Raw genomic sequence first — 144179 nt, 5'->3', positions numbered from 1 at the left:
GGAGCAGCTGCCCAATGGAGAGTAATATGAGAAGGACTGCTGTACATGGAAGAAGGGGCTGCTCATGGAATGGAAGGACAGCTGCTCTACATAGAAGGGGAGCAACAAGAAAGTTGGCCTAGGGGTGGATAAAGTGTATATCCAGCCTTGAATGGCTGACCAGGAAGCCTAGGTATGTATATTTTTTTCCGCTTTTTCCTTTAAGATGGTTAATCTGCTATAGCAGATCAGGGGACAGTGAACTCTATAAGGGATGTATTAGCAGCTCACTAAGGTAGTGAAAAGGTTAAAAAAAAAAAAGTGAAAAGTAGAAGACCCCCGTCAAACAATTATATTTTGGGGAAAATATTTACATTTTTAACAAGCAAGGTTTTTCATAGCATGACATATGTCTACGGGTTGAATATTGTGTAAAGTTGCTAGTTGGTGAGCTGTATACCCACATACCTATCCTGCCGGCTGTAGCTGGGATGACAGATTTGCTTGCACATTTAAAACCAAATAGGTTTGGATGGAGAAACACTTTATTTTGATTCATGATTTTGAGTTTGGCTCCATAAATGCCCTGGACTGACTTGGCCCCTGGCCTTGCCTAGTAGTGTGCTGCTGTCACACAAAGGCTCCATTGGTCACATGACAGCTATTCTACCTGTTACATGTTGCAATGTATGCCCATATTTAAAGGGAACCAAAGACGAATAAAGTTAAAATGAAAAAAAGATGTTATACATACCTGGGGCTTCCTCCAGCCCCATAAGCTTGGATCGCTCCCACGCTGCCGTCCTCCATCGCCGGTACCGGGTCCCGTCACTTCCGCCGGATGCGGCCAGTTTTCCGCATTCACAGGGGTTCCCTTCGTCTCTTTACGCATGCGCAGTATGGAGGGAGCGCACTGCGCTTGCGTCGACTGGCCAAAATAACGGGACCCGGTACCGGCGAACAGAGGCAGCGGAGAAAGGCAGCGTGGAAGCGATCCAGGCTGATGGGGCTGGAGGAAGCCCCAGGTATGTATAAATATGTTATTTATTTGTCTTTGGTTCTCTTTAAGCTCATTTAACAATGGCGAGTGGGAAAAGATAATGTTTAGTGGAATAGAGGAGTTCTGCTGTAAGATGGAAAGTTAGACTAACATTTATATTTAGTAACAAACTGGTACTAACTGAACACAATTTATACATAAAGTGTGATAAATTCTCAAGAGTTTACCTACTAAATGACAAAAAAAAATATTCAAGAAAACAGATATCTTTTTAAACTTACATTGATTACAATAATATATTAAATTAGAATGCAATTATCAAAGGACAACTTTCACAATAGTTGTAAAATTTTAAATACATACAAATATTTTTCCCAAAATAAAATGCACTATTCCTTTTTTTCCTCTGTTACCGTCACTTATAGTAGGTAGTGAAAATCTGACAGATCTATCAGGTTTTGGACTAGTCCATCTCCTAACAGAGGATTCTTATTTATATATTTATTAAATACACTTACTGTAGTTGCTCAGTCCAACTGCCAAAATAATGTGCAAAAGAGCTGGAAAACTGGCTAACATCTTTGTATGAATCTTTTCCAGGAAGTACTTTTGAAAAGAATAAAGGCAATGTTGAGAATCACCCATGAGGACATGGACTAGTACAAAATCTGTCAGCTTTTTAATTCCTACTTTGAACGACAGCAACATAAGAAATACGGAATTTATAGCTCCTCTTACACTGGGAGAAATGTACATTTTATATGTATGTATTTTACATTTTACAGTTATTTGTGATGGTGGTTCTGTAGCAAAATTGCTTAAATAGATGTTACTTGCTTGTAAACAGCACAGAAATGTAAGAAATTGAGGTTATTGGTTGGTTGGGAGATGGCTCTTCTGTCTAAACATTAGAGGATTCAGCTCTGCTATAGTGTGACATCATCGGCATGAGCTCCCTGCATGAGCCCTGGCAGTTGGTAGTCAGGAGGTGGCAGTTGGAAGTCAGTCTAGAGCTGGCGGCCATTTTGAAGAGCAGCAGCTTGAGACTCTCCAGGCGAAATTCACGGTTTGTATTCTTAACTAAATAAGATTTTTGTTTAGAAGGTGACATAGACCGACTAGGACTACATCATGGAGGGACTGGACCCAGGACATGTGACGGGAACACAGAGGAAGGCGAAGAAGAGGAGCAGAGGTGAGCCAGCTGACAGCAGCCAGGCCGAGGCAGGAAAGCAGAGGGTGAAGAGAAGCAAGCAGAGGGTGAAGAGAAGGGAGCAGAGGGATCCAGAGCTTTGGCTGCCAGACCTGGGGCTGACCATGGAGGACAAGAAGGACCTGCAAGGCACTGGCATGATCCATCGTCGAGTGGTGAAGGCTGCTGTGCTACTGCTGAAGCAACAGTTTCAGGATGCTACGGGTCTTCCTTGCATCAGAGCAGTGGAATTCAATGTCAAACCAACAAGACAGCCAACAGTTCAGATTCACGTGGACCTTCAACACCATCATGCCTTTGTCACAGCGTGCGATGGAACAACGGTGCTGGTGGCCGACAGTGTTTCTACCTGGGTCTTTGGAGACATGGCCATCCAGCAGATTGAAGGCAGCTACAAGAGCTATGTTGAAGAACCACTGAAGAACATGGAGTATCTGCAGGTAGACCAACAGACATACACCATTGGAGATATCTACTCTTGTGTCCTGCATTCCATCGCAAACGCCTATGAACTGTTGGCAGAAGATGGAAGCACAGAGTGTGTTTACAACAGGGAGCGCATGAGGCCGCATCTGCTGCAGTGCTTCATCAACAGGAAGATCACAGAATTTCCCAAGGATCTCAAAATAGACAAAGCACAACAACCCTTGAAGAGGCCTTTCAACTGGAAGACATGAAGCTAAAGCGGATTCTGCCTGCCTCCCACCACTCCAGCCACCACCAGTTCTCTTTTCAGCCAGGATCTAGAAAGACCAGCATCTCAGCAATAACACATTAATGGGGCATGCAAGTATTAGCTGAAAAGTTTCCTTACATGCAATTCTCTGCTCGCCCAGGAATTAGCAAATGAAAGCCGCTAGCTGACGATTATTTTGCTGACAGATTGGTTTCATTTGCTAATTTTTTCATTTTTAGTAGATAAATCTTTGATTCAATTTTTTATACCATCAAATCTGTAAAATCTGTTAAGGATTATACATGTTTAGTAATGTCATCATCCTGGGTTAGTAATTTGTATGCAAGGAAGCTTTTCCATCCACCCCAACCACACACTCTGCCTCCAAGCTGCAGACATCCAGCTGATCTTATAAAGCATCTGAACCACTCCAGCATGCCAATGCCCTCTCCTACCACACCGCAAACATCTGAGTTTTTAAAGTATAGTAAAAGAATAGTAAAAGAAGTGCGTATAAGTCCCCCATCTCAGAAGAGGTGAGTATAATCCTCCCAACTCAGAAGAGGTGAGTATAATCCTCCCAACTCAGAAGAGGTGAGTATAATCCTCCCAACTCAGAAGAGGTGAGTATACTCCTCCCAACTCATAAGAGGTGAGTATACTCCTCCCAACTCATAAGAGGTGAGTATACTCCTCCCAACTTATAAGAGGTGAGTATACTCCTCCCAACTCATAAGAGGTGAGTATACTCCTCCCAACTCATAAGAGGTGAGTATACTCCTCCCAACTCATAAGAGGTGAGTATACTCCTCCCAACTCATAAGAGGTGAGTATACTCCTCCCAACTCATAAGAGGTGAGTATAATCCTCCCAACTCATAAGAGGTGAGTATAATCCTCCAAACTCATCAGAGGTGAGTATAATCCTCCAAACTCATCAGAGGTGAGTATAATCCTCTCAACTCATAAGAGGTGAGTATAATCCTCCTAACTCATAAGAGGTGAGTATAATCCTCCCAACTCATAAGAGGTGAGTATAATCCTCCCAACTCAGAAGAGGTGAGTATAATGCTCCCAACTCAGAAGAGGTGAGTATAATGCTCCCAACTCAGAAGAGGTAAGTATAATGCTCCCAACTCATAAGAGGTGAGTATAATCCTCCCAACTCAGAAGAGGTGAGTATAATGCTCCCAACTCAGAAGAGGTGAGTATAATCCTCCCAACTCAGAAGAGGTGGGTATAATCCTCCCAACTCATAAGAGGTGATTATAATCCTCCCAACTCATAAGAGGTGAGTATAATGCTCCCAACTCATAAGAGGGGAGTATAATCCTCCCAACTCATAAGAGGTGAGTATAATCCTGCCAACTCATAAGAGGTGAGTATAATGCTCCCAACTCATAAGAGGTGAGTATAATCCTGCCAACTCATAAGAGGTGAGTATAATGCTCCCAACTCATAAGAGGTGAGTATAATCCTCCCAACTCATAAGAGGTGAGTATAATGCTCCCAACTCATAAGAGGTGAGTATAATGCTCCCAACTCATAAGAGGTGAGTATAATCCTCCCAACTCATAAGAGGTGAGTATAATCCTCCCAACTCATAAGAGGTGAGTATAATGCTCCCATCTCATAAGAGGTAAGTATAATGCTCCCAACTCATAAGAGGTGAGTATAATCCTCCCAACTCATAAGAGGTGAGTATAATGCTCCCAACTCATAAGAGGTGAGTATAATGCTCCCATCTCATAAGAGGTAAGTATAATGCTCCCAACTCATAAGAGGTGAGTATAATGCTCCCATCTCATAAGAGGTGAGTATAATGCTCCCAACTCATAAGAGGTGAGTATAATGCTCCCATCTCATAAGAGGTAAGTATAATGCTCCCAACTCATAAGAGGTGAGTATAATGCTCCCATCTCATAAGAGGTGAGTATAATGCTCCCATCTCATAAGAGGTGAGTATAATGCTCCCAACTCATAAGAGGTAAGTATAATGCTCCCAACTCATAAGAGGTGAGTATAATCCTCCCAACTCAAATAACTTACTTTTCCATTTTAACTTTTGTTTTAGTCCCCCCCTCACCCCCCAAAAATGAAAAAAAATCCTTAAAAAACATCGTTTTTTATCTAATTTTATGATGTTAAGACTGCCATAAATTAGATAAGCATATATATATATATATTAAAAAAAAAGTCCCCCCCCCTCCCTACCAAATGTTCTAAGTTTTTAATTATTATAATATTTATAATGTTTGGACTGATATAGATGAGCATAATATATATATAACCCCCCTCCCCCTTCAAATGGTCTTTGTTTCTTTTAAATAAAAAAAAAAAAAAAAAAAAGCCCCCCCCCCCTTCCCTCCCAAATGTTATTTGTTCTTTTCCTCTTATTATATTTATGACGTTATGCCTGACATAGATGATTGTATTTAAAAAAAAAAACTCCCCCCCCCCCTCTCCTTCCAAACGTTCTTTGTTTTTTATTCTATTTATGAGGTTAATATGAACAGACTGAAAGACAGAAGTAAAGCTGGGCATACACTATTAGATCTTTTTATGTAGGTCAGATAAAAGCTCAATATCCCCCTGATGGTGATCCTTTACCGTATTACCACCTTCCACCAAGATATTTCATCTAATTTCCAAATGACATGTCACTAGCCTTGCACCCCTCAATGCAGCTATGTGGCTGCAGATTACTGGTGGGTGACCCCTGCACCCCATGGATAATCAAGAGAGGGAAAACATTTCTAAATTAATGGTTACGCCAATGAAAATTAATTTGACTTTTTTTTATTCAATTTTAGTTGTAATGTACTGTCAAATTTCTAAATTATTAAAAATGTCTAACAATGTTTGCCCAGTTTAACAAAGGACAAAATACATAGACCTGTCGTTATTAGAGTGACTCACTGAGTGAAGTGATAGGGTACAGTATGCAGGTTAGATGTAGGGTTAGACAGATGCTCACTGAGTGTAGTGATAGGGCGCAGCATGCAGGTTAGGAGACGTAGGGTTAGACAGACTCTCACTGACTGTAGCGATAGGGTAGAGAGCACAGGTTAGGAAATGTAGGGTTAGGAGAGGCTTAAAGTGTACCTGAACCCTGCATGTCTAATTAACAATGGTATTTGTACATTCTCCTCTGAAGCACAATTACTTATTTTAGTGTCTGGTCTGTGAAGTCCCATTCTGCAGATATTCCCACTTCCTGCTAGCTGTGGGAGAAAATGGGAATACCTGAAAAATGGGGCATCAAACAAAGTAAAATAGACTATTTTCCTATAAAACCTAACTACTGTACATACCTTTTTCTCTGTGAAGTCCCATTCCTTTCATATCCGCTTCCTCAATGAAGAATTGCTGCTGGTCTTCACATAAGAAGAGGGAATATGTCAGGAATGGAACATCACAGAGACACAGTAATGGAACATAGCTAATCCTGCTTCAGAGAAAAATCTACTTTTTATTCAATTAGTATTACCTTTTACAAAAAAAAAAAAAAAAAAAAAAAAAAAAAAAAAACACTGCTGCAGCTCATGTTCACTTTAAACTCCCAGACGCACGTGTGAGGTGAGAGATGACTAGCATCTATTAGGTGAGGGTAGCATAGTGTAGTGTAGGTCCTGCCCAAGATGAGTCTACCTTGGCGTTGGTGGCAGGCTTAAGATCTTTTGGCCAAATATGTTTATGTTACTTACAGTACTTACTCCACCACTACTTCCTTGTTCCTATTTACAGCCACTGATCAATCCTCAGCACACATATACAGTACATTTATGTCTCCCCAACATCACTCTTAGAATTGCTTATTGTCTACTCAATACAACCTTATACTTGGAGTATCTTTCCCTGTCACATTATGGGGTCCTCGTGTATATCCCACACTGTCATATCCCACTTGTGCTGGTCCTGAAGGGGAGACATTCTGCTGCACACACGTGGCTTCCTGCCAGTAATTCCTTTCAAGGACACTAAAAGCTGCATTTCATCTATAAAAGGCTGACAACACAGGAGGAATAACAGGGACACCTCTTTACACTGTATCATTTTTGGCCACTTGATTGAACTAGAGGACTCTGTTTTTTGAATGAGCTTATAATAAAATAGCTTTACTGAGACAGAGTAAAATATATAAACAGGTAAAATAATCCAGTGTAGTAATGAGATTGGTGAGTTTACTTTTCAGAAAATATAGCAGCCCTGCTGAAGCCAACAAGAGCGACAGGTGCGGCAACCACAAGAGCGACAGGTGCGGCAACCACAAGAGCGACAGGTGCGGCAACCACAAGAGCGACAGGTGCGGCAACCACAAGAGCGACAGGTGCGGCAACCCCAAGAGCTACAGGTGCGGCAACCACAAGAGCTACAGGTGCGGCAACCACAAGAGCTACAGATGTAGGAGCCACAAGAGACCTGTGGCAACCACAAGAGCGACAGATGCAGCAACCACAAGAGCGACAGATGCTGCAACCACAAGAGCGACAGATGCGGCAACCACAAGAGCGACAGATGCGGCAACCACAAGAGCGACAGATGCGGCAACCACAAGAGAGACAGATGCGGCAACCACAAGAGCGACAGATGCGGCAACCACAAGAGCGACAGATGAGGCAACCACAAGAGCTACAGATGGGGCAACCACAAGAGCGACAGGTGCGGCAACCACAAGAGCGACAGATGCGGCAACCACAAGAGCGACAGATGCGGCAACCACAAGAGCGACAGGTGCGGCAACCACAAGAGCGACAGGTGCGGCAACCACAAGAGCGACACGTGCGGCAACCACAAGAGCGACAGGTGCGGCAACCACAAGAGCTACAGGTGCGGCAACCACAAGAGCTACAGGTGCGGCAACCACAAGAGTTACAGATGTAGGAGCCACAAGATCTACATCTACAGGAACTACAGAATGTTTATTTGACCTCAGTATTAAATACTAAAGAATATTTTTATAATATAACCTTTGTTTTGTGATTTCATAACTAGGCTGGAAAAATAACTGACTGTCCTTGTAAAGGTGCGTTTGTAACTTAGCACAAATAGGTCCACAAGGGACTTTAAAGGGAACCTGAAGCGAGTGAAATTATTTAAAATAAACACATGCTGTACCTGCAAATGAATATTACATACTAACCTCACAGTCAGTTCCTCTCAGAAGGTCACCATTTTCTTCTTACAGTGATCCCTTCCAGTTCTGACAATATTTTGTTAGAACTGAAATATACCAGTTGCTGTCAGTTATGTATCAACAGCTGTCAGTTACAACTGAATGTGCAAGGTAATGTCCATGTTTCCTTATGGCTCAAGTGGCTGATATTACAGTTTAACAGTGTGCTGACCATGAAGCTGTTATGGGGTAATGGTCATTTTTAAAATGGAGGACGGAGAATTCCATTGATCACAGTGGATAAATGGGATGCAGAAGAGGAGAGAGATTGAGGAGTAGACTACACAGGAGGAAGTATGACCTGTGTATAGTAGGGCTGCACGATTTTAGGGAAAAATGAAATTGCGATTTTTCTCTCAGAAATTGTAACTTCGATTTTTCCCCCGATTTTTTTCAAAACCTGCTTTTGCACTTTAGGGCAGGGGGGGGGGGGAACGCTTGGGGTTTGGGGGGGTGGTTCATGTTAAGACGGTCTGGTGCAGCAGCAGCTTTCATAGTACCCGCACTGCTCGGTCCGCTGTCTGTAGTACCTTGTGTCTGGCCCCGCTGTGAGCGGATTGGCCAGAAGCAGTGAATATGTATAAGTGTTAATGAGCAGGGGGCGAATCCACTCGAGCAAGCGGCTGGGCACATACAGCTCTACCAATCACTGGATAGCGATGGAATGACGGCAGCGGTAGGCGGAGCTGTAAAGAGCATACAGCTCCACCTACCGCTTCCATCATTCCATCGCTATCCAGTGATTGGTAAAGCTGTATGTGCCCGGCCACTCGCTCGAGTGGATCCGCCCCCCGCTCATTAACACTTATACATATTCACTGCTTCCGGCCTATCCGCGCACAGCGGGACCAGACACAAGGTACACTACAGACAGCGGACCGAAAAACCAAAGATATTGACGATCAGCAGATCGTCTTGCCACAAACCGCGGTTTCGGTTTAAACCGAAGAACCGTGCAGCCCTAGTGCAGTGTTCTCCCCAGGCTCTTTTAGCCGGGTGCTCCACCCGGCTAGTTTTGGTGACCACCCAGGTGTCACCGGCTCACCTCCTCCTATGCTGTAAGCAGAGTTGCTCACAGAAGCACTGGCCCTGCATTCTCATCTCGCCCCACCCGGCTACTTGTTCATGCCACCCGGCTGGAAAAAAATTCTGGGGAGAACACTGTAGTGTATGGTTATTTTGACTTTTTATTTTCAGTTCAGGTTCCCTTAAAAGATAAACTCCGACCAAGAATTGAACTATATCCCAATCAGTAGCTGATACCCCCTTTTACATGAGAAATCTATTCCTTTTCACAAACAGACCATCAGGGGGCGCTGTATGGCTGATATTGTGGTGAAACCCCTCCCACAAGAAACTGAGTACGTACTCTTGGCAGTTTCCGGTCTGTGAACCTTGCTGCATTGTGGGAAATAACGGCCAAAAAAAAGCCTACATCACCTGCCAACAGTAAAAAGGTCACCATGTAATAAACGTCAGAATGTAAATCAGGGATTTAAAAGATTTTATAATAGGCAAACACTGACTAAATCATTTATACATAATTATTGTAAAAATGAAGCACTTTTTTATTACATTATTTTCACTGGAGTTCCTCTAAGCAGTATATACCATTGTCATGTGTCATAATAAAAGGCAATATAATAGTACATGGTTCACTTAAAGAGAGTCTGAAGCCATAATAAAAATGGCCTTTTTGCTTATATATAGCAGAGGCATGTGTGCCCCTGCTAAAACGCCGCTATCCTGCGGCTGAACGAGGGTCCTTTCCACTCCAAATCCCCCCCTGCAAAATCACGACCAACTTGGTCGTAGATTTTGCTACCCCTGTGCGCTTCCGTGTGAGGCAAGGCTATGAGCTGCAGCCCTGCCTCACACGCGTCCATCAGCGGCGGATCTCCGCCTCTCCCCCGCCCCTCTCAGTGAAGGAAGACAGAGGGGCGGGGGAGAGGCGGAGATCCGCCGCGGATAGACGCGTGTGAGGCAGGGCTGCAGCTCATAGCCCCGCCTCACACGGAAGCGCTCCCCGGGCAGCACAGGGGGGATTTGGAGGGGAAAGGACCCTCGTTTAGCTGCAGGATAGCGGCGTTTTAGCAGGGGCACACATGCCCCTGCTATACATAAGGAAAAAATCCATTTTAATTATGACTTCAGACTCTTTAATCCAACAATATACGGGGAAAAAAAGCATGTAAAAAATAAAGAGGGGGGGGGGGGGGGAGTTAGTGGACAAATTGCATTTGAGGGCCCTTTTGCTACGTACACACTGAGATTTTCTGGCAGATTTACTGTTAGATAGATTATTTCCAACATGTCTGATTTGATTTCTGATCAATTACCGATAGAAGTGAATGGACAAGTCGGAAATCACATCGGACATGTTGGAAATAATTGATCTGACCGTAAATCTGCCAGAAAATCTCATAGTGTGTACCGAGCATTACACACGGAGGCAGTGCAGTAAATTGAACGCACTCCACTGAAAATCTGTGGTACACTGCGCCAGAAGTGCCCCATCTTCCATGTGTAACATCTATTTATTGGATGTGAGGTAAAAGGAACATGAAGTCGGCACTGCTGAAAACCATATATTTATTCCACAGGTAGAAAAATGTATCATCACGTGCAGATAATAGAAGGTACACATACCATGTATTGAAGGCTGTGAGCTGGTGGTGGGTGCTGGGTGCAGGTCTAGCCTTACGGCCGTTTCGCGCTTTCTATGCGCTTCTACGGAGGCTGTATGTGAGGCGCAGGCTGATCGGGTAAAAATAACCCTTCGAGTCGATGGGCGGCGGACATCCGTCCACCGGAGCCGCCCCTCACGTTCCCTCTAAGCCAATCGCGTGATGGAGCGCATCTGCGCTTCAGATTTGGCTTTAACGAGGGAGTGAAACCATTCACTACGGATGCCGGGGAAGGCCACACTTTATTAGGTAGCTGCCTTTACTAAATGCTGAGCACGGCATCATATATGCGGTTTACCGCCATCTAGTGGCTGAAGGCCAAACTGTGGTGAAAAATATGAATAAATGTGAAAAAGTGCATTGTGCATATACAGTGGTGTGAAAAACTATTTGCCACCTTCCTGATTTCTTATTCTTTTGCATGTTTGTCACACTTAAATGTTTCTGCTCATCAAAAACCGTTAACTATTAGTCAAAGATAACATCATTGAACACAAAATGCAGTTTTAAATGATGTTTTTTATTATTTAGTGAGAAAAAAAACCTCCAAATCTACATGGCCCTGTGTGAAAAAGTGATTGCCCCCCTTGTTAAAAAATAACTTAACTGTGGTTTATCACACCTGAGTTCAATTTCTGTAGTCACCCCCAGGCCTGATTACTGCCACACCTGTTTCAATCAAGAAATCACTTAAAGAGAGTCTGAAGCGAGAATAGATCTCGCTTCAGACCTCATAGCTAGCAGGGGCATGCGTGCCCCTGCTAAAACGCCGCTATAGCGCGGCTTAACGGGGGTCCCTGTCCCCCCAAACCCCCTCCGAGCAGCGGGGGAGCGCTTCCTGGTTGGGGCAGGGCTAACCGCCGCAGCCCTGCCCCATGCGCGTCTGTCAGACGCGTACCTCCGCCTCTCCCCCGCCCCTCTCAGTCTTCCTTCACTGAGAGGGGCGGGGGAGAGGCGGCGATGCGCGTCTGATAGACGCGACTGGAGGCAGGGCTGCAGCCGTTAGCCCTGCCTCCAGGAAGATCAGCTCCAGCGACCTTTTTCCGACCCAGGTTTGCGGGGGGTGGGTTGGGGGTGAAGGGACCCCCGTTAAGCCGCGGGATAGCGGCGTTTTAGCAGGGGCACACGTGCCCCTGCTATATATAAGACCTGAAGCGAGATTTAGTCTCGCTTCAGTGTCTCTTTAAATAGGAGCTATCTGACACAGAGAAGTAGACCAAAAGCACCTCAAAAGCTAGACATCATGCCAAGATCCAAAGAAATTCAGGAACAAATGAGAACAAAGTAATGTAATTGAGATCTATCAGTCTGGTAAAGGTTATAATGCCATTTCTAAAGCTTTGGGACTCCAGCGAACCACAGTGAGAGCCATTATCCACACATGGCAAAAACATGGAACAGTGATGAACCTTCCCAGGAGTGGCTGGTCGACCAAAATTACCCCAAGAGCGCAGCGAAAACTCATCCGAGAGGCCACAAAAGACCCCAGGACAACATCTAAAGAACTGCAGGCCTCACTTGCCTCAATTAAGGTCATTTTCATGACTCCACCATAAGAAAGAGACTGGGCAAAAACGGTCTGCATGGCAGATATCCAAGGCGCAAACCACTTTTAAGCAAAAAGAACATTAAGGCTCGTCTCAAAAAAAACATCTCAATGATTGGCAAGACTTTTGGGAAAATACCTTGTGGACCGACGAGACAAAAGTTGAACTTTTTAGAAGTTGCGTGTCCCATTACATCTGGCGTAGAAGTAACACAGCATTTCAGCAAAAGAACATCATACCAACAGTAAAATATGTTGGTGGTAGTGTAATGGTCTGGGGTTGTCTTGCTGCTTCAGGATCTGGAAGGCTTGCTGTGATAGATGGAACCATGAATTCTACTGTCTACCAAAAAATCCTGAAGGAGAATGTCCGGCCATCTGTTTGGCAACTCAAGCTGAAGCGATCTTGGGTGCTGCAGCAGGTCAATGACCCAAAACACACCAGCAAATCCACCTCTGAATGGCTGAAGAAAAACAAAATGAAGACTTTGGAGTGGCCTAGTCAAAGTCCTGACCTGAATCCTATTGAGATGTTGTGGCATGACCTTAAAGGGAATGTCCAAGCAAAATAAAAAAATGAGTTTCACTTACCTGGGGCTTCTACCAGCCCCATGCAGCCATCCTGTGCCCTCGCAGCCACTCACTAATCCTCTGGTCCCCCGCTGGCAGCTTGCCGACCTCAGAGGTCGGCGGGACACATTGCGTACATTTTTACGCATTCCCGCTAGTGCAAGAACATTAACACATACATTTTTACGCATTACTGGTTCAATGCGTAAAAATTTACGCATTGAACCAGTAACACGTAAAAATGTATGTGTTAATGTTCCTGCACTAGCGGGAATGCGTAAAAATGTACGCAATGTGTCCCGCCGACCTCCGAGGTCAGGAAGCTGCCAGCGGTGGACTGGAGCAGCAGTGAGTGACTACGAGGGCACAGGATGGCTGCATGGGGCTGGTAGAAGCCCCAGGTAAGTGAAACTCATTTTTTTATTTTGCTTGAACCTTCCCTTTAAAAAGGCGATTCATGCTAGAAAACCCTCAAATAAAGCTGAATTACAACAATTCTGCAAAGATGAGTGGGCCAAAATTCCTCCAGAGCGCTGTAAAAGACTCGTTGCAAGTTATCGCAAACGCTTGATTGCAGTTATTGCTGCTAAGGGTGGCCCAACCAGTTATTAGGTTCAGGGGGCAATTTCTTTTTCACACAGGGCCATGTAGGTTTTGAGTTATTTTTCTCACTAAATAATAAAAAACATCATTTAAAACTGCATTTTGTGTTCAATTATGTTATCTTTGACTAATAGTTAACGGTTTTTGATGAGCAGAAACATTTAAGTGTGACAAACATGCAAAAGAATAAGAAATCAGGAAGGGGGCAAATAGTTTTTCACACCACTGTAGGTCACTACATAAAAACACTGTAGCAAGACAAAAGTGTATAGATAAACTGCTCAAAAATTGATTAAAATGTGTGCTTATGGAAACGAAGACACACATCACTATATGAGTGTCTGTGAACTAGGTGTCAAATTAGAAAAATGGGTGGCCATGTCATTAAAATGTATTCATTTTAGAGTGACTGGAATTGTCAAAATTGTGTAGTTAAAAATTGGCTCATTTTAAATGAGTATAAAAAGAGAGGAGGAACTAGGAGGATAGCTAGGAGGGAAGTTGTTATCTGACATACTACTAGCATATGTGTTGGAGTAAAGTAGAGGTAGGGAAAAGATATACGTATTAGAAGCTAATGTGTTATAAATAGGGAGGCCTATACAGCACTCTACCTATGCACACTGAAATTGGTGTAGAAATTACAATTAAGGGTCTAGAAAGCATGCAAAGTCAGTATATTCATTAAGGCCCAAAGGACCCATGGCATCAGTTCTCAGTATAAGTAATACTTCTTCTCTTTTAAGCTTTTTCTCTCGGTCTCCACCTCTTCTCAGAGGGGGGACTTGAATAATTCCTGCAAAAGTCATTACTGAGGGGTCTCCATTGTGGGCTTCTCTTATATGTTAAATCAATCTTGTAGATCCATGGCCTGATTTTATTGAGTTGAAATGTTCTCTAAATCGCCTATTGATTGATCTTGTTGTTTCTCCCACGTAGAAACGACCACACGGGCACCATATGGCGTACACGACGTACTCTGTTTGACACGTAAAAAATTCATGTTCCTTTTACCTCACATCCAGTAACTGACTAATCCTGTCTGAGCACGCTGATCAACACCACAGACCAGTCCTGCCAAGACCCTGCAGATCTCACACATTCTATGTAGATTCAGCCGCAGTGCCGACCTCTCCTCATATCCTCTGTGCCTCACATAACATCTATTTATAACAGCCCCCTTATTTCATACATAGTTTCCTTGGAAGTTTCCCTCTTCCATATGCAGCCACCCCTCTTCCGCGGCCAGCCACCCCTCTTCCATATGCAGCCACCCCTCTTCCATATGCAGCCACCCCTCTTCCGTGGCCAGCCACCCCTCTTCCATATGCAGCCACCCCTCTTCCATATGCAGCCACCTCTCTTCCATACGCAGCCACCCCTCTTCCATACGCAGCCACCCCTCTTCCATACGCAGCCACCCCTCTTCCATACGCAGCCACCCCTCTTCCATACGCAGCCACCCCTCTTCCATATGCAGCCACCCCTCTTCCATATGCAGCCACCCCTCTTCCATATGCAGCCACCCCTCTTCCATATGCAGCCACCCCTCTTCCATATGCAGCCACCCCTCTTCCGTGGCCAGCCACCCCTCTTCCATACGCAGCCACCCCTCTTCCATACACACACACACCTCTTCCATATGCAGCCACCACTCTAGACAACAGCTTTCCAAAGCCCAGGCCTTTATAGTAATCCAGCCCTGACTGCAAGCTGCATTTTTACTACTTACTGTCAGAATTATGGGTGGCATTTATGACATCGTCTGGCCAAGTAGCAGTCACATGTATATGTTTATAACCCAAGTTTCTAACTTTTGGAAGTGTGAAACAAAAAACAAACAATCAAACAAACAAAAAAAAACAATGGACACTATCTGTAAGGAGTTAGGATGGTGAGTGAGTGAGTGAGTGAGTGAGTGAGTGAGTGAGTGAGTGAGTGAGTGAGTGAGTGAGTGAGTGAGTGAGTGAGTGAGTGAGTGTGTGTGTGTGTGTGTGTGTGTGTGTGTGTGTGTGTGTGTGTGTGTGTGTGTGTGTGTGTGTGTGTGTGTGTGTGTGTGTGTGTGTGTGTGGAGGGGGCGGGCGTGATGAGCATGGCAATGGCAGCCTCCATATCCAACTAATTACAGGTTTACTTTAAAATCCAAATGGTGACCAATTTCTCTAATAGCAATGAGAATGATAAGTGAGTACAGTGTACAGAAGCAAAGTGGTGAAGAGAAAACTGTATCAATGTGCCTGGCAGACTGCAGTAAAGCTTTTTTTCCCCATTTCTTCTCCTCTCTGGATTAAGCTAGTGGTGGGGTCACTCAAGTTATCCTGTGTGACGCTCAATCTGGAAAGAATTCCAGGCTATATAGGACTTTCTGTACAACGGTGATGAGTAACCGTAAAGGTGGCCACACCATACAAATTTTTAAATATCTTTTCCATTCAAGAATTGCAATCAATTTTTCTGACTGATTGTAATATTTAAAAAATCTGACCAATGTACCACACACCTATGTTCCATGTTTCCCCAATCATGCATAAAATAACTGAAAACTCAGGAAAAACATTGATTGGATCTGTACATCAAGTAATTGACAATCTACCACACACACACCATTCAATTTTCATAAAAATGTATCAGAAAAAAAACACTCCCAACCTTCTTTTAATGAATAAAAATGAGAAATTCGATCAGATGTACCCAACCAATTAAAAAAAGGCTTTCGATAATGTGGGACAACTGATCGTATTTTTCAAATTGATGTAAAAAGTGGATCTTTTAATTGTATGGTATGTGGCCACCTTTAGAATTCTGCCTCACTGCTGCTTTGTGTGCATCACAGGTAGCTGTGCCCAGGACCGTTTGAGGAATCCGGTCGAGGCCTGGCACCGGCATATTTCCAGGCCCTGTATACCTGGACAGCCGTTTCCTTGGAATCCTGTAACAGATTTTACCAGCCTTCTCTGTTGTTGGAGTTCTGCTTTAAGAGAACTAGCCCACACATTAACAACATCCCCAGTTTTATCGATCAAAAAATAAGTATAATCCTTGGCGATGTCACTTTAAATCAACTGCTGTTGCTGCCTGCAGTCACCCAGGGCTCGAACATAAGATGTGGCCACCACCAAAGATACAAACCACAACACAGGCTCAGTTCAACTGCAACAGGGGATTTACACTGTATTAAAACAACTGGACCTAGGTTAAAACATACAACTTACATTGCAGGTCCATGCAAACTGGACCCTAACTGCATCAATTCGCTTACAAGGTTTTTGCAGAGACTGTAAAGTGGCATGCACCTTACATAGGTAACAGTCTCTGGTTGTCTTGGGAGAAGCCCGTTCTCCTTCCCTAGATCACAACTGATCACAATATGTAACAGGGTGAACTATGCATGTTGGCAGGTAATGTGCTTCTGTTATCTGCCACAATCAGATTTGCTCATCAGTGTGGCACCCATTTCACTGCTGCCGCCAAAGGCTGCAATGTTAAAAGCCGCGATCAACCAAATTTGGGCCAAAATCAGTCAAATTGCTGGCTGGCCATGCTTGTTGCAGCACCGATTTTAATTAGGTTCAATAAAATTATTGAATTGGATGGTCGACCAGACTGCAAAATCGATTTATGGCAATCTTACGGTGTCTGCCTGCTGTCTAATCATCAGGGCTGTGGAGTCGGTACAAAAATCCACCGACTCCAACTCCTCAGTTTAGGATTCCACCGACTCCTCTAAATTGCATATTACAATCTTGTTGATTGAAAGTATGTAACATAAAATTCATCTCTTAAAGAGAATCTGTACTTAACATTTTTACAGCAAAAAGCATACCATTCTATTCATTATGTTCTCCTGTGCCCCTCTGTGCTGTTTCTGCCACTCTCTGCTGCAAACCTGGCTTGTAATTAACAGTTTTAGGCAGTGTTTACAAACAAACTAACCAGCTTCTGATAGGCTCACATAAGCAGAGTGTGTGAGTCGTCATACAGAGCCTGCAGGGGGCCTGGAGGGGGCGTGTATAGCTTCTACCAATCACAAGCAGCCCTGCACATTCCCCACATTCCAGCTTTAGCCCGACTGTGCCGACAGAAGAAAACAGATTATATCATATAACAGAGATAACACAGCCACTGTGCAATTAGGAAAAGCTGCAGTAAGCCAGAGCACATTAGAACAGGCAAAGGAACTTATAGGATAGAAGAACTAAGGCTGAAAAGTTTGTTACAGAGTCTCTTTAACTGCCAATGCTTAGGAATTTTAAAAGACAACTGAAGTGAGAAGGATCTGGAGACTGCCATATTTATTCCCTTTAGTCATAGAATAAAATTAGTCCTTGGTAAAAGTACTTGTAAAAAGGTACAGACCGGAACAAAGAACATCCATCAGGCCCTAGGCAATGTAATGCTACGTACACACATGCGACTACGATCGTTCGTTGTTAACGACGAACGATCTTTTAATTGACGAAAGAACGACCGGAGTAAAGTTAGTTCTAAAAAGTGTGTAACGATCACATCGTTAGAACGAACGTTACACCACGTAAAAGCACTTAATGCGCCTGCGCATAAAATTGTAAAGTTCCCTGGAGAAAAAGTGAAATGCGCATGTCCAGCCTGGTACAAACGATCGTTTCCAACGATGTACTACTTTTGCAAACGATCGTCGTTGGTTAAAATCCGCCGAGACAGAACTTTCTTTTGTAGCGATTTGGCTCGTTCGTCGTTAGACTTAATAGTCGGTGGTTCGTTTTTTGTAACTATCGTCGTTGGTAAAGATCGGGGAACGATCGTTACAAACGACTATAGTCGCATGTGTGTACGCACCTTAACTGTGGGTATAGTGATGTGCAGGTACTCTGCAGGAGAATGAGGCAATTCTTCCTCTATTATACATTCTTCATGCACAATCTGAACCAGGTTTATGGGCGATAGACAACACCTCTGTGTTCAATGTGCACAACATTCTCAGTGGATTCCCTGCAGCTCAGTGGAGAGTACATATGTAGAGTATAGTACTACTGTGTAACAAAGTAAACCTGAGACAGATGAAATTAAAGTTTTATACATACCTGGGGCTTCCTCTAGCCCCCTTCAGGCTAATCAGTCCCTCGCTGTCCTCCTCCGCCACCTGGATCTTCTGCTATGAGTCCAGGTACTTGAGCCAGTCTTGCTTAGTTTGCATGCACACACTCCGCCGCCGGGAGCGTACTACAGCTGCGCAACACTATTGCGCGGGTGCAGAATGTTCCTGTCTGTGGGAGCGGCATGTGGCCAGCTGCCCTGACTGGCTGAGTTACCGGGACTCATAGAAGATCCAGGTGGCGGAGGAGGACAGTGAGGGACTGATTAGTCTGAAGGGGGTTGGAAGAAACCCCAGGTATGTATAACACTTTTCTTTTCATCCTTCTCAGGTACCATTTAATTCGTAGTCACCAAACCAAATTTTAACAACAGATCAAATTATTTGATTTCATGAGCAAAGAGTACATTTGCATAAATCAGAATCAACGCAGAATTATTTCCATCTCATTGACCATCTCTATTAGTGACACGGCTACACATCAGGCTTTATACTTACAGCATAGATGTTATTTAGTATATATATATAAGAGATTCCTGTGTACACATCATATATACAGTCACAATCAGATGTGTATTTCTGACTTTAAAAATACGGGGACTGCTTTATTGAAGCAGCACAAATAACTAATTTTGATTGGTTTATTTCATTTTTGTGGACTAAGCACAGCTATTACTGTATATATAAATTATTTATGATGACTTATCTGAGAAATAAAGACAAAAGAAATACAGAGAGCCCAATATAGTGTAGTATGCAAAACAAAGGGTTGGAAATAAAAAGTATATAATGTATATACTCACAAACATGGGTTACCTCCTAGGCAACCACTGTATAGGCAGGTGAGGAGATTAGACCTGTCCTCACTCAGGATTAAAAGTCGCTCTCTGTAGATAAGGAAATAAGGGGCAACACCCCTCCACCAGAGGTGGATATTGATAATGTAAGTGTGAACAGAAGCGCCAGCAGGATAAAAGGTTCTAAAAGGCTTAAAATCCCTCAGGAGGTGGTGGTGGACTCGCCTTCCCGAAGCAGACAAGATACCGTCAGTTTTATGACAACAGGTTTATTAACCACCTTAGCGGTATGGACGAGCTCAGCTCGTCCATTACCGCCAGAGGGTGCCGCTCAGGCCCTGCTGGGCCGATTTTGATCAAATAAAGAGCTTTGCCAGCCGCGTGTGCTGCCCGATCGCCGCCGCTCTGCGGCGATCCGCCGCGAGCAGCGGCGAAAGAGGGTCCCCCCAGCCGCCTGAGCCCTGCGCAGCCGGAACAAATAGTTCCGGCCAGCGCTAAGGGCTGGATCGGAGGCGGCAGACGTCAGGACGTCGGCTGACGTCCATGACGTCACTCCGCTCGTCGCCATGGCGACGAAGTAAACAAAACACGGAAGGCCGCTCATTGCGGCCTTCCGTGTTACTTTTGGCCGCCGGAGGCGATCAGAAGAACGCCTCCGGAGCGCCATCTAGTGGGCTTTCATGCAGCCAACTTTCAGTTGGCTGCATGAAATAGTTTTTTTTTTATTTAAAAAAAACCCTCATGCAGCTGCCCTGGCGATCTTAATAGAACGCCAGGGTGGTTAATATACTCCAAAACAAACAGTGCAACGCGTTTCACGGGTATGTTCCCGCTTCCTCAGGCAATAAACAGATAGGAGTACACAGTATGGTCTCAAGGTCACGAATAGCGCCTCTGGGACAGAGGAAGCCTGTGGAAGCGGGAACATACCCGTGAAACGCGTTGCACTGTTTGTTTTGGAGTATATTAATAAACCTGTTGTCATAAAACTGACGGTATCTTGTCTGCTTCGGGAAGGCAAGTCCACCACCACCTCCTGAGGGATTTTAAGCCTTTTAGAACCTTTTATCCTGCTGGCGCCTCTGTTCACTCTTACATTATCTGAGAAATAAAACATTTTATCATATTTTCTATTTTAATTACAGTTTAAATTCATTAGGAGTCGGTGCATTTTTTCCCCCGACTCCAGGCACCCAAAATTGTTCCGACTCCACAGCCCTGCTAATCATATCCTTATGCTTTTAAGTAGCTAAACAAAAATGCTAGCCCATGTAAGCCTATGGCAGTGTTCTCACTACATGTTACGCGTTTGCGGTTAATGCTAACCACAAACGCGTAACATTCAGTGTTTTGCCAGCGATTTGCAATAGCAATTAGCATGCATAGCATCGCTAAGCGCAATCGCTCCCAAAACAGCGATTGTGCTCCGCTAAATTTTTCCTATTTGGGGGGGGGGATTGAGAAAGAGAAGGACTCCCTTAGGCCCCGTTCACACTGCACGCGTTTCCAGCCGCGTTTTGGAAACGCGTGCAGGTGGCTGACACGCACGACATCAGACATTGCATAGAGTGCAATGTCTGATGTTCACACTGCATGCGTTCCGGACCTGTGCGGTCCGGGAACGCATGCTGCACGCATTTTTTGTAAAAACGCGTGGCTGTCCCATTTACTTTTCAGTGATGGGATCAGCCACGCAACGCACACAAACGCGGATGGCGTGCGTTCGTACGGGTTGCGTTCCGCGTGCGTGCCCGTCCGCGTTTGTGATGTGAATGGGGCCTTAGCATTAGTGTCCCTTAAAGAGAACCCGAGGTGGGTTTGAAGAATGTTATCTGCATACAGAGGCTGGATCTGCCTATACAGCCCAGCCTCTGTTGCTATCCCAAACCCCCCTGAGGTCCCCCTGCACTCTGCAATCCCTCATAAATCACAGCCACGCTGCTGACACACAGCTTGTCAGAGCTGGCTGTGTTTATCTCTATAGTGTCAGTCTGCTGCTCTCCCCGCCTCCTGCAGAACTCCGGTCCCCGCCTTTATCCCTTCCCTCCCTGCTGATTGGAAAGAAGGGACGGGGGCAGGGACCAGAGCTATGCAGGAGGCAGGGGAGCAGCTGAGACTGACACTACAGATGTAAACACAGCCTCACAGCATGGCTGTGATTTATGAGGGATTGCAGAGTGCAGGGGGACCTTAGTGGGGTTTGGGATAGCAACAGAGGCTGGGCTGTATAGGCAGATCCAGCCTCTGTATGCAGATAACATTCTTTAAACACACCTCGGGTTCTCTTTAAACCAAGAGCAGGGGAAGCACAGCATGTGACTGCATGTTACTGCACTTCTTACTAAGGTGGGGGATGGAGGGGCAGATTCTGACCACACTTCTTACTGGGGGCAGGTTGCTTCAGGGCCCTTTCACACTGGGGAGGTGGAGTAAATTTAATGCACCCCACCACAGCCTAATGAAAGTCTATGGGGTAGTTCACACTCCCCGCGTTACAGTACCCTGAGCCAGATTTGCTCTAACGCACGTCCATACCTACCTTACCATGCGGCGATCTGCCTCAGGCACATGGCATTTTGACTTTGCGGCGGCTGATTGGGCACTTCCAGTGCAACACGATGTGACGTGGTAAGTGTGCTAAGCCCCAGTGCCGTTGGGTTACCCTGCGGTAAAACAGGGTAATGCAAGCAGGTTTGAAAGGCAAGTGTAAAATGGACCTCAAAGTTAGAGGGAAGTGCATGTTTACTTATTTAAAATATATTCAGCTTTCTCCCATGCTCTAGTGTGACTGCTGTATAAGTGGCTAATCCAGTATTGCTGCTCTGCACCTTCCTAGTGACTGTGTCCTCCCCCATGTGACCTAGTACTAGCCCTCTGCACTGGTGTAGAGTCCTGGGCAAGTGTTGTTGTGTTCAGCTTCTTTGAATTCAGAACCTTGTTCTGAATTCTTGTGATCAGAAGCTGCCTGCTGACAGCGGCTGGGGGTGTTACCTCACCCACGTCACCACCTCTGCCCACTGCGCTCCACATCACTCCAATACTGCCTCCTTCTGGCTTTGAAGGAGAAAGTATCTGAGAACAGCAATGCAATGTGGAGCCCAGCGGCCAAAGGTGCTGTTGCCATACCTCCCAACTTTTTGACATGAGAAAGAGGGACACTTAAGCCACACCCCTGATCACGCCCCGTCACACCCCTAGCCACGCATACCATAAAGATTTCATAAGAAAAATATGTGTTTTTTTATAATTCAAACCACAATGGTCCTTTCTATCCAGGTTCATTTTCCTTCACATTAACATTTTAAAATTAGTAATTTATTTATTTAAAAGCAGTGGTCCTCAAACTAAGGCCCACGGGCCAAATGCAGCCCCCTGATGCTTTTTCACCGGCCCCCCACTCAAAATCTATTATCGATGCTGTCCACTGCATCTTTAAATATCTGCGACCCACATACAGAATAGCAGTGCTGGCACCACCCATCCACATGGGTCCAATTGGACTGCAGGATGTCACCTGGGTATGCTTCACTGTCTGTAGCAAAGATGTTATTCGGTGCCACATGAATGGCTGCTTCTCCCCCGTGTTGCAGGACATATTATCTGCATATGCTGTGTTGGGGGGGCATACTATCTGCATATGCTGTGTTGGGGGGGCATACTATCTGCATATGCTGTGTTGCAGGACATATTATCTGCATATGATGTGTTGGGGGGCATACCATCTGCATATGATGTGTTGGGGGGCATACTATCTGCATATGATGTGTTGGGGGGCATACTATCTGCATATGCTGTGTTGCAGGACATATTATCTGCATATGCTGTGTTGGGGGGCATACTATCTGCATATGCTGTGTTGGGGGGCATACTATCTGCATATGCTGTGTTGGGGGGCATACTATCTGCATATGCTGTGTTGGGGGGGCATACTATCTGCATATGATGTGTTGGGGGGACATACTATCTGCATATGCTGTGTTGGGGGGGGCATACTATCTGCATATGCTGTGTTGGGGGGCATACTATCTGCATATGCTGTGTTGGGGGGCATACTATCTGCATATGCTGTGTTGGGGGGCATACTATCTGCATATGATGTGTTGGGGGGCATACTATCTGCATATGCTGTGTTGCAGGACATATTATCTGCATATGCTGTGTTGCAGGACATATCTGCATATGCTGTGTTGGGGGGCATACTATCTGCATATGCTGTGTTGGGGGGCATACTATCTGCATATGATGTGTTGGGGGCATACTATCTGCATATGATGTGTTGGGGGGCATACTATCTGCATATGCTGTGTTGGGGGGCATACTATCTGCATATGCTGTGTTGGGGGGCATACTATCTGCATATGCTGTGTTGGGGGGCATACTATCTGCATATGCTGTGTTGGGGGGCATACTATCTGCATATGATGTGTTGGGGGGCATACTATCTGCATATGATGTGTTGGGGGGCATACTATCTGCATATGATGTGTTGGGGGGCATACTATCTGCATATGCTGTGTTGCAGGACATATTATCTGCATATGCTGTGTTGGGGGGCATACTATCTGCATATGCTGTGTTGGGGGGCATACTATCTGCATATGCTGTGTTGGGGGGCATACTATCTGCATATGCTGTGTTGGGGGGCATACTATCTGCATATGATGTGTTGGGGGGCATACTATCTGCATATGCTGTGTTGGGGGGCATACTATCTGCATATGATGTGTTGGGGGGCATACTATCTGCATATGCTGTGTTGGGGGGCATACTATCTGCATATGCTGTGATGGGGGGCATACTATCTGCATATGCTGTGTTGGGGGGCATACTATCTGCATATGCTGTGTTGGGGGGCATACTATCTGCATATGCTGTGTTGGGGGGCATACTATCGGATTTGGTTAAATGGAAGACATAAGGGCTGCACATGTTAACAGGTAATAGGTTACACTACCCAGGCTCATTGTAATGTTTTCTACATTTTATTTATACTACGGCACCGCAGCAGTCTAAAGTATGTTGACCCGGCCCTTGACCGAAAAAGTTTGGGGACCCCTGATTTAAAGGATGGGAATAAAGTGTAGAGTCAAAGACATTTTTAGTAGATACATATATACTGTATATTTACATAGAAAGAGGGACAAAGTCCTGAAAGAGGGACAAACAAGGAGTAAAGAGGGACAGTCCCTCCAAAAGAGGGACAGTTGGGAGCTATGCTGTTGCTGTCCATATGGTTCTGATCTGAAGAACTCAGAATGGGGCTCCAAATTTGCAGAAGCCAAACAAGACAACACTAGTTTTACCGGTAATAAAACACACTAAGACAGTTTTATCATGATTTCAAGCGTATTAACCAATTGGTCTCCAACACACAGAAATACTTGCATTACCATCCCATAATTATTGCACTCACCATAAAAAAATCCCATTGCATGTGCCTGCAGGCCTTTCAAAACAATTGTCTATTACCAGTACTGGTATAACTGGATCAAACATTATGAAAAAGGTCCTAATTTACGGTGACCATACGTCCCGCTTTACCCGGGACGCGTCCCGCCTTCGGGGGGCGCTGTCCCAGGCTGCACGAGGTCCCGGGAAACGTCCCGGTCTCGGGACTCTGGCCACCGTACTGAATGAACTAGGCCGCAGCATCTCATAGACACTGCGCTAGTTCATTCCCCGCAGCCCCGCTCCAGCAGCCTGCATTGTCCTCCGGCAGGCACAGGCTGACATTTTTGCTCCCATTGCGTTTATTTAGTACTGACATGTTTGCCCCCATTGCGTTTATTTTGTGCTGAAATATTTGCCCCATTGCATTTATTTTGTGCCAAAATGTTGCCCGCAATGCGTTTATTTTGTGCCAAAATGTTGCCCGCGATGCGTTTATTTTGTGCCAAAATGTTGCCCGCAATGCGTTTATTTTGTGCCAAAATGTTGCCCGCGATGCGTTTATTTTGTGCTGACATGTTGCCCGCAATGCGTTTATTTTGTGCTGACATGTTGCCCGCAATGCGTTTATTTTGTGCTGAAATGTTGCCCGCAATGCGTTTATTTTGTGCTGACATGTTGCCCGCAATGCGTTTATTTTGTGCTGACATGTTGCCCGCAATGCGTTTATTTTGTGCTGACATGTTGCCCGCAATGCGTTTATTTTGTGCTGACATGTTGCCCGCAATGCGTTTATTTTGTGCTGACATGTTGCCCGCAATGCGTTTATTTTGTGCTGACATGTTGCCCGCAATGCGTTTATTTTGTGCTGAAATGTTGCCCGCAATGCGTTTATTTTGTGCTGAAATGTTGCCCGCAATGCGTTTATTTTGTGCTGACATGTTGCCCGCAATGCGTTTATTTTGTGCTGACATGTTTGCCCCCATTGTGTTTATTTTGTGCTGACATGTTTGCCCCCATTGCGTTTATTTTGTACTGACAGGTTTGCCTCCATTGCGTTTATTTTGTACTGACAGGTTTGCCTCCATTGCGTTTATTTTGTGCTGACAGGTTTGCCTCCATTGCGTTTATTTTGTGCTGACAGGTTTGCCTCCATTGCGTTTATTTTGTGCTGACATGTTGCCCACAATGCGTTTATTTTGTGCCGACATGTTGCCCATTACGTTTATTTTGTGGTGTCTGGGGTAACTGTTGCTGCATTTATTATTTAATGGTCAAAGTTGGCTATGTTTGCTGCTTTGGGGTTACAGTATACTATTAAATAGCATCACACAGTTTCTGCCCACCCATGATGCAAATCCTCGTTTGACCACATCACGGCGTAAACACTGCTTTCTTATGTCTCGGTGTTACATCATTACGTTAGCTCCGCCCATAGAATGTCATGGCCGCGGCCAATTTTCGGCGCCGCAGCCACCACATTTTTCGGCGCAGCCCATGTTCCCCGCCGCCCTGTCCCAGGTTGAGCCTACAGAAATCTGGTCACTGTACCTAATCCCTTTACTATATCTTCATAAGATTACAGCAATGTTGATTTTAATAATGCTCAGCGCTTTAATATCCAGGTAATCCATTTGGCAAACTCAGCAATATGACACTTGGGAAAGTGTCCATAAAAACAAAGTACTAGCCACCGTCTACTGAGCCTGGAGATATAAGCCTAACCAGATCGCTTCTGCATTTACAAACAGCAAACAGTCGCTTTCACACACTTGTCGATCATTGAGTGTGGCACCGAGCGAGGTTGGAGCATGTGGGCCTCCCCACTTACTCACTGCATTCCTCCTGCGCTCCGATCAGTTTGTTTACTTGCTGTCGCTGACGGTATGATGACCGGTTTCCTGTCATGACTTATTGCGCAGTTCTCCCAGCTTGTAACCATTTTCGCGGGCTTCTCTCCACAGCTCCTACGGTGGCCTCAATTGCCCAAAATTAGTCGTCGTGTTTTACTCTGTTACATACAAATTTTTTCAAGACATCGAGCTATTTTGCTCTCAAGCGCCCTCTTGTGGGCTTACATAGTCTATCACATGAATATTCATTTTTCAGCACTCGTGACTGCCATCTTGTGGTGATTTTGTTCATTTTTACCATACAAATGATATTATTGTCACATACTAGCAACATGCTAATTTAGCACCATCTAGTGTTTGTTCATGGGAATTCAAAAGCCAGTAGTCTATTTGTAACTCTTGAATACTCACTGCATAACTTTAATATGGACTAACTTATTTTGCCGCAAAGGAGGGACGCAGGAGACACAAAAAATATAAAATGGTAAAATGTGTGCCCAGGTCCCGGGCAACGTCTTCTAGGAAATGAAGAGTCTGGTATTGAGGTCTGGGTGTATTATTTGTGTCTCCTGGGTTTTTTGTTAACTATTGGGGAGTGTGGGTGGTCAGGGGTAATTTTAAAAGTAAAAATAGGTCCTTAATTGAAAAAAAAAATTCAGATGTAATTTTACTATTTGGTTACACAAGATGCCCTCGCAGGTGTCTTCTGTATGTGTACTATCAGTATACAAACCGGAAGCACTGCGTGGACGGGTTTTGTGAATGACGGCACCGTCTAATAGACGGCTGTGGTCGATCGCACGGGGACTTAGATCAATGAATGGGAACTGCGTTCCCATTCATTGATCTAGCGGCTAACGATTGGCGGTGGTAAAGAGCGCGTGGGAGAGCGGTAATGCGCGGCGGTGAGGGACGTGATGGCTACGCCCCTGCAAGAAGTTATAGGAACTTGCAGGGACGTAGTTACTCGTCCCGGGGCAGGGGAAGTGGTTAAAGATACAGTCTCCTGGGGAATTATTAGGATATACATAACACTGAGGTGTGGCAGGTGCAACCATCACTAAATATTTGTCTTTAACTAAACAGATCCTGCGAGGGCCTTAAAGTGAATGGGAACCGCATTTTTAACAAAATGAAGCAAATACTTACCTAAGGAGAGGGAAGGCTCTGGGTTGTATAGAGCCTTCCGTCTCCTCTCTCGGTGTCCTCTATCCTGTGCTGCCTCCCACTATTTCAATCCCCCCATTTCAATCCCCCCGCCGAAAGGGTATTTGGAAGTCTTCGGGAGCCGTGTCCTCCAGAAGACGTGCGGCTCCATACTGCACAGGCGTGAGCATGCAAAAGAGCGAGCTTGCGCAGGCGCAGTACAGGGCCGCCCTTCTTCAGGAGCACTCAGGCTCCCTGAAGACTTCTGAAGCCTCCTTCGGCCGGGTAAAGCAGTATTTAGTCAAATGCTGCTACCGGGCGAGCGAGCACCAGAACGAGGGGACCAGGAGAGGAGCGGGAAGGCTCTATACGACCCAGAGCCTTCCTTCTCCTTAGGTAAGTATTCGTCTCATTTTTTTTAAATGCGGTTCCCATTCACTTTAACCACTTCAGCACCACAGGGTTTTTTGCTTAACCTCCCTAGCGGTATGGACAGAAATGTCAGTTCAAAAAAACATGCTGTGAACAGTATAAACATGCATACACATCAATACTCTCCTGCACTGTATACTAGACCATTTCTTGACACATTTTGGCAAGTTACAGGAAAAAAAAAAGTTTTAAAAATAAATGTTATCACTGTTTGCACAGAAATCCTGGGGAAATTGAACGCTGGGAAGGTTAAAAACCAGAGCAATTTTCACATTTCAGCGCTCCTCCCATTCATTCACCAATAACTTTTGCTACTCATCAGATGTAAATGATCTATATCTTGTTTTTTTTGCCACAAATTATGCTTTGTGAGGGTGATATTTGCTTTTCGTAATTATGCTATTATCTGTGCATTTTAAAGGGAAAAATGAGGAAAAAAAAGAAAAAATACACTATTTCTCCATTTCCATGCACTATAGTTTTCAAATAAACAATGTTACCATCGGTAAAACCCACACATTGTATTTGCTAATTTGTCCTGGTTATCTCAACATTTAAATAATGTTCCGAACGGTTCGCCGGCGAACGGTTACAGGCGAACATTGTTGGTTCGCGTTCGCCTGCGCCAGGCGAACTTTTACGGAAGTTCGATTCGCCCCATAATGCACTATGAGGGTCAACTTTGACCCTCTGCATCACAGTCAGCAGGCACATTGTAGCCATTCAGGCTACAGTAAGCCCTGGAGCCCCACCCCCCCTTATATAAGGCAGGCTCCGGCGGCCATTACACTCACTCGTGTGCCTGCTAGTGAGAGGAAAGGGACAGCTGCTGCAGACTTGTTCTTCTAGGGACAGATTAGTTAGGTTCTTGGCTGCTTAGTTTGCTCCTGGCTGATTGTTATTGCTTTATAGCACCCTAGCTTTTGTCAGAGCTCATCCTGTACTTTTTTTTTTTTTTACTGTGTGTCAAACTGACACTTTTGTTGCATGCACAGCCTTGCTAATAAATAGTGTGTGTGCCACTGCCAGCAGCCCAGCACATTCAGTGACTGACTGCCTGTGTGTGTGACAGGGAGCTGCACATTGTACTACCCAGTACTGCATATACCCAGTACCTGTTGTGTTTACTTAACCCACCTCATCACTGCATATACCTAGCTTTGTGTTGAGTAAACCCAGCTCACTGCATACACCTACTACCTGTTGTGTTTACTTAACCCACCTCATCACTGCACATAACTACCTGTAGTGTTGAGTGAACCCAGCTCACGGCATACACCTACTACCTGTTGTGTTTACTTAACCCACCTCATCACTGCACATAACTACCCTTAGTGTTGAGTGAACCCAGCTCACTGCATACACCTACTACCTGTTGTGTTTACTTAACCCACCTCATCACTGCACATAACTACCTGTAGTGTTGAGTGAACCCAGCTCACTGCATATACCTACTACCTGTTGTGTTGAGTGAACCCAGCTCACTGCATCCTACTACTACCTGTTGTGTTTACTTAACCCACCTCATCACTGCACATAACTACCTGTAGTGTTGAGTGAACCCAGCTCACTGCATATACCTACTACCTGTTGTGTTTACTTAACCCACCTCATCACTGCACATAACTACCTGTAGTGTTGAGTGAACCCAGCTCACTGCATCCTACTACTACCTGTTGTGTTTACTTAACCCACCTCATCACTGCACATAACTACCTGTAGTGTTGAGTGAACCCAGCTCACTGCATACACCTACTACCTGTTGTGTTTACTTAACCCACCTCATCACTGCACATAACTACCTGTAGTGTTGAGTGAACCCAGCTCACTGCATATACCTACTACCTGTTGTGTTGAGTGAACCCAGCTCACTGCATCCTACTACTACCTGCTGTGTTTACTTAACCCACCTCATCACTGCACATAACTACCTGTAGTGTTGTCAGAATTCTAGCGGTTTTATTTATGCAGGAAAAAACTGTCATAAGTGTATGGTTTAAGCTTTAATGTTCTATGCAAAATTTCAATGTGAACTGTAAAGTTATAGTACTTCTTTAACCACTTGCCGACCGCCCCCAGCCGATGGGCGGCGGCAAAGACTGGGCCCAAACGACCGAAATACGCCCATCGGCGGAGGCGGCGGCAGGCGTGGTTATGCGGCGATCGCGTCATTAGTGACGCGATCAGCCGCCGGCGACTGGCTCCGCCCCCCTCACGCTGTAACCCGCCGGCCGTTCGGAAGCGCCGGCGGGTTACTAGCACCCGGATCGCCGCATGTAAATAGTATAATAGGCTTTGTAATGTGTACAAAGCCTATTATACTTGCTGCCTCCTGCCCTGGTGGTCCCAGTGTCCGAGGGCCCACCAGGGCAGGCTGCAGCCACCCTAGTCTGCACCAAGCACACTTATTTCTCCCCCCCCTGCCCCCTGATCGCCCATAGCACCCCTCAGACCCCCCCCCCCCCCCTGACCACTCCCCAGACCCCTGTTTGCACCCAATCACCCCCCTAATCACCCATCAATCACTCCCTGTCACTATCTAAAAACGCTATTTTTTTTTAACCCTAAACTGCCCCCTGCTCCCTCCTGATCACCCCCCACCCCTCAGATTCTCCCCAGACCCCCCCCCCCCCCCGTGTACTGTATGCATCTATCCCCCCTGATCACCTGTCAATCACCTGTCAATCACCTGTCAATCACCCATCAATGACCCTCTGTCACTGCCACCCATCAATCAGCCCCTAACCTGCCCCTTGCGGGCAAGCTGATCACCCACCCACACCAATAGATCGCCCGCAGATCCGACGTCAGATCACCTCCCAAGTGCAGTGTTTACATCTATTCTCTCCTCTAAACACCCACTAATTACCCATCAATCACCCCCTATCACCACCTGTCACTGTTACCCATCAGATCAGACCCTAATCTGCCCCTTGCTGGCACCCAATCACCCGCCTACACGCTGAGATTGCCCTCAGACCCCCCCTTATCAATTCGCCAGTGCAATATTTACATCTCTTCTTCCCTGTAATAACCCACTTGTCAGGAACCGGCCCGCGGCACGCCTGCGTATACGGTTCCCGACTGCGGGTTTGACCAGACTGAGAGGGGAAGCAGCCTTAGTCAAGCTAAAACAAGGCTGGGACCCCTCAGAACACCTCTCACTGCCACCACTAGCGGTTCGCTAGACACTTCCACTCTGCTGTCGAGTCCTCAGCGCGCACTCCGCATTTTCGTATTTGGGTCAGCTTTGCGCTTAGGCCAAATACGGGAACGCCACGCACCCACACACACACACAGTTGCAATCTTACACTGTCGTGAAGCAAAGACCCACTAACAGTCGTTCCGAACGATACTGTTAGCCACTCTGCTGTCGCTACTCGCACTGGCGTTGTTCGTACGTTGGGTCAGCTGCGCGCTTAGGCCAACGTATGACAAACGCCCCCACACACAATGCAATTACAATTTCATTTGGTAGTGTTGCTCAAGCGTACAATTAGGCATGAACTTATACATGGTTACACTTCAGTCTCTTCTAGGCTATGAGTGTTAGTTTAGTACGGCAGAAGTCAAACTTATTAAATAATAATTTAATATTCTAGAAAAACATAGAACAATGCAGAACTTAATATATACAAAAGTTTACAAAAAGACAAAGTAAAAAAGTTACACAATTAAGAGTTACAAAGATAACACACACGGATATTTGCGTAAAAATAAACGGGGGGAAAAAGAACGTTACCAGCTTAGGTTAGAACGTTGTTTGACGGGAGGACGCCGTTTCGACCAGGAGTCGCGATCATCCCTAGCTATTCGCTACCTCCGAGAGAAGATACCGGTGGCTGTCCTGGGCCAGCTTAAATAGTCCGAAGTGTCCCCTGGGGCATTTAATGTCCAGCCCCCAGGAACTAATGCAGTTTCCCCGTTTGTGACATCACCGAACGCTTGTCATAATCTTTCTTGTGATATGCAAACTTCAAAGGGGGTTCCTGTTTTAGCTTCTTGAAGTTTGGCAGGATACAATCTCACCCATTGAACTCTGCAGACATCAAAAAGCTTCCTCCACATTATTTCCTTGGTTAAAGTGTATTTTAGCACATCCATGAAAAGATTGAATTTTGGTTACAGGTAGCAGTTTGCCTGTAATCCTGTTTACACTTACAGATTTCAAAGCAATTCCACTTCCATTTTTAAAGTCTGTAGAAATTTCCAACCCCTTCCATGTAAATTTCCAACCTTCAGGTGTCAGCTTCCCATCCCCAACACTCTGGTAGGCTTGCTTTGTATGATGGGACAATGGCTGATTCCAGTTCAAAAGCCATGCCGACCAGCCTATTCTTCCTCAATTGGCCGCTAATTAGCAGTACACACAGTTTCCCCGGCTGGACAATGAGGGCAGAGGTAATGTACATTTACATGCAGACTTACATTACCCTTCAGTTTACTCTGGCCAGGTGACCAATTACTACCAAGCACAATACACATCTGAGGTTTTTCCCAGTAGACAGAAAAAGGACAGACATATGTTCTGTTATTATCCTTAAAGAGAACCCGAGGTGGGTTTGAAGAATATTATCTGCATACAGAGGCTGGATCTGCCTATACAGCCCAGCCTCTGTTGCTATCCCAAACCCCCCTAAGGTCCCCCTTCACTCTGCAATCCCTCATAAATCACAGCCACGCTGCTGACAAACAGCTTGTCAGAGCTGGCTGTGTTCATCTCTATAGTGTCAGTCTGCTGCTCTCCCCGCCTCCTGCATAACTCCAGTCCCTGCCTGCATCCCTTCCCTCCCTGCTGATTGAAGGGGAGGGACGGGGGCAGGGACCGGAGCTATGCAGGAGGCGGGGGAGCAGCTGAGACTGACACTGCAGATGTAAACACAGCCTCACAGCACAGCTGTGATTTATGAGGGATTGCAGAGTGCAGGGGGACCATAGTGGTGTTTGGGATAGCAACAGAGGCTGGGCTGTATAGGCAGATCCAGCCTCTGTATGCAGATAACATTCTTTAAACACACCTCGGGTTCTCTTTAACATTATCAGCACCCCAATATATCACCACACTGATCACCTGTCAATCAACTATCAATCACCCATCAATCACCCCCTGTCACTGCCACCCATCAATCACCCCCTGTCACTGTCACCCATCAATCAGCCCCTAACCTGCCCCTGGCGGGCAATCTGATCACCCACCCACACCAATAGATCGCCCGCAGATCCGACGTCAGATCATCTCCCAAGTGCAGTGTTTACATCTATTCTCTCCTCTAAACACCCACTAATTACCCATCAATCACCCATCAATTGCCCCCTATCACCACCTGTCACTGTTACCCATCAGATCAGACCCTAATCTGCCCCTTGCGGGCACCCAATCACCCGCCTACACGCTCAGATTGCCCTCAGACCCCCCCTTATCAATTCGCGAGTGCAATATATACATCTCTTCATCCATGTAATAACCCACTGATCACCTGTCAATCACCTATCAATCACCCATCAATCACCCCCTGTCACTGCCACCCATCAATCACCCCCTGTCACTGCCACCCATCAATCAGCCCCTAACCTGCCCCTTGCGGGCAATCTGATCACCCACTCACACCAATAGATCGCCCGCAGATCCGACGTCAGATCACCTCCCAAGTGCAGTGTTTACATCTATTCTCTCCTCTAAACACCCACTAATTACCCATCAATCACCCCCTATCACCACCTGTCACTGTTACCCATCAGATCAGACCCTAATCTGCCCCTTGTGGGCACCCAATCACCCGCCTACACGCTCAGATTGCCCTCAGACCCCCCCTTATCAATTCACCAGTGCGATATTTACATCTCTTCTTCCCTGTAATAACCCACTGATCACCTGTCAATCACCTATCAATCACCCATCAATCACCCCCTGTCACTGCCACCCATCAATCACCCCCTGTCACTGCCACCCATCAATCAGCCCCTAACCTGCCCCTTGCGGGCAATCTGATCACCCACCCACACCAATAGATCGCCCGCAGATCCGATGTCAGATCACCTCCCAAGTGCAGTGTTTACATCTGTTCTCTCCTCTAAACACCCACTAATTACCCATCAATCACCTCCTGTCACTGATACCCATCAGATTAGACCCTAATTTGCCCCTGGGGCACCCAATCACCCGCCCACACCCTCACAACGCCCTTAGACCCCAGCCCTGATCACCTCGCCAGTGCATTGCTTGCATCTATTTCCCCCCTCTAATCACACCTTGAGACACCCATCAATCACCTCCTGTCACCACCTGTCACCCCCTAGCACACCTACCCATCAGATCAGGCCCTAATTTGCCCCGTGTGGGCTCTTGATCACTCGGCCAAACCCTCAGACCCCCTTCCGTTCACCTCCCCAGTGCATTGATTGTATCTATTTTCCCCTCTAACCACCCCCTGAGACACCCATCAATCACCTCCTGTCACCCCCCTAGCACTCCTATCCATCAGATCAGGCCCAATACAACCTGTCATCTAAGAGGCCACCCTGCTTATGACCGATTCCACAAAATTTGCCCCCTCATAGACCACCTGTCATCAAAATTTGCAGATGCTTATACCCCTGAACAGTCATTTTGAGAAATTTGGTTTCCCGACTACTCGCGGTTTTGGGCCCGTAAAATGCCAGGGCAGTATAGGAACCCCACAAGTGACCCCATTTTAGAAAAAAGACACCCCAAGGTATTCTGTTAGGTGTATGACGAGTTCATAGAAGATTTTATTTTTTTGTTAACAGTTAGCGGAAATCGATTTTTATTGTTTTTTTCACAAAGTGTCATTTTTCACTAACTTGTGACAAAAAATAAAATCTTCTATGAACTCACCATACACCTAACGGATTACCTTGGGGTGTCTTCTTTCTAAAATGGGGTCACTTGTGGGGTTCCTATACTGCCCTGGCATTTTAGGGGCCCTAAACCGTGAGGAGTAGTCTAGAAAACAAATGCCTCAAAATGACCTGTGAATAGGACGTTGGACCCCTTAGCAGGGCCGGATTTCTGGAAAGGCCACAAAGGCCACGGCCTAGGGCGATAAAATCAGATAAGATAAGAAGGGCGGCATGACTTGGAGAGAGAAGAGGTCATATGTCAAAATTAATCACCTCTTCTGGTCCCGCAGTGCAGCCAGCCAGCGCCCTGCTCTGCACTAATAGCTGAATTCCAGAGTTCCCCAATTCCAGCAAGTCTCTCTCTCAATCAACATCTGCTGTCACCTCATCTGATGATCAATTCCTCTTATCATGATCATACAAGTTGATGTGAGAAATACCAGGGATTTACATTACAAAGCAGATAGAACTAAGTTCTGCTGAGTTTTAATGCAGGCATTCAAAGACATCAGTGAACCCTGCTAATTTCTTCACTTTCTCCTTTACAATTGTGACACTGACCCCAGCAGCTGTAAATTACACTTTCTTATCTCTAGTCTACTTAAATTTATGGCTTTAGGGGGTTTTTTTTCTTCCTAGCCAGCAGTGGTCTCAGTTAACTCTTTTCTGACTCATTTTCTGTTCCTACCATCTATGAGAGGAATAAAAATGCGGTTTGCTTTACTTTCATTGCTAAACTGTCACTGTCACCTGAGCTGTTACTACCTCTATGCTAGTCTGTATAGTTTGGCATCCTTCTGCTTTCCTGTAGCAGTAAAGCATTGTACCATTTTAGCCACAGCGAAAGCAGAGAGTTTTGAATGAGGATGATACCATTTATTAGCTTAAAAGAAAAAAAATAATCTTTCTGTGAATAAGCCTTCTTAAGACTTTGTTCCTGTATACTGCCAATATGTTAGAGCAAACCACCATATGTACTTTCAACATTCAAAAGAGATAGATAGATTTTTCAAATATAAATAAATATCATTCAGATGCTTTAAAGTGGAGCTGAACTCTTGCACAGGACAGAAGGAAAACATAGAAAAATCTACCTTGTATTTTTTTAGAGAGCCTGTCTAATTCCCCCTCCTCTGTGTCTAATCTGACGTTGTAATTTGATCTCTCCTGTGTCCCCTGACTGCCACAACATCTAAGCTCATTTGAAAGCACAGGATGTTAACAATATGTCTGCTTCCATGAAAGCAGGAAGTAGACACTGCCGATTTATTGCAGGATTTGTATCAGCTGTAACAAAGAAATGTTTTTTTTAAAGGTTATTATGTTATTGTTTATCTTTTGAAGCAGAGAGGAAGTTCTGAGTTCAGGTCCGCACTAATTACAACCAAACATCCAAAGTGGGTATTGACAGGATGTTTGCTACTTACCTGTTCTCTGTTTCTCTCCATTGAGCTGTCCTGTCACCTGTTTGTGGCTCTGACTGCAGCCAGTCGCACAGAGGACAAAGAAGCAGCGCATGCTCTGGCCACTCGCGCTCCCTGCCACCTGTTTGTGGCTATGACTGCAGCCAGTCGCACAGAGGACAAAGAAGCAGCGCATGCTCTGGCCACTCGCGCTCCCTGTCACCTGTCTGTGGCTCCGACTGCAGCCAGTCGCACATAGGACAAAGAAGCAGTGCATGCTCTGGCCACTCACGCTCCCTGTCACCTGTTTGTGGGTCTGACTGCAGCCAGTCTCACAGAGGACAAAGAAGCAGCGCATGCTCTGGCCACTCGCTCTCCCTGCCACCTGTTTGTGGCTCCGACTGCAGCCAGTCTCACAGAGGACAAAGAAGCAGCGCATGCTCTGGCCACTTGCGACTTGCAAGTTTTTTGCTCCTGCCCAGATGTGCACAGCAACCAACGCCAGTATAGTGTTATGCATTCTTGACAAGTACATATATCAGCGTCATTTCTCAAGTATGCATTCCCAGAACACTAATGGCTGCTTTGCACATTCGGGCAGGAGCACAAATTGCAGGAATTATTGAGCAGACAGAGCATCCTTTGATTCTTGGCTGAATGGGAGGCAGAGCAGCACAACTGAAATGAGCCCATTCAAACCAATGATCGATAGTCAGTGTTGGTCAGAATGTTTTTTGGTAGTGGTGGTGGTGGCGGGGGGGGGGGGGGGGGGCGGTAGATGACAGCAGGCCTAGGGCACTGGAAAGTACAAATCCGGCCCTGCCCCTTAGCGCACCTAGGCTGCAAAAAAGTGTCACACATGTGGTATCGCCGTACTCAGGAGAAGTAGTATAATGTGTTTTGTGGTGTATTTTTACACATACCCATGCTGGGTGGGAGAAATCTCTCTGTAAATGGACAATTGTGTTTAAAAAAAATCAAAAATGTGTCATTTACAGAGATATTTCTCCCACCCATCATGGTTATATGTAAAAATACACCCCAAAACACATTATACTACTTCTCCTGAGTACGACGATACCACATGTGTGACACTTTTTTGCACCCTAACTGCGCTAAGGGGCCCAAAGTCCAATGAGTACCTTTAGGATTTCAAGGGTCATTTTGCGGCATTTGGTTTCCAGACTACTCCAGTCCTCACGGTTTAGGGCCCTTAAAATGCCAGGGCAGTATAGGAACCCCACAAGTGACCCCATTTTAGAAAGAAGACACCCAAGGTATTCTGTTAGGTGTATGATGAGTTCATAGAAGATTTTATTTTTTGTCACAAGTTAGCGGAAATTGATTTGTAATTTTTTTTTTTCACAAAGTGTCATTTTCCGCTAACTTGTAACAAAAAAAAAATCTTCTATGAACTCACCATACTCCTAACAGAATACTTTGGGGTGTCTTCTTTATAAAATGGGGTCACTTGTAGGGTTCCTATACTGCCCTGGCATTTTAGGGGCCCTAAACCGTGAGGAGTAGTCTAGAATCCAAATGCCTCAAAATGACCTGTGAATAGGACGTTAGGCCTAAGGTTGCAAAAAAGTGTCACACATGTGGTATCGCCTTACTCAGAAGAAGTAGTATAATGTGTTTTGGGGTGTATTTTTATACATACCCATGCTGGGTGGGAGAAATCTCTCTGTAAATGGACAATTGTGTGTAAAAAAAATCAAACAATTGTCATTTACAGAGATATTTCTCCCACTCAGCATGGGTATGTGTAAAAATACACCACAAAACACATTATACTACTTCTCCTGAGTACGGCGGTACCACATGTGTGGCATTTTTTTGCACCTTGAGTGCACTAAGGGGCCCAAAGTCCAATGAGTACCTTTAGGATTTCACAGGTCATTTTGCGACATTTGGTTTCAAGACTACTCCTCACGGTTTTAGGGCCCCTAAAATGCCAGGGCAGTATAGGAACCCCACAAATGACCCCATTTTAGAAAGAAGACACCCCAAGGTATTGTGAAAAAACACAATTAAAATCAATTTCCACTAACTTGTGACAAAAAAAAATCTTCTATGAACTCACCATACTCCTAACGGAATACCTTGGGGTGTCTTCTTTCTAAAATGGGGTCACTTGTGGGGTTCCTAAACTGCCCTGGCATTTTAGGGGCCCTAAACCGTGAGGAGTAGTCTTGAAACCAAATGTCGCAAAATGACCTGTGAAATTCTAAAGGTACTCATTGGACTTTGGGCCCCTTAGCGCAGTTAGGGTGCAAAAAAGTGCCACACATGTAGTATCGCCGTACTCAGAAGAAGTAGTATAATGTGTTTTGGGGTGTATTTTTACACATACCCATGCTGAGTGGGAGAAATATCTCTGTAAATAGACAATTGTGTGTAAAAAAAAATCAAAAAATTGTCATTTACGGAGATATTTCTCCCACCCAGCATGGGTATGTGTAAAAATACACCCCAAAACACATTACACTACTTCTCCTGAGTACGGCAATACCACATGTGTGGCACTTTTTTGCAGCCTAACTGCGCTAAGGGGCCCAAAGTCCAATGAGCATCTTTAGGCTTTACAGGGGTGCTTACAATTAGGCACCCCCCAAAATGTCAGGACAGTGAACACACCCCACAAATGACCCCATTTTGGAAAGAAGACACTTCAAGGTATTCAGAGAGGAGCATAGTGAGTCCGTGGCAGATTTCATTTTTTTTTTTGTCGCAAGTTAGAAGAAATGGAAACTTTTTTTTTTTGTCACAAAGTGTCATTTTCCGCTAACTTGTGACAAAAAATAAAATCTTCTATGAACTCACCATGCCTCTCAGTGAATACTTTGGGATGTCTTCTTTCCAAAATGGGGTCATTTGGGGGGTATTTATACTATCCTGGAATTTTAGCACCTCATGAAACATGACAGGGGGTCAGAATAGTCAGAGATGCTTGAAAATAGGAAAATTCACTTTTGGCACCATAGTTTGTAAACGCTATAACTTTTACCCAATCAAATAAATATACACTGAATGTTTTTTTTTTTATCAAAGACATGTAGCAGAATAACTTTCGCACTCAAATGTATAGGAAATTTTTATTTGAAAAATGTCAGCACAGAAAGTTAAAAAAGTCATTTTTTTGACAAAATTCATGTCTTTTTTGATGAATATAATAAAAACTAAAACTCGCAGCAGCAATCAAATAGCACCAAAAGAAAGCGGTATTAGTGACAAGAAAAGGAGGTAAAATTCATTTAGGTGGTAGGTTGTATGACCGATCAATAAACCGTGAAAGCTGCAGTGGTCTGAATGGAGAAAAAGGCTCTGGTCCTTAAAGAGACTCCGTAACAAAAATTGCATCCTGTTTTTTATCATCCTACAAGTTCCAAAAGCTATTCTAATGTGTTCTGGCTTACTGCAGCACTTTGTACTATCACAGTCTCTGTAATAAATCAATGTATCTTTCCCTTGTCAGACTTGTCAGCCTGTGAATGGAAGGCTGCCAAGTTCTTCAGTGTTGTGGTTCTGCTATGCACTCCCCCCTCAGGGGGGAAAGAAACACACAAATGATCTCTTGAGATTCAAAAGGAATGCTGTATACAGCCTGCTTGTGTATGGATGTATTTTCTATGTGTGGACATGCTGTACATCAACCTACTTCCTGTTTTGGTGGCCATTTTGTTTGTTTATAAACAAACTTTTTAAAACTGTTTTTAACCACTTTTAATGCGGCGGGGAGCGGCGAAATTGTGACAGAGGGGAATAGGAGATGTCCCCTAACGCACTGGTATGTTTACTTTTGTGCGATTTTAACAATACAGATTCTCTTTAAGGGGCGAAAAGACTGTGGTCCTCAAGTGGTTAATATTGCTATGTGACTGAGCATATTCCAGGCTGTAAAGCTTAAAAGATTTTAACTTGCAAGCTGGAAGATTGTTGATGTACTGGTTACAAGAAGCCAAAACATTCTTTGTTAATGTCAAGGTTAGACTGCACAGTATGTGTAAGACAGAATGCTGGTTTAAAATTAACATTACTGCAATAATTATTACACACGGATATTATTAATCTAAATATTAATGATCAATACAGTCCTTCTAAAGAAAGAAATAGTTATTGTTAAACCCTATATAATAGAATCTATTACTCTGAAAGATACCGTATATACTCGCATATAAGCCGACCCGCATATAAGCCGACCCCCCCCACTTTTACTTAACAAACCAGTAAAAAATGATTGACCCCCATATAAGCCGGGGGTAGGAAATGCTGGCCACCTTATTCCCCTAGTGTGCCCCAGTATCGCTAGTATAGTGCCCAGTACAGCTAGTATAGTGCCCCAGTACAGCTAGTATAGTGCCCCAGTACAGCTAGTATAGTGCCCCAGTACAGCTAGCATAGTGCCCCAGTATAGCTAGTATAGTGCCCAGTATAGCTAGTATAGTGCCCCAGTATAGCTAGTATAGTGTCCATTATAGCTAATATAGTGCCCAGAGTAGCTAGTATAGTGCCCCAGTATAGCTAGTATAGTGCCCATTATAGCTAGTATAGTGCCCATTATAGCTAGTATAGTGCCCAGTGCAGCTAGTATAGTGCCCCAGTATAGCTAGTATAGTGCCCAGTATAGCTAGTATAGTGCCCCAGTATAGCTAGTATAGTGCCCCAGTATAGCTAGTATAGTGCCCCAGTATAGCTAGTATAGTGCCCATTATAGCTAGTATAGTGCCCATTATAGCTAGTATAGTGCCCAGTGCAGCTAGTATAGTGCCCCAGTGCAGCTAGTATAGTGCCCCAGTATAGCTAGTATAGTGCCCATTATAGCTAGTATAGTGCCCATTATAGCTAGTATAGTGCCCAGTGCAGCTAGTATAGTGCCCCAGTGCAGCTAGTATAGTGCCCCAGTATAGCTAGTATAGTGCCCATTATAGCTAGTATAGTGCCCATTATAGCTAGTATAGTGCCCATTATAGCTAGTATAGTGCCCCAATATAGCTAGTATAGTGCCCCAGTTTAGCTAGTATAGTGCCCCAGTATTGCTAGTATAGTGCCCCAGTATCGCTAGTATAGTGCCCCAGTATCGCTAGGTAGTGCCCCAGTGCCCCCCCGCCTCCCCTCTCCCCCGCGGCCGCTGCTGCTTTTACCTTAGCAGGCGCCGCTTCTTCTATTCCCCTCCTCTCTGGCTCCGTAGGATAGCAGCACTCTTCACGGTGGCTGCTGTGATCAGACAGGAAGCAGCGAAGAGCGCGGCTTCCTGTAGCAGCGGTTTCTATGGGAACCGCTCTCTCTCTCTCTACTGCAGCCGCCGTGAAGAGCGCTGCAGTGATTTACGGAGCCGGACAGGAGGAGAATAGAAGAAGCGGCGCCGGGCAGGTAATTGCAGCGGTAGCGGCGGCCGCGGGGGGGGGGCGGGGTGACAGTGCGGGGGGCTCGGACCACCATCGCCAGCACCAGACTCGCATACAAGCCGACCCCCCAACTTTTGACCCCCTTTTTGGGGGTCAAAAATTCGGCTTGTATGCGAGTATATACGGTACTTAAAATCTGTAGTCTACCCGTGGAAGATGAGAAAGTAAAACTTTTATAAGATTGTTTCAACTTGTAAGCTAGACAATTGTTGACATGTTCCGTGGCTTGAAGGCCATTACAGCCAGCAAGAATATAATGCCATGTTTTGACTATGATTGTCCTTTGGAATGTCAATAAGTTCCAAGGTTTTTGTATTGTCCCGTATTTAGGACAATGATGCCATCTGGTGTTTACATAGTTTTATAAAACCAACATTATTAATAGATTGTTATTTGTTATAAAAGGCTGACCTCTGCTGGTTGAAGTGATTATATTTATATAGACAATGATTTTATATTATTAAGATTTAAAGTGCAATTATTTATTTTATGATTAATTGTTTTAAGAAGAATTATATAATAAGCTTTATATTTAAATAAGTATATTAGAAGCCTTATATGTTTCAATAAGCCTTAAATTGCTGAAGGCTCTCACAGGTCTGGTTACAGTGTCAACCTGACCAATCTCATGTCTGGGGAAGTACCAAGACATTCCAACATAATTAGCAGCGAACACTTTATCAGAAATGCGTCATAAATAACATTGTTTAGTCTCCATGTCTGGGTCAGCCAACAGACAAGATGGCTGACGTCCATTTTTAATTAAGTGCGTCAGAAATGACCCTATATCAAATGTCAAGCACTCCAAATGACGTAAATTCCCACAAGATAAGGTAATTAAGAATTTATAAACAATAATATTGTGACTTAGGTAATCAAAACATGATAAAGCATTGACGCACGAAAGCTTTAGCCAATCAGAGCCTGGGATTCAGGGAAAGTCCAGATTAGGCAGCCATATTGCTTCCAGCCCCTATAAAGGTAGGAGCTGTAAGCTCATAGTTTGCAGAAGCCCAACAATCTCCTGAGAAGACATATGAGGCAGAGGCTACCTTCCCACAAGTGGTTCCAGATGCTGAAGAGATGACAGAGAAGGGGTAATATGCTTAATATTCTGGTAATTTACTTTATTAATTTTTCAGCATTAAGTCTTGTTAAGATGTTAGCAAGAAGTTTTTTAGAAGCTATTTTTTATGTTATTTCTTTAAGAAGATTACTACAAGTTTTACACAGCTACTACATACACAGCTATTGATACAGATGAGACTACTTTTGATCTTATTCTACATAACACAACCGTTATATTCCTTTTGAATGTACTTAGAAGATTGATGATCGTTTGGCTATAAAGCCTTGATAAGATGGAATACTGTTATAAGGAAACACTACGTGGAACTGTTCATATTTTGTATATATGCTGTATGATAAGCAAATACAATTTTTTATATAAAATCATATACTGAGTGCTCTGATTCATTTCAAGGTATACCGTCAATCTATAATTACTGTTATAGAGGGTTCAGACCCCACTATGCCGGATTTATATGATAGCAACGCTTTAAGGGCTCGTTCTTTACTGAGTTAGCAATCATGAAAAAGGCAAAAACCGCTCAGGTTTTTGACAGTGTTGAGTGAACTCAGCTCACTGCATATACCTACTACCTGTTGTGTTTACCTAACCCACCTCATCATCGCACATAACTACCTGTAGTGTTGAGTGAACCCAGCTCACTGCATATACCTACTACCTGTTGTGTTTACTTAACCCACCTCATCACTGCACATAACTACCTGTAGTGTTGAGTGAACCCAGCTCACTGCATATACCTACTACCTGTTGTGTTGAGTGAACCCAGCTCACTGCATACACCTACTACCTGTTGTGTTTACTTAACCCACCTCATCACTGCACATAACTACCTGTAGTGTTGAGTGAACCCAGCTCACTGCATATACCTACTACCTGTTGTGTTGAGTGAACCCAGCTCACTGCATCCTACTACTACCTGTTGTGTTTACTTAACCCACCTCATCACTGCACATAACTACCTGTAGTGTTGAGTGAACCCAGCTCACGGCATACACCTACTACCTGTTGTGTTTACTTAACCCACCTCATCACTGCACATAACTACCCTTAGTGTTGAGTGAACCCAGCTCACTGCATACACCTACTACCTGTTGTGTTTACTTAACCCACCTCATCACTGCACATAACTACCTGTAGTGTTGAGTGAACCCAGCTCACTGCATATACCTACTACCTGTTGTGTTTACTTAACCCACCTCATCACTGCACATAAATACCTGTAGTGTTGAGTGAACCCAGCTCACTGCATATACCTACTACCTGTTGTGTTGAGTGAACCCAGCTCACTGCATCCTACTACTACCTGTTGTGTTTACTTAACCCACCTCATCACTGCACATAACTACCTGTAGTGTTGAGTGAACCCAGCTCACTGCATATACCTACTACCTGTTGTGTTTACTTAACCCACCTCATCACTGCACATAAATACCTGTAGTGTTGAGTGAACCCAGCTCACTGCATATACCTACTACCTGTTGTGTTTACTTAACCCACCTCATCACTGCACATAACTACCTGTAGTGTTGAGTGAACCCAGCTCACTGCATATACCTACTACCTGTTGCGTTGAGTGAACCCAGCTCACTGCATACACCTACTACCTGTTGTGTTTACTTAACCCACCTCATCACTGCACATAACTACCTGTAGTGTTGAGTGAACCCAGCTCACTGCATATACCTACTACCTGTTGTGTTGAGTGAACCCACCTCACTGCATCCTAGTACCTTTACTGTTGAGTGAACCCAGCTCACTGCATATACCTAGTATCCCCCCGAGATGGACAAAATGGACAAACCAGGTAGAGGAAGAGGTAGAGGCAGACCCAGAGGAAGGCCACCAGGCACCGGCAGGTCTGTGCGAGGTGGTGTTGCTGTGATTTCGTGCGGACCTGCCCCAAAATACAGTGCTCAGAAGAAGGCACGTGCCATCACTTCCCAAAATCGTGAGGAGGTGATTGAGTATTTAACACAGAACACCTCATCTCCCACAGCCACCAGCGCTACAACAAGCACCACATCCGCTGCATTTGACACTTCGCAGGAGTTATTTGGTGGTGGTGAAATCACCGATTCACAGCCACTACTGCAACAACAAGAAGAAGGCGCAGGTACACCACCTCCTACGTCTGAGTTAGGTGGCAATAGTATGGACGTAACGTGTGTGGAGGGGGCTGATGAAACACCTGAAGTTGGTGTAGTTGAGGAGGTGTCTGAGGAAAGTGCAGCTGGCCAGGAGGATTATGATGACGATTATACGGATACCACATATGTTCCCGGTAGAGGAGATGACCAGGGGGACAGTTCAGAGGAGGAGTCAGAGAGGACTAGGAGGAGACGACTCCATGATAGAAGCAGAGGGAGCTCGTCCTCAGAAACAGCTGGGGGCAGTGTCCGGCACCATGTATCGCCAGCTATGGCCAGACAGCCAACATGCCCTTCAACATCAGCTGCTGATGCCACCGTAGCACCATCACCCCAGGGGGGCTCAGCGGTTTGAAAATTTTTTAACGTGTGTGTCTCAGATCGGAGCAAAGCCATCTGTTGTCTCTGCCAGCAAAAATTGAGCCGTGGAAAGGCCATCTCTCACGTAGGGACAAGTGCCTTACGAAGGCACCTGGAGAAAAGGCACAAACAGCTATGGCAAGAACACCTGAGGAAAAGCAGCACCCCTCAAAAGACAAGCCACCCTCCTTCTCCTCTTCCTCCTTCAGGTGCATCGTCTTCATCCACTTTCTCCCTTGCACCTTCACACAGCCACCCTCCTCCACACCGCCTCTTCCCTTCAGTGGTTCCTTCTCCTCTGCCCACAGCAGTACCCAGCTGTCCGTGTAGGAAGTATTTGAGTGGAAGAAGCAAATGTCTGCCAGTCACCCTCTTGCCCGGCTCCTGACAGCTGGCGTGGTGGAACTATTAGCTCGCCAGCTATTACCATACAAGCTGGTGGATTCGGAGGCTTTCCGTAAGTTTGTGGCCATTGGTACACCGCAGTGGAAGATACCAGGCCGCAATTATTTTTCACAAAAGGCCATACCCAAACTCTTCCGTGCAGTTGAGAGGCAAGTGGTGTCATCTCTGGCACACAGCGTTGGGTCAAGGGTCCACCTGACCACGGATGCCTGGTCTGCCAAGCACGGGCAGGGCAACTACATTACATACACAGCCCATTGGGTCAACCTGGTGACCGATGGCAGCAAGCAGGGAGTACGTGGCTGCGCAGAGGACCGACTTGTCACACCTCCACGGCTTGCAGGCAGGCCTCCAGCCACCTCCTCTCCACCTGCTATCACCGCTTCGCTGTCGTCAACCTCCTCCTCCTCCTCCTTGGCTGGTGCCGCCATCTCCTCTCCAGCTACACAGCCCCAGCACCCCAGGGCCTATGCTGCATGCCAGGTGCGACGGTGTCATGCAGTGTTAGACATGTCTTGCCTGAAAGCGGAGAGTCACACTGGAGCAGCTCTGCTGGCTGCTCTTAACAAACAGGTGGAGCAACGGCTGACCCCACACAAGCTTGAGATCGGCAACGTGGTGTGTGACAACGGCAGCAATCTCATTGCTGCGTTGAATTTGGGAAAGCTGACACACATACCCTGCATGGCACATGTGCTTAATCTGGTCGTGCAAAGATTTGTGTCCAAGTACCCAGGCTTAGAGGACGTCCTGAAGCAGGCCAGGAAGTTGTGTGGGCATTTCAGGCGCTCTTACAAAGCCATGGCACGCTTTGCGGAGATTCAGCGTAGAATGAACTTGCCGGTGAGACGCCTGATTTGCGATAGCCCGACTCGCTGGAATTCCACCCTGCTGATGTTCTCTCGCCTGCTAGACCAGGAAACAGCCGTCACCCAGTACCTGTATAATTACAGTACAAGGACACAATCTGGGAGGATGGGCATGTTCTGGCCCAACAACTGGACACTGATGCGAAATGCATGCAGGGTCATGGAGCCCTTTGAGGAGGTGACCAAACTGGTGAGTCGCGATGAGGGCACCATCAGCGACTTGATCCCCTACGCCTACTTCCTGGAGCGTGCCGTGTGTAGAGTGGTGGATACAGCTGTGGAGGAGCGTGAACAAGAAGAGTTACGGCGGCAGGAGTCGTGGGATCCATTTACACCCGAACCCGATGTTTCCACAACACCGGCAGCAGCACAGAGGGGGGAGGAGGAGGAAGAAGAGGAGTCGTGTGGGGAAGTAGAGGAGTCAGACTCTGATGATGGTGATGATGAGGAAGGTGTTTCTGTGGAGGAGGAAGAGGCGGCGGAAGGAGAACAACCGCGGCAGCCATCACAGGGGGCTTCTGCTGCTCCACGTTCCCGTGGTATTGTTCGTGGCTGGGGGGAGGAAGAGGAGTTGCGTCCCATCACTGAGGAAGAGCAAGAGGAGATGGAGAGTACGTCTGCATCCAGCTTTGTGCAGATGTCCTCTTTCATGTTGTCCAGCCTGTTGAGGGATCCCCGTATCAAAAAGCTCAAGACGAATGACCTTTACTGGGTGGCCACGCTACTAGACCCTCGGTACAGGCACAAAGTGGCCGACCTGTTACCAACTCAACAAAAGGCGGAAAGGATGCAGCACTTTCAGAACAAGCTGTCGATGATGCTTTACAATTCATTTAAGGGTGATGTGGATGCACAACGCAATCAAGGTACCACTGGCAGTAACCCTCCTCCTCCCAAGTCCACGCAGGCAAGGACAGGACGCTCCAGCGATCTCAGGGTGATGTCGGACATGCGGACGTTCTTTTGTCCAACTCCTCACCATAATCCTTCAGGATCCACCATTAAACAACGCCTGGAGCGGCAGGTAGCCGACTACCTGGCCTTGAGTGTGGATGTAGACTCTGCGAAAAGCGACGATGAACCCTTGGACTACTGGTTGCGCAGGCTTGACCTGTGGCCAGGGCTATCCCAATTTGCCATACAACGTCTCTCTTGCCCTGCCGCAAGCGTCCTGTCAGAAAGGACCTTCAGTGCAGCTGGAGGCATAGTTACTGAGAAGAGAAGTCGCCTAAGTCACGACAGTGTTCAGTACCTGACCTTTATCAAAATGAATGAGGAATGGATCACGGAGGGCTACTGCACGACCGAAGACTAAGTCAGTCCCCACACACAGCATCTCTGCCTGCAGGCCACTTGACTGCCTTCTCCGCCACCACCAACAGGGTCCAGGACTCTAGGTGGATTCCTGAATTTTTAAGGCCGCTGCTAGCAGCGGCCGCTACACTAATTTTTCTGGTGCGTGTACATGTGCCCATCCCCCTTCGTGATCATTACCTTGCCACGGTGAAGGGGCTTGCGCATCACAATGAAGCAATGACCGCCGGCTATTTGAGTGTCTCGGGTGGGGGTGGCACACAAAAGATAATAAGGTCGTTGCTTCATTTTGGTCAGACCAAATTTGATCAGCTGGACAGTCACTGTTCTGTCATTCAGCTACATCAGCCGGGCGAGCATATGGGCTGAAAAGCCACCATCACCTGCACTCTCGTCATGGTGCGCACCAGTCCAGCACGGCCGTCACTGCACAAACGGCTGTTTGCAGTCACTGCATACCTTTCACTGCATCTGTGACTGCACATTATACCTGGCAGTCAGTGCATAACTTGCACTTGCATGGATACACTTTTAACCACTTTGAAACCCTTGCTACGCTTATCTACTCCCCACAAAACTTCATCTGAAGCTCAGGGGAGTAGATAGGCGTACTTGTGGTAAACAGTGTGCTGTATGCCCAATAAGCTATCTGATTATGTATATAGGGTATCATTTTAACCGTGACAAGTGAGAGAATAGATTTTGTGGTGTTTGACAACTGAGGGATAAGTCATGTGATTTTTTTTACCGGAAAACTGAATGAAAAGCAATAAAACTGTTATTTTCATGTACTCTATACCCCCAAATAAATACTTGTAAAAACAACAAATGTGACAGCATTGAAAAGAGAATACATAGTTACCCTAGGGACTTAGCTTTTAAAATATGTATGCCATGAGAGTGTTTTACTGTTAATCATGAAGATAAGGGCTTTTAATTACTGATAGAGTACAATGAGAAAACAAAAAACACAAACTAGAAACTAATATATTATCGCCATACATTGTACTAGGAACATTATTTAAATGTTGAGATAACCAGGACAAATTAGCAAATACAATGTGTGTGTTTTACCTATGGTAACATTGTTTATTTGAAAACTATAGTGGATGGAAATGGAGAAATGGTGTATTTTTTCTTTTTTTTCCTCATTTTTCCCTTTAAAATGCAGATATAATAACATAATTACTAAAAGCAAATATCACCCTCACAAAGCATAATTTGTGGCAAAAAAACAAGATATAGATCATTTACATCTGATGAGTAGCAATAAAGTTATTGGTGAATGAATAGGAGAAGTGCTGAAATGTGAAAATTGCTCTGGTTTTTAAGCAAAAAACCCTGTGGTGCTGAAGTGATTAAACAATTTAAAAATACAACCATCTAAACTTGCAAACAATTTAAAAATACAACCATCTAAACTTTCAAACAATTTAAAAATACAACCATCTATCATTTTCAAACAATTTAAAAAAAGGGAAAAAAAACTTGCCCTCCGTAAAACATTCTTGGCAAATGCTTTCGACTTGGTTTGTCTTCCGCTGGCTCAAGGGTCCATCTGACCACAGATGCCTGGTCTGCAAAGCACGGTCAGGGCAGCTACAGCATGGGTCTCAGCAGGCTCCCACTTCGGGCCGCAATCCAACCTTCATTCCCCGCGGTGACAATGGCAGACTTGCCCTCCATAACGGATTCCCGTTAAAGGATTTAAAGTTAATTAATTTCAATTAGGGCCGCAAAAGGTCCTCCTGAGTCCTGTATTGTTATTTTTGGTCACTACCTCGGGGCGGGCGGGCGTGCATGCCTGCCTGCCTCCCTCTTTGCCTGGATGTGTGGTGGTAGCCGTTGATCAGGATCCAACTCCGGAACGCAATACAAGAGAGAGCTCGTCCTCAGAAACAGCTGGGGGCAGTGTCCGCACCATGTATCGCCCGCTATGGCCAGACAGACAACATGCCCTTCAATGTCAGCTGCTGATGCCACCGTAGCGCCATCAGCCCAGGGGGGCTCAGTGGTTTGGAAATTTTTTAACGTGTGTGTCTCAGATCGGAGCAAAGCCATCTAGTGTCTCTGCCAGCAAAAATTGAGCCGTGGAAAGGCCAACTGTCACGTAGGGACAAGTGCTTTACGAAGGCACCTGGAGAGAAGGCACAAACAGCTATGGCAAGAACACCTGAGGAAAAGCAGCACCCCTCAAAAGACAAGCCGCGGAGAACAACCGCGGCAGCCGTCACAGGGGGCTTCTGCTGCTCCACGTTCCCATGGTATTGTTCGTGGCTGGGGGGAGGAAGAATGGCTACACTTAAACAATTTAAAAATACAACCATCTAAACTTTTAACCAATTTAAAAATACAACCATCTAAACTTTCAAGCAATTTAAAAATACAAACATCTAAACTTTCAAACTATTTAAAAATACAACCATCTATCATTTTCAAACAATGTAAAAAAAAAAGGGCAAAAAAACTTGCCCACCGTAAAACATTGTTGGCAAATGCTTTCGACTTGGTTTGTCTTCCGCTGGCTCAAGGGTCCATCTGACCACAGAAGCGTGGTCTGCAAAGCACGGTCAGGACAGCTACAGCATGGGTCTCAGCAGGCTCCCACTTCGGGCCGGAATCCAACCTTCATTCCCCGTGGTGACAATGGCAGACTTGCCCTTCATAACGGATTCCCGTTAAAGGATTTTAAGTTAATTCATTTCAAATACACAGCAGGGCCTCGAAAGTCCGCCTCCTGTATTGGTATTTTTGGTCACTACCTCGGGGCGGGCGTGCATGCCTGCCTGCTGCCCTCCTTGGATGTGTAGTGGTAACCGTTTCTCAGGCTCCACACCGGATTCCATCCCTCATTCCTCGGCCATTACCCGGGGTCACAAATGGCAGACTTGCCCGCCTCCATATGATTCTCGTGAAAGGAATGTGGTGTCATCTTTGCCCACCATAACTGGTTCTCGTTCAAGGATTTAAAGTACATTCATTTCAAATACACAGCAGGGCCTCGAAAGTCCGCCTCCTGTATTGTTATTTTTGGTCACTACCTCGGGGCGGGCGGGCGGGCGTGCATGCCTGCCCGCTGCCCTCCTTGGATGTGTAGTGGTAGCCGTTGCTCAGGCTCCACACCGGATTCAAACCATTCATTCCCTGGCCATTACCCGGGGTCACAATGGCAGACTTGCCCGCCTCCACAGGATTCTCATTGTAGTGGTACTGAACAAGTACACAGCAAGTAGAAAATGTAATTTAAAAACAAAACATAAGCTTTTTAACAATGCCATGGAGAGTTGAGAAGGAAGTCACACATTACCTGACATCACTGAGTGAGGAAGATCAATCTCGCCATGTTGCGCACTAGTCCAGCACGGCCGTCACTGCACAAACGGCTGTTTGCGGTGCGTTACACAGTGAGTTTGGTGTGTCAGTGTGAAGCAGTACTCTAATTACACTCCCTGATTGATGTATACACATGCAAGATGTTTTAAAGCACGTTAGGCCTGCAATTTAGCATTCAATGTGATTTTTGCCCTTAAAACGCTGCTTTGCGTCACATCCAGATTTTTCCCCGGGACTTTTGGCATGTATCCCACTCCGCCATGCCCCCGTCCAGGTGTTAGACCCCTTGAAACATCTTTTCCATCACTTTTGTGGCTAGCATAATTTTTTCTATTTTTCAAAGTTTGCCTCCCCATTGAAGTCTATTGCGGTTCGCGAACTTTTCCGCGAACCGAACCTTCCGCGGAAGTTCGCGAACCCGGTTCGCGAACCGAAATTCGGAGGTTCGCGACATCTCTATTCCTAGTACAATGTATGGCGATAATATATTAGTTTCTGGTTTGTGTTTTTTGTTTTCTGATTGTATTCTATCAGTGATTAAAAGCCCTTATCTTCATGATTAACAGTAATACACTCTCATGGCATACATATTTTAAAAGCTAAGTCCCTAGGGTAACTATGTATTCTCTTTTCAATGCTGTCACTTTTGTTTTTTTTTTACTAAGTATTTATTTAGGGGTATAGAGTACATGAAAATAACAGTTTTATTGCTTTTCATTCAGTTTTCCGGTAAAAAAAATCACATGACTTAGCCCTCAGTTGTCAAACAACACAAAATCTATTCTCTCACTTGTCACAGTTAAAATGATACCCTATATACATAATCAGATAGCTTATTGGGCATACAGCACACTGTTTACCACAAGTACGCCTATCTACTCCCCTGAGCTTCAAGTAAAGTTTTGTGGGGAGTAGATAAGCGTAGCAAGGGAGGTGAAGTGGTTAAAGGATACCCGAGGTGACATGTGACATGATGAGATAGACATGGGTATGTACAGTGCCAAGCACACAAATAACTAGGCTGTGTTCCTTTTTTTCTTTCTCTGCCTGAAAGAGTTAAATATCAGGTATGTAAGTGGCTGACTCAGTCCTGACTCAGACAGGAAGTGACTACAGTGTGACCCCCACTGATAAGAAATTCCAACTATAAAACACTTTCCTAGCAGAAAATGGCTTCTGAGAGCAGGAAAGAGATAAAAAGGCTGAATAGTCTATAGATTATAGCTCTGGCACACTTCAATGAATGTGCCATTGAGCAAAAACAATAAAACAGTTAAAACTTAAAAAGTTGATTTAAACATAAAATAAAACTGTGGAATATCTTGATAGGTAGATGCCCCCAGTATAGGTTAGATAGGTAGGTACCCCTCAGTATAGGTTAGATAGGTAGGTTCCCCTCAGTATAGGTTAGGTAGATGCCGCCAGTATAGGCTAGCTAGTTAGGTACCCCTCAGTATAAGTTAGATAGGTAGGTACCCCTCAGTATAGGTTAGGTAGATGCCCCAGTATAGGTTTGCTAGGGTACCCCTCAGTATAGGTTAGATAGGTAGGTACCCCTCAGTATAGGTTAGGTAAATGCCCCCCGTATAGGTTAGTTAGGTAGGCTTCTCCAGCATAGGGCAGGGGTAGCGGGCAGAGAGAAGTTTCAACTCACCTACCACCGATCCCCGCACCGCATGCAGCCTCTATCTTCTTCCTGTCCCGGTGTCCGTCGCATCGGTAAGAGCTCTCTCTGTGATGACATGCGATTACGTCATCACAGGGGGCACTGTTACCATAGCAACAAACGCCGGAACAGGATAAAGCTAGAGGCTGCGTGCAGTGATCAAGGAAGGTTAGGTGAGTTGAACCTTCTCTCTGCCCGCTCCCCCTGGCCCCTGCCGCTGCACCCACCCTCCTGCCGCACCACTTGGGAGCAGCTGCCAGCAGTAGAGCCAGGCCACCTGCAGTTTGAGGCCCCAAGTGGGGGCGTGGGTCGCCTGTATGTTTCTGGGGCGGCAGTGCCCCTGAAAGCAGCCCCAAACCATGGTGCCCCCACCAGCATACTTCACAGTTGGGATGAGGTTTTAATGTTGGTGCGCTGTCTCGTTTTCTTCACACATAGTGTTGTGGGTTTTTTCCAAACAACTCAACTTTGGTTTCATCGGTCCACAGAATATTTTGCAAATATTGCTGTGGAACATCCAGGTGCTCTTTTGCAAATTTTAAATGTGCAGCAATGTTTTTTTTTGGGACAGCAGTGGCTTCCTCTGTGGTATCCTCTCATGAACTCCATTCTTGTTTAGTGTTTTATGTATCATAGATTCGCTAATAGGGATGTCCGCATATGCCAGAGACTTTTGTAAGTCTTTAGCTGACACTCTAGGATTCTTCTTTACCTCATTGAGCATTCTGCGCTGTGCTCTTGCAGTCATCTTTACAGGACGGCCACTCCTAGGGAGAGTAGCAGCAGTGCTGAATTTTATCCATTTGTAGACAATTTGTCTTAAAGGGGAACTGAAGAGAGAGGTATATGGAGGCTGTCATGTTTATTTCCTTTTAGACAATACCAGTTGCCTGGCAGCCCTGCTGATCCTCTGCCTCTAATACTATTAGCCATAGACCCTGAACAAGCATGCAGAAGATCAGGTGTTTCAGTGGTTCAGACTTATAAGTCTGATCTGACAAGACTAGCTGCATGCTTGTTTCTGGTTTTAATCAGATACTACTGCAGAGAAATAGACCAGCAGGGCTGCCAGGCAACTGGTATTGATTAAAAGGAAATAAACAGGACAGCCTCCATATACCTCTCTCTTCAGTTCCCCTTTAAGCTCAACACACACCATACAATCTTGGTTGTACAATCTTACCACTTTCATGTAGTATAAGAGCTTATCCAATCAATAATTCCAGGTATTTTCAATCTGTTGGCCCTTATGCTACATAGATTTGGTAAATCTGTACAACCAAGATTGTATGGTGTGTGTTGAGCCTTACCGTGGACTGATGAACAGCAAGGCTTTTGGGGACACTTTTATAACCCTTTCCGGATTTATGCAAGTCAACAATTCTTAATCATAGGTCTTCTGAGAGCGCCTTTGTGTGAGGCATCATTCACATCAGGCAATGCTTCTTAGGAAAAGCAAACCCAAAACTGGTGTGTGTTTTTTATAGGGTGGGGCAGCTGTAACCAACACCTCCTATCTCATCTCATTGATTGGACTCCAGATGGCTGACACCTCACTCCAATTAGCTCTTGGAGATGTCATTAGTCTAGGGGTTCACATACTTTTTCCACGTGCACTTTGAATGTTTACATGATTTACTCAATAAAAACATGAAAACGTTTAATTATTTGTGTGGTATTAGTTTAAGCAGACTGTGATTATCTATTGTTGTGAGTGACTTAGATGAAGATCAGATCACATTTTGTAACCAATTTGTGCAGAAATCTATATAATTCCAAAGGGCTCACATACTTTTTATTGCTACTGTACATTTACATGTCTCTAGCCGATTTGAATACTGTGGGACAAGCTGAATCAGCTGTCATATGATTTTGCCTGCACACACTGAATGCACAAAATTACAATTTCCCCTGTAAATGACACAGATGTGAAGTGTCTGAATGATTGCATCACTGCAGTTACTATCCACTGACCCCCTACTTTTCTGCCCAGGCGCATAGGTGACACCAAATGCCCACCCATAGGCAGCACCCAATACAGGCATGTGACCAAGTATTCCCACCCATGTCTTTTAAGGCTTCCTCCCCTCCCCACCGCTCTGTGCACAATTTCCCCTCTTCATGCGCTGTGCTCTTCTCCTCAGCTCTGGGGGGCCCTCACTAACTGGGACCTGCCTTTGTGGGGTTATCTGCCGTCAGCCAGATTGCATTTTGTTGGGGTATCTGCCGCCAGCCAGATTACATTTTGTGGGGTTATCTGCCGCCAGCCAGATTGCATTTTATGGGGTTATCTGCCGCCAGCCAGCAGGGGCAAACGCAGGATTTTTAAGGGGGGGGGTTCCTGAAAGGTCCAGAAACACGTATGTCCCCGAGTGCTTCCGAATACAGGTGGCTCCATACTGCCCATGCACAAAAGTGCGCTGGCGTATTACGGAGCTGCCTATCTTTGGAAGTACTCAAGGACACGAGTGTTTCTGAGGGCTTCTGGTAGCAGCAAATGTGAACGGGGGACAGCGCTGGAACAACTCCCCAAGAGAGGAACAGGAGATAGACTTAGTTTGGACAATTCAGTGGAATATGCTACATAGTGTCACATAGCGCAAGCGATACCCATATGATGCAGGGATATATGCATCTGCGGAAGATGGCGGCGCTATATAAATACTAAATAATAATATTTTGCCTCACCAGGATTGCACTTTTATTTAGCTTTCCTGTATGACAAGAAGACACACCCAGCACTAGGGAAAGAGGGAAACAAAGGTGAATGAGGGAGGCTGGTGCACACCAAGAGTGCTTCTGAGCATTTTTCCAATCAACAGTGATTTGAAAAGCGCTTGACTAATGTTACCCTATGTGGGTGTTCCCACAGCAGCGTTGTGATTTTTTCAAAATCGCAGGTATACTGCATGTAGCATGTTTTTGAGCAATTCATTCAAAAATCGCTCTGAAAATCACTTCACAAAATCACACTCACAAATTGCTAGCGATTGCTATTGTCATTCTGGCGTGCACTAGCCCAGAGAGAGGAGTGGAGAAATTGAGAATAGCCTGAGATGGAGCAGAGAACGTATCTGTATTGCAGTCCCCACATCACACAGGCTACTTGCCTGTAATCGGACTCCTGTCCCTGTCAGTCTCTCACACAAGTCAGAAAGAAGCCCTCCTGGAGTCTAGGGACTGTCAAAACTTTTCAGCTTGTTAAACACCTTACCCACACATGCAGTCATTATAACAATGGGGAGAGACCAGACAGATGTTTGCCCACGGACCCTGAGTCCAGGCAAGCTCTGCATCATGCTGTGCATATTTACCAGCTTGCCTGCACTCTAATTTCATCATGTCGGACACTTCTGTGCTGTGGAGAGTCCAGGACTCCATAACCAACATTCTCTCACTGCAGGCTGCATCTTCTTGTGAGGGAAGCTGGGCTGCCTCTCTCATTCTATTAGCTGGAGGGAAGCACCAGAAGTAAGAAGGGAGGGAGAATGAGGCTGTTTAAATTATGCGGGCTTCCCTGGCTGAATACACAGCTCAGTGCAGGGGGGAGGTTCCAGACACCCGGAATAGCCCCCTCAGTTCGCCAGTGGCCAGATTGCATTTTGTGGGGTTATCTGCCGCCAGACAGATTGTATTTTATGGGGTTATCTGCCACCAGCCAGATTGCATTTTGTGGGGTTATCTGCCGCCAGCCAGATTGCATTTTGTGGGGGTTATCTGCCGCCAGCCAGATTGCATTTTGTGGGGGTTATCTGCCGCCAGCCAGATTGCATTTTGTGGGGGTATCTGCCGCCAGCCAGATTGCATTTTGTGGGGGTAAGTGCCGCCAGCCATATTGCATTTTGTGGGGGTATCTGCCGCCAGCCAGATTGCATTTTGTGGGGGTATCTGCCGCTAACCAGATTGCATTTTGTGGGGGTATCTGCCGCCAGCCAGATTGCATTTTGTGGGGGTATCTGCCGCCAGTCAGATTGCATTTTGTGGGGGTATCTGCCGCCAGCCAGATTGCATTTTGTGGGGGTATCTGCCGCCAGCCAGATTGCATTTTGTGGGGGTATCTGCCGCCAACCAGATTGCATTTTGTGGGGGTATCTGCCGCCAGCCAGATTGCATTTTGTGGGGGTATCTGCCGCCAGCCAAATTGCATTTTGTGGGGGTATCTGCCGCCAGCCAGATTGCATTTTGTGGGGGTATATGCCGCCAGCCAGATTGCATTTTGTGGGGGTTATCTGCCGCCAGCCAGATTGCATTTTGTGGGGGTTATCTGCCGCCAGCCAGATTGCATTTTGTGGGGGTATCTGCCGCCAGCCAGATTGCATTTTGTGGGGGTATCTGCCGCCAGCCAGATTGCATTTTGTGGGGGTATCTGCCGCTAACCAGATTGCATTTTGTGGGGGTATCTGCCGCCAGCCAGATTGCATTTTGTGGGGGTATCTGCCGCCAGTCAGATTGCATTTTGTGGGGGTATCTGCCGCCAGCCAGATTGCATTTTGTGGGGGTATCTGCCGCCAGCCAGATTGCATTTTGTGGGGGTATCTGCTGCCAACCAGATTGCATTTTGTGGGGGTATCTGCCGCCAGCCAGATTGCATTTTGTGGGGGTATCTGCCGCCAGCCAAATTGCATTTTGTGGGGGTATCTGCCGCCAGACAGATTGCATTTTGTGGGGGTATATGCCGCCAGCCAGATTGCATTTTGTGGGGGTATCTGCCGCCAAGCAGATTGCATTTTGTGGGGGTATCTGCCGCCAGCCAGATTGCATTTTGGTGGGGGTATCTGCCGCCAACCAGATTGCATTTTTGTGGGGGTATCTGCCGCCAACCAGATTGCATTTTGTGGGGGTATCTGCCGCCAGCCAGATTGCATTTTGTGGGGGTATCTGCCGCCAGCCAAATTGCATTTTGTGGGGGTATCTGCCGCCAGCCAGATTGCATTTTGTGGGGGTATATGCCGCCAGCCAGATTGCATTTTGTGGGGGTATCTGCCGCCACGCAGATTGCATTTTGTGGGGGTATCTGCTGCCAACCTCGGTCCATTTATGGACTTTTTCCACATAAAATAATACCAGTTGCCTGACTCTCCTGCTTATCCTGTGCATCTAATGCTTTTACCTACAGCTCCTCAACAAGCATGATTATCAGGTGCTCTGACTGAAGTCCGACTGGATTAGCTGCATGCTTGTTTCAGGTGTGTGATTCAGCCACTACTTCATTCAAAGAGATTAGCTGGGCTGCCAGGCAACTGGTATTGTTTGAAAGAAAACATTCATATACCTCTCTCAGTTAAGGCTTCCTTAATACCAAATGCCAAAAGATAATAAGCAAGTCAACACCACCTGCTCCACATCTCGAACAATTGTGACACTGACCACCACGGGTGCAAATTTACTGAGGAGGGAGGGGATTTTATACCCGTAAGTTAATACCTTGAAGCCCTGTTCCTGGGTGGTGACATTTAGAGTCCACTTGTGATTCGGCAGAGGAGGATGGCAAGCCTGAAGGGGGCTGGAGGTTTACTTTTTTTTGGGGGGTGGGAGGTTTAGTTTATAGTGGGATTGTCAGTCCCAAAATCATATCCCTTTTACCCACTGCTCTGTGTTTATTATGTAGTCTACATGCAGTCTGCATTGCAAGCTTTCCATTGTGATCATAAATGTTTCTGCAGTAATGAATCTTCTCTCAGTCACCCTGGTTCTATTCTGGTACATTGCCGAGGAGAGGGCATCTTGTTATCTCCCCTCTCACATTCCTGCTCCTCACTGACTGGCTGAGGGAAGTTCAATGTGACAGGCTGAGGCTGAGAATGTAAATACACCTAAGGCTACATTCACATCATGAAATGCAGATGGTCGTGCGTTCAGAATGCAATGTGTACGAACGCACGCCATCTGCATTTCTATGCATTGCGTGGCTGATCCCATTCACTGAAATGGAATGGGTCAGCCATGCGTTTCTGTAAAAAATGCGTGCAGCATGCGTTCGCGGACTGCACTGGTCCGGAACGCATGCAGTGTGAACATCAGACAGTGCAGTCTATGCACTGTCTGATGTCGTGCATGTCGGCCTCCTGCATGTGTTACCCAAAATCCGGATGGGCGGCAACGCGTGCAATGTGAACGGAGCCTTTCTCCTCTGCAGAAGCTGCTGAAATATGATCTATGCTGTGCTCACATGTGTTTAGAAAGCAAGCTAGATATGACAGTGCAGTTTCTAGGGGATAAAGAAGAGTAAGGGCTCATTCAGGCTAAGGGCGTTTTTGCCCTTTTTTCAAGCGCAGGTGATTTTCAAAATCGCCCTAAAAACGCTTGTGCAATGATTCCCTACGAGGGAATTCACATCTGAGCGGTCCGTTTCCGATTAGCTCAGCAAAGCGGTGCCAGTACCTTTTTTAAGGTGATTCCGTCTCAATGGAAGGTATAGGAAAAACGTGAAATGCTCACAAAATCAAGAGATCACTTCTTGACTTGCGCCAGGGAGTGAATTAAAAAATCGCTCTGGAAAAGCGCTTAGAAAAGCGCTTTTAACAAAAACGCACCGCCCACCCAAGCACTGGGAATCGCAAAAAAAAATTGGATCAAAAAACACCCAACGCTAACGCGATCGGAACACAATGTGAACAAGGCCTAAGGGAGGAAATAACATCGGGATTGGCTTCAGTCAGAGGCAGTAACGATGGAAAATATCTGGACCAGTTTTCTCTTTTTTTCTATATATAATTCACTGCAATAAAAAAGAAGTGGACAGTACAATATTACCTCTTAGGCAAAAAAAGTGAATTGCGTAAGGGCCATGGATGGTATACAGTATATGTTGTTGGGGTCCCAGTTATGTTCAGATCAGAAACAGCCAGTGGCGTAGCTAAGGAGCTGTGGGCCCCCATGCAAGTTTTACAATAGGCCCCCCATGCACTCTATACATAGCAATTGAAACGGCGCACTAAAAGCTGCCAATGGCAACTACAATGTCAGAGGTGAAAGAAGGGGATGGGGAATAGTTTGTTAATGATTACCACTATTCAAAGTATATATATAAATGATTATTATGAGCACAGGACCAATATAGAGCTAATACTGTAGTTGAGGGAGGGCCATTCGGGGCCCCTCTGGCCCAAGGGCCCCGATGCACCCCCTATTGCTACGCCCCTGGAAACAGCTTTCTATGAACAGGTTTTAGCTTGTACACAACATCATTATTAAAGTTCTGATGCCGAGGATTTGTTATGTCTTCATGTTCCGCAGTGTTGCCTAAACATGTGACATCATGGTTTGCTGTCATACAACACACGTGGCAGCTGATCTGCATTTTGTTGTGGGGTCATTTACACACCTGCAGTGACATGTGATCTATTCTATGTGTCATCTCTGATACTCCTGGAAGGACCTTGTAGTCTTTGCTTGTTATAAGGAGTTAGCTGGGTATAACTTATAGCTTTCATTCTTATGCCAAATTACAAAAACTGGAGCAAGATTAGAAAAAATTGACCACGAAAACTAAATTTAATTAAATTCATAAAAATGTCACAAGGATTGTAATACCGTAACCACAACTTCACCATTTTTTCGGCATTTGGTATGGCCAAAGGGGTACATTGAGGTCGTAGCACACCATACAACATTCGGGTACATTAAAAAGAGGCACCTGAAAAAAGGGTGCAGGTATTTGGCGCTAGTGGAATATCACTAAAATTAACGATATTCTGCTACTGAATTCCGATCAGCAATCTTTATGTATTTTACTGAACCTAGCCCTACTCTCACACAGATTTCTTTCTCTACCAATGCATCCCCCCCAGTGGCACCTAACCTTAAAGTGAATGGGAATTGGGAACCCATAATTAAATAAAAAAGTCAGATTCTCACCTAAGGAGAGGGAGGCTCTGGCGTCCTATAGAGCATTCCCTCTCCTCCCCTCTGTTGCGCTGGCTCCCCATAGCAGTATTCAACCATTTCGGTCAAATACCGCTGTTTCCCCACCGAAGGGAGGCTTCAGAAATGCTTCAGGAGCCCGGGTGCTCCCGAAGACGAGCCGCTCTACACTGCGCACACGCGAGCGCCCTCGATGACGCACTCGCACTGCGCCGTATGGAGCCGCCTCCCGAAGACTTCCGAAGTCCCCGCAGCGGGGGATTTGAACGGGGGAGCCAGGACAGCACCGAGGGCACTGGGAGAGGAGAGGGAGCCTTTCCACTCCTTAGGTGAGTATCTGCCTTTTTTTTAATTAGATACAGACTCCCATTAGCTTTAACCCCCCAGCGGTGCTTAACTATAACTCCCCCCCCCCCCCATGGTGCCTAACCATAACCCCCCACCCCTCAGTGGTGCGTAAACCTTAACCTCCTCCTTCCCTACCACAGAGTTACGATTTTCAGCAATAACAGTAAAATTGGGCACAGGGGGACACCCGATAAAATGGCGGGTGCCAAGTCGTCCCGCTATACAAATTGCTGCTTTGTATAGCGAGCGTGGAACAATTTGCATAGCGGGTGGACCTGGCGCCCACTATTTTATCAGGCACCTCCCTGCGCCAAACTTTACTTTTTTGATCCCTAACTCCCCCCCTGGTGTCACCTAACCCCCCCGTGACGCCTACCCACCTCCAATAGTGCCTGAATCTCAACCTCCTCCCTCTCCCCCCCCCCCCCCCCCACGCTGCAGAGCCGCAAGTTGTGGTGGCCTGCTTTTTGCTTGTTCCAACAACATCCCTCCTTTGGGTGTTTGCTATACACCATTGTTTTCTTGGTATGGACTGACCTCATTGTGAGAAACATGCTGTCTGTCAGACTAGGTTCAAACTTGGATCGCAGAGAGTCATATTCCATATATAGAAGGATGATCTTTTGATAAATACACAACTGCATTTTTCTTCTACTACACACAAATTCTTATTTGTACTATTTGTACACCCTCTAGGGCAGATGTTTCTCCAGAAGCGGGAGCTGTAGCTCAATCCTCTGATTGTTTGTCTGAAGTTTAACCTGATAAAGTAAACCAAGATGAAAATGTTTCTTCAAGTTTATTAAATATGGGAATAAGAAAGTATCATCACTCACATTTCCTGACAGCAGTGGTGCTCACCGTCAGGTCGTGATCACGCTTACGCGTGGATTCACGACCATTTTGACGCATTCCGCCTCGGACAAGCTAAGCCGTGAAAAGATTTTCAACCACGAAAATCTACTTCGGCTTCGCGTGAATGCGGACAGAAATCCGCATTCACGCTCGTGAAACCCGGCGCTGAAGTCGTGGTTTGCGGAAATGCGTCAAACTATGCGGAAGTGACACATTGCAGGCCAATCAGAGTGCCCCAGCCAGGCCCTAGTAACCAATCACAGGAGGGGAGCTATGCCCTCCCCTCCTGAATATAAAGCGGCGGCCATGATGGAAAAGCTCTGTCCTTGCTAGACTGTGGTGCTGAGAGGATTATCTCCAGGCCATTGTTGTTCGAGGAAGTGCATTTATTGTGTTAAAAACAAAGCGTTTTTTTTGCTAACACTGCTCTTATACTGTACACAGTTAGCTAGTCAGTGAGTGATTGCTGTAGTTAGTTGTAGTCAGTGTAGTGTAGTGGGAGTGTGGGAGTCTAGTGATTATTTAACTGTGTGTAGTGCAGGCAGGTTCAGTGCTGCAGTGTAGTCAGTGTAGTGGGAGTGGGGATTATCTGTGTGTAGTGCAGGCAGGCAGGTTAGTGCAGCTGTAGTGTTCACTTGTATATTCCAGTGACAGTTATACACTTGTACTATTTGCAGGCAGCCAGTCACACCGCTGGCGCCGCCACTCTCTGCCAGCGCTGTTCATTCATTCTGTCAGTGACCTTGTGCCGTGCCCAGTGCCCACTGCTCACTCGCTGGCATATGACCATCTCATTACACAGTGTGACATCCTTGTGTGCCCACTGCATCCTTCAGTGACCTAGTTGTATATCCAGTGCCCACTGCTGTGCCCACTGCATCCTTCAGTGACCTTGTACTGTGCCCACTGCATCCTTCAGTGACCTAGTTGTATATCCAGTGCCAGCTGCTGTGCCCACTGCATCCTTCAGTGACCTTGTACTGTGCCCACTGCATCCTTCAGTGACCTAGTTGTATATCCAGTGCCCACTGCTGTGCCCACTGCATCCTTCAGTGACCTTGTACTGTGCCCACTGCATCCTTCAGTGACCTAGTTGTATATCCAGTGCCCACTGCATCCTTCAGTGACCTTGTACTGTGCCCACTGCATCCTTCAGTGACCCAGTTGTATATCCAGTGCCCACTGCATCCTTCAGTGACCTTGTACTGTGCCCACTGCATCCTTCAGTGACCTAGTTGTATATCCAGTGCCCACTGCTGTGCCCACTGCATCCTTCAGTGACCTTGTACTGTGACCACTGCATCCTTCAGTGACCTAGTTGTATATCCAGTGCCCACTGCTGTGCCCACTGCATCCTTCAGTGACCTTGTACTGTGCCCACTGCATCCTTCAGTGACCTAGTTGTATATCCAGTGCCCACTGCTGTGCCCACTGCATCCTTCAGTGACCTTGTACTGTGCCCACTGCATCCTTCAGTGACCTAGTTGTATATCCAGTGCCCACTGCATCCTTCAGTGACCTTGTACTGTGCCCACTGCATCCTTCAGTGACCTAGTTGTATATCCAGTGCCCACTGCATCCTTCAGTGACCTTGTACTGTGCCCACTGCATCCTTCAGTGACCTAGTTGTATATCCAGTGCCCACTGCTGTGCCCACTGCATCCTTCAGTGACCTTGTACTGTGCCCACTGCATCCTTCAGTGACCTAGTTGTATATCCAGTGCCCACTGCTGTGCCCACTGCATCCTTCAGTGACCTTGTACTGTGCCCACTGCATCCTTCAGTGACCTAGTTGTATATCCAGTGCCCACTGCTGTGCCCACTGCATCCTTCAGTGACCTTGTACTGTGCCCACTGCATCCTTCAGTGACCTAGTTGTATATCCAGTGCCCACTGCTGTGCCCACTGCATCCTTCAGTGACCTTGTACTGTGCCCACTGCATCCTTCAGTGACCTAGTTGTATATCCAGTGCCCACTGCTGTGCCCACTGCATCCTTCAGTGACCTTGTACTGTGCCCACTGCATCCTTCAGTGACCTAGTTGTATATTGCTCGTTCGGATATCGCGGAATTGTAATTTCCGCAATTCCGGCCGGAAATTACGTTTCCGCCTCGGAACGCGGAACGCGGAATTTTCCGTTAACAGAAACGGAATTCCGCGGAATTTCCGCGATTCCGGCAGAACGGTATTTTTAAGCCAATCATTGCATTCGGAATGAATGAACCAATCAGGCAACTGCCGGAATTCGGAATTCCGCGGAAATCCGCGAAATTGCTGAACAAATAGGGCTGCTTTAAAAAGATAGACCAATCATACGTTAGCAACCATTTCCTAGCGACCTATCACAACTTATCCCACCCATCTTGTATAAAATAGAGGAGAGGCTGTCCTCCATTTTGTGGGTTTCAGTCTTGTGGAGCAGAGGAGAGAGACAGACCCATATTTTGTTACTGACTGAGTTTGAGATATATACTTTACTGTATAAATAATAAACCAATAGTCTTTTTAAAGACTGTGTGTGAGTGAGCTTAGACTAGAGTGAGGATTAGTGAGTTAGCTGGGTATTTGTGACAGATTGTAGATTGAGTGTGAGAGCTAGATTGTAGTGTAGTGTGTAATATTTGCTGTGAGGAGAATCAGAGAGAGTTAGGCTTAGTTTAGTGTGATAGAGATTCAGGCTTAGGTTAGTGTGATATAGAGAGAGACAGGTTTAGCTTAGAGTGATATATATATATAGAGAGAGAGAGAGTCAGGTGTAGTGTAGTGTGATAGAGACTTAGAGAGTGTACTTGCTGTAGTGTGAGAGAGGGTCAGGGATAGTTAGCTTACTGTGGTGTGACAGAGTGAGTGTGTGTGTGTGTGTGTGTGTATATATATATATATATATACATATATTTATAATTTTATATATATATATATAAAATTTTTATTTTATCTACTGAGTCCAAAGGCAATAGATCGAAAGCAGCAGGATGCACCTTTCACTCCAAAAAGACAGTGGAGCGATGGTGGATCACGCAAAGCACGTGATCAGGCAGAAGGTGGCAGCAGGAATAGATCCCCTTTGGTACGCAATTTGTTCCCTGTGTTTGGTCGCAGGATAACTATTAATGAGGAACGAGCCAATACTGTCCTGAACTATTTTGAAAAGGAGCCCTGTACCCAGTCTGAGGAATTGTTAGGTAGTCTTGACAGTCACAGCAGCACCAGTTCTCATGTTCCTCGTGAGGCTGCGAAAACCCTGGCGGCAGTTGCTGATTGTGATGTGGTTGCCTCCTCCCAGTGCTCTTCTCCAGAGCTAAATTTAACATTTCAGGATGAGGAGAGGGATTTGCAAAAAGATTTGGATGAGGCATTGGCAGAGACCTTGGGTCCAAGCTCTCAAGAAATAGTGGGTGATGTTTTGACAGAAATGGCCCCCATTTTTTTGTCATGCAGAAAAGCTCCACAAGCTTGTGACACCAGTGGTACTACTCAACTTCTTAATACAACCACTGATTTGCACAGTGTGCAGGTGGAGGGACAAGATGATAATTCTGTGGTTGAAGTAGATGATTGTGAGGCTAATGTTCCTACATGGACGGCATCTCGTGGCCTAGGTGTCAGCAGCAGTAGGCACAATCACCATGGTCAAAGTGATCATCCAGTTGGCCAGCAACTTCCAGCTGTAATTCCTGTTGCAGCCAATTCCAATGCTGGTAAAAAAACAACCAAAAAAACCAGTAGGAGTGCAGAAAGGTCATCCCCGGCATGGCATTTCTTTACAGACCATGCAGAGGACGTTTGCAAGGTGGTCTGTACCATATGCCGCAAAGCGGTAAGCAGAGGCCAAAAGGGTAGCGGCTTTGGCACTTCTGGCATGAGAAGCCATCTGCGCGTCCATCACCACAGTGCATTTCAGTGGGTACAGAATTCTGGGAAGAGTGTGGCTGGAACAGCAGCAACAGCAGGCCCACCCCTTCCTCCTTCCAGCCTTCGGCCTGTCCCTATTCAGCCTGCACCTTCCCAATCCTCTCCGATTCTCTCTGCATGCCAGGCTGGAATAGTGCACCAATCCACCTCATTAGGTTTTCAGCGCCAGCCTTCGGTTCCTGAAATGTTGCAGAGGAAGCGTATGCTCCCTGCAAATGACAAATTTGTTGTAAAAAATAATGGGCTCCTGGCAAAAATGTTGGCCCAACAGCTGCTACCCTACAATTTTGTGGACAGTGCCCCCTTCCGCAAACTTATGAGCAGTGTGGCGCCACAATGGAGGATCCCCAGCCGACATTATTTTGCCAGGAAAGCGATACCTGCCCTACACCAGCAAATGGTGGCGTGTGTAGCCCGGTCAATGGACCATGCGGTGGGTGGAAAGGTCCATTTTACTACAGATGCCTGGAGCAGCAGGCATGGGCAGGGGAAGTATATAACTTATACAGCCCATTGGGTCACTCTACATCGTGCTGGGGATGGTGGAAGATCTTGTCCAGTATCTCAACAGCTTGTGGTGCCACCTCGTGGGGTCAAGGGGAGGCCCGCTCCACTCCCCTCTGCCACCTGTTCTGTGGCAGGCCAGGTAGTTGATGAGCCTCCCATCAAGCAGTTTCGCTCGTATACTGGCATGCAGCACCATCGATGCCAAGCAATGCTGAAGCTGGTATCGATGGAAGAGAAGAGGCAAACAGGATCTGAAATCCTTAGTGCCTTTGAAGATCAGATCCGCCAGTGGTTGGCCCCACGGAAACTTCTTACAGGAATTGTCGTCTCTGACAATGGGTCTAATATGCTGTCTGCTATGCGTCTAGGTGGCTACACCCATCTTCCCTGTTTGGCCCACGTCTTCAATCTTATAGTTAGTAAGTTCTTAGGAACATATGAAGGGTTAAAGGACGCTGTTTCAACAGCACGAAAGGTGTCAGCTCACATCCGGCGCTCAGCAACCGCCTCCGCTTCTTTGAAGTTGTTGCAGCGCCGTCATAATCTTCCGCAGCACAGACTCATAAGTGATTGCCCAACGCGGTGGAACTCCACCCTCTACATGTTGCAGAGGTTGTGGGAGCAGCGAATGGCAGTCAGAATCTATCTTTCTGAGACAGCTTCCTCAAATTTGTCACTGGACTACATTACTGGGGACCAGTGGGAGCAAATTGGTCAGGTTTGCCAAGTTTTGCAGCCTTTCGAGCAAGCCACAAAGTTGGTCAGCATGGAGAACTGTAGCATCTCACAAGTTCTCCCCCTTATCTTCATGCTTGACAAAATGTTGTTTAACTTGCTTGGACGTGGAGATCAGAGTGCACAGGCAAATTCGGGAGTGTCTGATCATGCTGATGCCCAGGAAGAGGACGTAGGAGAGGCAGAGGTTGAGGAGGAGGAGGAGGAAGAGGCAATTGTACGGGGGTGGGAAGAGATTGATGAGCTGCTGGAGCAGGATGGTGACAGCTGTGATAACAGGCCGGAAGAGGAGATTTCTGGCAGGCACCTCTTTCCTATGGCTGCTCACATGATCCAGTGCTTCAAGAGTGACCCCCGGATAAAGAAATTGAAAGTGAGGCTGGACATGTGGGTGGCCACCATTTTAGATCCCCGCTGTAAAGGGAAATTAAGGCAGTTCCTACCCCCATCCCAGGCAGACAACATGATGCGAAAGATCCATGAAGCCCTTGCTCGCTGGGTTAAAGATGCTTTTCCCGCACCTTCACCCGGGCCACAGTTTTCACTCCTCTGCAAAGTACTCAGCAAAGTTGTGGTGGTCCCAGCAGTACCAAAAAACCACAAAATTTGCTGAGTATGTTTTATGATTTTTATCAGCCAGAGTCTTCCAATGCTCCATGCAGCAGCACCAGCAGCAATAGTAGTCACCGCCAGCGGCTGGACCGTATGGTGAGTGACTATTTAGGGTCGGCTAGTGCTCCTGATAACATAGAGAGTAATGACCCCATGGAGTACTGGACCAAAAAAATTGACACCTGGCCAGAACTTGCTCAGTATGCGCTGGAGGTACTTGCATGCCCCGCCTCAAGTGTTCTATCTGAGAGAGTGTTTAGTGCGGCAGGTGGCGTGGTCACTGACTACCGGACACGTCTGTCTGCAGAAAATGTGGACAGACTCACATTCATCAAAATGAACGAATCCTGGATTAATGATGATTTTAATGCCCCTCTTATTGATCCTTAAGGAGACCAAATAAAATAAAATTGTTGAAGAAGATGAAAATTATCCCTTACAAACTTGGCGAATATTGTATCTGATTTTTTCCCCCGTGAATTTTACATCAAAAACCTGCAGTCTCAAACCTAATATGATACTTACTACTACTGCTGTGACAAGTCTACTGCCGGACGTTATATCCTTCAACACAGGTCCCTAAGGGGCAAGGGCCTGTCTACTATGCTGCCGTTATCCTGCTGTCTCAAAGCTCTAAAACCTAATGATACTTACTACTGCTGTGACTGACAAGTCCATTTCCTGGACGTTATATCCTTCAAACCATGTCCCTAAGGGGCAAGGGCCTGTCTACTCTGCTGCCGTTACCTGCTGTCTCAAGACTCTAAGACCTAATGATACTTACTACTGCTGTGACAAGTCCATTTCCTGGACTTTATATCCTTCAACACAGGTCCCTAAGGGGCAAGGGCCTGTCTACTCTGCTGCCGTTACCTGCTGTCTCAAGACTCTAAGACCTAATGATACTTACTACTGCTGTGACAAGTCCATTTCCTGGACGTTATATCCTTCAAACCATGTCTCTAAGGGGCAAGGGCCTGTCTACTCTGCTGCCGTTACCTGCTGTCTCAAGACTCTAAGACCTAATGATACTTACTACTGCTGTGACAAGTCCATTTCCTGGACTTTATATCCTTCAACACAGGTCCCTAAGGGGCAAGGGCCTGTCTACTCTGCTGCCGTTACCTGCTGTCTCAAGACTCTAAGACCTAATGATACTTACTACTGCTGTGACAAGTCCATTTCCTGGACGTTATATCCTTCAAACCATGTCTCTAAGGGGCAAGGGCCTGTCTACTCTGCTGCCGTTATCCTGCTGTCTCAAGACTCTAAGACCTAATGATACTTACTACTGCTGTGACAAGTCTACTGCCGGACGTTATATCCTACAACCCAGGTCCCTAAGGGGCAAGGGCCTGTCTACTCTGCTGCCGTTACCTGCTGTCTCAAGACTCTAAAACCTAATGATACTTACTACTGCTGTGACAAGTCCATTTCCTGGACGTTATATCCTTCAAACCATGTCTCTAAAGGGCAAGGGCATGTCTACTCTGCTGCCGTTACCTGCTGTCTCAAGACTCTAAAACCTAATGATACTTACTACTGCTGTGACAAGTCCATTTCCTGGACGTTATATCCTTCAAACCATGTCCCTAAGGGGCAAGGGCCTGTCTACTCTGCTGCCGTTACCTGCTGTCTCAAGACTCTAAGACCTAATGATACTTATTACTGCTGTGACAAGTCCATTTCCTGGACTTTATATCCTTCAACACAGGTCCCTAAGGGGCAAGGGCCTGTCTACTCTGCTGCCGTTACCTGCTGTCTCAAGACTCTAAAACCTAATGATACTTACTACTGCTGTGACAAGTCCATTTCCTGGACGTTATATCCTTCAAACCATGTCTCTAAAGGGCAAGGGCCTGTCTACTCTGCTGCCGTTACCTGCTGTCTCAAGACTCTAAAACCTAATGATACTTACTACTGCTGTGACAAGTCCATTTCCTGGACGTTATATCCTTCAACACAGGTCCCTAAGGGGCAAGGGCCTGTCTACTCTGCTGCCGTTACCTGCTGTCTCAAGACTCTAAAACCTAATGATACTTACTACTGCTGTGACTGACAAGTCCATTTCCTGGACGTTATATCCTTCAAACCATGTCCCTAAGGGGCAAGGGCCTGTCTACTCTGCTGCCGTTACCTGCTGTCTCAAGACTCTAAGACCTAATGATACTTACTACTGCTGTGACAAGTCCATTTCCTGGACGTTATATCCTTCAAACCATGTCTCTAAAGGGCAAGGGCCTGTCTACTCTGCTGCCGTTACCTGCTGTCTCAAGACTCTAAGACCTAATGATACTTACTACTGCTGTGACAAGTCCATTTCCTGGACGTTATATCCTTCAACACAGGTCCCTAAGGGGCAAGGGCCTGTCTACTCTGCTGCCGTTACCTGCTGTCTCAAGACTCTAAAACCTAATGATACTTACTACTGCTGTGACTGACAAGTCCATTTCCTGGACGTTATATCCTTCAAACCATGTCCCTAAGGGGCAAGGGCCTGTCTACTCTGCTGCCGTTACCTGCTGTCTCAAGACTCTAAGACCTAATGATACTTACTACTGCTGTGACAAGTCCATTTCCTGGACGTTATATCCTTCAAACCATGTCTCTAAAGGGCAAGGGCCTGTCTACTCTGCTGCCATTACCTGCTGTCTCAAGACTCTAAGACCTAATGATACTTACTACTGCTGTGACAAGTCCATTTCCTGGACTTTATATCCTTCAACACAGGTCCCTAAGGGGCAAGGGCCTGTCTACTCTGCTGCCGTTACCTGCTGTCTCAAGACTCTAAAACCTAATGATACTTACTACTGCTGTGACAAGTCCATTTCCTGGACGTTATATCCTTCAAACCATGTCTCTAAAGGGCAAGGGCCTGTCTACTCTGCTGCCGTTACCTGCTGTCTCAAGACTCTAAAACCTAATGATACTTACTACTGCTGTGACAAGTCCATTTCCTGGACGTTATATCCTTCAACACAGGTCCCTAAGGGGCAAGGGCCTGTCTACTCTGCTGCCGTTACCTGCTGTCTCAAGACTCTAAAACCTAATGATACTTACTACTGCTGTGACTGACAAGTCCATTTCCTGGACGTTATATCCTTCAAACCATGTCCCTAAGGGGCAAGGGCCTGTCTACTCTGCTGCCGTTACCTGCTGTCTCAAGACTCTAAGACCTAATGATACTTACTACTGCTGTGACAAGTCCATTTCCTGGACTTTATATCCTTCAACACAGGTCCCTAAGGGGCAAGGGCCTGTCTACTCTGCTGCCGTTACCTGCTGTCTCAAGACTCTAAGACCTAATGATACTTACTACTGCTGTGACAAGTCCATTTCCTGGACGTTATATCCTTCAAACCATGTCTCTAAGGGGCAAGGGCCTGTCTACTCTGCTGCCGTTATCCTGCTGTCTCAAGACTCTAAAACCTAATGATACTTACTACTGCTGTGACAAGTCTACTGCCGGACGTTATATCCTACAACCCAGGTCCCTAAGGGGCAAGGGCCTGTCTACTCTGCTGTCGTTACCTGCTGTCTCAAGACTCTAAAACCTAATGATAATTACTACTACTGCTGTGACAAGTGTACTGCCGGACGTTATATCCTTCAACCCATGTCTCTAAGGGGCAAGGGCCTGTCTACTCTGCTGCCGTTACCTGCTGTCTCAAGACTCTAAAACCTAATGATACTTACTACTGCTGTGACTGACAAGTCCATTTCCTGGACGTTATATCCTTCAAACCATGTCCCTAAGGGGCAAGGGCCTGTCTACTCTGCTGCCGTTACCTGCTGTCTCAAGACTCTAAGACCTAATGATACTTACTACTGCTGTGACAAGTCCATTTCCTGGACTTTATATCCTTCAACACAGGTCCCTAAGGGGCAAGGGCCTGTCTACTCTGCTGCCGTTACCTGCTGTCTCAAGACTCTAAAACCTAATGATACTTACTACTGCTGTGACAAGTCCATTTCCTGGACGTTATATCCTTCAAACCATGTCTCTAAAGGGCAAGGGCCTGTCTACTCTGCTGCCGTTACCTGCTGTCTCAAGACTCTAAGACCTAATGATACTTACTACTCCTGTGACAAGTCCATTTCCTGGACTTTATATCCTTCAACACAGGTCCCTAAGGGGCAAGGGCCTGTCTACTCTGCTGCCGTTACCTGCTGTCTCAAGACTCTAAGACCTAATGATACTTACTACTGCTGTGACAAGTCCATTTCCTGGACGTTATATCCTTCAAACCATGTCTCTAAGGGGCAAGGGCCTGTCTACTCTGCTGCCGTTACCTGCTGTCTCAAGACTCTAAGACCTAATGATACTTACTACTGCTGTGACAAGTCCATTTCCTGGACTTTATATCCTTCAACACAGGTCCCTAAGGGGCAAGGGCCTGTCTACTCTGCTGCCGTTACCTGCTGTCTCAAGACTCTAAAACCTAATGATACTTACTACTGCTGTGACAAGTCCATTTCCTGGACGTTATATCCTTCAAACCATGTCTCTAAGGGGCAAGGGCCTGTCTACTCTGCTGCCGTTATCCTGCTGTCTCAAGACTCTAAGACCTAATGATACTTACTACTGCTGTGACAAGTCTACTGCCGGACGTTATATCCTACAACCCAGGTCCCTAAGGGGCAAGGGCCTGTCTACTCTGCTGTCGTTACCTGCTGTCTCAAGACTCTAAAACCTAATGATACTTACTACTGCTGTGACAAGTCCATTTCCTGGACGTTATATCCTTCAAACCATGTCCCTAAGGGGCAAGGGCCTGTCTACTCTGCTGCCGTTACCTGCTGTCTCAAGACTCTAAGACCTAATGATACTTACTACTGCTGTGACAAGTCCATTTCCTGGACTTTATATCCTTCAACACAGGTCCCTAAGGGGCAAGGGCCTGTCTACTCTGCTGCCGTTACCTGCTGTCTCAAGACTCTAAAACCTAATGATACTTACTACTGCTGTGACAAGTCCATTTCCTGGACGTTATATCCTTCAAACCATGTCTCTAAAGGGCAAGGGCCTGTCTACTCTGCTGCCGTTACCTGCTGTCTCAAGACTCTAAGACCTAATGATACTTACTACTGCTGTGACAAGTCCATTTCCTGGACTTTATATCCTTCAACACAGGTCCCTAAGGGGCAAGGGCCTGTCTACTCTGCTGCCGTTACCTGCTGTCTCAAGACTCTAAGACCTAATGATACTTACTACTGCTGTGACAAGTCCATTTCCTGGACGTTATATCCTTCAAACCATGTCTCTAAGGGGCAAGGGCCTGTCTACTCTGCTGCCGTTACCTGCTGTCTCAAGACTCTAAGACCTAATGATACTTACTACTGCTGTGACAAGTCCATTTCCTGGACTTTATATCCTTCAACACAGGTCCCTAAGGGGCAAGGGCCTGTCTACTCTGCTGCCGTTACCTGCTGTCTCAAGACTCTAAGACCTAATGATACTTACTACTGCTGTGACAAGTCCATTTCCTGGACGTTATATCCTTCAAACCATGTCTCTAAGGGGCAAGGGCCTGTCTACTCTGCTGCCGTTATCCTGCTGTCTCAAGACTCTAAGACCTAATGATACTTACTACTGCTGTGACAAGTCTACTGCCGGACGTTATATCCTACAACCCAGGTCCCTAAGGGGCAAGGGCCTGTCTACTCTGCTGTCGTTACCTGCTGTCTCAAGACTCTAAAACCTAATGATACTTACTACTGCTGTGACAAGTCCATTTCCTGGACGTTATATCCTTCAAACCATGTCCCTAAGGGGCAAGGGCCTGTCTACTCTGCTGCCGTTACCTGCTGTCTCAAGACTCTAAGACCTAATGATACTTACTACTGCTGTGACAAGTCCATTTCCTGGACTTTATATCCTTCAACACAGGTCCCTAAGGGGCAAGGGCCTGTCTACTCTGCTGCCGTTACCTGCTGTCTCAAGACTCTAAAACCTAATGATACTTACTACTGCTGTGACAAGTCCATTTCCTGGACGTTATATCCTTCAAACCATGTCTCTAAAGGGCAAGGGCCTGTCTACTCTGCTGCCGTTACCTGCTGTCTCAAGACTCTAAAACCTAATGATACTTACTACTGCTGTGACAAGTCCATTTCCTGGACGTTATATCCTTCAAACCATGTCTCTAAAGGGCAAGGGCCTGTCTACTCTGCTGCCGTTACCTGCTGTCTCAAGACTCTAAAACCTAATGATACTTACTACTGCTGTGACAAGTCCATTTCCTGGACTTTATATCCTTCAACACAGGTCCCTAAGGGGCAAGGGCCTGTCTACTCTGCTGCCGTTACCTGCTGTCTCAAGACTCTAAAACCTAATGATACTTACTACTGCTGTGACAAGTCCATTTCCTGGACGTTATATCCTTCAACACAGGTCCCTAAGGGGCAAGGGCCTGTCTACTATGCTGCCGTTATCCTGCTGTCTCAAGACTCTAAAACCTAATGATACTTACTTCTGCTGCTGTGACAAGTCTACTGCCGGACGTTATATCCTTCAACCCAGGTCCCTAAGGGGCAAGGGCCTGTCTACTCTGCTGCCGTTACCTGCTGTCTCAAGACTCTAAAACCTAATGATACTTACTACTGCTGTGACAAGTCCATTTCCTGGACGTTATATCCTTCAAACCATGTCTCTAAAGGGCAAGGGCCTGTCTACTCTGCTGCCGTTACCTGCTGTCTCAAGACTCTAAAACCTAATGATACTTACTACTGCTGTGACTGACAAGTCCATTTCCTGGACGTTATATCCTTCGTTATATCCTTCAAACCATGTCCCTAAGGGGCAAGGGCCTGTCTACTCTGCTGCCGTTACCTGCTGTCTCAAGACTCTAAGACCTAATGATACTTACTACTGCTGTGACAAGTCCATTTCCTGGACGTTATATCCTTCAAACCATGTCTCTAAGGGGCAAGGGCCTGTCTACTCTGCTGCCGTTACCTGCTGTCTCAAGACTCTAAGACCTAATGATACTTACTACTGCTGTGACAAGTCCATTTCCTGGACTTTATATCCTTCAACACAGGTCCCTAAGGGGCAAGGGCCTGTCTACTCTGCTGCCGTTACCTGCTGTCTCAAGACTCTAAGACCTAATGATACTTACTACTGCTGTGACAAGTCCATTTCCTGGACGTTATATCCTTCAAACCATGTCTCTAAGGGGCAAGGGCCTGTCTACTCTGCTGCCGTTACCTGCTGTCTCAAGACTCTAAGACCTAATGATACTTACTACTGCTGTGACAAGTCCATTTCCTGGACTTTATATCCTTCAACACAGGTCCCTAAGGGGCAAGGGCCTGTCTACTCTGCTGCCGTTACCTGCTGTCTCAAGACTCTAAGACCTAATGATACTACTGCTGTGACAAGTCCATTTCCTGGACGTTATATCCTTCAAACCATGTCTCTAAGGGGCAAGGGCCTGTCTACTCTGCTGCCGTTATCCTGCTGTCTCAAGACTCTAAGACCTAATGATACTTACTACTGCTGTGACAAGTCTACTGCCGGACGTTATATCCTACAACCCAGGTCCCTAAGGGGCAAGGGCCTGTCTACTCTGCTGCCGTTACCTGCTGTCTCAAGACTCTAAAACCTAATGATACTTACTACTGCTGTGACAAGTCCATTTCCTGGACGTTATATCCTTCAAACCATGTCTCTAAAGGGCAAGGGCCTGTCTACTCTGCTGCCGTTACCTGCTGTCTCAAGACTCTAAAACCTAATGATACTTACTACTGCTGTGACTGACAAGTCCATTTCCTGGACGTTATATCCTTCAAACCATGTCCCTAAGGGGCAAGGGCCTGTCTACTCTGCTGCCGTTACCTGCTGTCTCAAGACTCTAAGACCTAATGATACTTACTACTGCTGTGACAAGTCCATTTCCTGGACGTTATATCCTTCAAACCATGTCTCTAAAGGGCAAGGGCCTGTCTACTCTGCTGCCGTTACCTGCTGTCTCAAGACTCTAAGACCTAATGATACTTACTACTGCTGTGACAAGTCCATTTCCTGGACGTTATATCCTTCAACACAGGTCCCTAAGGGGCAAGGGCCTGTCTACTCTGCTGCCGTTACCTGCTGTCTCAAGACTCTAAAACCTAATGATACTTACTACTGCTGTGACTGACAAGTCCATTTCCTGGACGTTATATCCTTCAAACCATGTCCCTAAGGGGCAAGGGCCTGTCTACTCTGCTGCCGTTACCTGCTGTCTCAAGACTCTAAGACCTAATGATACTTACTACTGCTGTGACAAGTCCATTTCCTGGACGTTATATCCTTCAAACCATGTCTCTAAAGGGCAAGGGCCTGTCTACTCTGCTGCCGTTACCTGCTGTCTCAAGACTCTAAGACCTAATGATACTTACTACTGCTGTGACAAGTCCATTTCCTGGACTTTATATCCTTCAACACAGGTCCCTAAGGGGCAAGGGCCTGTCTACTCTGCTGCCGTTACCTGCTGTCTCAAGACTCTAAAACCTAATGATACTTACTACTGCTGTGACAAGTCCATTTCCTGGACGTTATATCCTTCAAACCATGTCTCTAAAGGGCAAGGGCCTGTCTACTCTGCTGCCGTTACCTGCTGTCTCAAGACTCTAAAACCTAATGATACTTACTACTGCTGTGACAAGTCCATTTCCTGGACGTTATATCCTTCAACACAGGTCCCTAAGGGGCAAGGGCCTGTCTACTCTGCTGCCGTTACCTGCTGTCTCAAGACTCTAAAACCTAATGATACTTACTACTGCTGTGACTGACAAGTCCATTTCCTGGACGTTATATCCTTCAAACCATGTCCCTAAGGGGCAAGGGCCTGTCTACTCTGCTGCCGTTACCTGCTGTCTCAAGACTCTAAGACCTAATGATACTTACTACTGCTGTGACAAGTCCATTTCCTGGACTTTATATCCTTCAACACAGGTCCCTAAGGGGCAAGGGCCTGTCTACTCTGCTGCCGTTACCTGCTGTCTCAAGACTCTAAGACCTAATGATACTTACTACTGCTGTGACAAGTCCATTTCCTGGACGTTATATCCTTCAAACCATGTCTCTAAGGGGCAAGGGCCTGTCTACTCTGCTGCCGTTATCCTGCTGTCTCAAGACTCTAAAACCTAATGATACTTACTACTGCTGTGACAAGTCTACTGCCGGACGTTATATCCTACAACCCAGGTCCCTAAGGGGCAAGGGCCTGTCTACTCTGCTGTCGTTACCTGCTGTCTCAAGACTCTAAAACCTAATGATAATTACTACTACTGCTGTGACAAGTGTACTGCCGGACGTTATATCCTTCAACCCATGTCTCTAAGGGGCAAGGGCCTGTCTACTCTGCTGCCGTTACCTGCTGTCTCAAGACTCTAAAACCTAATGATACTTACTACTGCTGTGACTGACAAGTCCATTTCCTGGACGTTATATCCTTCAAACCATGTCCCTAAGGGGCAAGGGCCTGTCTACTCTGCTGCCGTTACCTGCTGTCTCAAGACTCTAAGACCTAATGATACTTACTACTGCTGTGACAAGTCCATTTCCTGGACTTTATATCCTTCAACACAGGTCCCTAAGGGGCAAGGGCCTGTCTACTCTGCTGCCGTCACCTGCTGTCTCAAGACTCTAAAACCTAATGATACTTACTACTGCTGTGACAAGTCCATTTCCTGGACGTTATATCCTTCAAACCATGTCTCTAAAGGGCAAGGGCCTGTCTACTCTGCTGCCGTTACCTGCTGTCTCAAGACTCTAAGACCTAATGATACTTACTACTGCTGTGACAAGTCCATTTCCTGGACTTTATATCCTTCAACACAGGTCCCTAAGGGGCAAGGGCCTGTCTACTCTGCTGCCGTTACCTGCTGTCTCACGACTCTAAGACCTAATGATACTTACTACTGCTGTGACAAGTCCATTTCCTGGACGTTATATCCTTCAAACCATGTCTCTAAGGGGCAAGGGCCTGTCTACTCTGCTGCCGTTACCTGCTGTCTCAAGACTCTAAGACCTAATGATACTTACTACTGCTGTGACAAGTCCATTTCCTGGACTTTATATCCTTCAACACAGGTCCCTAAGGGGCAAGGGCCTGTCTACTCTGCTGCCGTTACCTGCTGTCTCAAGACTCTAAGACCTAATGATACTTACTACTGCTGTGACAAGTCCATTTCCTGGACGTTATATCCTTCAAACCATGTCTCTAAGGGGCAAGGGCCTGTCTACTCTGCTGCCGTTATCCTGCTGTCTCAAGACTCTAAGACCTAATGATACTTACTACTGCTGTGACAAGTCTACTGCCGGACGTTATATCCTACAACCCAGGTCCCTAAGGGGCAAGGGCCTGTCTACTCTGCTGTCGTTACCTGCTGTCTCAAGACTCTAAAACCTAATGATACTTACTACTGCTGTGACAAGTCCATTTCCTGGACGTTATATCCTTCAAACCATGTCCCTAAGGGGCAAGGGCCTGTCTACTCTGCTGCCGTTACCTGCTGTCTCAAGACTCTAAGACCTAATGATACTTACTACTGCTGTGACAAGTCCATTTCCTGGACTTTATATCCTTCAACACAGGTCCCTAAGGGGCAAGGGCCTGTCTACTCTGCTGCCGTTACCTGCTGTCTCAAGACTCTAAAACCTATTGATACTTACTACTGCTGTGACAAGTCCATTTCCTGGACGTTATATCCTTCAAACCATGTCTCTAAAGGGCAAGGGCCTGTCTACTCTGCTGCCGTTACCTGCTGTCTCAAGACTCTAAAACCTAATGATACTTACTACTGCTGTGACAAGTCCATTTCCTGGACGTTATATCCTTCAAACCATGTCCCTAAGGGGCAAGGGCCTGTCTACTCTGCTGCCGTTACCTGCTGTCTCAAGACTCTAAGACCTAATGATACTTACTACTGCTGTGACAAGTCCATTTCCTGGACTTTATATCCTTCAACACAGGTCCCTAAGGGGCAAGGGCCTGTCTACTCTGCTGCCGTTACCTGCTGTCTCAAGACTCTAAAACCTAATGATACTTACTACTGCTGTGACAAGTCCATTTCCTGGACGTTATATCCTTCAAACCATGTCTCTAAAGGGCAAGGGCCTGTCTACTCTGCTGCCGTTACCTGCTGTCTCAAGACTCTAAAACCTAATGATACTTACTACTGCTGTGACAAGTCCATTTCCTGGACGTTATATCCTTCAACACAGGTCCCTAAGGGGCAAGGGCCTGTCTACTCTGCTGCCGTTACCTGCTGTCTCAAGACTCTAAAACCTAATGATACTTACTACTGCTGTGACTGACAAGTCCATTTCCTGGACGTTATATCCTTCAAACCATGTCCCTAAGGGGCAAGGGCCTGTCTACTCTGCTGCCGTTACCTGCTGTCTCAAGACTCTAAGACCTAATGATACTTACTACTGCTGTGACAAGTCCATTTCCTGGACTTTATATCCTTCAACACAGGTCCCTAAGGGGCAAGGGCCTGTCTACTCTGCTGCCGTTACCTGCTGTCTCAAGACTCTAAGACCTAATGATACTTACTACTGCTGTGACAAGTCCATTTCCTGGACGTTATATTCTTCAAACCATGTCTCTAAGGGGCAAGGGCCTGTCTACTCTGCTGCCGTTATCCTGCTGTCTCAAGACTCTAAAACCTAATGATACTTACTACTGCTGTGACAAGTCTACTGCCGGACGTTATATCCTACAACCCAGGTCCCTAAGGGGCAAGGGCCTGTCTACTCTGCTGTCGTTACCTGCTGTCTCAAGACTCTAAAACCTAATGATAATTACTACTACTGCTGTGACAAGTGTACTGCCGGACGTTATATCCTTCAACCCATGTCTCTAAGGGGCAAGGGCCTGTCTACTCTGCTGCCGTTACCTGCTGTCTCAAGACTCTAAGACCTAATGATACTTACTACTGCTGTGACAAGTCCATTTCCTGGACTTTATATCCTTCAACACAGGTCCCTAAGGGGCAAGGGCCTGTCTACTCTGCTGCCGTTACCTGCTGTCTCAAGACTCTAAGACCTAATGATACTTACTACTGCTGTGACAAGTCCATTTCCTGGACGTTATATCCTTCAAACCATGTCTCTAAGGGGCAAGGGCCTGTCTACTCTGCTGCCGTTATCCTGCTGTCTCAAGACTCTAAGACCTAATGATACTTACTACTGCTGTGACAAGTCTACTGCCGGACGTTATATCCTACAACCCAGGTCCCTAAGGGGCAAGGGCCTGTCTACTCTGCTGCCGTTACCTGCTGTCTCAAGACTCTAAAACCTAATGATACTTACTACTGCTGTGACAAGTCCATTTCCTGGACGTTATATCCTTCAAACCATGTCTCTAAAGGGCAAGGGCCTGTCTACTCTGCTGCCGTTACCTGCTGTCTCAAGACTCTAAAACCTAATGATACTTACTACTGCTGTGACAAGTCCATTTCCTGGACGTTATATCCTTCAAACCATGTCCCTAAGGGGCAAGGGCCTGTCTACTCTGCTGCCGTTACCTGCTGTCTCAAGACTCTAAGACCTAATGATACTTACTACTGCTGTGACAAGTCCATTTCCTGGACTTTATATCCTTCAACACAGGTCCCTAAGGGGCAAGGGCCTGTCTACTCTGCTGCCGTTACCTGCTGTCTCAAGACTCTAAAACCTAATGATACTTACTACTGCTGTGACAAGTCCATTTCCTGGACGTTATATCCTTCAAACCATGTCTCTAAAGGGCAAGGGCCTGTCTACTCTGCTGCCGTTACCTGCTGTCTCAAGACTCTAAAACCTAATGATACTTACTACTGCTGTGACAAGTCCATTTCCTGGACGTTATATCCTTCAAACCATGTCTCTAAAGGGCAAGGGCCTGTCTACTCTGCTGCCGTTACCTGCTGTCTCAAGACTCTAAAACCTAATGATACTTACTACTGCTGTGACAAGTCCATTTCCTGGACTTTATATCCTTCAACACAGGTCCCTAAGGGGCAAGGGCCTGTCTACTCTGCTGCCGTTACCTGCTGTCTCAAGACTCTAAAACCTAATGATACTTACTACTGCTGTGACAAGTCCATTTCCTGGACGTTATATCCTTCAACACAGGTCCCTAAGGGGCAAGGGCCTGTCTACTATGCTGCCGTTATCCTGCTGTCTCAAGACTCTAAAACCTAATGATACTTACTTCTGCTGCTGTGACAAGTCTACTGCCGGACGTTATATCCTTCAACCCAGGTCCCTAAGGGGCAAGGGCCTGTCTACTCTGCTGCCGTTACCTGCTGTCTCAAGACTCTAAAACCTAATGATACTTACTACTGCTGTGACAAGTGTACTTCCTGGATGTTCTATCCTTCAACCCAGGTCCCTAAGGGGCAAGGGCCTGTCTACTCTGCTGCCGTTACCTGCTGTCTCAAGACTCTAAAACCTAATGATACTTACTACTGCTGTGACAAGTGTACTTCCTGGATGTTATATCCTTCAACCCAGGTCCCTAAGGGGCAAGGGCCTGTCTACTCTGCTGCTGTTACCTACTGTCAAGACTCTCAAACCTAATGATACTTACTTCTGCTGCTGTGACACAAGTCAACTGCCGGACGTTATATCTTTCAACCCATGTCTGTAAGGGGCAAGAGCCTGTCTACTCTGCTGTCGTTACCTGCTGTCAAGACTCTCAAACCTAATGATACTTACTTCTGCTGCTGTGACACAAGTCAACTGCCGGACGTTATATCTTTCAACCCATGTCTGTAAGGGGCAAGAGCCTGTCTACTCTGCTGTCGTTACCTGCTGTCAAGACTCTCAAACCTAATGATACTTACTTCTGCTGCTGTGACAAGTCAACTGCCGGACGTTGTGGTGCATACAACAGACATAAAAATATGCCAGGCAGGCAAGAGCATGATGGTTATCATCACCAACTAGTTAGACATACATTGTTAAATACATACAATACAACAAGGACCAGGTTTTTTTAAACTTTTATTGCAATTTGCAATAAGTCGGTTAAACTTTTTTTAAAAAAGGTAAAAAAATTACAAAACATACAACAAAAATAAAACTTTGCTTTCTTACAACAGAAAGAATTTGTGATAATTATGTTTGGAGAGACCTACAAAGCATGATGGGATTTCCTATGTTGTTGTTCAGGTTGCCTATCATCTTGGAGGGGTGACCAGAACACAGGACAGTTGGCGCTGTATGTCATACTCCCTGGGCCAGATTTGTCAAAACATTACCGACAGGTTTTTCTTCTACAACTGTTCGAGCAGAGGAACAGTTCTGCATGATAGTAATAAACTTCCCAAAGCCTATGTAATATTGGCAGTTTAGCGTTGGATTTTTAGAGCTACACAACAGTGAAAGAGACACTGAAGCGAATAAAAATATATGATATAATGATTTGGTTGTGTATTATGAATAATTACTAGAAGATTAACAGCAAAGAAAATATTCCCATATTTTTGTTTTTAAGGGACTCCGAGCAGTGTGGAAACTATGGAAAGATGCATATCATTTTAAAGCTCTCTTTCTCTTCTTTCCAATGATATATAAACCACCGCCCTACGCCTTTTAGTTGTCACGATTTTCGCAATTGAAATTGCCGCGGCCTTGATTTCAATTGCGAAAATAGAGAAAACTAAAAGGCGTAGGGTGGTGGTTTATATATCATTGGAAAGGGGAGAAAGAGAGCTTTTAAATGATATGCATCTTTCCATAGTTTCCGCACTGCTCGGAGTCCCTTGAAGTAATATAGTGTTATTTCTACCATAGCATCATTCTATAATAGGTTCAGATTACACAACACTCATCATTCGAAATTATTGTTTCAGAGCAGTCTGTGAACTAATGACCTCTCCTCTGGCCGAGAAAAAGTAAATAGTTCAATAACAGTTGACATAATCAAAGTCAGAAAACAGCCCTCTCCACTACGATTTTGAAAGTCGTAGAGCTTAATGGCTTTTTTGCATAGAGATAACAAATGGAGTTTCTTAACTCTTCCTGTACTGGAAACAATTAGACTGATGTATCTGATCTTAATGTTTTATTTCTTAGCTGTACTACACATACAAATCACAATATCATTATTTTTTATTCACTTCAGTGTCTCTTTTAGAAAAGTGCAAATCTATTCAATTACTGCTGCAGGGCCTCTTGCACACTGCAAGTGATTCCGATTCATATTCCGCTTTTTAATCAGTTTTTGCATCCGATTCAGATTCCGATTTGCAGTGTGCAGGGAACAAACTGTAAATCTGAATCTGAATCGGAGGTAAAAACTGATTAAAAAGCGGAATCTGAATCGGAATCACTTGCAGTGTGCAAGAGGCCGAAGAGGTGCTCATTATCAATTCTACAGATAGTGCAGGCTAGATGTGATTTGGGAAGGGCTCCTCCCCCTCACTCAGAGCTTGCTGACAGCAGGTGTGTTGGTTACCTCAACAACAGCAATTTTCCTCACACACTGCAGTCCCTGACATTCCTAGCTCCTTCTATTTCTTACAGTTTAAGAAGGAATCTGCAATAGCGATTTCTTAGGATGTCTGAGACAGTTCAGCACGGTTTTCTAAAAACCTACTAATATTTTGTCTCAGACACTATGATAAATCTGGCCCCCTGTCACCTCACCAAAAGGATGGCTGCCAATATGAAATAAACCATTTGCCTGCTGTTATAAAACAGGATGGGTAAGAGATTACAGTGCACATGTGTGTAATCTATGTCAGTACAAATACAACTGCTCTGTGATGGCCTCAGAGGTTGTCTAAGAGCATATCGGTAGCAACTGCACCGTGAAGTCCAAAGAACATACCAGACAGGTCAGGGATAAAGTTGTTGAGAAATGTAAAGCATGCTTAGGCTACAAAAAGATTTCCAAAGCATTGAACATCCCATGGAGCACTGTTCAATGAATCATTCAGAAATGGAAGTAGTATGGCACAACTCTAAACCTACCAAGACAAGGCCATCCACCTAAACTCACAGGCCGAACAAGGAGAGTGCTGATCAGAAATGCAGTCAAGAGGGCCATGGAGACTATTGACGAGCTGCAGAGATCTACAACTCAGGTGGGAGACTCTGTCCATAGGACAACTATTTTTCATGCGCTGCACAAAGTTGGCCTTTATGGAAAAGTGACAAGAAGGAAGGCATTGTTAAAGTGAACCTCCGGACTAAAAATCGACTCAGCTGCACTGAAAAGGCCTGGTGTTTCTTTAACCGTTTCACAGCATCAGAACTTTGTTGCTCGTATCCAAGCCTCATTTTTAGCTGCACAGAAGAAAACTGCCCGGGCTTTTTTCCATGATGCTGTGCAAAGCATGATGGGATTTCTGATGTTGTTGCTCTTGTTCTGCTGTTTTGGTGCACATTTTTTTTTTTCACATTTTGAATTTGACATTTGAAGCCTAGCGTGTGCAGCTGGGAGAGGTTATCAGGACACAGGACAGTTGGAACTGTGTCTCATGCTTCTTGTCACCTCCTTTCAACCAAAAAGATGGCTGCCCCCATGACAAAGATGGCAGCCCCCATGAATCACAAACATTTGCCTGTTCTTTTAAAACAGAGTGGGTAAAAAATTATATTAACCATCTATTCTAATTAACATAACTAATGTAACTTAATGACAGTATGTTTGTTTAGGCTGAAGTTCCCCTTTAACAGAAAAGCATAAGAAGTCCCCTTTGCAGTTTGCCACAGCCCACAAGCCATGTGGGGGACACAGCAAACATGTGGAAGAAGGTGCCAAAATGCAAAACGCCATGTGTGGTGGAAAACTAACGCTGCACATCAGGCCGAACACACCATCCCCACTGTCAAATATGGTGGTGGCAGCATCATGCTCGGTGGAGGCATCTCTTCAGCAGGGACAGGAAAGCTGGTTAGAGTTGATGGGAAGATAGATGGAGCCAAATACAGGGCAATCTTGGAAGAAGTCCTCTTGGAGACTGCAAAAAACTTGAGACTGTGGTGGAGGTTCACCTTCCAACAGGAAAAACGGCCATAAACATAAAGCCAGGGCAACAAGCCAACAATGGAATGGTTTTAAACAAAACATATCGAGGTGTTACATCCTCCTTTTCCCGGCAACCTGGGCGAAGTATTCATGGAGCCATTCTCCCTCCTCCCTGCAGGCCAGAATCCTCTGCCGCTGGTCCTCTATTTGCGCCTCCAGCAGTTCTTGTAGTTGCTGTATCTGCTGCTGATAAGCAGCTTGTTGCTGCTGGAGGCGCACTTCATATTCTGCCCGCTGCTGCTGTACTTCAGATTGCAGAACTGTAACTTGCTGCTCTAGTGCAGCAACCCGGGCAGTGAGAAGTTGAGAAGCTGTAAATAACAAGATTTACAAAATTAAAAAATTACACTATACATGGACATTGGACAATAACGTATAATAAAAGTTAATACAGTAGAGTGTGGCCGTATTAGCCATAAAAACAAGGAGTTTGGAAACAGGATGATAGCATTTATTGGCTACATTGGAGAAAAGTAATCATTGGTTCATCAGATTATATAAAGCTTTCCTTGCACTTTTCCCTGACCAACAGTGAAAACACGGCTTACAAACATAGACATTGACTATATTAATGGGTGGCTTCAAAACGGAAATAAATGAGATGTAAAAAATAGAAAAAGTTTATACATTGGATCAAATCTGTACAACATGGTTAAAACCAGGACTCTTGTTTACAATTTCTCTTGCTTGTACAATGGGTTTACATGTTGAAAAAAAAAGTTTTTGTTTTATTTTTCCATTAATTTTTTGTGTCATATGCTGTGTTTGACGGTGTTAACTTTTTTTTTTTTTTTTTGCATATGCTGGTTTGAGATGCAAGAATTCTTTTTAGCTTACAATTAATGGTGCATGTGACTAGTAGTTATCAATTTAGCCCAGAGGCAAGGAAAATTGTTCTGAGTAACAGTTAATTCATGTAAAAATACATTTATGTTTAGAAGAAAAATTATTCACCTCTGTATGTCAGTGTACATAAAGTGTGTTTTTCATTTTTGGTCAAGAAGCAGTCCGACGAAAGCTGTTTATAAGCCAAAAGTTGACTGTTTACTCATGTCTACGTTTACCAATGATTGGTATCATCCAGATTTAAAATAAAAAAACCTTGTTTTACCAAAATTAAAGAAAGAGTACTGAAATATGACTGCCAAAAGTAGTGTCTTGCAATACAAAAAAGAAACACAAACATTTATTTGAAATTGTTGTGGCTACAATGGATGTGAAATAACTTTAAACTACCATTCCACATATGGATAGTACTGCAGCTTGTCAACATTTCCTCAAGTGATATGTTGCCCCATTATGTACATTTATTTACGGCCTAATTGGAATGAAGCGTCCTTTCAAGTTGTGAAATTAAAGCTTGTGCTTACATTACATTTACGGATGATACATGTGAGGAAACGCGGAAAAGCCACCGCATTTGCCAAGAGCTAGGCGGCTGACTCCGCGTCTTCTGCGACGGTTGCACGCATCTGGTTGTGTGGTGGAACGCGGAAAAGCCCCCGCATGTCCTGACAGCAAAGCAGCTGCTTGCATGCGGCGGCGTGTGCTTGGTGTGGCTGGGTCTGTTAGTGCACCTAGACAGATGGAGAGCTATGCACGCGCGGGCCTGAATGCAGGACCTTTATTCCAGCAGGGGAAGTGTCAGCTGACTCCTGCAGGACTCATGATTGGCTGAATGGTTCGGCCGGGGCAGCAGAGTCCAGCAACTATATATTCTGCTGCTTAGTCAGTTGCTGGTTGCCTGTCGTTGCGATCACTATGTGGTGGCACTCAGACCTTAGTTAGATCCGAAAGTGGCCCGGGACCAGCTGGAGCTGTAATCCTACACTTAGCTTGATTCTGTTGATAGTCTAAAGTACTAGTTTGATTGTGATTATCTGTTATGACTTTCTGCCTGTCTGACTACTCTCCAGATATCTGATTCTGTACCTTGCCTTTCTGATACTCCCTTGCCGAACTCCGCTAGCCCCTGGCTCTGCCTCTGTCTTCTGATCCTGTACTTTGTTTGTCTGTGAGTTGCCGACCTGGCCATCCTGACCCTGAGAACTATCTCTATCGCTAGGAGATAGTTCATGCTCTGTATGTGCTGGGCACCTGCTTCACAGGGCCAGCTCTGCATGTGCTGGGCACCTGCTCCCCAGGGCCAGCTCTGTATTTGCTGGGCACCTGCTCCACAGGGCCAGCTCTGTATTTGCTGCTTCAGGGCCCATCCTGTATTCATTGGGAACCCGCTCCTCAGGTTCCCCAAGTTTGTTACTATTCTTCTGTATTCTGATTTTTTACCTTGTCATTCTGATACCCTGTTGCCGAACCTCGGCTCGCTCTTAGACCATGCATCTGATTCCTGATTCTGTACCCCGATATTTCTGATACCCTGTTGCCATACCCTGCTTGTTTATTAGACTCCGCCACTGCTTTCTGAATATGTACTGTATCTGTCCGTGTGTTACGACCTGGCTTGCCCGACTTCGAGAACTGATCTTACTGTTAGAGGCAGTTCCCAGATGTGTTAGTGACACCCTCTCCTAGGTGTCACTCACGTTCTGTCCTTCCTACGCTTCGCCTGACTCCTCCCCCGGGAGAGTCCAGGTATTTGGAAGGAATCTATATTGCTGCAGTACTTCATACTGTACGGCACTTGTTTCTAAGGCTTAGTCCTCAGGGTATTACTGTTGCACCAAGCACTCACACTACTAAGGTGTTCAGAGGTTAGCGTTATATATCGGATTATCGGTGATACTGCAGATCATCAATAATCGGGTATATATCTGTATTCCCAGTGATACTCTAGATCACCGAGAATCAGACCCTCTCTGCTACACCGATCGTGACAATACACTATTTTTACTATGGACATAATCACTGACTGGAAGAAGTATTCTAATTTGGAAGCAGGGGGATGTAGTGGTGTGGTGGGTGGGTTAGTGCTCTTGCTTTGCAACGATTCCAATCCCTTCAACATCGGGATGGAGTTCTTAAAGGACCACTAGCGCACAAAAAAAAGTAGGCATTTAGAATTTGACATAACCGACAGATTTTGGGACAATCCTTCTCCTCATAGGGTATTTCAAGGGTTTGCTTTGTTTTCAACAGCATTTCCTGAATTGCTGTTTAACTGACAAAATATCAAGATACCAGACGGCCTCCCTAATCACTTGCACACTATTATGTCAGTTAGATTTCGCAACTGTTCAGGAAATGCTGTCGAAAACAAAGAAAGCCATAAAAAAACCCCTTAAAAAGATGGACTGACCCAAAACCTGTCAGCTGTCCCATTTTAACTGCCTACTTTTTTCACGATAGTGGTCCCTTAAGTTTTTCCTTCTGTCTGCATTGTTTTCCCCCTAGCACTCATTCTTCCGCCCACATCCAAAAGATCTACAACTACTATACTAGGCTTGGAATCACCCTGAATAGACCCTAGAGTACGATACGATACATACACTACACAATGTCTCCAAATCAATAAGCTGCATCAAACACTTTTTAAAGGGTGTAATAATGTAACGAACAAGCAAAATCTACTTTTGCATTAAGTACGTTTTTACATATTTATTGAATGTTTTCTAGATGAAACTTTATATACATCCAATCGATAACACTTTTGCGAAATCTAAATTTGATGATACCCATGCGTTACATTATTTATGACACACTGTGTAAACTGTTTGATAAAGGTAGTGGAATTGAGGGCAATATAGACATAGGACTTTTGGATGGATTACATTGTGTGTGCACCTAAAGTGACAGTTAAGTGAAAACAAAATATACTCTGTGCAGCGCAGAGAAAGATGTCGGCGCTATGTAGATAATAAACATTAGCAATAACACATTACTCAAATAACCATTCTCAAAGAACCTCCACAACATCAGTGACTATCGCATTTACTTCATCCCATTAGTTCCCTGGATAACACCAGTTGTAAACAAGATCGATTTTTACAAACATCCATGAAAAGAAAACAAACTGGTCACTGCCCAGAAGAAGCACTCGGAACAACTTATATTACACCTCCTCCCCCCCCCCCCAAAAAAAGTGTTCAATTAGAACCGTAATATAGCTGTGGATACATTCCGTCTTGCATGTTTTTTTTTTCTACCAAAAAATGTTTTACTTACACTCAGCAGCAGTTCTACTGGAACGAGGTTCTGGCCTGCCGGGAGATTCTCGCCTTGGCCTGCGTCTGCGCAGTCGCACAGAGCTAGAGGCTAAGATAAAAAGAAAACATAGTATCATTCCACTTTTTTTTTTTTTAGGACAGAAAAAACATTAATTAAAATGTTCTGTGCAAAAAATCCATTATGTACTAATCTCCTTAGAGACGTACCACTTTCATCTGACTAATGTTGCAACTTTGTTAAAAAAAACTTACAGGCCACAGAACGGCTCCGGGAGCGCCTTCGCCCACGCTGCCGGCTTCGGGGCCTTTGGCTGGGTCCAGCCTCATCATCTGCAGGGGGGGGGGGGGCCAGCAGCAGCAGGATCATCACTGGGGTCCACGACATTGCGGGAAGAGGGAGGAGCAGAGGCTGAACGGGACCGCCTGCGTGCCTGAGACCGATCCACTAAAAAAGAATGTGAGATTGTTTTTAAAATAAAGATGGAAGAAAATAATACCTAAAGTTAAAAAGTGCATTGCTTAACAATAAGGCTGGTTTCACAGTTGGACGTTAAAGTGCCACATTACAGCAGCCTGTAACGCAGCACAACTCACAGCACTGAAAAATCAATGTGCTGTTCACAGTGTCCACGTTGCGTTACATTGTAACGCTGCACGTTCTGGGAAAGTGCAGCATGCTATGCCTTATACTGGTACTTTGCTGCATTGCACTGCTTGCACATGCTCAGTAAGGGGAGAGTCCTTTTGTTCCTAGGCTCATGGCTGATTAATATTCACTGCACTTGGAGGAGCCGATAGTGTTGTGCGGATCATGAACGATACGGTTCTTGGATCCAGACCTTTTTTGTGAGTCGAATCATCCGGATCATCATCACAATGAATGATTTGGTTAACAGTGGATGTCTGGAAGAAACAGGAACTGCAGCTTCTGTTCACATCACAAGCACTGTCTTCATGCTGCATCTCTCCCTTCCCCATTAGCACCCTCAATGTGCCCTCATTCTCCTGCACCTCTCACTCTGCTGCACCCCTGCTTCCTGCTTCCCTAGTAAAATGATTCAAAGATTCGGTTCAAAGATCCGGATCTTTTGAAAGATCAGATTCGATTCATCCAGAATTCTTCCAGTGTACAAGGAAAGAGCCTCATCATAACACGTCTCACTGTGACGTTCAACTTCAACACCACCAGGAAGTTGCGTTAGGGGCACGTTATGCGACCGTAACGTCCCCAAAAGCGCAACGTCTTGTTGTGAAAGAGGCCTAAGAGCAGGGCCGGCCCGCTCATGAGGCAGGGTGAAACATTTGCCTCAGGCGGCATTTCTGGGGGGGCGGCACCCGCCTGTCTATGGGTGCGGGGGGCCGCCCGCCGAGCTGGAGGGGTAGCGGGCAGAAAGGGGGTATTTGGCCTAGCGGTGGGGAGGGGGGGTCGGACCCCCGCCTCCCTCGCCTCGGTCCCCCGATCTGCGCTCCCCTCCAGCTTTAAAAAGTGAAGAACCAGCTCTATGATTAAGAGGCAACGGGCGGGGATCACTCACCTTTTCTGCGTTCCATCGTGCGCTCCACTGACGTCACTTCATGCAACGCCGCCCACTGTATTGAAAGTGGACGGCGTTGCAGGAAGTGACGACAGTGAAGCGCACGATGGAACACGGAAAAGGTGAGTGATTCCTGCCCGCTGCCTCTTAATCATAGAGCTGGTAATTCACTTTTTAAAGCTGGAGGGGAGCGCAGATCGGGGGACCTAGGCGAGGGAGGAGGGGGGTCCGACTACCCTCCCCACCGCTAGGCCCAATACCCCCTTCCTGCCCGCTACCCCTCCAGCTCGGCGCCCCCCCCCCCCACACCCACGGACGGTGGGGGGGGGGGCGTTTTTTTCTAATTTTGCCTCATGCGCCAAAAAGTCTAGGGCCGGCCCTGCCTAAGAGCATTAAACCACTGATACACATTATCAAAACCTATAACATAGTTTAACGTCATCTAAACAGTCATATTGAAAACCAAAAAAAAAAAAAAAAAAGGAAACATCTTACAATGTTAAGTAAAATTTGAAAGTTTTTAAAACCTTGTTAATCGACGTACATTTTCTGTGCAAAGAGGGGGCGTTATGAATGGAGGAAACAAAACAAAGCATTAAAAAAAAAAAAAAAAAAAGCTACCTACAGTTAAAATTTAGTTTCATAATACTGTGAGGGTGTACGGCAAGTGCACGGAATTGGGACTGGGAATCTAGCCAAAGGGTAGAGGGTCGCATGGCTTCCAATCAGTATCAGCACATTGAGGAGACCAATGTACGGGGATAAGTAAGAAATAGGTAAATGCATCTTGCCTGAATCGTTAAGAAAGACAACGACCGTAAACACTGCTCTAAATCCGATAATACATTAATGCTGAGGAATAATGACAATGTTCTGGAACGTCCATCTTAGTCCTTAGACCAAAAATCAATGGTGTGATTTAATGAGAGATCTCAATTCTTACAGCACATGAAACGTGAATGAACTACAGACGTTGTATTAACAGCAATGGTCCAAAACACCTTACGACAGATTTCATACAGTCATTGAGTACAGGTAAAGATTACTATCCAAAAATTGTGCAAAAGGAGGATATACAACAACATATTGATTTTATTCATTGTAGCAGTATACACTATTATGCATCTGCTACATTAAGCTAAACAATTGATGTAAAATGACTTCAAATCCAATTAACTCCATTGCACTTTCCTATTAGTAGCACTAGCAAGGCGTTTGTCTCTCCTATTGGGTATGTAACTCACAATTGTATCGTAACAACAAATTTGTTAGACATGAAAATCGTGAGGATTAACAAGGTTGAAAAAACGTACGCATCCCACTACATATACTAAAACCGCATTATTTACTTACATTTCCGAAGCTGTCTTCGGATTTTCTCCACCGCACCTGGCGTCTTCATCTTGAAGTCGCTCCACATAGTCTGTATTTTTTTAACAGACCAGGTGCGGTGGTACCGGCTCTCCAGGTCACGCTTCAGCTGGTCCAACACAGCCCTCTTCTCCTCCCTCTTCCCCTTATCATAACCCCCACGTATCATTGTCTGGAAAAAAAAAAAATAATCAATGATCCGCTAAAAGTAACCTTTAAAATACATACATCTCTTGCTATTGTACTAACATATGATAAGACTGATGAAAAGTCAATTGAATGTTCAATTGACTTATCATCATCAGTCTTATCAACTCCTTGAACAATATAAGGAGATTTTTGGTAAGTGAATCGAAATGAAACTTATGAGAGCCTAAAGGCCCGTACACACGCTACACAGGAGGCAACTACGGGTCTGTCGTCACCTCCCGCTGGCCGGATTTTTCACGGACAGTCCGGCATGTCTACAAGCTGTCGGCAGACTGATAAGGCTCTTTCTGAAATTCTGAGCGATCCGCCGGGTGGACTTTACAGACCGCTGTTGAGTGTTGACTTGAGTGTGTGTATGGGGCGTACAGTTGTGTAGTCTGAACATTAAAGGGATACTGTAGGGGGGTCGGGGGAAGATGAGTTGAAGTTACCCGGGGCTTCGAATGGTCTCCCACAGACATCCTGTGCCCGCACAGCCACTCCCCAATGCTCCAGCCCCGCCTCCGGTTCACTTCTGGAATTTAAGTCTTTAAAGTCTGAAAACCACTGCGCCTGCGTTTCCATGTCCTCGCTTCCGCTGATGTCACTAGGAGCGTACTGTGCAGGCACAGACCATACTGGGCCTGCGCTGTGCGCTCTTGATGACATCAGTGGGATCGAGGACACGGCAACGCAGGCGCAGTGGTTTTCTGACTTTAAAGTCAGAAATTCCAGAAGTGAACCGGAGGCGGGGTCGGAGCATCGGTGAGTGGCTGCGCGGGCACAGGATGTCTGCAGGGGAACGTTAGAAGCCCCGGGTAAGTTCAGCTCATTTTCCCCCGACCCCCCTACAGTATCCCTTTAAGCCCTTCAATTGCAAAGCTTCATGGTACTATTAAAGTAGCTACAGATGCAGCATGCATTACACAGTCAAGCAAAATAAATTGAAAGTCATGTATTAATACAGTGAAGAAAAAAAGAAATAAACTTACTTTAATAATAAAAATTTTTTCCCTCCTCTGCAGGCGTGGAGAGGAGGCGGCAGGGGCTGACGTCCTGCTCCTCCCACCATCACCACCACTCCCACCAGCTTCAGCAGCATCTGCCATATTCGTACAACTCTATGAATAATAACATTGGGAAATATGAAATATATTTTTTCACATACGACAAATTATTTCTGAGCAAAACATGTATAATTGCAATGAGTTTGCTGTTTTGAGGCAAAGACAGCGACATAGCGTTCTAAAGTCTGTACAATGACTATTGTGTAACTGGCTATCTAGTTACATATCATCTGATTAATAGTAATACGGAAGTGGATATCTAATACTTTCATATACTTCTGAAGTGCTAGAAATTCCTAATGTACTTGCTAGGGAGCATTAATGAATAAGAAAATTACCATTTTGGCGGAAGACAGCGCTGCCGCTGCTTCCGCCTCTGGGAACGCGTAGGGAGCGTTGGTGTCATCTGGAGCTGGCAGCGTGCGGCGTTCTGGATTGTCCACGCTGCATAGGAGGAGCGTGGACAATCTAGGGCACATCTGCTACCAATCTGACTGCACTTTGTGGCCACATCTGCGACCAATCAGAATGCACTTTGTGGGCACAGCTGCGACCAATCTGGCTGCACTTTGTCGACACTTCTGCGAACAATAAGACTGCACTTTATGGGCACAGCTGCGACCAATCAGAATGCACTTTGTGGCCACATCTGCGACCAATCAGAATGCACTTTATGGGCACAGCTGCGACCAATCAGACTGCACTTTGTGGCCACATCTGCGACCAATCAGAATGCACTTTATGGGCACAGCTGCGACCAATCAGACTGCACTTTGTGGCCACATCTGCGACCAATCAAACTGCACTTTGTGGGCACATCTGCGACCAATCATACTGCACTTTGAGGGCACAGCTGCGACCAATCAGAATGCACTTTGTGGGCACATCTGCGACCAATCAAACTGCACTTTGTGGGCACATCTGCGACCAATCATACTGCACTTTGTGGCCACATCTGCGACCAATCAGACTGCACTTTGTGGCCACATCTGCGACCAATCAGACTGCACTTTGTGGGCACAGCTGCGACCAATCACACTGCACTTTGTGGGCACAGCTGCGACCAATCAGAATGCACTTTGTGGGCACAGCTGCGACCAATCAGAATGCACTTTGTGGGCACAGCTGCGACCAATCTGACTAGACTTTATGGACACTTCTGCGAACAATAAGACTGCACTTTCTGGGCACAACTGCGACCAATCAGACTGCACTTTCTGGGCACATCTGCGACCAATCAGACTGCACTTTGTGGCCACATCTGCGACCAATCAGACTGCACTTTGTGGGCACAGCTGCGACCAATCTGAATGCACTTTGTGGACACTTCTGCGAACAATAAGACTGCACTTTGTGGCCACATCTGCGACCAATGAGACTGCACTTTCTGGGCACATCTGCGACCAATCAGACTGCACTTTGAGGGCACAGCTGCGACCAATCAGACTGCACTTTGAGGGCACAGCTGCGACCAATCAGACTGCACTTTGTGGACACATCTGCGACCAATCAAACTGCACTTTGTGGGCACATCTGCGACCAATCATACTGCACTTTGAGGGCACAGCTGCGACCAATCAGAATGCACTTTGTGGGCACAGCTGCGACCAATCAGAATGCACTTTGTGGACACATCTGCGACCAATCAAACTGCACTTTGTGGGCACATCTGCGACCAATCATACTGCACTTTGAGGGCACAGCTGCGACCAATCAGACTGCACTTTGTGGGCACAGCTGCGACCAATCAGACTGCACTTTGTGGGCACTTCTGCGAATAAGACTGCACTTTGTGGCCACATCTGCGACCAATCAGACTGCACTTTGTGGGCACAGCTGCGACCAATCACACTGCACTTTGTGGGCACAGCTGCGACCAATCAGAATGCACTTTGTGGGCACAGCTGCGACCAATCAGAATGCACTTTGTGGGCACAGCTGCGACCAATCTGACTAGACTTTATGGACACTTCTGCGAACAATAAGACTGCACTTTCTGGGCACATCTGCGACCAATCAGACTGCACTTTGAGGGCACATCTGCGACCAATCAGACTGCACTTTGTGGCCACATCTGCGACCAATCAGACTGCACTTTGTGGGCACAGCTGCGACCAATCTGAATGCACTTTGTGGACACTTCTGCGAACAATAAGACTGCACTTTGTGGCCACATCTGCGACCAATGAGACTGCACTTTCTGGGCACATCTGCGACCAATCAGACTGCACTTTGAGGGCACAGCTGCGACCAATCAGACTGCACTTTGAGGGCACAGCTGCGACCAATCAGACTGCACTTTGTGGACACATCTGCGACCAATCAAACTGCACTTTGTGGGCACATCTGCGACCAATCATACTGCACTTTGAGGGCACAGCTGCGACCAATCAGAATGCACTTTGTGGGCACAGCTGCGACCAATCAGAATGCACTTTGTGGACACATCTGCGACCAATCAAACTGCACTTTGTGGGCACATCTGCGACCAATCATACTGCACTTTGAGGGCACAGCTGCGACCAATCAGACTGCACTTTGTGGGCACAGCTGCGACCAATCAGACTGCACTTTGTGGGCACTTCTGCGAATAAGACTGCACTTTGTGGCCACATCTGCGACCAATCAGACTGCACTTTGTGGGCACAGCTGCGACCAATTACACTGCACTTTGTGGGCACAGCTGCGACCAATCAGAATGCACTTTGTGGGCACAGCTGCGACCAATCAGAATGCACTTTGTGGGCACAGCTGCGACCAATCTGACTAGACTTTATGGACACTTCTGCAAACAATAAGACTGCACTTTCTGGGCACATCTGCGACCAATCAGACTGCACTTTGAGGGCACATCTGCGACCAATCAGACTGCACTTTGTGGCCACATCTGCGACCAATCAGACTGCACTTTGAGGGCACAGCTGCGACCAATCAGACTGCACTTTGTGGGCACAGCTGCGACCAATCACACTGCACTTTGTGGGCACAGCTGCGACCAATCAGAATGCACTTTGTGGGCACAGCTGCGACCAATCAGAATGCACTTTGTGGGCACAGCTGCGACCAATCTGACTAGACTTTATGGACACTTCTGCGAACAATAAGACTGCACTTTCTGGGCACATCTGCGACCAATCAGACTGCACTTTGAGGGCACATCTGCGACCAATCAGACTGCACTTTGTGGCCACATCTGCGACCAATCAGACTGCACTTTGTGGGCACAGCTGCGACCAATCACACTGCACTTTGTGGGCACAGCTGCGCCCAATCAGAATGCACTTTGTGGGCACAGCTGCGACCAATCAGAATGCACTTTGTGGGCACAGCTGCGACCAATCTGACTAGACTTTATGGACACTTCTGCGAACAATAAGACTGCACTTTCTGGGCACATCTGCGACCAATCAGACTGCACTTTGAGGGCACATCTGCGACCAATCAGACTGCACTTTGTGGCCACATCTGCGACCAATCAGACTGCACTTTGTGGGCACAGCTGCGACCAATCTGAATGCACTTTGTGGACACTTCTGCGAACAATAAGACTGCACTTTGTGGCCACATCTGCGACCAATGAGACTGCACTTTCTGGGCACATCTGCGACCAATCAGACTGCACTTTGAGGGCACAGCTGCGACCAATCAGACTGCACTTTGAGGGCACAGCTGCGACCAATCAGACTGCACTTTGTGGACACATCTGCGACCAATCAAACTGCACTTTGTGGGCACATCTGCGACCAATCATACTGCACTTTGAGGGCACAGCTGCGACCAATCAGAATGCACTTTGTGGGCACAGCTGCGACCAATCAGAATGCACTTTGTGGACACATCTGCGACCAATCAAACTGCACTTTGTGGGCACATCTGCGACCAATCATACTGCACTTTGAGGGCACAGCTGCGACCAATCAGACTGCACTTTGTGGGCACAGCTGCGACCAATCAGACTGCACTTTGTGGGCACTTCTGCGAATAAGACTGCACTTTGTGGCCACATCTGCGACCAATCAGACTGCACTTTGTGGGCACAGCTGCGACCAATCACACTGCACTTTGTGGGCACAGCTGCGACCAATCAGAATGCACTTTGTGGGCACAGCTGCGACCAATCAGAATGCACTTTGTGGGCACAGCTGCGACCAATCTGACTAGACTTTATGGACACTTCTGCGAACAATAAGACTGCACTTTCTGGGCACATCTGCGACCAATCAGACTGCACTTTGAGGGCACATCTGCGACCAATCAGACTGCACTTTGTGGCCACATCTGCGACCAATCAGACTGCACTTTGAGGGCACAGCTGCGACCAATCAGACTGCACTTTGTGGGCACAGCTGCGACCAATCTGAATGCACTTTGTGGACACTTCTGCGAACAATAAGACTGCACTTTCTGGGCACATCTGCGACCAATCAGACTGCACTTTGAGGGCACATCTGCGACCAATCAGACTGCACTTTGTGGCCAAATCTGCGACCAATCAGACTGCACTTTGAGGGCACATCTGCGACCAATCAGACTGCACTTTGTGGCCACATCTGCGACCAATCAGAATGCACTTTATGGGCACAGCTGCGACCAATCAGAATGCACTTTGTGGCCACATCTGCGACCAATCAGAATGCACTTTGTGGACACATCTGCGACCAATCAAACTGCACTTTGTGGGCACATCTGCGACCAATCATACTGCACTTTGTGGGCACAGCTGCGACCAATCAGAATGCACTTTGTGGACACATCTGCGACCAATCAAACTGCACTTTGTGGGCACATCTGCGACCAATCATACTGCACTTTGTGGCCACATCTGCGACCAATCAGACTGCACTTTGAGGGCACAGCTGCGACCAATCATACTGCACTTTGTGGGCACAGCTGCGACCAATCAGACTGCACTTTGTGGGCACTTCTGCGAACAATAAGACTGCACTTTGTGGCCACAGCTGCGACCAATCAGAATGCACTTTGTGGCCACATCTGCGACCAATCAGAATGCACTTTGAGGGCACAGCTGCGACCAATCATACTGCACTTTGTGGCCACATCTGCGACCAATCAGACTGCACTTTGAGGGCACAGCTGCGACCAATCATACTGCACTTTGAGGGAACATCTGCGACCAATCAGAATGCACTTTGAGGGCACAGCTGCGACCAATCATACTGCACTTTGTGGGCACATCTGCGACCAATCATACTGCACTTTGAGGGCACAGCTGCGACCAATCAGACTGCACTTTGTGGGCACAGCTGCGACCAATCAGACTGCACTTTGTGGGCACTTCTGCGAATAAGACTGCACTTTGTGGCCACATCTGCGACCAATCAGACTGCACTTTGAGGGCACAGCTGCGACCAATCATACTGCACTTTGTGGCCACATCTGCGACCAATCAGACTGCACTTTGTGGCCACATCTGCGACCAATCAGACTGCACTTTGTGGGCACAGCTGCGACCAATCACACTGCACTTTGTGGGCACAGCTGCGACCAATCAGAATGCACTTTGTGGGCACAGCTGCGACCAATCTGACTAGACTTTATGGACACTTCTGCGAACAATAAGACTGCACTTTCTGGGCACAACTGCGACCAATCAGACTGCACTTTCTGGGCACATCTGCGACCAATCAGACTGCACTTTGTGGCCACATCTGCGACCAATCAGACTGCACTTTGAGGGCACAGCTGCGACCAATCAGAATGCACTTTGTGGGCACAGGTGCGACCAATCTGACTAGACTTTATGGACACTTCTGCGAACAATAAGACTGCACTTTCTGGGCACAACTGCGACCAATCAGACTGCACTTTCTGGGCACATCTGCGACCAATCAGACTGCACTTTGTGGCCACATCTGCGACCAATCAGACTGCACTTTGTGGCCACATCTGCGACCAATGAGACTGCACTTTGAGGGCACAGCTGCGACCAATCACACTGCACTTTGAGGGCACAGCTGCGACCAATCAGAATGCACTTTGTTCCAACATTTCAGCATACCCGACAAAATAGCATACAAATGAAATTGAACATGTGCAAAGTCATACATTAACCCCATAATGCCCATAAGCAGCACTAACCCTGGCAACCCAATTTAGATTCCTGGGTCCAACTCCTAACACCGGCCCTCCTCCAACATGTGGTCTGGAAAAAAAACCGCCCTACATGCCCACGAAGGTAACTTCATGCACAGAAAGTGCATGCCACAAATCTCCATGAAATGCAATATGATGCTATCCTATTCCTAATCATCAAATGACTGACAGAGTGACAGGTCAGTGTCAAACACACAAATATGGTAACTTGTTGTTCTAACCTAAAAAAAAAGGAATAATTGCATTCATCAAACATAATACACATATATGTAAACAAATATATGTACATATTATTCACTTACCTCAATAGCAGGTGCAATCTGCTCCTCCAGGTCTCTCAGACTCACTACACAGACTCCACAAGTTCCTGGAAGTGACCAAAGCACGGAATTCCTCCAGGGATCCGCCCCCGTAGTGTATAAATGAAAAAAACGGAATTCCGGAAAAATGGGCGGAACTTGACGGAAGTACGCTGTTATCACAAATTTAGACCATACACAACAACTTTATTCCCTAACACTATCGTCATATCATCTTAAAGGCAGAAGATACCAAAAACAATGAGTAAATGAGCAAAAAAACGGAAAGAGCAACGGTATCGTAAATTACGGAAGTCCGTAATAAAAATACGGAAACATACACACGGAAATTCCGGAATACCGCCGGAATACCGCGGAAACCCTCCGGAATACCGCGGTATGACCCGGTAACGGAATTCCGGAGCGGCGGTATTCGGAATTACCGCGGAACACGGATTTGCAATTCCGAGCACCCCTAATATCCAGTGCCCACTGCTGTGCCCACTGCATCCTTCAGTGACCTTGTACTGTGCCCACTGCATCCTTCAGTGCCGTTGTACTGTGCCTGGTGCATCCTTCAGTGACCTTGTACTGTGCCCACTGCATCCAGTGATTCATTACTAGCAACATGTCTGGCAGGGTTTCGCGGGGTGAGAGGAAAGGGAGTTCAATTGCCTCAGCCACTTCTGGGACTGCTCCACATCCAGGGAGAGGACGCCCAGCTGTACGTGGTCGTGATGCAGCAGAAAGGGGGGCAGCAAAGCCTGGGCCGAGTCAGCGGACGCCATTGTCCAAATATTTTAAAGTTTCTGGTCCCCGTGTGGTGGTTGAGCAAATGGAACCTGACGTACTCATGGACATCATGACTTCCTCCCAGACCTCTACTGTGAGCACCACTCCAAGCAGCAGCAGCAGCAGCAGCCAACGTCCTACGCTTGTTGTGACATCCACCCCAGCACCCACTGGTCAGCAGCCCTCCCAGGATGACAGCGTTCTGTCCCTCAGTCCGGCTTCTGGGAACCTGCTGATGCAAGAAGCTCAGGACTTACTGGGGACTGATGTGGCAGAGATTGAGATCGGGCCACAATCACAAGCGTTGTTGAGTTCTGGTGATGAAGAAGAGGGGTCTGTGTCTGGGGATGTAGGGACAGAAGAGGAGGCGGGGGAGTCAGAGGAAGAGCTGGATTATGATGATGCTGCTGATGATGACGACGTTGTGGACCCTAACTATGTGCAGCCTGATGAGTCCGTGGGAGAATGGTCAGAGGCAGAGCAGGATGACGAGTCACCTCGGCCTAGGCAAGGATATCGCCATATGTCAGGCAGGGGCAGGGGCATCGGCAGCAGTGGGCGTGGAGGAAGTAGACAGGACACTGCTTCAGCCGGCACCACCACCATGCAACCCCCGGCAACTACTACCACACATTGTTCCGCTGCACCCTCTGCTAGTGGGGGCCGCAGTACATTAAAGTCACCAGTGTGGGATTGCTTTGAGGAATGTACTGATGACAAAAGGTATGCGGTGTGCAGGTTATGCAGCAAAAGATTGAGCCGTGGGAAAAGTCTGAGCAAGATGGGTACCTCATCCCTCCAGAGCCACCTGAGAAGCCGCCACTGCCGCGAGTATGCGGACTTTAAGAGGAAGCAGGCACTGCTGGCAGGGGTTCCTGAGAGCAGAAGGCCCACCAGCGCAGCAGCAGTAGTAGCACGCAAGCGCTCTTCCACCTCGGCTACTCAGGACACAGACATTGAGGCTGGCAGCCAGTGTTCGTCTCTCTCCTCTGTCTCCCCTGCATCCCATCGTCGTCAGACCCTGCTGAGCGACACCTTTCAGGGTCTGACCAAGCCTCTGCCTCCAAGCCACAGGCGGATCCGCAAACTAAATGGCTTGCTGGCCCGGGCCATGGCATCAAAGCTGCTTCCCTACTCCCTGGTGCAGGAGGGGAGCGCCATGCGGACGCTGCTCCAATTTGGCATCCCCGAGTGGCAAGTCCCCAGTCGCCACTATTTCAGCAGGAGCGCGATCCCAGCACTCCACAAGTTTGCAGTGGAAAACGTGGCCCGTTCCCTGGACTACTCTGTGGGCAAGCGGGTCCACGTGACCATGGACTCGTGGAGTAGCAGATATGGGACAGGTCGCTACCTGTCCTTTACGGCCCACTGGGTGACACTGATGGAAGGGAGGGAGGACAAGAGCGCATCAGCCCAGCTAGTGGTGCCACCACGCGGGATCAGGGGGGATGCAGAAGGGTCCTGTCACGACACTCCCTCTGCACCCGGAAAGCAAGCCCGCCTCGGCAGCAGCAGCGCCAAGCCTCGGCACTGCCAAGCCCTTTTAAAATTGGTGACCCTGGGGAAGGAGAGGCTTACGGCCACCAACGTCCTGGCTGCCCTCAGGAAGCAGGAGCGGAGGTGGCTGACCCCCAGAGGCCTGGAAGTGGGGTATGTGGCAGCCGATAACGGGGCAAACCTGGTGGCAGCAGTGCAGCAGGGAAACCTCCAGCACATCTCCTGCTTGGCCCACGTGCTCAATCTTGTGGTGCAGCGCTTCTTGCGCACCTACCAGGGGATGAGCGAGCTGCTGCAGGATGCCCGGGCGGTAGTACGCTTTTTCCGCCTGTCAGCCACTGCCTCTGCACTCTTGTCCACCTTACAGCAGCAGTATGGAAGGCCACAACACCGGATGATCATCGACATGCCAGTTCGCTGGAATTCGACTCTGGCCATGTAGGAGCGGCTGTGTCAGCACAGGCTGGCTTTTAGGGCCTACATGCTAGACCCAAGTGACCCCAGCAACCAGCAAGTCCCCATGATTACTGCCACTCAGTGGACACTGATGCAGCAAGTATGCCTGGTGCTGAGTCCCTTCCTGGAGGCAACCAAGATGGTCAGTGAGGAGCGGGCCTCTGGTTTGTCTACTGGAGCAGGCAATGGACAATTTAATTGAGCGTGGGGATGAAGCCCTGAGGCAGTTGGAAGAACAGGAGCAGATGGCAGCACAGTCCAGCTCAGAGGAGGGCTCACAGCAGGTAGTGGAAGAGTTGGAGGTCCCTAACCTGAATGAGGAGGAGGAGGAGGAGCAGAGTGCAGCAGACGTTTTACGTGGATGGCGGTTTGAGGAGGACAACGACATGGCACAGGAAGAGGACAGGCATGCGTTATGGGACAATGGCGAGGACGAGGAAGATCTTGCTGGCAGGGCCCACTTGTTTCCCTGTGCACATGTTGCGCTGCCTTCGCAGGGACCCCCGGGTGATCCAGATGCGTTCAAGGGAGGACATCTGGATTACCTTGATGCTTGATCCCCGTCTGAAGGGGAAGCTGGGAGACTTAATGACGCTATCCACCACCGAGCAACGCACAAGGGAGTTGAAGGAGGCCCTTGTGCGCAGACTACTGGAAGCATTCCCCCAGCCTTCCACCCCCACTGTAACTGCTCTGCCAAGCCAGCAAGAGGTGCCTGCCATTGCCACTAGCAGCACAACAACAACCACCAGCAGCAGCAGCAGCAACTGGCGCCCCGGAGACCTGAAGAGCCTAAGCAAGAGCCTGTATGCAGTGCAGCAGCCCAGAACAGAGGTGCCCGCCACAGCATCCACCACCAACCAGCACAAGCAACGACTGACCACCATGGTGTCTGACTATATGGGGTCATCCAGCGGGCTCAATGACACCGACAGCCCCGTGGACCCCTTGGAGTACTGGGTCAAGAGACTGGACATCCGGAGCGAGCTTTCCCAGTACGCCCTGGAACTCCTATCCTGCCCTCCTTCCAGTGTCCTCTCAGAGAGATGCTTTAGTGCGGCCGGTGGCGTGGTCACAGATAAGCGCTCTCGGCTCTCCCACGCCTCTGTGGACAAACTCACCTTCCTGAAAATCAACCAGGCTTGGGTGGAAGGTGAGTTCCTGGCCCCTATTGTCGGACACAGGGGGACATGAAGTGGCTGCTGCATGTGCTGTTGTTAACTATGCCTGCCTTTATAAAGACAGTTACTACCTGCCTAGTGCCTACCTTGGTTAATTTTTTGGTGTTATGGTCCTACTACCAGTAAGTTGCCATGGTCCTCCTTCTGAGCTGCTGAACTGACCGCCCGCATTGTCCTCCTGACTCAGTCGCTACTACACTCTGCGTTCACACTGCCCGGGTCACTGGGTGCATTTAATTTTTTGGCCAGCACTATGACGCTGTGCTGCTACTACTACCACCAGTATGTTGCCATGGTCCTTCTGTGCTGCTGCTGCTGCTGAACTGAACGCCCGCTTTGTCCTCCTCCTCCTCCTGACTCAGTCGCTACCACGGTACCACCAATGTACTCTGTCTGCGTTATCACTGCCCGGGTCACCGGGTGCATTTAATTTTTTGGCCAGCACTATGACGCTGTGCTGCTACTACTACTACCAGTATGTTGCCGTGGTCCTTCTGTGCTGCTGAACTGACCGCCCGCATAGTCCTTCTCCTGACTCAGTCGCTACCACCACTGCACTCTGCGTTCACACTGCCCGTGTCCACTGACAACTCTGCTGCGATGTCATTGCTAATTGCTGCAAAAAAAAAAAAAAAAAAAAATTACAAAAACCTCTCTGGGGCCTTTTTGGCGTCAGCCACTCATCCTCCTCCAGCGGTACCTTCGCCGCCAAGTGCCATTGGAACTCGCCTTCACCTCTTTGACTGCTTAACGCGTATATCCCTTTTTAAAACCACTTATTACCAATTAATAGCCCCATTTAAAGTGTTGATTTCACTTTAAAATCCATTTTCTCTAGAAAAAAAAAATCTTTTGAAATTTTTTATGTTGAAGTTATGTTGCCCCTTATCACCTCGATAATCCATGCAATTTGGGGGATTGTAGCATGTATGGGGGCTTTGTTATTAACGTTAAAAGAAAATCCGCCTCCGGGCGGGAATCCACGCGTGATTACACCATTCACGGCAGAAAATCCGCGTGGTTGCGTGGACGCGGACGAAAATCCGCATGCGGCGGGGCCGAATGCGGATTTTTTTTTTGCAACCACGCGGATTGCCGAATTCGTGGATGAGGCACATCCGAGCATCCCTACCTGACAGATTTACATTCCTTTCAGTCCTTAGGGCTCTTTCACATTAGGGCAGACTTTCTGCGTTAACGCAAACGGAAGCCGTTTGCGTTAACCAAGGTAAGATGAAAGTCCATAGACTTTCATTTTACCTTTCACACTCGACGCTGCGTTTCGATGCGTTGCGGTTCCGACGCACCCGGGCGCAGTTTTTCCTCCAACGCACCCGCGAGTCGGCGTTTTCCGTCGGGTTTAATTACCAGCTACCGCCGCTAATTGCGTCGCACCGCAGATACCCGACGACACGCCGCAGGCAGACAACGCATGCAGGAGAACGGCTCCTGTTCGCGTTGTCTGATGTGAAAGAGCCCTTATGCATTCACAATCTCTCTTGCTCTAGTGTGTATTCAGGGGCGTAACTAGAAATCACCGGGCCTCCTGCAAATATTTGGATGCCCCCCTTCCACGAGGGATCGCGGCATGAGGGGAGAGCATGGCCGCACATAGGCAGGGAGGGGGGACAGTCCCCCGCCTCCCTCACCTTGGGCTCTCCCCTCAGCATCAATCAGTAGCAGCAGGCGGTGGGCAGGAAGACATACCTTCATCCACCACGGAGGTCCGATCTCTAAGTGCCTCTTTCTACTTCCTGTTTAAACAGGAAGTAGCGTCAGACACTTAGAGAGCGGAACCTCCGGCGAATGGAATGCATGATGGTATGTGTTCCTGCCTGCTGCCACTGATAGATGCTGGAGAGGAGCGCTAAAGGGAGAGCCTAAGGTGAGGGAGAGGGGGGGGACTGTGCCCCCTCCCCGCCGATGTGTGGCTACGCCCCCCAAAATGGCCCGGGCCCCCCGCAGATGCAGTGGCTGCTGCCCCTATTGTTACGCCACTGGGTGTATTCAGAGATGTATTAAGATGTAATGGGGCCCTAGGCAAGGTAGAATATTTGGGGCCCCCTTGTGGTCCTTTTGGTAAGCTAAAGTAAAGAGGGGTCAAAGAAGGTGGCAGGGGGGCCCCTTAATGCCCACTAGGCCCCAAGCACTTGCCTAAGTTGCCTGGTGGATGATCCTGCTCTAGGCGTATTCACAAAACAAAACTTCAGAGAAGTTGCCATGCACAGAGGGTGCATGGCGAATTCACCGATACTTCCGACAATAAGCACAATTAGCACAACCAAAGTTGCCTAGGTAATGGACACATTGCCACGGTACAGCATGCTAAGCACAAAGTGCTTGGTACTCCAGCATGTGCGTGGTGCTTAGGGGGGGTGCATGAAAAGGGAGCCAGGAAAAGGGGCCTGGCTGGATCACAAATTGGCTAACGAAATTGGTGAATGATAAATACCGTTTTAAAACAGACGTGAGATGAAAACGAAAATTCACTTTAAAAATCGTTACATAATTCAACAATGCAGCTTAACCTAACCCTACTCTCACACAGAATCCTCCCCTGGTGGTGCCAAACCCCTAACCCCCCCCCCCCCCCCGGTGGTGCCTAACCCTAACCCCCCCGTGGTGCCTAACCCTGACCACCCCAATTGGTGGTGCCTAACCCTAACCACCCCCCCCTATACAAACACCCTTACACACGTAGAAACGATAACATTTTTGATAACATAAAATCTGTACATACAAATAATATAATATGACAAACACTATAACCTTGCAAGCTTCTAAACGATAACTTTATTCTTCTAATGTTGTTAATGATATTTATCAGGCACCTTTTTTTCTGGTTTGGACGACGTACTAATGATAAATGCATTAGAGTCTATGGCGGTGCCCTTTTCGTCCACTAGCCAATAGCGCCCTTTTTCCTGCTACCTACCTAGGTAACGCAGGTCCGCTAATTGTTAAGAAAATACCTATTTAAGCTGCAGCAGCCAGAACGGTATTTAAAATAAATTTTACAAAATCAACATCAAAAAGCAAACCGGTGGTGGGAAAAAATAAAAAGATAGCTACTTACCTCGATAGAGGAAAACTTCTGGATGATCCAGAGGCTTCTCTGATCCTCCTGCACCGCACCAATGCTCGCCCAGTATTAGCCACACCCAATAGCCAGATGTAACCCCTGTATTAGGCAGACCTCCTCCCCAGTCAAGAAAGCCAGATATAACCGCCCTCCCCAAGCAAGAAAGCTAGATATTAACCGCCCTCCCCAGGCAATAAAGCCAGATGTAGCCTCCCTCCCCAGGCAAAAAAGCCAGATGTAGCCTCCCTCCCCAGGCAATAAAGCCAGATGTAGCCTCCCTCCCCAGGCAAAAAAGCCAGATGTAGCCTCCCTCCCCAGGCAATAAAGCCAGATGTAGCCTCCCTCCCCAGGCAATAAAGCCAGATGTAGCTTCCCTCCCCAGGCAATAAAGCCAGATGTAGCCTCCCTCCCCAGGCAAGAAAGCCAGATGTAGCCTCCCTCCCCAGGCAAGAAAGCCAGATGTAGCCTCCCTCCCCAGGCAAGAAAGCCAGATGTAGCCCCCCTCCCCAGGCAAGAAAGCCAGATGTAGTCCCCTCCCCAGGCAAGAAAGCCAGATGTAGCCCCCCCCTCCCCAGACAAGAAAGCCAGATGTAGCCCCCTCCCCAGGTAAGAAAGCCAGAGGTGCCCCCAGTAATAGGCAGCCTTTTCCCTATTGTAGACAGCCAGAGGTGCAACCCAGTTTTAGGTAGCCACCCAGTGTAGATAGCCAGATGTGCCCCTAATTAGGCAGCCTCACCCCCTGCACTTCCCCAGTATAAATAGCCATATATGCCAACCAGTGTTAGGTAGCCTCCCCCAGATGTCCAGATGTGCCCTCTGGTGTTCTGTAGCCTCCCCCAGTATAAAAAAGCCATATGTACCCCCCAGTGTTAGGTAGCCTCCCCTCCTAGTATAGATACCAGATGCCAGTGCCTAACCATATTAGGTAGCCTCCAACCCCATATGCAGAGCGTTGCAGAGCATGCAGGTACATCTCACCTGTCAGCGCTGCTGAGAGCTTCAGCATGTTGCACAGTTGAGCGTCTCCTCTCTGACTCCTCCAATGGTGCATGTAATAACAGGTGCTACTAGAGGGCGTCACAGAGAGAAGACACTAAACTGTGTGAAGATTCACTGACAGGTGATTGTGTCGGCATGATCTGCTCTGCTGGGCAGGGTGAGGAGGGGGCACTCGAGGAGGCACAGGTGCGCTCTCTGGGCTCTTCGCCCAGAGACTGTTGCCTCCCCAGCCTCTGCCTCAGCCCGGCCCTATTCTGAGGCTCTCAGCGCTGGATCAGTGCTATCGAGGGGGATGGGAGAGCCTCTGGAATGTCCAGACTCCAGAGGTTCCCCTCTACTGAGGTAAGTAGTATCTATCTTTAACTTTTGTTTTCATCACAGGTACACGTTAAATCTGGTGTGATTTGTCTGATCTATTTTTTAGTACTTTTCTCTTGCTAGGTCCTGAAAAATATATTTTGCAGATAAAATGAAAAAGTTTTCTCTACACTTTAGTTAAAAGCATTCGTTTTCACCTGAGAATGGCCTCATCCAGTGCTGTGTTTGCTTTTACTGGAAACCTGGTGACAAGATGAGAATTAGGTCACGTACTACCAGTATTGCATAGTGCAGATTATTCACATTCCTGTATGTAGTAATACATATATATAATATATATATATATATATATATATATATATATATATATATATATATATATACAGTGGGTTGCAAAAGTATTCGGCCCCTTGAAGTTTTCCACATTTTGTCACATTACTGCCACAAACATGCATCAATTTTATTGGAATTCCACGTGAAAGACCAATACAAAGTGGTGTACACATGAGAAGTGGATCGAAAATCATACATCATTCCAAACATTTTTTACAAATAAATAACTGCAAAGTGGGGTGTGCGTAATTATTCAATCAATACTTTGTAGAACCACCTTTTGCTGCAATTACAGCTGCCAGTCTTTTAGGGTATATCTCTACCAGCTTTGCACATCTAGAGACTGAAATCCTTGCCCATTATTCTGTGCAAAACAGCTCCAGCTCAGTCAGATTAGATGGACAGCATTTGTGAACAGCAGTTTTCAGATCTTGCCACAGATTCTCGATTGGATTTAGATCTGGACTTTGACTGGGCCATTCTAACACATAGATATGTTTTGTTTTAAACCATTCCATTGTTGCCCTGGCGTTATGTTTAGGGTCATTGTCCTGCTGGAATGTAAACCTCCGCCCCAGTCTCAAGTCTTTTGCAGTCTCCAAGAGGTTTTCTTCCAAGTTTGCCCTGTATTTGGCGCCATCCATCTTCCCATCAACTGTGACCAGCTTCCCTGTCCCTGCTGAAGAGATGCACCCCCGAGCATGATGCTGCCACCACCATATTTGACAGTGGGGATGGTGTGTTCAGAGTGATGTGCAGTGTTAGTTTTCCGCCACACATAGCATTTTGCATTTTGGCCAAAAAGTTCCATTTTGGTCTCATCTGACCAGAGCACCTTCTTCCACATGGTTGCTGTGTCCCCCACATGGCTTGTGGCAAACTGCAAACGGGACTTCTTATGCTTTCTGTTAACAATGGCTATCTTCTTGCCACTCTTCCATAAAGGCCAACTTTGTACAGTGCATGACTAATAGCTGTCCCATGGACAGAGTCTCCCACCTGCAGGGGCGTATCTAGGTAATATAGAGCCTATGGCAAACAATTAAATTGCGCCCCCCCCCCCCCCCCACTCAGAGCCCCCTTCCCCTCTAAAAATAGCATCCTTTCCAATTATAGTTGCCTATAAACTTCAGCAGTATCTTGGCTTGGGATGCTGCTGAAGTTCCTCTTTTGGAAATTTCTCATCTTATCTACTCTCTGTCCTCTTTTCTTACACTAAGCCAAGTGTGTCCTACATACATAAATGAAGTAGCCATGTTCCCTATATAACAGAATGAATCTGATCTGAGGTCTGAGTGATGGGCAGGCATGGCGGCACAGCACATTGGCAGGCGCCCATGGTTCTGTGGCGCCCATGCCATGCCTGCACCCCTCTAGATATGCCTCTGCCCACCAGAGCTGTAGATCTCTGCAGCTCGTCCAGAGTCACCATGGGCCTCTTGACTGCATTTCTGATCAGCGCTCTCCTTGTTCGGCCTGTGAGTTTAGGTGGATGGCCTTGTCTTGGTAGGTTTACAGTTGTGCCATACTCCTTCCATTTCTGAATGATCGCTTGAACAGTGCTCTGTAGGATGTTCAAGGCTTTGGAAATTTTTTTGTAGCCTAAGCCTGCTTTAAATTTCTCAATAACTTGATCCCTGACCTGTCTTGTGTGTTCTTTGGACTTCACGGTATTGTTGCTCCCAATATTCTCTTAGACAACCTCTGAGGTCGTCACAGAGCAGCTGTATGTGTACTGACATTAGATTACACACAGATGCACTCTATTTAGTCATTAGCACTAATCAGGCAATGTCTATAGCCAACTGACTGCACTCAGATCAAAGGGGGCCGAATAATTATGCACAGGGCCGGATTTGTACTTTTTACCGCCCAATGCCAACTATACCGTCTGTATGGTTGTTATCTCTGTGTGCCCCAATGAGAATTCTACTTACTTTTCATCACTGGATGTCACAGATAATAACTATTTCAGTAATACGCGTATAGATTCATTAAGAACTTTAATGTTATGTTTTCCATCGCGCTAATGATGAACCCATTGTGTCACCATGAGAGTTAGGCAGATGTGTACCTGCAGGACAGAGCTTACAGGTATTGCAGTGACGACACAAGTACAGGACAGAGAGTTCAAAGGTTTAAGCTGTCCTTGTAGATAGGGATGGCTGCATAGAACAGCTTTACTGCCCCTCATTGAGCCGCCCCTAAGTTTCTGGTGCCCTAGGCCATGGCCTATGCGGCCTTGCCAGAAATCCAGCCCTGATTATGCACACACCACTTTGCAGTTATTTATTTGTAAAAAATGTTTTTAATCATGTATGATTTTCATTCCACTTCTCATGTGTACACTGCTTTGTGTTGGTCTTTCATGTGGAATTCCAATAAAATTGATTCATGTTTGTGCCAGTAATATGACAAAATGTGGAAAACTTCAAGGGGGCCGAATACTTTTGCAAGCCACTGTATATATATATATATATATATATATATATATATATATATATATATATATATTATTAATATAGCGCCGACATATTACGCAGCGCTGTACAGTGTATATATATATATATCTTGTCACTAACTGTCCCTCAAAGGAGCTCACAATCTAATCCCTACCATTGCCATGTGTCTATATTATTTAGTGTAAGTACTGTAGTCTAGGGCCAATTTAGGGGGAGCCAATTAACTTATCCGTATATTTTTGGAATGTGGGAGAAAACCAGAGTGCCCGGAGGAAACCCACGCAGACACGGAGAGAACATACAAACTCTTTGCAGATAGTGCCCTGGCTGGGATTCAAACCAGGGGACCCAGCGCTGCAAGGCGAGAGAGCTAACCACTACGCCACCGTGCTGCCCGTGCTGCTATATTATATATAGATAGAGATGCAGAGGAGCCGTATTCCCACATATAATCCTCTATTCCAGCTAACAAACGGTCACTTTTTGAAATGATTGGAGTATAAGGTTATGTAATATGTTTCTACATCGCTACCTGTCACGACACAATGATAAGGTGCTTTTACTACGAGTGGAGTGGCCTTATTTAATTGTAACATGTTCTGTACCTGCACACAGGCAGCTTTATTACATCACAGATTACATGAGTACAGAAGGTGGAGATCATCAGTATACCTAATACAGCAAAGTTTCTGTTATCTGGAACTCAGGCATCCAGGAGTCCTCAAGTAACCAGAACGCCTGAGGGGGGGTAAAGGTGGGCTGAACTTTGGAGGTCCCTGGCATGTCATATTGACCGCATCGGGGTCACATGACGCGCTGGGACCCGTACACAGAGACGCTGGAAAGCGGCTGGAAACTATAGTGTTATTTCCAACTGGCAAGCACACTAGAGATGAGCGTAATGACCTAATTACGAATTTCCGAAATTTCGCGAAATTACTACAATTACGATTTTAGCAGTAATCGAAATTTCGTAATTTTCGCAAATTACGCAAATTTTCGTAATTACGATTACGAAATTTAGTATTTTAAAGTTTGCAAAGTTTCTATCCCTCTAGATGCCTAAAATGAATAACCAAACCCCTCCTCCTCCTCCTCCTCCTCCTCCTCTCTCCTCCTCCTCCTCCTCCTTCCTCCTCCTCCTCTCTCTCTCTCTCTCTCTCTCTCTCCCCCTCTCTCTCTCTCTCCCCTCTCTCTCTCTCTCTCTCTCTCTCCAGAGATTTGTAGTATTTCAAAACCATACTCACATTCATGACATGTCCAGGGATCAAACCCAGGCCAACCACATGGAAGACAGCTATGCTCACCACCATACCACCAAACACACACTAAATAGACTGCTAACCTAAATCTTACTTGTAGACAGTCATATGAGACACATGCTGGGTGCAGGGCTTTGTGATTGGACCATGGACCATGCGATAGAGTGAGGTGCAAAAATGAAATCATGCCTAGCAGAGGATGGTTTCACAATGCTAAATGCTAGGCTGGCTGTGGTGCAATTGGTTAGTGCGTCTGGCTGGTAACAGCAAGGTTACAGGTTTGATTCCATCCAGGCATGTCTTTTTCCTTTTGCGTTCAACAGTTGTCCAAACAGAGCCAACCAGAGCCCCAGATAGCCATGTAGAGTTAGGTCACAGCTAGCCTGGCTGTGGTGCAATTGGTTAGTGTGTCTGGCTGGTAACAGCAAGGTTACAGGTTCGATTCCATCCAGGCATGTCTTTTCCTTTTGAGTTCAACAGTTGTCCAAAACACCGAGCACAAAGTTTTGCATGCGTAAAGTTTTACGCACGCAAAATACCCCATGGGGTTCAATGGCGCAGCCGCGCGCACGCAAAAGGAAAAGACATGCCTGGATGGAATCAAACCTGTAACCTTGCTGTTACCAGCCAGACACACTAACCAATTGCACCACAGCCAGGCTAGCTGTGACCTAACTCTACATGGCTATCTGGGGCTCTGTTGGCTCTGTTTTGGACAACTGTTGAACGCAAAAGGAAAAGACATGCCTGGATGGAATTGAACCTGTAACCTTGCTGTTACCAGCCAGACACACTAACCAATTGCACCACAGCCAGCCTAGCATTTAGCACTGTGAAACCATCCTCTGCTAGGCATGATTTCATTTTTGCACCTCACTCTATCGCATGGTCCAATCACAAAGCCCTGCACCCAGCATGTGTCTCATATGACTGTCTACAAGTAAGATATTAGGTTAGCAGTCTATTTAGTGTGTGTTTGGTGGTATGGTGGTGGAGCATAGCTGTCTTCCATGTGGTTGGCCTGGGTTTGATCCCTGGACATGTCATGAATGTGAGTATGGTTTTGAAATACTACAAATCTCTGGAGAGAGAGAGAGAGAGATGAGAGAGAGAGAGAGAGAGAGAGAGAGAGAGAGAGAGAGAGAGAGGAGGAGGAGGAGGAGGAGGGTTGGTTATTTCATTTTAGGCATCTAGAGGGATAGAAACCTTTGCAAACTTTAAAATACTAAATTTCGTAATCGTAATTACGAAAATTTGCGTAATTTGCGAAAATTACGAAATTTCGATTACTGCTAAAATCGTAATTGTAGAGAGAGAGAGAGAGAGAGAGAGAGAGAGAGAGAGAGAGAAGAGAGAGAGAGAGAGAGAGAGAGAGAGAGAGAAGAGAGAGAGAGAGAGAGAGAGGAGGGAGGAGGAGGCGCTGCTGCTGCTATTCATTTTAGGCATCTAGAGGGATAGAAACCCTTACAAACCTGAAAAAGTAAAATTTCGGTTGGAGACACGAAATTCGCCATTACGGAAGTGAAATTACGATTACGAAATTGTAAATTACGATTTGAAAATTAATTACGAAATTACGAATTTGGGTCGTAATGTTAAATTTCGCATTCGTAATAAAGCAGTTCGAAATTTCGAAAATTTCAGCTCATCTCTAAAGCACACGTATCCGGCATTAAGCAATCCCCGCTTGAGCCGGCATACTGGGGATCTTGCTGTAACTATCTTGTGAGGAGCTCAAGAGGCACAACATTGAAACACACAGCAAATTTAAAGTGTACCTGAGGCGGGGCCACAGCAATAAAATATACATACCTGGGATTTCCTTCAGCCCCCCTCCAGCCTGATCCCTCCCATGACGTCCTCTTCTGACTGCCCGTTCACTTGCAACTGGCTCCAGAAAATCCTCCAGCTGGGGCCAGTCGGCGCCGACACAGTCCGGCCAGGCGTGCTCCCCTATCTCGCTCCTCGGTACTGGGAGCGATCTGTGCCGCAGTACTGCAGAGCACTCCCGGCGATGGGAATGCGTGCATGGCCAGCCGCACATACACAGTTGGCCCTGGACCGGAGGACTTTCCGGAGCCAATTTCAGCCAATCGGGAAGTCAGAGAACGGCGTGGAAACGATCAGAAAAGAGGGGCTGGAGGAAGCCCCAGGTATGCATATTTTATTGCTGTGGCCCCATCTCAGGTTTCCTTTAAAGGGTAGAGAAAAAGCAGAACCCAGCTGCAAGCCAAAGACACTCAATGAGTCATGTATTAGAAAAATATAAAAAACACATTTATTAATACAAAATATATACCCTCCTAAACAAAACTATCTATACAAAGATCGGCAATGAAGTTGTTATTAAGCGGTCTGTAAGCATGCCCAGCACATGGTTAAATAGCAGCCTAAATGATGCAGGATCCTCTCAGCAGTTCAGCATGTATATGAAAGCCTGGATCAGCATATGATCCGTTAGTGATACAGCCTGATGCCCTCTCGCTACTGACACCATGGAGCCTTTCCTTTACATCTGATGGACTTCTTTATACAGATACATGGTACACACGGAAGCCTATGCCATCACAGGATTGGTAGCTATAACGCTGTTCCAACTTGCTTTACTGGATACTAACCTGCTTGCTGTATCATGCTAATGGCTCTCTTTTCATGGACACTGTTATACTGGGACTTGGATGTTGCGATTGGACATTTTTAGTTCCTACAGTTTGATGGCTGATCATCAGCAGTGGTACATTGTTTGTCCATATTAGAGCCAGTCTGTTTTCAGGCCAGAGCATTTGCATGCATCCTTGGAGCTACCATTACCTGGACTTTGTTGTTATACAAGAGCCATGTTTTCTGTTGTAGTCCACATACTAACAGATCATATGCTGATCCAGGCTTTCATATACATGCTGAACTGCTGAGAGGATCCTGCATCATTTAGGCTGCTATTTAACCATGTGCTGGGCATGCTTACAGACCGCTTAATAACAACTTCATTGCCGATCTTTGTATAGATAGTTTTGTTTAGGAGGGTATATATTTGTATTAATAAATGTGTTTTTTATATTTTTCTAATACATGACTCATTGAGTGCTTTGGCTTGCAGCTGGGTTCTGCTTTTTCTCTACACTTTACGGTTTCGTAGCCAGACCGCTCTGAGCCATGTTTTGAATGCTTATTTTTGATATTTTCTTGTTAACAGTGTGTAGTGCTGGCTGAGACGCCTATTCTAGCTTCCTTTAAAGGGTCTTTGTCTTTAACTCACATGAGGTCAGTGGACACACTCTGATCAAAACAGGTTTGTTGGTTCCACATATCAACAGGCATGGATGGTGTTGGTGGCGCAGACTGACTCTCGTTTAGTAAATAGCCCCCACTGAGTCAGCCAGAGATGACTTGCAGAGCCCAGGAGCAGGTCCTTCACGTTTATGATGGGCAATGTGGTTAGCTCTGCACACCACTGGCAGTATTGGTATGAAGAGGAGAATACGATACTCTGGATTATTTTGCTTTCTTTGATGTCAAGTTTTATGTCACAGAGAGATAAAATGTAACCACACAAAAATTCCCACCGCGTGAAACTTGCTCATCTGCCCTGCGGAACCAGTGATGGTGCCAGGTGTGTGTGGCACCTGCATAGTGCATACCAGCCATGCCTCACGGCTTCCCTTATTACAGAGAAGGAACTGGTTTTACATGGAGCACTGTGATTATACAACAAGGAGGAATGGAGTTCAATGTAATATTCATTCTGTGTTTCCAGTGTCTCTTCCTGGATTTTAATACAAACATGTTAAAGTAACTGCAATTAAAGGTCATTATTTAAAGCGTTATTCCACCCACAATTGACAAAATGCGTGGGGATTGGAATTTTATTGTTAGAATTATTTTTTATACACACAATCTTTCCTTACATCCTCGAGTACTCGGAAGGGTTCCTTGAAATTCCCCCATCATGGAGAAGTATGATAGAGCACATTATAATAGGGGGTACTGTAAAAAAAAAAAAAGCCCTAAATTGATGATCAGAATAACAATGAGCACATTTATAAAATGCACTATAATAAGGAGACAGTATAAAAAGGAGCATTGCAATAGGGGGTAGTGAAATAAACAGCCACACCTACTTTACAGGGGTACCTTGAGATCCAAAAATTATTTGTAGGGTTCCTCCAGGTTAAAACGGTTGAGTAAGGCTGATACAGACAATAGAGGGGACCATAAATAAATACATACATAATTTATATTTCAGGCAAAGTACAATCAAAACATCCAACTGAACAAGTACATAATACATACTTTCATTGGAATCATTTTATTTGACCAAATATGTTTGCACTTACATGGAATTTGACTTGGCAGTTGCCTAACAGACACCGACAATATGATATGAGGACTGACAATATAGATACCGTATTACAGATCTAGGACAGCATAGAGGTTAAATTAGTGGAAATCAGGATGAGATGCATGTGTTTTCCAGTTTTCTGTGTGCTGTAATGTTTTCAAGTCCCAGCAGGAGGTGAAGGAAGAAGGTGTTCCTGTGACTGGATTTTTCTGTTACAACTGACCGATATCTCACACTGAAGGCAGAAGTTGGAAGCAGTGGTGCTCAACAGAGCTCGAATATTCGAGTAGCTCGAATATTCGAGCTCTTTTTCAGCTATTCGAGCTCGGTATTCGAGCTCCGAATAGCTGGAGATATTCGAATGGGCTATTCGAGTGAACTCGAATAGCACATTCACTATTCGCGCTATTCGAGCTAATAGCGCTATTCGAGCTCGAATACCGAGCTCGAATAGCGTCATAGCCCAGATTGATGTCCTCAGAGCCAATCAGAGGGCTCCCAGGCCCTCTGACGGCAGCCAATCACTGAGGGGGACCCTGGCCAGCCCCTACCCTATAAATAGCGGCCGCCATGTTCGGTTTTTCCGTCCTTGCCTGACTTTGTACAGAGAGAGATCTGCTCCTTTGTGCTTTGGCTTAGCAAGAGCTTTATTGTGGTCATTCACCTAGCGTTTTTGCTCACATACACCTCCTATATACAGTTATATTGTTGTTAGTTAGATAGACATTGTATTTTAGTTAGTAGCTTGTGTGTTACTAGAGAGCCAGCTGCTGCAGGCAAGCTTACACAACTTTAGGCCTCAGTGCCTGCCTGTGTGGGCAGCTCAGCTGTTCTCTCCTGTCCTCTGTTAGTTTATTTCTCATCTATACCAGTATTTCTGCTGTCCTTTACTAGCTACTGAGTGATTGTATTTTGTATTGTAGTTATATAACTGTACTAGGACACTCACTGTCACTGTTTGTTCATAGCTCCTGCGTGTGACCGTGTGTGTGTGCGTGCACTGTCTGTAGTGTACACACACTCTATTTCCTTCTGATTACTGATTAATTATTGTAATTTCTAGTTGTACTTACTGTTACTACTTACTGTACTAGGGAGGGACACTCAGTCACTGTTCATAGGCTAGCTCCTGCGTGTGTGTGCGTGTGCACTGTCTGTAGTCGTGTACACACACTCTATTTCCTTGTGATTACTACTGAATCTGATTATTGTAATTTCTACTAGTTGTACTTCCTGACTGTTACTACTTACTTACTGTACTAGGGTAGGGACACTCACTCAGTCACTGTTCATAGGCTAGCTCCTGCGCGTGTGTGCGCGTGCGTGCACTCACTGTCTGTAGTGTACACACACTCTATTTCCTTGTGATTACTACTGATTATTGTAATTTCTAGTTGTACTTCCTGACTGTTACTACTTACTTACTGTACTAGGGACACTCACTCAGTCACTGTTCATAGGCTAGCTCCTGCGCGTGTGTGCGCGTGCGTGCACTCACTGTCTGTAGTGTACACACACTCTATTTCCTTGTGATTACTACTGATTATTGTAATTTCTAGTTGTACTTCCTGACTGTTACTACTTACTTACTGTACTAGGGACACTCACTCAGTCACTGTTCATAGGCTAGCTCCTGCGCGTGTGTGCGCGTGCGTGCACTCACTGTCTGTAGTGTACACACACTCTATTTCCTTGTGATTACTACTGATTATTGTAATTTCTAGTTGTACTTCCTGACTGTTACTACTTACTTACTGTACTAGGGACACTCACTCAGTCACTGTTCATAGGCTAGCTCCTGCGCGTGTGTGCGCGTGCGTGCACTCACTGTCTGTAGTGTACACACACTCTATTTCCTTGTGATTACTACTGATTATTGTAATTTCTAGTTGTACTTCCTGACTGTTACTACTTACTTACTGTACTAGGGACACTCACTCAGTCACTGTTCATAGGCTAGCTCCTGCGCGTGTGTGCGCGTGCGTGTACTCACTGTCTGTAGTGTACACACACTCTATTTCCTTGTGATTACTACTGATTATTGTAATTTCTAGTTAGTGTACTAGGGGACACACTCACTGTTCACTGTTCACACTTACTGATTACCGATTATTGTATTTTGTATTTGTACTGTACTAATCAGTTAGCGATCTAATCACTTAGTGATTAGTGTCACCTCACCCACCAACCCACTCCATTAAAGTACCCCACTTTTCACCCGCCCTTTTAAAAAACTTTTGTGTTTACGCCCAAACATCTAAGATGTCTGGAAGTGGCAGCCAGCGTGGTTTGGGCAAGGGGAAGGGCAGCAAGGGAATCAGGAGGAGAGGGAGCAGCATTGTGGCAAGCCGCGGCCGCGCCACCATGCACAGTTCCGCAGCAGCAGCGTCAGTGGCTAACATTCCTCCTATAGCCACTGGCCGTGGACGCCTTGGGCGCCGCCCAGCAGGAGCATCTGCAACTCACGCTGCAGAGACACAGCAGCAGCAGCGTGTAGCACCTGCTCCGATTTTCCTCCAGCCGGGTCGGAAACGTCCCATTGAGGAAAAGGATGCAGACACTGTGGTGCAACTGATGATGGAGGATGAGCAGCCCGCCATCAGCTCTGCATCCGAGGCCTCCACCCTCACCACCACCACCACCACCACCCCTGTTCGCAGCAGCCGCCCAGCAGGGCCTGGGGAGGAGGCCAGTTCACCGTCACTCGCCGACCTGTCATTCAGCAGTCTTTTGACCCCAGGCATCATGAGTAAATTGTCTGCTGTTGTTGGCGATCTTGAGGAGGAGATGCTGATGGGCACTTTGGGGGAGGAGGGATTGGACAGCAAGACTGTGGCGACAGTCAAGCGTCCCATCCATGCATCAGGAGAGGAGTTTGGGGGGTCATCATCCCAGCAGGACATGTTTCAGGAGGGGGAGGATGATGATGACACGGTGACAGACAAAGACTGGGTGCCACCAGCTCCAGGGGATGTCGTCATCAGCAGCTCTGAGGAGGAGGAGGATGCGCGTGTGGGCCTTGCAAGGAGGCGCATCATTGCAAGCATTGGCAGCAGTAGGCAGGTCCCACAGCCTGCTGGTGTCTCAGGCTCAGCAGCAGCAGCAGCAGCATCTGCCAGTACCACCACCAGCTGCACCCAAGCCCCCGCTCCAACCACCACAGGGAGACAGGCAGCAGCGGCTCCAGGCCGTAGGCAGTTGTTTTTGTCACCAATCTGGTGATTTTTCACCATGCCCACAGTGTACAGCAAGTACGCCACTTGCAACCACTGTCAGCAGAAGTTGAGCAGAGGTGCAGACCCCTTAAAGTTCAGCACCAGCTCGCTCATCAACCACCTTGCTGCGAAACATTTCCACCAGCATGAGGAGTTCCAGAGGCTGAAGGCATCTGGTGCTGGCAGTGGCACCACACCCATCACTGCACAGCCTTCAGCGGCAGCAGCAGCAGCAACAGCAGCCACCCGCCCTCCTGCTCCTCCAGCAGCACCAGCAGGAGTGCAGAAACGCACTGCTCCTCCCCCCTCTGCAACTCCTGCCGCCGACACTGAGGCCTGTTCTGGCAGCCAGTCCTCAGTGGCCTCCTCTGCTGTGTCTGCTGATTCCCGTGCAAGCAAAAGGCCACGCCAGAGCCTTTTGAGCGAGTCCTTCCAGGGGGTGGTTAGGGCTCTGCCTCCCAGCAGCCGTCGTGTGCGGCAGCTGAACGGCTTGCTGGCACGGGCCATGTGCTCCCAACTCCTGCCGTACACGCTCGTGCAGGAGGGGAGCGACATGCGTGCGCTGCTTGCTTGTGCAGCCCCAGACTGGCAGCTCCCCAGCAGACACTTCTTCGCCCGCAAGGCCATTCCTGCACTGCACCGCTTTGTGATGGCCAATGTGGAGCGAGGGCTGGAGCACGCGGTTGGTGAAAGGGTCCACGTCACCATGGACTCCTGGAGCAGCCGCTTCGGGACAGGCCGCTACCTGTCCTTCACTGTCCACTGGGTCAGCTTGGTGGAAGGGGGTGAGGATGAGAGAGCAGCAGCGGGCACAGCAGCAGCAGCAACACAGTGGGTGGTGCCACCCCGCAGGGTCAGGGGAACTGCAGCAGGTTCCTCCGATCCTCTGCCATCCTCCGGCACACCTGGCCAAACCCCCCGCCTCAGCAGCAGCGTGAAGGCCCGCCACTGCCAAGCGCTGCTGCACTTGGTCAGCCTTGGGAAGACCAAACTGACGGCAACCCATGTGTTGGCCAAACTCCAGGAGCAGAAGAGGATTTGGCTGACCCCCAGAGGCCTCAGAGTCGGAGAGGTGGTGGCCGACAATGGGGCCAATCTGGTTGCCGCAATAGACATGGGAAACCTGACCCACATCCCCTGTCTTGCCCACGTGCTGAACCTGGTGGTGCAGAAGTTCTTGCCCACCTACCAGGGGATGGGCGAACTGCTGGAAACGGCAAGGAACGTTGTGCGTCACTCCCGGCGCTCAGCTGCAGCCTGTGCGAGCCTGGAAGACGTGCAAAAGGAGCTGGAGCTGCCACGCCATCGGCTGATCCTTGACGTTCCGACTCGCTGGAACTCCACCCTGGCGATGTTGGAGCGTCTGGTTGAACAGAAGCACGCTGTCAACCAGTACCTTGCCCAGGCCACTGTGTCCGCCGCTCAGAGAAGGGACAGGACCAGCAACATCCCGTCCATCATCCCCGATGATGACTGGAGGCACATGCAGCAGGTGTGCTTAGTGCTGGCTCCCTTTCTGCAGGCCACTAACATGGTGAGCAGGGACCATGCTATGGTCTGCGAGTGGGTGCCCCTGGTTTGTCTGCTGAACAGGGCCCTCGATGCTTTGCTGGAACAGGGAGCGGCAGCCTTGGACCAGCAGGAGCGTCATGCAGCTGCACAGTCCACCTCTGAGGGGGAGGAGGAGGAGGACTTGGTGGAGGTCCCTGACCTTGCTGCTGATGAGGGGGATCAGCACAGCGCAGCTGAGTTGGTGCGGGGGTGGAGAGAGGATGAGGCGGCAGAGGAGGAGGATGAGGACAGCACTGCCGTCGATGTGCCAGCACACGTGGCCCGCCTCTTCCCAATGGCAGTGCACATGCTGACGTGCCTGCGCAAGGACCCCAGGGTGATCCAGATGAAGCAGAGGAAGGACATCTGGATCAGCATGATGTTGGACCCACGCCTCAAGGGGAAGTTGAGCCAGTTCCTGCCGCCTGCAGGAGGAGACCCAGCGCAACAAATAAGGAGCTTGCAGCAGGCCTTTGTTGAGCGCTTGGAGGAAGCCTTCCCCCAGCCTTCCCCCCCCCCCACTGTCCAGCCAGCACAGAGGCAGCAGCAGGTGCCTGCATCCAGCAGCAAGCGCCCCACAGACCTGCTGTCTCTCAGCAATGAGCTCTACAGGACTGTAGAGGCTCCGGCAGCAGTGACTAGAGAGGAGGTGCATGCAGCAGCATCCTCCTCCGGTCACAGCCAGCGCCTGACCCGAATGGTGGCTGACTACATGGGGTCCTACAGCGGGCTTGACAGCGATGCCCCTGTTGAATCAATCCTATGGAGTATTGGGTCAAGCGCCTGGAGATCTGGAGCGAGCTGGCGCAGTACGCCCTGGAAGTGCTGTCCTGTCCCCCTTCCAGCGTGCTGCCTGAGCGCTGCTTCAGTGCAGCTGGTGGCGTGGTCACCGAGAAACGCTCACGTCTGTCTCACAAGTCTGTGGACAGACTGACGTTTCTCAAGATGAACCAGGCTTGGGTGGAAGGCGAGTTCCTGGCCCCTGTTGTCGGCGAGAGGGGGACATGAACTGAAGAACCATTGTTAATGTGCTTTACCACCCTTTACCACCTCCTGGCTCCTGCTCACTAAGCCAGCCTGGTTCACTTTGACTATTACGTCGCCAGCAGCCACACATTTTACACCTACAGTGGGCTGCTGTGTACTGCCCTTCTGCTGTCTGTCTGTGTTTCCCACTGCCAGGGTACACAGATTTACCTTCTGCTGCCACTCTGCCACCAGCTATTACGTCAAACAATAGCTATATCTGTCTGTGTAATTTGTTGTAAAAACAAAACAAATAAACCATAAAAAAAAAAAAGGTTTAATTTTTCTGAGGTGCCCGGGTTGAAAACTGTGTTGTCCCAGTTGTGTATTGGACACGATGTGGGCTGCACGACCGCTGTCTGGGACCTCCTGCTGTGTTTATTTACAGCCCTGGTATCACCGCTAGGTACCAGGGCTATTATGTCACGCTGCCTGCCTGGCCTGCTGCCACACTCACACTACTCCTCCATTCCTCCTGCTGCTGCTGCTGTCTGTCTGTGTTTCCCACTGCCAGGGTACACAGAATTTCCTTCTGCTGCCACTCTGCCACCAGCTATTACGTCAAACAATAGTTGCTCACATTACTCCTCCATTCCTCCTGCTGCTGCTGCTGTCTGTCTGTGTTTCCCACTGCCAGGGTACACAGAATTACCTTCTGCTGCCACTCTGCCACCAGCTATTACGTCAAACAATAGCTATATCTGTCTGTGTAATTTGTTGTAAAAACAAAACAAATAAACCATAAAAAAAAAAAAAAAGGTTTAATTTTTCTGAGGTGCCCAGGTTGAAAACTGTGTTGTCCCAGTTGTGTATTGGACACGATGTGGGCTGCACGACCGCTGTCTGGGACCTCCTGCTGTGTTTATTTACAGCCCTGGTATCACCACTAGGTACCAGGGCTATTATGTCACGCTGCCTGCCTCATTGACTGCCTGCTGCCACACACTCATCCTCCTCCTCCTGCTGCTGAATTTACCTCCTGCTGTCTGTGTGTTTCCACTGCCAGGGAGCACATACAATGGCGCTTCCAACATGCGTGCGCCACCAGCTATTTGTTACGCTCAAAAATAGCTGCATTTCTTTAAAAAAAACAAAAAATTATATATACTTTTTATTAATACTGTGTGATATTATTTTTAGAGGTGTCCGGGTTGAAAACTGTGTTGTCCCAGGACATGATGTGGGCTTCACGACCGCTGTCTGGAACCTCATGCTGTGTATTTACGGCCTGGTACCACCGCTAGGTACCACAGCCTATTATGTCTTGTCTCGCTGCCTGCCTCATTGACTGCCTGCTGCCACACAATCATCCTCCTCCTCCTGCTGCTGAATTTACCTCCTGCTGTCTGTGTGTTTCCACTGCCAGGGAGCACATACAATGGCGCTTCCAACATGCGTGCGCAACCAGCTATTTATTACGCTCAAAAATAGCTGCATTTCTTTAAAAAAAAAATATAAAAGAGAAATAAGTGAAGAAGAAGAAGACGATATAGAAAAAGAAGGAGAAGAAGAAGAAGAAGAAGAAGAAGAAGAAGAAGAAGAAGAAGAAGAAGAAGAAGAAGAAGAAGAAGAAGAAGAAGAAGAAGGAGAAGGAGAAGGAGAAGAAGATGAAGAAGAAGAAGAAGATGAAGAAGATGAAGAAGAAGAAGATGAAGAAAAAAAAGATGAAGAAGAAGAAGAAGATGAAGAAGAAGAAGATGAAGAAGATGAAGAAGGAGAAGATGAAGAAGATGAAGATGAAGAAGATGAAGAAGATGAAGAAGATGGAGAAGATGAAGAAGATGAAGAAGAAGATGAAGAAGAAGAAGATGAAGAAGATGAAGAAGAAGAAGATGAAGAAGAAGAAGATGAAGAAGATGAAGAAGATGAAGAAGATGAAGATGAAGAAGAAGAAGAAGATGATGAAGAAGAAGATGAAGAAGATGAAGAAGATGAAGAAGAAGAAGATGAAGAAGATGAAGAAGAAGAAGATGATGAAGAAGAAGAAGAAGATGAAGAAGAAGATGATGATGAAGAAGATGAAGAAGAAGAAGAAGAAGAAGAAGACGATATAGAAGAAGAAGAAGAAGAAGATATAGAAGAAGAAGATATAGAAGAAGAAGATATAGAAGAAGAAGAAGAAGATATAGAAGATAAAGAAGAAGTATATACAGTACTGAACAACATTTTGGACACAACTTCTCTTTCCACCTTTTTTTTTTTTAAAGGAACATCCCCACATAATCACTTGCTGTTGTTACTTGGAAAAAAAGATGTTTCTTGCATCATTCACCCTCAAAACAAGTGTTGGAAGCTATTTAAGGCCAATTCGAATAGTCAGCTCGAATAATGAGCTTGAATACCGACTCGAATAGTGAGGTCGAAGTCCGAGATCGAATCGAATAGTAAAAAATATTCGACTTGAATATTCGACCGAATTCGAATAATTTACTATTCGAATTCGACCAAACTCGAATTATAAAAAGGGGTATCCGAGCATCACTAGTTGGAAGTAGAGTTGGGCCGAACGGTTCGCCGGCGAACGTGGTTCGCGCGAACTTAGGTGGTTCGCGTGCGGGTGCCGCACGCGAACGTTTTGCGGAAGTTCGGTTCGCCCCATAATGCACCTGAGGGTCAACTTTGACCCTCTACATCACAGTCAGCAGGCCCAGTGTAGCCAATTAGGCTACACTAGCCCCTGGAGCCCCACCCCCCCTTATATAAGGCAGGCAGCGGCGGCCATTACGGCCACTCGTGTGCCTGCATTAGAGAGAGTAGGGCGAGCTGCTGTCTGTCTCTAGAGAAAGATTAGTTAGGCTTAGCTTTTCCTGGCTGCATACCTGTTCTGTTCAGTGAGCCCTCAGCCCACTGCATACCTGTACTGTGATCCTGCCACTGCATACCTGTTCAGTGATCCTGCCAGTGCATACCTGTTCAGTGATCCTGCCACTGCATACCTGTTCAGTGATCCTGCCACTGCATACCTGTTCAGTGATCCTGCCACTGCATACCTGTTCAGTGATCCTGCCACTGCATACCTGTTCAGTGATCCTGCCTGCCACTGCATACCTGTTCAGTGATCCTGCCACTGTATACCTGTTCTGTGAACCCGCCACTGTATACCTGTTCTGTTCAGTGGACCCGCCACTGTATACCTGTTCAGTGATCCTGCCACTGCATACCTGTTCTGTGAACCCGCCACTGTATACATGCAAGATGTTTTAAAGCACTTTAGGCCTGTCATTTAGCATTCAATGTGATTTCTGCCCTTAAAACTCTGCTTTGCGTCAAATCCAGATTTTTCCCGGGGACTTTTGGCATCTATCCCACTCCGCCATGCCCCCCTCCAGGTGTTAGACTCCTTGAAACATCTTTTCCATCACTTTTGTGGCCAGCATAATTTTTTTTTTTCAAAGTTCGCATCCCCATTGAAGTCTATTGCGGTTCGCGAACTTTAACGCGAACCGAACGTTCCGCGAAAGTTCGCGAACCCGGTTCGCGAACCTAAAATCGGAGGTTCGGCCCAACTCTAGTTGGAAGATGGAGAGGGCAGTGTCAGAGGGGTCAGAGGCAATCTTGGTCGCTCTCTCTATGCACCTGCTAGCATAAAAGGTCCCACAGGAAAGATGAACTGCAGCCAATTATTCTTTCTACTGATCTGATGATGCGCTGCAGTCTTACCCACTCTAGTATGGCTTCATGCATTATGTTAAAACCTTTAGCGATATAGTTATGCCTCTTTTACAGGGGATGCTTGTTGGGCGGTTTAGGCTGCCAGCCACCACGAGCACCTTTCGGGTAAATGACATTACTACAATTTTTGCCCCCTGAAGCAATACATTGCGAGGACGCCTCCCCCCAATGTGTGTCTACAAAGCTGGACCAGAGAGGAGAGACACATTAAGCTGTGCATTGCAGGCACTGGCACTGCGCTTACCTCCCTTTGCTTTCTCCAAGACAACCGAGTATGAGTTGTAATGGTGCCACATCACTCACCCGCTTTCAGCAGATTAGCAATGGAATCACCAACCACACATGAAGTCCTGTTTCCTCTCTGAGTACAGCGGTTCCCTTACGTGACCTGGCAGCATGTAACAGGTCACTGGTAAGGCAGCGCTGTAGCCATGGATACAAGACGCTAGATGATCAGATGGAGATTCCATTGCTGGACCACCGAGAGCAGGTGAGTGACGCTGCGCTGCACATCTAGGGAGGGGGGGACAAGTAATATGAGGCGGGGAGCCGCCTCTTGCTACCCTCTAATTGTTGCCAACCTGAAGCACATGATTCATGTTGCTTCATGTAAGATCCGCCCCTGGTCTTAGGCTGTGAACACATTTTTGAACACACTGTTACACCCTTCATTGAAGTCAATGGCCCACTCAGAAATCAAAGGGGTTTTGTGATCATCTGTGGTCCATTTGAGCAATGTTTTTTTCCATGTTAGAAAATCAGACAAATTTTTTTCCACCCGCGTCTCCAGTTCCATTGCATTTTTACTGAAAAACCAAAAAATTGCAATTGAAAATTGCATGTGGGAATGATAAACAAACTATCAATTTTCTTAGTTCCAGAAAAGCAAAAAACGCCTGTGGAATTGCAAGGACAAATGTGGCCCCGCCATAGAGCAGAGAGCTTGTATCTGGAATGTATTGATTTGTTTTAGACACTGTGGTCCCTGTCTGTCCTTAGATGTTAATCTGATGTACTGTAAATGTTTATTGATGGGACATATGTAGAGCCGTGGCAGAGTATGACACATAACAGGAAGTGTGCACTCATCCTGCTTTGTGCCCGTCTGCTAAGGTACATGAAGGTTACAGGGCCTGCATTATTACTCCAGTTTGTCTATTACAAGTTTTATGACAGACTGAGTAAATATTCTCTCTTTCTTCAGCAAATTTGTCTACAATATTTATTAAAGCTATATTAATAGCAGCCTTAGGGCAGTATCAAACGGCCAACTGAGTAGAAGCCACTAGTTGCTGATCATAGCAGTGGCGTACCTACCATAGGGCTGCAGGTGCTCACAGCACCGGGTGTTGCCTTGGCTAGGGGTGCCGCTGTGGTGCTCAGCCACTGTGTTCTTCCACCTGGGACCTTAGTTTTCTCATAGTTTGGGCAACAGTCGGGAAAAAAATCAGCAGGCAATGTATGGGACTGTACTACTTCCTGCACTAGATGTAGCACCCCTTCCAGTCCCATGGGCTCTCCTCGCTCGCTACACACGGCCTGAAGTGAGTGAATTTGCAGACCAACAGGGTAAATAGAGAGAATGATTGCTGTGCTGCAGCTGGGAGAGAGGTGGCAGGATGTGTTTAGTGCTTCAGAAGTTGCCTGTCATTAGTAGCCAGTAGCCATGTGCACTGGCTGCTGTAATATCAGATTGCCCTAGACTATTGATTATTTATCCTGATCAAAGTAATTAACCCTCCTGGCGGTTTGCAAAAAAATCGCCAGGGGGCAGCAAATCTTTTTTTTTTAAATTTTTTTTTTTTTTCATGTAGCGAGACAAAGTCTCGCTACATGATAGCCGCTGCTCAGCGGCATCCCCCCAGCCCCACCGATCGCCGCCGGCGATCGGAGATCCGGAGATCCCGTTCAAAGAACGGGATCTCCAGAAGGGCTTCCCCCGTCGCCATGGCGACGGGGCGGGATGACGTCATCGACGTCATCGACGTCGTGACGTCAAAGGGGATTCCGATCCACCCCATAGAGCTGCCTGGCACTGATTGGCCAGGCAGCGCACGGGGTCTGGGGGGGGGGGGCGGCTGCGGCGTGACGGATAGCGGCGGATCGGCGGGTAGCGGCGGCGATCAGGCACTGCACGCAGCTAGCAAAGTGCTAGCTGCGTGCAGCAAAAAAAAAATTATGCAAATCGGCCCAGCGGGGCCTGAGCGGTGCCTTCCGGCGGCTTACCCCGAGCTCAGCTCGGGCTTACCGCCAGGAAGGTTAATCAATAATGCAGGGCAGTCTGGTGTTGCAGATATAGGTGCTGACAGCCGACTTCGGTACTGAGCAGAGAAGTAAGCTCCAGGCAATTTAGATTAGCTTGATTGCAGGTAATCCTATCGCTTTTCCAGGCCCCCCCCCCCCCCCCCCCCTTCCCATATGATACATGTGTTCTTGATTTTAATGTATTTACGGTAACCTAATTCACAAAATCATGAACAAATGCGACAAAATATGATCACAGAGCAAATGCAAAATGAAGGAAACCTGGGAATCACGTGGCCAAACGCCTTGTCAGGCATGCTCCCTGCCTTACCCTTCTGTAGTGCCAGTTTTGAAAAACACCCTCCTACAGAGTCCCCTCAAGTTCCCCTTTGCTGAGGGCAGTTGGTGATTTTTCTCTATCCTCATTCTGGTGGGGCCATGCTCTGGCCTCTTCAATGGTGCCTTGACCAAAGCCTGGAGGGAATACTTATACTTCTAACACCTCTGAAAGCTCCTTCCTAGGTTGCGATTTTGCATGCAATTATTATGTCGACCAGTGATTTTTTTTTTAGCAACAATCAATCATTTCCAGGATCGCGTGAAGTGGGTACGAGTGCAGCGCTTTGCGATGCATGACGATAATGACCGTCACTTTGGACACTTGTCGCCGGGTGACGTCTCTGTGATCCATCTTCCTGCATCTTCAGGTGAGCATTCAGCATCAGAAGTGGAGTTTCCAACAGGGGATATAACTCAGCAAAGGCTGTTTGACAACAAGGTCACCTTTAAAGTAGCTTTATTATTATTTATTGTATTTATAAAGCGCCAACATATTACGCAGCGCTGGACATTAATTTAGGTTACAGACAATATTTAGGGGTGACAAACAGCAATATGACAATACAGGAATGTGTTCAAAGCAGTGCTGAGTTTACCAATATGCAGTGGCGTAGCTAAGAAGCTATGGGCCCCGGTGCAAGATTTACATGGGCCCCCCCAAGCCCCCCCCCCCCCCCCAAGCACCTGCCAAGGATTTTCACGGTGTCAGAGGTGCAAGTAGGGGATGGAAAACAGTTTGTTAATGATTACTACTATACAAAGCATCTGTACGAGTGATTATTACCAGCACAGGGCCAATAGAGAGCTAATATTGTGCTTGAGGGAGGGCCCCTCGGGGCCCCTCTGACCCAAGGGCCCCGATGCGGTCGCTACCTCTGCAACCCCTATTGCTACGCCCCTGCCAATACGGCAGGGGAATCCTGGAAGGCCTCCCTGATATTTCAGGTTATTTGATGTGAAGAACCTCTGATGATGCAGCTGTATGCCAAAAAAACGCTGTGAAAACCTCGGTATCTGGGCATTCTCAGCGCTACTTTGAATAAAAGTTTGGAAGTATTATTGTTCATGTTATGACATAGCTTTGCTGCTATTTTTTTAGGTAAGAAATTCAGATTTGCTTAGGTTTTGCTGCTTACAGAATTTTATAAGCATCATTTTTGATGATGTATATAATTACATTTTTTTAAACTCCAATTAAAGAGATTGTTATTGTTAGCTTCAGAGAGTGACACCTGCTTCAGAAAGTGACAGTAGTCACTGGTCTTTTTCACCAGAGCATCCCACAAGAGTTGATAGACCGCTATCCCCAAGTGGGCAGCTGGCTACTTTGCTGCAAGAAACTACCAGGTTGCAGCCCCTGGGACTGCCCCACAGGTGGGAATGACAGTGCAGAGATGTTAGGAAGTTCACAAGGCTTAAAGCCCGTAACATTTTTTATCTGTTTTGATGGATTTACAAAAATGTTTTGGGGTTTATTCACCTGGGCTGGCCGGAGTTCTGTCTTCCTCCTTGCACTGTTCTGAGATGCTGGCCCATATGCAATTTTCTATTTCTCCTAAGTTTTCTCCTAGGTGATATTTTCAAACTTGCCAATAAAATGCCTTTTAAACCACCAGTAAGCAAAAACAATACTCAAAATAATTATGCTAGTACTTTTTCTCCTACGTTTTGGTACTTTTTCCATTGCAAATTGCTGAAAACATTTTCTGAATCAATGATGAAAAAATATCTCCTAAGAGAAAATTCAGGAGAAAAGGACACTTGCATATGGCCCACTGGACCTTATATAATTTACTTTTTCTCCTAGATTTTCTTCTAGGTGATTTTTTAACTCTCTATCAATAATATGCCTTTTAAAGAAAACCTGTACTGAGAAAAACGGCCCCTGGGGGGAACTCACCTCGGAAGGGGGAAGCCTCCAGATCCTATCGAGGCTTCCACCGTCCTCCTGCGTCCCACGGGGGTCCCGCTGTGCCCCTCCGAAAGTCGGCGATGCAAATATTTACCTTCCAGGCTCCAGTGCAGGCGCAGTAGCGCCGCTGCGCTCCGAAGTAGGTGGAAATACCCGATCTCAGTTGGGTCCGTTCTACCACACAGGCGCAAGTCTCCGGCACCTGCGCAGTAGAACGGACCCGACTGAGATTGGGTATTAAGTCTACTTCGGAGCCGAAAGCCGAAACAGCGCCCCCACTGGAGCCTGGAAAGGTAAATATTGAACAGGCTGACGGATTTGAAGGGCTGCAGCGAGACCCCCGTGGGACAGAGGATGACGGGGGGAAGCCTCATTAGGATCCTGAGGCTTCCCCCTCCCGAGGTGAGTACCCCCAGGGGAAGTTTTCCTAGTTACAGTGTCTCTTCAAGCTTACAGCAAGCAAGAAAATACTTAGAATAATTTAGACAGAACGTCTTCACCTACTTTTTGGTAGTTTTTCAATTTCAAGATGCTGAAAAAAAGTTATTTTATACAGAAGGTAAAAAAAATATCTCCTAGGAGAAAGGTTTGGAGAAAAGGTGAACTGAATAAGGGTTAATGGCTCTCACATGAATTCTGCATGAGTGATGGGTTGTGTGGCTGGTTTTACTATAGTGTAAAAAAAAAAGAAAAGAAGAAGCCGTGAGGAACCTTTATTGCCGGACGGACAGCATAAGACAAAACACGCCCTGCCCTTCACTTGCCATGCCACCCCCTTCCATGGACCTCTAGGGGTAGCAATGCTTAGGAGAAGTCATGGAGAAGCATGAGATTAGTTTGATCAGCTGATAGATTTATAAGGCTCTTGCTGGTCTTGATCATGCGTTAAACCAGGAAGTCATCACAGCAAATCAGAATCTTACAAATCTATTAGCTGATCAAACTGATAAACTGATCACATGCTTCACCATGAGTTCTCCTAAGCATTGCCATCCCTGTTGACCTCCAATGAGATGGGTGTGTGTGGTATCTGGGCAATGTCCCTACTCCCCATCCCATTCCCCTTCTCTTAGGAACCTTGGCCCCCCAGAAGGCATCACTAATCCACCAGATCTCAAGGAAGATCATGGATGGTTACTGTTTCCCTACGTATAAAGAATATATATATATATATATATATACACATACATTTGAAATCTTATCTTGCAGTACCTGTGAGAGCAGTGGCATAGCTAAGGAGCTATGGGCCCTGATGCAAGTTTAACATTGGGGCCCCTCAAGCACTCTATACATAAGAATTGATACAGCGCACCAAAATCTGCCAATAGCTACTACAGTGTCAGAGGTGCAAGAAGGGGATGGGGAATAGTTTTTAATGGTTACCACCATTCAAAGTATCTATAGAAGTGATTATTATGAGCACAGGACAAATAGAGAGCTAATACTGCAGTTGAGGCCCAAGGGCCCTGATGCGGTCGCAACCTCTGCAACCCCTATTGCTACGCCCCTGTGTGGGAGGGAGAAGGAGCATGAAAGGCTAAAAACACATTCTTTGGAGAGGGACTTTGAAGGGATTCTTAAAGGGAACCTTAACTGAACAACGGAAAAAGTGAGTGATCCCCGCCCGTTGCCTCTTAATCTATACGCTGGTACTTAACTATTTACAGCTGTAGGGGAGCGCAGATGGAGGGACCCAGGCGAGGGAGGGGGGGGGGGGTCCATCCCCTCTCCCCACCGCTATGCCCAATACCCCCTTTCTGCCCGCTACTCCTCCAGCTCGGCGAGCGGCCCCCCACACACGGGCGGGGGGGTTGCGGCGATTTTTTTACATTTTGCCTCAGCCGGAAAAAAGTCTAGGGCCGGCCCTGCTAATACTTTAGTTGAGCGAGGGTCCTTCGGGGCCCCTCTGGCCCAAGGGCCCTAATGCGGTCGCAACCTCTGCAACCCCTATTGCTATGTCCCTGTCAGTCTTCTTTCATTGAGAGGGGCAGGGAGAGGCAGCGATCAGTGCAGATTGACTGTACTGGAGGCAGAGCTACAGCACAAAGCTCTGCCACCCCGGGCAGCAAAATCCACGACTTTGAAAGTCGTGGATTCTTGCGCTGGGATTTGGGGGGGGTATAAAGCCCTCATTCTGCCGCGGGAATGCAGCGCTTTAGCACTGGCCATAATCCTTAACATAAGTAAAAGGTAAATACAAGTACTTAAATTGGCTTCAGACTCTCTTTAAGTAGTTCTGTAGCAGATCACTGTAATATGAGATTGTATATTATGCAGCCGTACCCTGGAGGGGGCACCCACAGTTCCCTGGACCAGTATGTACTGTACTGTCACACAACTTATTATCATTTATTTATGAAACACTAGCATATTATGCAGCACTGTGTTTTGCAAGAAGATAAAGCTGCTAATCCAGTGTGGCCACCTCTCACGTCTTCGATGGGAAAGTACAAGGTTGGAGTTGTGAACTCTCTTTCACATCCTTTCTTTTTACCAAGTGTAATCTACCAAATAACATGTAGATCAGTTCCTATACCTATTCCTATATTCATTGCAGAATCTCTGAGCGTATTTTGTGTGGATCAAGCTTGTCTCTCCATACTAATGTGCATGAATGAGACGTGTGCATAAGAGCGGACATGTATGTGTAGAGGAAAGGGCAGATTATTTTTTATTGAGGGCCCTTTCAAACTGGGGCGGTGCGGTATTTTACCGCTTTTCTACAGCGGGGTAAGTCTATGGGTTAATTCACATTGCCTGCAGTGCGGTGCGATCCCCTGTCTATCGCGAATGCATACCTACATTACTGTGCGGTTCCTTCGGCTACCTGCGGCAGACCGGAGGTCATGTAAGTCTATGGCAAAGCAGGGTTTTTAAACAAACTTACGTGGTGGGGTTGCGGCGCGGATGCGCAGAAGCGTATCTTTACAATACACTTCTGTGCACTTCCCGTATTTCTGAAACAGGAAATGAGCGCAAGCGAGCGTCACTTCCTGTTTGGCTGTCAGCCAGAAGGGGATTACTGTGAAGGCCTGTTTTTGGCCAGGCAGTGTGGCCTCCGTGCCACACCACAAACTGTCGCCAATAGTGTGAAACCGGCCCGAGGATCTTTTTTTTATTGTATTTAATTTAATTATTTTTGCTTCTAGCTACCACTAAGTACTGCTACAGCCTCGGCACAACAGCACATATTGTGACAGGTCTCTTTAACCTCCTTGGCGGTAACCCCGTGTGTGACACGGGGTAAGCCGCCGGAGGGTGCCGCTCAGGCCCTGCTGGGCCGATTTACTTCATTTTTTTTTTGCTGGACGCAGCTAGCACTTTGCTAGCTGCGCCAGCACCCCGATCGCCGCCGCCGCGCGCCCGATCGCCGCTATCCGGTGCGGCGCGCGGCCCCCCCCCCCCCCAGACCCCGAGCGCTGCCTGGCCAATCAGTGCCAGGCAGCGCCGAGGGGTGGATCGGGTCTCCCAATGACGTCCCGACGTCGCTGACGTCGGTGACGTCATTCCGCCCCGTCGCCATGGCGACGGGGGAAGCCCTCCAGGAAATCCCGTTCTTTGAACGGGATTTCCTGATCGCCTATCGCCGGAGGCGATCGGCGGGGCTGGGAGGATGCCGCTGAGCAGCGGCTATCATGTAGCGAGCCCTCGGCTCGCTACATGATTTAAAAAAAAAATAATTAAAAAAAAACTGCTGCACTGCCCCCTGGCGGTATTTTTCATACCGCCAAGGGGGTTAAGAGACAAACTTTCGTAGCTACAAACAAATTTCTTGCGCGCCTAGTCTCAAATTCTCACATGTGGATGCCTCCTCATTGGATGTGTGCACTGCGACGCTCCGTTGTGGGTTTGCTGGGCAAAGAATCTCTAGATAAAAGAGGAGCGCGCCATAGTGCGTTACATCAAAGAGGGAAATTTTATTGCAGTTTCAAGTTATACTCACAATGTTCACAGATTAAGAAGGCGTGTCAGCGGGCAGCCAGCCGCTTTGATTCAGTGGAGGATGACGCGCTGTGGAGAGCAGCGCGAGTCCCGATCGTCTGGGTTCCGTCTCACTGGAAGTGGGCGTGGCTTGACCCTTAGCACGCGTACGACGTCATTACGCGTTTCTGCGCTCTGCGCCTTCGTCAGATCTGGCCACAGCGCGTCATCCTCCACTGAATCAAAGCGGCTGGCTGCCCGCTGACACGCCTTCTTAATCTGTGAACATTGTGAGTATAACTTGAAACTGCAATAAAATTTCCCTCTTTGATGTAACGCTCCTCTTTTATCTAGAGACTCTTTAAGAGACACCAGGGGTCACATCAGTATCTCCTCTGTCAGTGATGGAAATCAGGATCAACTCCCAACTTCCTTCACATTGCAACAGCCCTTGGGACAGAGATGCGAACAAGGAAGTTCTCATGAGAGCATTTACAGGTTACATGGCTGCAAATAACCATGTGGAGCTAACATAAGAGTTCATGCTTGCTCATCTCCTCCCACTGCTGCTATCCTAAATGCAAATCCTCCAGCCCCCATCCACCTGCGGCAATCCCTGCATCACTGCTATCTTGTAGTGTGAGCAGCTAGGAAGAAAAGAGGTAGGCTGCACTTGTGACAGCTGATATTGGTCATTAGGGGGTTGAAGAGTCACTGGAGAGAGGCTGGCTATACCTTAGTTTTAACCTTTTCACAGCATTGACATAATGAATCTCGGCAATAGTTGAATGGTAGGTTGAAGGGTACAATCTTGCTTAGGTTCATTTTATCAATGGCAGTCAAAATGTTTCAGGGCTACTAAATCCAAAATTGAACAATGCAAATTCTCAAAAAAATTATGTTAATTTGTGTAAATATTAACCACTTCAGCCTTCATACGTTTTTCACCTTATGCATCAGAGCAATTTTCACCTCTAATTCATTCGCCAATAACTTTATCACTAATTATCACAGTGAATTGATCTATATCTTGTGTTATCTGCCACCAATTAGGCTTTCTTTAGGTGGTACATTTTGCTAAGAATTATTTTTTTCTTAATGCATTTTAAACGGAAATATTAAAAAAAATGAAAAAAAATATCATTATTTATCTGTTTCCGGCCAATATAGCTTTAAAATAATACATGCTACCATAATTAAAACCTATGTATTGTATTTGCCCATTTATCCCGGTTATTACACCATTTAAAATATGTCCCTATCACAATGTATATAGGGACATGAAATAAAGGTGCATTTTTTTCAGTTTTGCCTCCATCACTATTTACAAGCTTATATTTTTAAAAATGTTCGTAATATACCCTCTTCAAGTGCATATTAAAAAAGTTCAGACCCTTCGGTAACTATTTATGTTGTTGTTTTTTGTTTTTTTTAATTGAAACTTTTTTCAATAAAAATTTCTCCGAACTAACTGGGGCGGCATGGGAGCGCGCAGTAGCGTGCAGTGGCTCAGCAGCAGCCTTTTGGACGTGACAGTCACGTCCAAAAGGCTAAAATGGTTAAGCGCCGCTGTCAATCACATCCATGTGGTCTGGAGTGTTCTGCGCTGGTGCAGAACTACTGCATCTGCGCAGAACGCTCCACACCACATGAGCGTGGTTGACAGTGGCGCTCACACAGGCGCAGTAGATGCCAACCTGGCGAGGTCGGCATCTGCACCAGAAAGGACCGGGAGCCACCGGAGCTGCGGCGAGGGTACAGGATGGCTTCCAGGGGCTGGAGGAAGCCCCGGGTAAGTAAAGCTCATTTTTCCCCTGATGCTTCATTTAAAGAGGCACCTTAGTTACATACAGTACAGTAGAATGTAGCAAATTATTTAGGATACTCACTTTTACATTAACTATCCTGGTTTGAGCTAAAGAAACACTACCTATATCTATATAATGCTGTATATTGATATGTAGCTCTTCCCTTCCAGTGATGTTTAGTTTAGGCTCTTTAGATATGTAGAATTCTCCTCACAGAGGATTTTGGGAGACCAGGTATTATTTCTTCTAGTTTCGGAACATACAGTAAGAAAACATTCTGCCGAGACCACTTGCTAAAGATGTTGCCACCTGGCTGGGATAAATTTCAGAATGTAAATCAGTGTGAGGAAAGATTTTACAATGGGCAAACACTGATTACACATTAATTTATGAATGAATGATGTAAAAATATAAGCCATTTCAATTATCCCGTTACATTAAGTGACGTTACTCTTTAAAGAAAACATCTGAGAAAAATTTAAAAAAAGAATCTATTTACCTGGGGTTTCCTCCAGCCCCTGGCAGCCAAACTGTCCTCTCTGTTGCAGATGCTGACCTCGCCAGGAGGCATCTACCGCGTCTGTGCGAGTGCGTGGTCACGCCGTTGGTGGTCGTACTCCCGTGCCTGGGAAGGTCCTGCGCAGGTGCAGTACGCGGCCATATGCTCTGCAACAGAGGGGAGTCCGGAGCTGCGGCAAGGGACAAATCGGTTGCCGGAGAAAGCCCCAGGTAAGTAGATCTTTTTTTTTTCCTCTGACCATAAGGGCTCATCCCCATTGGCTAGCAACGCAGGTGGCCGCATGTTTTACTGAAAACACACAGCACCTGGGTTGCTGGCCGCTGCGGTGTGAATCCCATTCAAGTACATTGAATGAGATTGCACTGCTCAGCGCACCATAAAACATGCAAGCAAAGGGCTGCTGGAATTCACTGTTGTGCAGCACATGGCTGGAGACATCAGACAGTGTTGCCTGTGCACAGTCTGATGTCCTTGCGGATTGCAATCATTGTATTGCTGAAATGAGCAATGGAGCACATAAATGTAGATGAGCACCTAACAATGCGTGCAGGCGCCATTCTCCTGCACGCATTGAATAGCCTGCGGCGTGTCGTTGGGATGTTGCGGTGCGACGCAATCTGCGGCGGTAGCTATTAATTTACCCGATGGAAAAATGCCAGCTCCTGATGATTAAAAGCTCCTGCACAACGCATCAAAACGCAGAGTCGGGTGTGAAAGGTAAAATGAAAGTCTATGGACTTTCATTTTACCTAGGTTAACACAAAGTTTTGGCTTTGCTTTAAACCGCAGAAAACGGGCTCTGTTGTGAAAGAGCCCTTAGAATTTCTCTGCCTCTTACTTTTGTGTTACCAAACTGAGGTCTTGTGACTGCTCACCTCCTACTTCCTGTGACTATAAGCCTGACCTCTTCAGATACACTACATGTAATGTAGTGCTGCAGTGAGATGTAGACTGGCATCTATTGCTTTTCCAACTTTGAGTGTCACAAATTTCACACCTGATTGACCAGTCAACCATCGAAATCCAGAGAGCAAGCAAGCAAGCAAGCTGTAAGAAAGCATATTTAGTTCTTGATCTATCTACCACTTTGCTTGTATAAATGTTTTAACCTTACTGCCAGGGGCATAGCAATAGCCATAGCAGCCATAGCAGCTGCTATAGGGTCCTGGAGCAAAGGTGACCTAGGTGGTATTTGATGGATTTACTGTTAACTTTTTAGTGTTCTCCTCCCTCACTTTAGCTTAGTGCCTATAGTTTATAAGCACTGTAGATTGCGTGAGAATGTAAAGAGCCCAGTTAACTCATATCAATAGGGTAGCGGCAGGTGGCGTTGCTCAAGAGCCTACCTCTGATGGCCCCATTAAAATGTTGCTATGGGGCCCCATAATCCCTAGCTAGTAGCTACGCCACTACTTACTGCTAATAGATTTTGCCTTATTTAACTTTGGATTTTATTGGGCTTTAACATAACCCTATGACAATCTACTAACTGTTATCTGTGCATTCATTCTTAAAACCAAGTTATCACAGAGATCTCTCGTGTCCTGGCCTGACCTCCCCCAACACGCCCGACATTTTTCTCTGGGTTTTCTGGTTTGTTATGTACAATATGTGGGAGCAGCATGTACTCTGCGCTATTCAGCCCAAGGCCACGTAAAGTTGGCAGCGACTGCCGGCACTCACCTAGTACAACTTTAGTATTTCCAGTTGTCAGCAGATGGCGCTAGAGACTCATGCAATTGAGATTGTTACCTTCTCTAGAGAGTGATACCTTTACTTCTCACTTGAATTGCACTCTGCTGTGAGTTTTATGAACAAGAAAAAAGTTACTATTACAAACAAGTAGCAAATTACAGACATTAGACATTGGGGGCCTGATCCAATTTAATTTTTCTCCCAAGTTTTCTCCTAGGTGATATTTCACATCTTATAAAAAAAATGCCTTTGAAGCCAACAGCAAGCAAGTACTTTTTCCACCTACTATTTAAAACCTTTTCAGTTGCAGAATGCTGAAAAGTTTTTTTTAAAAAGAAGATGAAAAATTCTGTTCTATAATCTCCTATATCATTTTCTCCTATAAGAAGATGAAAAATTCTGTTCTATAATCTCCTATATCATTTTCTCCTATAATAAAATGTTTTCATCAGTTTTTTCCTTGGTGATGTTTTTACACCTTATTGATAAAATGCCTTTAAAGTTGAGCACACCACATTATTAGACTTAGGGATCAATTCACAAAGCATTAGCGCATTTGATATAGCAGATGACAACTGATTTTAATTCACATTTTTACAGATGTCAGCTCACAAAGCTTGTTACTGCATGGAAAACTAAAATTACAAAAAATTACAAACTAGTGAGGTAAATTACCGACTTGTGAGGTAAATACCTCATAAATGTCATTTCACAAAGGTAAACACATGCAGTAAAACAAGTGAGATGTTCGGTATTTTATCTCCAGCCTAAAGCTGATACATAACAAACTTTCACTTTTTTTGATAACATTTTTATCGCATGCCACATTTACCGAACAGGTCTTAGTGAATTGAGCCAGTCAGTTTAGATAATGCATATGTGCTTTTTCTTTGGTGAATGATCCTTTCTGCCTATGTACTCAAGTGAATGGAACTCCAAATTGCCACTTTATAGTTCAAGGCTCTAATGCTCTGCGACCTGAGCGCTCCCTTTGGCTGTGCTTGCTGTCCGGAAAGGAATCCCGTCATAGCTACCACTCCCCGCCGCTCTCATGTGGCTGGGTAGAGAGGCTCACTGCATGACGGAAACCACAAGCATAGAGGCAGAGAGCATGAGCGACTAGATGGACTAACACTGGATTGGTGAGATGCTGGTTGCGATGTGTTGGCACTCTGTCAGCCTATGAGGCTATACACTCTGGATGGCAATTCCTATCATGGCGTTTGCTTAGCCAGTATGATCAGAAAACCCTTGCAAACTCTGTCTCCCCACTCTGAAGAAGTGAGATTGGTGGTACCGGTACCAGTGTGGTTGAGGCATGTGTGGCGCTGAACACATTTGTAGTACTGTCTCGCACACACTAAAGGATCAAACTCAGTGGGCTTGATTCACTAAACCATGATAACTCATATCACGTCCGTTTTCGCGCACATTTTTGCGTTTGCGCGCGATCGTGAGTTTGAAAGCGCAATTGTGCGAGCGCGCGCAAACGCAAAAATGCGTGAGAAAACGGCCGTGATATCATGGTTTAGTGAATCGTTTAGTGAATCAAGCCCATAGTCTTTAACCACTTGAGGACCGCAGTGTTAAACCCCCCAGGTGACTAGGCCATTTTTTGATAATTGGGCCACTGCAGCTTTAAGGGATTGCTGCAGGGCCGCACAACTCGGCACACAAGTGATCCTCCCCCCCTTCCCTTTTTCTCCCCACCAACAGAGCTCTCTGTTGGTGGGGTCTGATCGCTCCCACAATATTTGTTTGTTTTTTATAAATATTTATTACATTATTTTTTAAAATAAATTTAACTATTTTTGTTATTTATTTTACCACCCTCCCTCCCTCCTTCCCCGGCCAGCCAATCAGCGTGATCGGCTGTCATAGGCTTTAGCCTATGGCAGCAGATCACGTGTGTGAGTGCAGAGAGGACAGCCGTGTCACACGGCTGTCCCCAGTACAGCACTGCTGTAGATCGCAGCGCTGTACAGTGTTAATAGATGGCGGTTTCCCCATCTAAGGCTCGGTTCACATTGAGCCCCTATCCGCTCCTGCGCTGCGTTCCGCTCCGTGAAGCGGAGCGGAAGGATCGTGCAGGTCGGGAACGTCTGCTCCAACGAGCGGAATGCAGGGAGCGGAACTGAGCGGAACTGAGCGGAACGTAGCAATGTGAATTTTCTCATCGGGAAAGCATTGCTTCCGCTGCTGCGATCCGCTCATCAGAGCGGAACATAAGCTATTTTAGGCTCAATGTGAACCGAGCCTAACAGTCTCCGAGCGGATATAAGCGCGCATTAGCGTGCGCGATCTCCTGCATTCCCCGCCCACAGCCATTCACGCCAATTGGGGTGGAGTGGTCCTGGGGCTGCCGCTGCGTACACGTCCATTGGTGCGGGGCGGTCGGCAAGGGGTTAAGGGGAAATCAACAGCTGAAAAACTCTATGCAGTATTAAACATAGAAAAGCAAAAAGAGGGACACCGAGAGGCCAGTATAGTGTAGTATGCACTGGTAAATGAAGGTGTGTGGAAAGAGTATGTGCAGTATACTCACAAGTCAGGGTTACCGCATAGGCAACCACTGTAAAGGCAGGTGGGGAGATTACACCTGTCCCCACTCAGGATTAAGAAGTCGCTCTCTGTAGATCAAGGTAAAAAAAGAATAACACCCCATCACCAAGGGTGGATATGTATAACGTATTATGGATACAGAGGCGCCAGAAGAATAGAAAGATCTAAAACGTTTAAAAATGAGGAGGTAGAGGTAGACTTACCTCTTCCGGGCAGACAGAAGAAAATGCTGATCAATTTTCAGCAAAACTATTTATTGACATACTCCAGTAAAAGACAAAGCGTTTCGTGGGAGTGACCCGCTTCCTCAGGCAATAAGACGGAGCATATACAAAACAGGTCTGGTACTATGCCAAGCGCTTGTTAATGTTGATGTGTCCCTCTTTTTGCTTTTCTTTGTTGAATACTGCATAGAGAGCGTCATCCCTCTTTTTCGACTGTTGCACTTAAGGCGAAGTATGCCGTTTAAAGGCGAAGTACCGTATGTCCTATCTGTGCATCTTTTGATATTGACTAAAGGTTTTGATACTCTGGTATCCCCTGAGTTGTTGCACTTTAATTTAGAGATTTGATTCAAGGCTCTAATGCCAATCGCAAAAAAAAAATCAGAGCTCCCTTTTATTAGTATCACCTTACAAAAGGAACTATCAGATTTTTAAAACTGAAGAACAAAAGAGGCTGTTAATTCCCTAACTTGCTTCCTTTATTACTTAAAGGGAATCTAATGTCAAATATTTTTTTTTCAAAATAAAATATTCACCTTTTAGCTTATTTAATGTAGTTCTTTTTCGCTGTTGAACTGCTGCTCTGGAGTAGTTTATTATACTTTTACTGAAATGTTTTGTTGTTATAATTTATTCAAGATGGCGCTGGTCGCTGGAACTAGCGCTCATGCACTGCCTTTGTCTGCTGCAGTGAATCAGCAGAATTGGAGAAATTTGCTGTTCCCAAGGGCGCACATTCCCGTGAGCATGCATAGTAAAGTTCTTTAGCAAGCACACGCCTGCGCACGCCGATCGCGAACAGGCGCGCTCACGTAGCAAGAATTTGCAGGACAGTAGTTAGAGAGTGTAGACGAAGGGCATTTGGACCTATGGGAGGAGAGACCCTCTGCCACTGTGTACTTCTGGGTTAGCCGGCACTGTCTGCCAACACCCCAACTTAGATGGGAGACAGAGAAGTTAGCATAGAACAGACACAAATGTCTCCTCTGCATCAATTCGTTAATAAGATTAAAAGAAAATTTTTTGACTAAAGGCTTAAGTAACCTTTTAAAGCAAGTGTATGGCATAATAAAAAAAAGATACTTACCTATAGAGAGGAAAGACTCTGGAACTCACAGAGCCTTTACTTCCTCTCTAAGTGGCCACGGAACGCATTGGAAGCATTCGTGTCCTTGAGAGCTTCCGAAGATGGGTGACTCTGTACTGTGCATGTGAATTTCCTTGGAAGGCCTAATTGGATGGGAATGATTGGGATTGAAAGGGGTGCAGTCCCTGCTATTACAAGGGGGGTGGGGGGCAAAGCTGTGGGGGGCTACTAACCTTCCCTCTGATACTTCTGATCAGGTGATTTTGTGGATACACGTGTTACGGATGTGAAGATCATGAGGGCCACACTTGTCTTATGACCCTTGTGAGATGGACCATAGGGCCGTGAAGGGCACCAAGGGGAGACAAGGGAATGGGGTGTGAACATTGGGGTCCCCCATTAAAGTTTTGCTGGGGGCCCCATGAATTGTAGTTAAGCCACTGCGTGCTATCGCCCCCTTCTGCCCTGGTAATATCACATTCTCAATCAGCACTTGTTTTAATACTTTTCAAGGACCAGCAATGTCTTGATGTCACCAAAGCACAAGTACGTGTCATTTCATATGTGGCAGAGCTGTTGCAATATTATACAGCCCAATAAAATATTCTATTACCTCTCTTGTTACCTTGTTTAATATAGGAGAGCTATTTAGTTTTATATCTCTTCCTCAGTTGTCCCAGAACTCCTTCTAAACCAGAGCTCAATATCTCAAGCCAACAGTAATCCACAGCAGAAATTCCACTTATGTAAACGGGTTAAAAGATTAATCATCTTTTTACTGTTCTGTTTTATTTTCAGAAGAACAAACAGGGAAAAAGTTTTTTAAGCTGTGTCAATACACTGAGCTGAAGAAACACTACTGCAGAAAGTGTTTTGTTCACTGATGGTTTCATTAGCTTAGGCAAATATTGGCCAATAGCTGCACATATTCTCCTTTTCTCAGCATTTTTTATCTTGTTTTGTTTTGTTTAGGAGATCAAATAAGCCATCAAAACTGTATTATTCACCTTTTTTTTTATTCCGGAAGCCGAACTTCCAGATAAAAATGTTTGTGAGTGTGGTGTGGTCTACTGTCTCCAGGAGAAATAGCACTTGCACCTGTTCACTGATTTCATACAGTGCCTGGCATGCTAATATGCTAGTGTCCACATTAATGTTACAAAGTAGTTCTCTCCTGGGGAAGACCTGGAAGTCCTCCTGGTGACACATTTGCACCACAGTAGCCAGCCTTGTGATTTTTGGTAATCTATGTGCCACTGAAATTGCTGAAGTGTATTGGTCACACAAGGTTATTATATCAGGAGGTCCTGATATAGCGTACGAGGATTGCTGCTGCCCGGTCACTTAGGCGCAGGGTGAGCCAAATGACAGCTCACCCTGCTCCAGCTCAAATTCCGGGTGGTGTTAATTATTGTTCCCCCTCCGAGACGTCGCAAATCGGAGAGAAAAGTAATTTGGGGTACATTGATCGTCGGCACCCTAGTTACATTGCTGTTAGGTCGTAGACATAATAGCTTTATGTCTATGGTGGTACCTGAAGGTCCTAATGAACACTGGACACTGAGGGTTGATGAAGGTCCTGATGAACATTGGAGATGGTAAATTAAATGCAAATAACTCTTGCTACATTTTATGCAAATTGGATGCAACTTGGAATTGGAGCACTCGGGCCTCAAGAAAGGTCATAATGTACAATAGCTACTAGAGCAAATGAAAATCCTGATATATACTGACCACTGAGGGTTAATTAAAGTTTGTCTATATACTGCCTAGGTCATTATATACACTGCTGACTGAGGACTAATTGAGGCTCAAATGTAAAACGATCACTGGGAGCTCTTATGGGTTTGCCTGAACTCTGGCCACAGAAAGCTAGTGGAGGCTCTTATTAATACTGTCCTACTATGAATTTCCTGCTTAGAGCATATGGAATTTTTAATGAGCACTGACCCCTTAGGACTAATGTAGGCCTTGATGTTCACAGGACAGTGAAGATAAATGGAAGTCTAGTGGTGCAATGGATATTCGGGGTTAAGAGGTCCCAAATGTTTAAAGGAAGCTTGGATAAACAGGGGTCACTGTGGCAGACTGGATGTTTTTGCTAAGCTCTAAACATCCTGATGCCAGAACGTTACAGCT

This window comes from Hyperolius riggenbachi, chromosome 6 (assembly GCF_040937935.1).
Source record: "Hyperolius riggenbachi isolate aHypRig1 chromosome 6, aHypRig1.pri, whole genome shotgun sequence".
NCBI classification, from domain to species: domain Eukaryota; kingdom Metazoa; phylum Chordata; class Amphibia; order Anura; family Hyperoliidae; genus Hyperolius; species Hyperolius riggenbachi.
Note: the sequence above shows the minus strand (reverse complement) of the source record.